Source organism: Ptychodera flava, chromosome 22 (assembly GCF_041260155.1).
Source record: "Ptychodera flava strain L36383 chromosome 22, AS_Pfla_20210202, whole genome shotgun sequence".
In the NCBI taxonomy this organism is placed as follows: domain Eukaryota; kingdom Metazoa; phylum Hemichordata; class Enteropneusta; family Ptychoderidae; genus Ptychodera; species Ptychodera flava.
The window spans coordinates 16,811,063-16,949,774 of NC_091949.1; the positions used below are offsets into that span (position 1 = coordinate 16,811,063).

The 138,712-nt window shown below is 37.9% G+C and overlaps 3 protein-coding genes and 2 long non-coding RNA genes across 8 annotated transcripts; 2 read left to right on the forward strand and 3 right to left on the reverse strand.

The window, feature by feature from the left end:
* The first annotated feature begins 10,323 nt into the window (after positions 1 to 10,323).
* Positions 10,324 to 14,121, forward strand: LOC139122364 (uncharacterized). Its single transcript, XR_011549434.1, has 6 exons — positions 10,324 to 10,480; positions 11,074 to 11,238; positions 11,492 to 11,559; positions 12,473 to 12,712; positions 13,124 to 13,357; positions 14,056 to 14,121. It is a non-coding gene; the product is annotated as an uncharacterized lncRNA (long non-coding RNA).
* An 885-nt stretch (positions 14,122 to 15,006) lies between these two features.
* Positions 15,007 to 39,046, forward strand: LOC139122819 (uncharacterized). Its single transcript, XM_070688583.1, has 32 exons — positions 15,007 to 15,255; positions 15,793 to 16,020; positions 16,903 to 17,222; positions 17,596 to 17,709; positions 18,106 to 18,298; positions 18,632 to 18,903; positions 19,807 to 19,977; positions 20,142 to 20,255; positions 22,476 to 22,605; positions 22,789 to 23,025; positions 23,221 to 23,274; positions 23,494 to 23,594; positions 23,848 to 24,012; positions 24,348 to 24,506; positions 25,172 to 25,336; positions 25,602 to 25,669; positions 26,032 to 26,206; positions 26,825 to 26,991; positions 27,599 to 27,713; positions 28,225 to 28,361; positions 28,791 to 28,961; positions 29,414 to 29,519; positions 30,551 to 30,862; positions 31,539 to 31,703; positions 32,156 to 32,417; positions 32,555 to 32,689; positions 33,130 to 33,210; positions 33,620 to 33,804; positions 34,160 to 34,269; positions 34,811 to 34,970; positions 35,796 to 35,932; positions 36,495 to 39,046. The coding sequence occupies exons 1-32, from the start codon at positions 15,027 to 15,029 to the stop codon at positions 38,842 to 38,844; spliced, it is 7,488 nt and encodes a 2,495-aa protein (XP_070544684.1). The 5' UTR covers positions 15,007 to 15,026; the 3' UTR covers positions 38,845 to 39,046.
* A 3,173-nt stretch (positions 39,047 to 42,219) lies between these two features.
* Positions 42,220 to 73,721, reverse strand: LOC139122820 (beta-2 adrenergic receptor-like). 2 transcript variants are annotated; one of them, XM_070688585.1, is made up of 6 exons: positions 73,530 to 73,721; positions 72,203 to 72,590; positions 48,143 to 48,364; positions 46,723 to 46,886; positions 45,414 to 45,613; positions 42,220 to 44,773 (listed from the first exon to the last, which is right to left on the reverse strand). In XM_070688585.1, the coding sequence occupies exons 2-6, from the start codon at positions 72,474 to 72,476 to the stop codon at positions 44,587 to 44,589; spliced, it is 1,047 nt and encodes a 348-aa protein (XP_070544686.1). In that variant the 5' UTR covers positions 72,477 to 72,590; positions 73,530 to 73,721; the 3' UTR covers positions 42,220 to 44,586. The 2 variants fall into 2 exon arrangements, with proteins under 2 accessions (XP_070544686.1, XP_070544685.1); XM_070688584.1 differs by having other exon boundaries at positions 42,230 to 44,773; positions 72,203 to 72,553.
* A 33,934-nt stretch (positions 73,722 to 107,655) lies between these two features.
* Positions 107,656 to 110,162, reverse strand: LOC139122822 (uncharacterized). The gene is made up of 2 exons (XR_011549538.1): positions 110,051 to 110,162; positions 107,656 to 107,833 (listed from the first exon to the last, which is right to left on the reverse strand). It is a non-coding gene; the product is annotated as an uncharacterized lncRNA (long non-coding RNA).
* Positions 110,163 to 110,551: 389 nt separating this feature from the next.
* On the reverse strand, positions 110,552 to 130,882 carry LOC139122821 (cadherin-related family member 1-like). Of its 3 annotated transcripts, XM_070688586.1 has the most exons (15): positions 130,776 to 130,882; positions 129,985 to 130,373; positions 126,424 to 126,568; positions 123,065 to 123,166; positions 121,120 to 121,274; positions 119,856 to 119,909; positions 118,257 to 118,346; positions 117,151 to 117,246; positions 116,083 to 116,199; positions 115,697 to 115,828; positions 115,306 to 115,384; positions 114,492 to 114,607; positions 113,961 to 114,041; positions 113,272 to 113,414; positions 110,552 to 112,261 (listed from the first exon to the last, which is right to left on the reverse strand). In XM_070688586.1, exons 2-15 carry the CDS (start codon positions 130,075 to 130,077, stop codon positions 112,120 to 112,122), a joined length of 1,545 nt encoding a protein of 514 aa, XP_070544687.1. In that variant the 5' UTR covers positions 130,078 to 130,373; positions 130,776 to 130,882; the 3' UTR covers positions 110,552 to 112,119. The 3 variants fall into 3 exon arrangements, with proteins under 3 accessions (XP_070544687.1, XP_070544688.1, XP_070544689.1); XM_070688587.1 differs by lacking the exon at positions 130,776 to 130,882 and having other exon boundaries at positions 130,129 to 130,289; XM_070688588.1 differs by lacking the exon at positions 130,776 to 130,882 and having other exon boundaries at positions 123,065 to 124,397; positions 124,889 to 126,568; positions 129,985 to 130,288.
* Between the last annotated feature and the right edge of the window lie 7,830 nt (positions 130,883 to 138,712).

Sequence of the window (138,712 nt, forward strand, 5' to 3'; positions counted from 1 at the left end):
TTTACAAGCACGATGAATCCACAAGACGGTATTCAAGAAAACCTATTACCTGATTATCCACCATAGACATATGTGTAGTAAAAGCGTCATTTTATCACTGTCCTTGTGAATGTCAGACAACGTTCACACAATCGAAAATGAGCTTATTTGTTTGGTTTTTAGCTACTATGACTATAGTCTATAGATATATAGAGCTATTGGGATGGGTATCGTCCGGCGTCCGTCGTCAGTCTGTATGTATGTATGTATGTATGTATGTATGTATGTATGTATGTATGTATGTATGTATGTCGTTTGTGAGGCGTCCGTCCACTCAAATATCTTGAGAACCGCAGTACTTACTGATTTGATATTTGTTGTGTAGATGAAAAATACGATTTGAGAAACTATTTTTTTTGATTTTTTGATATTGTTGAAAATAGGCAAATTAATGCCAAAAAAGGTGTTTTTGGTAAAAAATCTTCTTCTTCATAACCGCTGGTCAGACAGCTTTGTTATTTGGTATACAGGTCCCTAGGGGTAACCCAACTTAGACTTGTTCAAATTGTGATGAAATATGCAAATCTGTATTTTTAAGGAATTTTTGTCATTTTTGGTCAAAATTTGACTTACATTGTATGTAATTCTTGTACTGTATAAACCCTATCAATTCACCCAGAAAAAATAATTAATATGATTTTAAATAATTGAATTAATTAGGAAATCATCAAAGCCAAAATAATTTTAGTGTAGAATTATCAGAAAGTTCAACTTTTTTTGACAGTTCATAGTGAAATGCTTACCATCTTGGAGGATTAAAACATGTAAAGGCAACTTTCCTGAATCCCAACTTTGACATATTCTGAACCGTCATTTATTGTGCCCTGTATGTTATCTAAAAGAAATTGCTCAAAAAAGTCAATAGAGATAGAGATAGAGATAGAGATAGAGAAAGTTCTAATTTCCATTTATGGTTGACTTGGTAAGGATAAAATAAAATTACTTTTTGAGGAAAAAAATAGAGTGGTCAATTAAAAGAGTGGTCAAAGTGATAGGGTTTTATGGTAAAGCTGGGCTGTATAAAGATTCCTCATGTGCTATTTATAGCAATTATGCAATCTGTGTAACAGTGCAATGAAAGTGTAACATGATTCCTTATAATGCTTTTGATGACCTTGAACTTCTTAAGTTTCAAACCTTTGTCTCTTCAGTGTGCTTTCTCTGAGTATGTACAGTCTCAACTTATTAAACAGAACTCACAATGTTAATCAAAGATATCCACCTTCTTCATCAATACATGTGTCACAAAAGGTTATTCTCTACATAACTCAACAGAGCTCTGTCAACTGTTGAGTTGCTTGTTCTTTCAAAACCGCTGGTCAGACAGCTTTAATATTTAGTTTACTTGTCCGTAGGATGACCTTAGTGAGATAATTTCATACAGTAAGGAAATACTTAATTTTGTATCCATGTCTATAGTAGCTTCAGGGACTTTGGCCTTATGTTTATCTAATCTATTTGTTCGCCGTATAGGTTTGAAGTAAATGCTGGATATGGATGGATAAAATGCTTGGATACTAATATTGTGACTTATCATTTCCAGACGCTACAAAAACTTATCTAAAATGGAATACACACATACACACTCATTATTTTATCTATCTATCTATCTATCTATCTATCTATCTATCTATCTATCTATCTATCTATCTATCTATCTATCTATCTATCTATCTAATTATCTATCTATCTATCTCTTCATTTAATTTTTCTATTTTAAAATTACAAATGTCTCAATGAATACATTCGACGAGCACGGAAATAAATAGACAATGACATACATCGTATCACATAATTGGTAATAATCTGGGCAATCATTGCTGTGAGAGATACGAAATACTAAATATATATATATATATATATATATATATATATATATATATATATATATATACATAATATGCGATTATAAATATAATAATATACAAGTTGCAAGTGATAGATGTTGTATAGGATGTGATATAATATTTCAATCGTCGTTTATTTACATCAACATAGTATAGATGAGATAAACAAAGGAATTAACAGGGTTTTGAAACAGAGAGCCATTGATTACCTCGCCATGAAATAATCATCTTTTAAAACCTGACCATTTAGGATGGTGGGGGACTATCGGTATCTGAGACAGTTTATGTTATAGTTGATGATGCACCCGATACGCCACCAAAATTTCTGAACCTGCCATATGTTGCCACCGTATTTGAAAATAGTTTCCCGGTGAGTAATTTGAAATGATATTTATATCAACATAAATTACAGCCACTATTAAAATATATCAATAGGCAAATTAGTGGGATTATAAATAAAAACACGTAATACCTTTTGACTAGAACTGAAGATAGCGTATATTTTTGTGCACTGATAGCGAACTGACATTAGTCGATATCTATGTTCGTGTTTCGTGTTGTTGAGAAAACTATTTTCTTTTTCCAAAACAAAAGTCGTTCTGTGTTCTCTCTGACCTCAAACACCGTAGTTTCGATGTACAATTTTCAATTCTGAAAGAGAAAACACTCTCAGTGAAGAAAAACAACACTATTTCCAGGTTAGCTTTTAGAATGTGTTTGACCTAGCAACGCTTCTATTCAAGGAAAATGCAATATTATTATGTTCGTAACAGTGCTATTTGTTTTCTCTATTTAGGGTGACTTTGTTCTTGAGGTATCTGCTGTCGACGGTGATAGAGGTATAAATGACAATGTTACGTTCTCCATTCAAGGTAAATCTCTGTTGCAATTACCATGCCTACCATAACACATGTAATGGTATGTTACTTGTATCATTTCTCGCTTGACAGAGTTGTTAGACCCAAGTTTTAACTATGAATTCTCCACAAGGTTCAGTGTATCTCTCTCTCTCTCTCTCTCTCTCTCTCTCTCTCTCTCTCTCTCTCTCTCTCTCTCTCTCTCTCTCTCTCTCATCAGAAAGTTGGCGAGCGACATCATGATAACTGCAACATTTTTTTAGTGAATTTTGGATCCTTCAAATCCGAATTACATTTCGTTACGATCAAAACCAAAGCAATCGGTTATCTGTCATTTTAAAGTATTTCAATAAACGTAAAATATTGTGATTTTCTTTGCAGATTCAAATTATTCTTCGTTTAGGGTAGACAACATCGGTTCTGGACGAGGCCTAATCTATACTAATGAAGAGAAATTGATAGAGAATCATTAATGAACGATATCCTTAACATTACGATCGTGGTAAGTTGACTCAAATTCACACACACACACAAACACACACACACACACACACACACACATGTAAATCAGTACATACACATTCACGACTATATAAATGCATAGACAAAACTATATTTATAAATCATTTATGCATTAAATCCATGAGTTCTTCTCAGGAAAGAAATCCTTCATAGAAAGATGCCTAGATGAATAATGGAAACATAGTTGTGGACTGTATATGTACAGCTTAAGGGGTATATCTCACCAAGAAAACATTTTTTTAAATATTTTTGTCAATAAATAATAATACTATTTCTAAGCTAGATGGTAGGTTATTTCCCCTTTTCCCATTGGTAAATACTGAATTATGAGAAATGTTCGAGGCTGGACAAAAAAAACTCCACGAAGATCGCCTCCATTTCTGTGACATCATAAGTGGCGATCGTGAGCATAGAAAGGAGAAGTTATACACAATTGCAGAATGGCAAATATCTTATGTTCTGTCTATAATTGGAAAGTGACAGTCATTTCTCACAAGAATTTGTTTGGAATGAGGGTAGCCAGTAACGAAGAGTCTACCGGTAGTGTTACGGTTGAAAATGATACCATCGGAAATATTGTGAGCGTAGATTTTGTGCCTCAGTTCACTCAGTGTGATGCCCCCCTTAGACCAGCCGGCCTCTCTAGTCGAGTAGGTCAACGCAAACAGTCCACAGCTTCATAAGACATCTAGATCTACCTGCCCAGTTCTCTACGAAAGTTATTAGACAAGCATATTACTTTTATCAGGCCTTACTGCCTGTGGAATTAATATTGATCATGTGCTTTCCTGCAGTACGCAATAAAAACACCTGAGATGCCAGGCAGACCCCACTTCGGTCGCTTGTCGGCGAGCCGCACCAGTTAAGCTTGGCCAAGCCCCCTCCCCCTCCCGATCCACCAGGAGCCAACCAGAGTAAATTGCTTCAGTGTCACCTCACTATAACGTGACAGTCGATTGATTTTATTCAAATTCCTTCAATTTATTCTGTTTTGATATTTATATGTCCACAAACTTGAGGCAAGTCTAGTCAGGCACCAACGCCAATATGGCCGCCAACCCACGTTTTGATTTATCGCCGATAAATTGGCTACATGTAATTCCTTCGGTGACATTTCTAATGTAAGAGGACATACTGAGGGACGTTCAGTTTTTACGGCCTGGGGGGGGGCGGCAAAAAATCTTGTCGCCGGTGTTCAAAAAAATATAGACCCCCCCTGCATTTTTCGTGAAAAATAGATGACCCCCCTTTGTCAGACGAAAACAAATTTGATGACCCCCCCCCCCCCCCGCCGAAATATAACCAAAACCCATATGTCAAATTTACCGGCACGGTTTGGATTTGAACCCCGGTACGCGGCACACTTTATTCGTGTAGTAGAGATGCCAGTGCACAAACTTCTCAGCCACATTCATGCAAACGTCCATTCATTAGGACGACTGTAAGGCAATTTTAACTTCATTTCCATAGACAACTTATGTCCATAGACATTGTATAAAGTAAACTTTATTTGAGTGGTTCGCCAAAGGCAGCCCTCCGGTTAAGAGGGCCATGGGCAATTACGTAAGGTCAACTTTATTCTAGTGGGCCACCAAAGGTGGCCCGCTGGTAAAGAGGGTCGATCATGGCCATTGCATAAAGTAAAGTTTACTGGACAAGGCCGCTGAAGGCGTCGGGCTGTTAAGATGGTCATGGGGTATTACAATACAGTCAATTTATTATAGTGCGGCGGCCCGCCGGTAAAAAGGGTTGATCATGGCCATGCCATGTGAAGTAAACCTAATTGGAGTGGGCCGCCAAAGGCGTCTGCCCGTTAAGAGTGTCATGGGTAATACATAAAGTAAAATTATTGTAGTGGTTCGCCGACGGCGGCCCGCCTGTAAAGAGGGTCGATCATGGCCATGGCATAAAGTGAACTTTATTGTAGGTATTATGTTTTTGAAAATGTGGTGACGCGCCCCTTTCCTACCAAGTGAAAGAGCGATGACCCCCCTCCCCTTCGCGGATTCCAAAATTACGATGACCCCCCCCCTGGATTTTGCCGCTCCCCCCCCTCGCCGTAAAAACTGAACGGTCCCTTAGAGCATGATTTGAGCCAAGACGCCTTCCTGTTTACCCAAGCATACGGAGCTGGAGAGGGTCCCAACTATAAACTGACAGGATGCAGTCTATCGGAAGGTTGATTGAAAATTGCCAGTGTCTAGTGGGGCCCCTAGGGACCCTGCTGCGAGCTGCACTCTGGACCTTGCAAAACGATGAACTCGCCTTGTTTGGTTCGGTATATTTAACTTACTACAGTTTTGTAATCAATGATGCGAATAGCAGACCTAAACAACTGTATATAGAGCCTAGAAAAAAGTGAAACTTCAATTAATTAACCGAGGTGGCGAGCCTGATTCGACCCTTTCAATACGCATCACTCCTAATGTTCTTGCTATAGACTCTCACGTCCGGTGTCCGGGCGGTGGAGGAACAGATTAACAGCTTCAGTATTTTAGGCGTTATAACATAGTCAAGTTTATCAAGTAGTACATTTCAGGAAGCTACTAATTATGAAAGGCTTGAGTCTCATTCATTGAATATCTTGGGTGGGTTGGCTCCATGTCCGAGCATCATGCTATTCCTGTACAGTACACTGCGGTTGAGCTAGCTCGGTGCAGAGTCGGCTGCTGGTATTATCACACTGACACTCAGCACACAACTCTGCCATGCTATCATTGTAAAAATTGTAGGTGTTTAGGGACTGGCCACAAATTACAGGGGGGGTGGGCCGGTGATTTTTGGGGGTGGGTCGCCATTTTTCGCGCAAGCATTTTTGAAGGGTCATAAAATTTTGTGCAAGCCTATGGGGGAGGGTCACCTTTTTCATGCATCAAAGCTGAAATTGCATGTGCACGTTATGGAATACTGAAAAAAAGAAAAAATACCTCCTGGCACTTTCATTTTCTGCCATTACCATTTTCGGCGCGCCCTTCGGGCGCAAATTTCAGGTATAATAAACAATGTATTGATGATCCAAGCAGCCACATTGATTTAAGTTGTCATGATTTCTACTTATTCAACACTATTGTGCATAACTGTCCCCTATAATAACTCTTTCAATAACAATTTGGGAGATTACTTATTTGACATCATTCTCCCATTGACAATACATTGGGTATAGGTCGGTGTCAAACGTTCATGTCGCTGTATGTACATTTTTTAATTTTTTGAGGACATTGACAGAATACAAAACTGTTCAGAATAGTGCATAGTGTCATCAATAACAACTGGAAGCTTCAGGTCGAACAACTTTTGAATAACAATTTAGGATCAGATAACCTATGAGTTATTTGTAGTTTCCTCATAGCCTACAATGTATAGTGAATCAACATTTTGGTGAAATTCCAAAATCAAATTTCTTGCACAACCATTGACTTGAAACCACTCTAGTCTAATCATGAATATTAATACTAATAATTAAGTGTACATAAATGCACAGGTTTACCAAGTTTGTATTGGAAAAAAAATTATTCATAGTTTCATCATAGACTGCCATGTATAGTGAATGGACATTTCAGTGAAATTCCAAAATCAAATTCTTGCACACCCATTGACTTGAAACTACTCTAGTCTAATCATGAACATTAATACCAATAATCAATGCACAGATTTTCCTATTTTTTTATTGGAAAAAAATTATTCATAGTTTCATCATAGACTGCCATGTATAGTGAATCGACATTTAAGTGATATGCCAAAATCAAATTTCTTGCACAACCATTGACTTGAAACCACTCTAGTCTATCATGAACATTAGTACCAATAATTCAGTGTACATAAATGCACAGATTTACCTATTTTTGTATTGGAAAAAAATTATTCATAGGGTTTCACCATAGACTGCCATGTATAGTGAATCAACATTTCGGTGAAATTCCAAAATCAAATTTCTTACACAACATGGACTTGTAACCACTCTAGTCTAATCAAGAACATAAATATCAATAATCAAGCATACATAAATACACAGATTTGCCAAGTTTTGTATTTAAAAAAAAATTATTCATAGTTTCTTCATAGACTAAAATGTATAATGGATCCACATTTCATGCGAAATTCCAAAAACAAAGTTATTGTACACAGATGCACGTGTTACCACCCTCTTCTAATCAAGCACAATTATGTCAATTATTCAGGGTCATATATACACAAATAGTGCATATTTTTAATTCTGAAATTTTTTTTTACAGTTTGTCATAGACTCCCATGTATAGTGGATCAACATTTTATGCGAAATTCCAAAAACAAAGTTATTGTACACAGATGCACATTTTACCACCCTCTTCTAATCAAGCATAATTATGTCAATTATTGAGGGTCCATATATGCACAAATAGTGCAAATTTTTAATTCTGAAAATTTTTTGACAGTGTTGTCATAGACTCCCATGTATAGTTTTGTCATAGACTCCCATGTATAGTGGATCAACATTTTGACAGAAATTCCAAAATCAAATATCTTGTTCACATGTGCACTTGTAAACAACCCATGCTAATCAAGTATATCTATATCAGTTATTAAACATCTGTATATGAACAGATATAGCTAGTTTTATACTGGAAAATACACGTTCGTAGTTTTCTTATAGTCGACTACATGTATAGTGAATCAACATTATCGATAAAATCTAAAAATTACATTTTTTGTACAGGCATGCACTTTTTACCTGCCACTTCAAGCAAAGTACATTTACATGAATTATCACACACATATGATTTGATATTTCTTGGACAACGCGTTATATCGGCCACATTTTGCCTTCCTTTCGGGAGGGCGACTTAAAAAGTATAGCAAGTCAGAAGGGGGTCTTTAACACATTGCGGGTTTTTTGGGGGGTATTGAGTAACAGGGGAGGGTCACTTATTTTCATGCACGGATAAGGGGAGGGTCACTAATTTTTGTGCATGAACTTTTGAAGGGTCACTATTTTTTACGCAGCGGTTTTTCGAAAAACACCGGCCCACCCCCCCCTGTAATTTATGTCCAGTCCCTTAACAGCACAAATTTAGACCAAAATCATCTAGCTTTGTATTGTTGCAGCCCCAAACCGCGCATCTTTTCATCATAGCGAACTACCTGAGATCTTCTCCAATTTGGTTACAAATGCGTTGACTATTGCTCTCAGGAGATTGCTCTCAAGGTTAGCCACTTCTGACATCATGCCACGTGACAATACTCGGCGAATCAGAACTCTGACGTTTCCTGACAGGGTGAATGATTGACAACTTTAATAGTGAAATACACTACTATAGAAATTGATGCCATTAAACGTTATGGATTTTTCGAAATAATGAATATTGTTTTATGCAATTCGATTAAGTTCAGACATACAAAAATAGGTGAATGCCAGTATGCATTTCCGATGTGTGTGTAATTTCAGGCAAAGGAAGTGACATCAACCAATTACAGCTGTCACCCTTACTACTTCGAAGGCTTGGACGAAGTTACTTCTACAGACAATCCGACGACGTCACCGCTGTCTACAGGAAGTACGGAAGAACATACAACAGTGAGTACTACGACGCCGCCGTTTATAGAAAGTACAGAAGTACATACCACGGTGAGTACGGAACGCCGCCGTTTATAGAAAGTACGGCAGCACATCCCACGGTGAGTACGACAACGCCGCCGTTTATAGAAAGTACGGAAGCACATACCACGATGAGTACGACAACGCCGCCGTTTATAGAAGTACAGAAGCACATAACACGGTGAGTACGGCAACACCGCCGTATACAGTGAGTACGAAAGCAGATACCACGATGAGTACGATAACGCCGCCTTTTTTACAAAGTACGGAAGTAGATACCACGGTGAATGCGACGACGTCAAGCGGAAGTAATGATTCATCTACCTGGTGGTGGTGGTGGTCTACAATGCCAGAAAGCTTAATCGAAGGTATGGAATCATATACTTCGGTGTATGTAAAAGTTTTGGATGTCAATGACGAGAAACCAGAGTTTTCAAGCGACCGGTATGTTGGTTATATCCGTGAAAACGCACCAATCAACGCTGTCGTCGATGTGACGAACATTACAGTGACCGATTTGGATAAGGTGAGTCATGAACTGGTATCTGACAATGTAGCAAATCGAATAAATTGCATAATTAAAGTGAACAGAGTGCTCTTCACCACAAGATTGATTTCTTTCAAAGCTGAACTACTTGGCATGAACTTAACTCCTGTGCTTAGTAAATGGTGAGCTCACTTCTTGTTACAAAAGTTAACATGAAAACCCCCTCACAATATGTATTTTCAAGAAGCAGAGAATTTGAGATTTAGTATGTAGAAATAGTTTACTGGAAGGATGAAAAAGGTACATATTTGGGGTAGAAAACCAAGTTTCGTATGAATGATATACATTAATTTAAGTAATACCGATACTTATGTTAAATTTAATATAGCATTTGAAACATGAGTACGTGAAGGAAAAAACTATGATTTTGTTCGCAGTATCTATTCTTACTCTTAAATGTTGAGGCTAAAAGAACATTTTCAAAATTCGAGGGTGATTGAACCATGATAAGCAAAGTTCAAATTACTCATATACCAAATGTAAGATCTTCATTGGCGAACAAGATTATTGCCATATAGTATTTAAAGAATATAGTGTGAAAATTTCTGATACTTTGATCCAACCGGAGAGAAGTTGAATTTGTTGAAATTTGAAAACGGGAGAAGAAAGCAAAGACATCAGGTGATTTGCATAAATTTGCGTAAACTTACACTTCTTTGTCACCCAACTTAAATGACCTTGTTATACTTCACGATGACCCGACCAATATTATAATCTTAGGTTAACAAATTTATGAAAATGAAATGAATTTTTGCAAAGTTGATTTTAGCGAAATACGCTGTGTTATGTACAACTCCACCTTAAACAGCCACTCGAAAACGCTAGCTAGGCATGAAGATAACTACCCTGTTCATTTTTAGTGTGTGTAACGCCAATATTGATGTCACAGACTAGAGCAACACAAGACTTTTTGAACATACTGTCTTATTCTACAGGAAGAAAATGCTGTATTTGAACTGAGCATAATTGGCGATGAGGAAGCTGCATTTGCTTTTGATGTGATTCCACACTTTGCACAGAACGAGGCATCCGTCATCATTAAAGTTACAGATCCACCCTTCTTGATTACGAGCGAAGACAAACTTTCCACATCCAGGTTGGTTTATAAAAATCTTAGACTTGCATAAGTAACTGTGGTTTGAGTAGTACGATTCAGTTATCAGTAACCACCATCACATACACCGCTACATTTCCACAATGAATCGTTCAATTTTTTCTCCGAATGATGCAGTTCAGATGAGCAATTGTGAATTTATCAAACTGTTATTTTTCTGCTTTTTGGGAGAAAGTAAAGTCAATCAAATATCAAAATCGACAAACAAACTATTCATTTTGTTTATTTTCCATTGCTGTATTCATTCCGATAGATAAACATGAAGTAATGCTCTTCTGCAACATGTCCTTACAAATCAAAAAGGGAAGCTCACACAAGAAGAAATATGAAAGATAGGTTTCGTTACCACTTTTTTTCCAAATGCGATCAGAACTAGACATCCAAGTGTCATAAATGTTCATACTTTAATAAATCGAATCCGATCAGGATCCTTCAAATGTGATCAAACCTGAGAATACTGCAATTGGGTGTGAGCTAATTGAAGAAAAACTATAATATTATGACTGAAGACCCCGGTATCATTTTGGCGAAATGTAGTCAAGTAATCAGTATCAAAGATTTCATCTTTTTGTCAGATTCTAGCGAGGGAGATGTTTACCTTCGAAGAGTTTAACAACACCGCTGATGTGATTGTACACTTGATCGACAAGAATGATAATTCGCCGACATTCGATGCACATCGTTATGAAGCTAGAGTGGAGGAGCATTCACCGTACGGAACACATATTATAAGACTAAATGTATGTCATGGAGTTTTTATTATATACGTACTATATTCGAAAGTATATCAATGCATGCATGCATGCATACTATATATTAAATTGACGTTATCTTCTATATGTCATATTTGTATATTTGTGCCCAACGGATCTTTCAACTCTTTCATCTCTGTATAAATCTCAGAATATTATGCATTCTATTTCACTCTGATCTAATTCGGACTTTTGAAGATCATAAATAACCTTTAAGGTAAACTGAACATCTCGTTTTCAGGCAACTGACCTGGATTCGGGGGTCTACGGTGAAGTAACGTATTCCCTTGTTGGCGATACTTACTACTTGTAAGTTTATCTAAGTATCTAAACGTATCAATCTTCCCAATACTGAATGATCAGTGAATATAGAAGCTAGCAATCCAAGTAGATGTTAGTCTACGAATATCGATGAAGTCAGAGCCCAGCTAAGACTGTACCTTTCGGGAAACAAATGTATTGCCAGAGTATAGGACAGAAGTGGCGACAAGAAAGTTCATATAACATCAACCCTCAGCAAAATTGTCTTATTATATGATGCAATGCATGGCAAATATGTATGATTATGGTGCAAACAATCCATGGTTCATTAACTGCCCTGGGGAAGCATGATATTGAGTAAACGTAATCCTAGAAACCGTTGCGGTCGCCAGTTACACCAACACATATGGTAAATAGTTTTAACTTTGAGAATGTGTCACTGTGATAGGGGCAACCGTTTGATTTGGGAGAGGCAATGGGGATCTTGTTCTGAAGGCGATGGTTACCTTGATTTAATATCATCAGTGTCTTCACAGTCAAACGACGTTGAACGAGCTTTTCTAAACATGAGGAACTTAGTCGATTTGAAGACTGTCTGTGTCTGTCTAAGACAAGATAGGTGTATATCGACCCTAAACATCTTTCTTCAAAGTAAATATGAGAATGGAATCAAATTAACAGTAAATCTGCATTTAGTTAAACACCAATAGCTGTTACATTGAACACAATTGAATTGCACTATATTGTCGTAATCACAACTCTTAAGTAGAGTATAAAATGAACAAAGCCAAAAATAAACGTCAATTCTACTCAATTCAAGTACTAAATTATTTCACTCTCTAATGAGTAGAACACTCCGTTTTGATAAATAGGGTATGAATATGTTAATAAATGCAATATATATAAATATAAAGTTTTCACATAAAACACTGTGTTTTATTGCTTTCTCATCGGAATTAAGATTCGACATTGATCCGTTGACTGGAAATGTTACTGTGTATGACAGTTACAACTTGGATCGTGAAACAACGGATTTGCATACAGTGATGGTAGTAGCTACTGATGGCGGCGGAAGAAAAGCAATGCCGAGTTAGACATATACTTGGATGATATAAATGACAATAGTCCTATATTCATTGCTTTGGACTGTGAAGTCTTCGTTAAAGAAAACGAAGTTAATGTCTCGGTGGTCAGGGTCCAGGTAAGTTTTTGTAAGCACTGTTATCACTGTGAATTCATCGCTTTTCTAAGTTTCAGTCTGTTGCCTCTGTAACTGACACTGGCATTGACGCCCTATAAGCGAACAATAAACATAAAAGCTTTTGACTATGCTATCTCAAAACCAACCAATGATACCAAGTGGTATTGTTCGTTTAATTTAATGTTATGTGATTAGAGATGCAATAGTCATCATTCATTGTATTTAGCAATTATGCAAATGAGTATCAAGCAATTAAAGTTCAGATGAAAATCGCATGCTTGCTTTTGGCGTTAACACACAAGTTCACTCATAAAGCGAAGAAGTTTCATGCACCAATTTTTACAAAATTCCGAGTTGATATTTTCTCTTTAAGTCTCTAACAGTCCGAAATGCGTGTTTTGATCTTTTCAGGCCACGGATGATGATATTGGCGACAATGGAAAAATATATTACTTTATGATCGGATTATATCCAGTCGTAGATGCGTTCGAAGTAGACATAACGGGAGTGATCAGTATTGTTAGTCCGTTAGATTACGACAACCTTGATCCGATTTATGGAGGGAAATACGTGCTGACCGTAAGGGCACAAAACATTGCAGATCCTCCTTTGGATAACACAACAACAGTATATGTCAATGTAGAGGTAAAATTTTAAATTATTCCTCGAGCAATGATACGTTCAAATTTTCCTCCCTATTCAATCACATGTCAAAATAATATCCCGGAAAACAACTCTTTGATCTATCATTATAAACTGATATGGTGTGGAGCATTTTATCAGGATGAAGGTACTGTATTAATTTCTAGACATTACAAGCATGCAAAAACGTGTCTACTAGGTTGTTGAAAAAGTCATACTTTTCCATATCCTTTGTTGCTGTGGGTGTTAAAATGGAGTGCCTTAGACATTTGCCCTAATAATGTTGTAGTACGAATCATCAAAGAAAACATGCAATGAAGATGTCGATGGAGTTAGGCTTCATTTTACCTTCAATTGGTCGTTAAACGTTAATGGTACAGTGTTTCGTTTATGGAGTCTTTACTTCAGGAATGGAAGACAAAACACGTTTATACCCCCACCACTTCAGAGAATCGAAAATCAAATCATTGGTGTGACTTTAACTGCCATGTATAAGTCTCAAGATACAAGTTTAATACTGTTGAACAGAGCTGTACTTTTCCTCACAAAACATGTGTTCTCTTAATTTGTTAAATGATAATCACATGTATAAAGTATGGTGTCTCTTGAAAATCAATAATTAAAGGAAGTTTTTATAAAAAATTCAATGCTTAATTTCCCAGTTAAGAATAACTTTAAAAGCTTTTAACGTTTCATTTTAGGGTGTAAATGACAATGCCCCTTACTTCCTGCAATCTGAGTACTATGAACATATCACCGATATGTTCTCAGGTGGTGGTAAGTAATCGTTTTTCAGCAAATTTCTCGGCTATTTGTGATTTGGTACCGTATGTTGTGAGTTCGAACCGGATTGAAACCAACAAATATATTGCATAACATTTTTAAAACCCATTTTCATGTTTGCTATATTTTATGAGGTACTTGTCATTGTATCTTCGTTTTTTTAGACTATGTAATCACTGTAGAAGCCTTGATGATGATTCACCATACGTTCCATACCAATATGATAGCTATGTAGACTACAGTATTGTCAGTGGAGGGAATGACAAGTTCAGTTTGTCCCCGACAACCGGCATACACAACAACAGCTACAGTGATCTTGTTATAGCATTGGACGTCGACAACATGGATGTGGAGCTCTACGGAGATTTCTACAACATAACACTCCGTGTCTCGGATCGAGGCAATCCAAGACTGGAAAGCTACTGTACAGTAATCGTACAAGTAGAGAGCACGATGGTTAAAACACCGGAGTTCCGAACGAAGGATGTTTTTGAAACACTCAGCGAAGGTAGATCGGAATCTAAATTTAAACCAAATGTTGACTGCCGTCTAATCGATTTCATTTTCTTGCATATAAACAACTTAGATATTGTCTGTGCCCTGCATAGCGTCAAGTACTCCGTGTGCATAGTCATGGCATGGATGCATAATGAGAGTACACCTGAATCTAATAAAAAAATACTTATCACCGCCTCTTCAATTTCACTGTAAACATGTTTGTTCTGATACATCATTGTCTGTTCATCGTGGAACTCTCGTTCCTTTATTATGATAAAGTCTGCAAGAATATTAAAACAGTTATTTTAAGAAACACCAAGGTTTGTAAATTTTCGAACATCTTCTTCATCGTTTACATCCAGATGTGCCACCAAACCATTTCATAAAACAGATGGACACAATGGTCCCCGGAGATTTCTTATACGAAATTGTTAATGTGCAAGCCTTCAACGAACGTGATGAAAACGTCACAGGCACCAGAGATTTCACATTTCAGTTCATAATCGATCAGTTCGGGGTGGTGCGATTGAACGAGTCCCTTGACAGAGAAGAGGTGGAGTTCTTTCTTGTGGAAATTTCCGTCTCATCTAGGTCAAATAATGACTCCGGCTACGACCAAGGTAATGTACCCTTACATAAATATTTCGTCATTCCAAAATGTAACCTGCAGCGAAATGAATTGGTCTTATCAAATTGTTGTCACCCGATGCAATGTCCAAAGTACAAGATGTGCTAAGTTTTCCTTATCGTTTAATTGCTATTAGTGCAATATTCATGATTATATCATACCAGTGTATTGATGGCGTAAATACTGCGATCTGATTGGTCGAGATGTGAAATTAACTGTGCTATATTTGTAATATAGCAATGCTGGAAAAGGCACGGACCCCCCCCCCCCTCCGTTAGAGTAAAAAATCCCTGTTTGACGTTTGAAAAGCTCGAGTTTCGATTCAATATTACGATGTAAGTGCATTAAAACCAACTCATCAGAGGTTTCCCCCTTGATTTTAATAAGTTCACTCCATATTTGCAGTCGCTATCGAGTGCACATATATCATAGACTACTCCGTAGCTGGGCGTGATTTATTTAATATTATTCACTAAAAATGAGTTATTTACTTTTACGTCGCACTTTCTTTTTTGTTCAATTATTCCAGCCATGCTGCGAGCTAAAATTCAGGATGTCAACGACAATGCACCAGTCTTCTCAGACACGACGCTTTGTGGGTTTGAAGAGTGCTACCATGCTGTGGTACTTGAGGAATACACCGTATTTCAAACTTACTCCGGCGTCAAGGCGTCTGATCCTGACAAGGGTACAAATGGAGACGTGGAATACAATATTTTAAATGACACATCGAACGTACAAATAGACAGATACACAGGTAATACAGCTTGACTTTGATTGAGAATATTATTTTTGGCAAACTTTAAGGAGTGAATAAATAAATAACTTACTACCTGACTTCTGAGTAGCAGAGTGAAATCATTACATAGTTGAATCATGATCTACAGCAAATGGGTTGACACGACAGATTGCATCAGAGAATGTATGCATGGCTTTAGACAAGGATTTAGCATTATTGATAACACTTTTATTCTATATGAATAATTTAGAAATACCTTTGCATTTTTGTTACGTATTTGTTGACTTTAGGACTTCCGACTCTCTCTCTCTCTCTCTCTCTCTCTCTCTCTCTATATATATATATATATATATATATATATATATATATATATATATATATATATATATATATATATGTGTGTATATAAATATATATATATATATATATATATATATATATATATATATATATATATATATATATATATATATATATCAAAGAATACAAATGTCCCTGTGGGGACAGTGCTTGATGCTAAAGCAGCGCGATATAAACAAATTACTTCAAGTACAAAGTAATGATATATGTTACTAAGTTTCATGCATCCTGCAATCTTCAGAAGTCATATAAATGCAAAAGTGTGAGTCATTTGTTCTCGTACAAAGGCAGCTGTCACACAAGAGTCGGTTTATCGCTCTTGGTACTAACTGCATTTTGGCTCTTTTGCTGGCATAGTTATGACATTTTGGCTGTCCTACAATTTGCGTTAAAACAACCTTTTGCATAGAAGCAAGCAAATACTCCTCGCACATGTGTATGTACGACAACTTAAAATATTTACGTAAACGTAACATAGTGAATTTTTCTCCTTATAAACATATCGCAATTTTCAGCCGACATTTTATTATTTCATGTCAGGGGACATCACATTCACGTCTAACTTTGACAGAGAGGAATATGATCAGATAAACATCACTGTTCGAGCGATGGACAAAGGCCTCCCTTCTCTCTATGAAGATATACTGGTCATCTTCAAAGTGCACGATATAAATGATAATGAACCCGAGTTTTTGAACTTGCCATATACTATTTATATCTATGAGAATGCAACTATTGGTGAAGAGTTGTACAACGTTTCTGCTCAAGATTTGGACATAGGGAACAATTCGGTGATTGAGTACAGTATAATCGCTGGAGATAACACCTATGGATTCCGACGATTTACAATAGACCAAATGGTAAGAGTAATACGAGACTTCCCATAGAACGGAACCTCGGTTTCAGAAAAGCATACTTTACAATCAGTTGTAACATACGCTTTATCCAAAACTGGATGTACACGTAGCAGGGCTCTCTTCATAATAATGATCATCGCAAAACGTTTAGAGGATAAAATTGTAAATGAGTACCAAATATTGAATATATATCTACCGCTAAATTTTTTCGCACTCATATGTATTAGCCTAATACGAAAAGTATCGATATAGATTTCTCAATACTTAATACTATAATAACATAAATAGTATGCTAGTATAGCGATTATTATTGCCGTAATATTTTAATGGCCACTATTTGTCTCACTATCTATCACTCTCTAAAAATCCATGTTAGGGTACAGTTCGTCTGAATGCAGCATTAAATCGTGAACTCACGGACTGTTATGATTTAACGATTCAAGCAATAGATAGTCCGGTAAATTCTCCTCGACTGAGGAACTTCGAGTTGGTGAGTATTCATATTATCAGCAATTATATCGTCTGCTGATCTTTTTTCAATGTTCAGCGAAAAACCTGAAATACACGAAAACAAATCTAAGAATTACTCCCATGAGTCAATTTTTCTTCCACTAAATGTTACGTAACATCCTACTTGCCTTCAATTAAAATTTTCATAGAACTCTCGCAAAATCCTTATCATCATACTTAAGTGTTGTCATTTCGAAATATAAATAAGAGGAAAGTGACAAATAGAAAATATATCCCCAAAATCATATCTCTGTCTGCAAATTAAGACTATTTGCTTTACAAGGAAATGACGATTTTATTTAACATTGTAGGCACAAGAGGATATGTCTCATCGAGTTCGAAATTCCATGATTGTTTGCCTCTTTTGTTTCAATAGCTACGCATATGGGTGCTTGATATAAACGACAACCATCCCATGTTTACTGACTACGAATACACCGCTGAAGTGAGGGAGGATGAGTCAACGGGCAAGGTCATCGCCATACTTACTGCTGAGGACGCAGACATTGGTGAAAATGGTTATGTGGAATACAGCATTGGCAATAGGAATGATACCGAAAGCGGTGGGGGTAAGGGGTGTACCATTAGATCGTAGAGTAGATATATTGTTTCTCAGATGGCTCGGGAAGTAAACAATTTTCTCGAATAGTGAGCTTGATTTTTTCTGTTCTAGCCCTGTAAATTCGCGCGAAACTGCTTTTGCAAAAGTAACAACATGACTTCGAACTCTAAATTACGATAGCACTCACAGAGACATGCAATTTTTTATGGCGGATAAAATCATACCATTCTAAATCTCTTATCCAAGCGCATCAGAATGTCTTTTTAGTCAGAAGTAGAAAGATGGAATGTGAACTGATTTTTAAATGTTATAAATTATCTTTGTTCCCTATCTTGTCCAGAATTATTTTCGATAAGGACAGAACGTGGAGAGCTAGAGAATTCCGGGGAAGTGTACGTTAGTAGTGCAACACTGCTAGATCGGCAGGGGATCTATTTCTTGGAGATCATAGCCACCGATCGTGGAATACCACCGCTATCGTCTATAGAGATATTGATTGTTACAGTACACGATACGAACGTAAATGCTCCAGAGTTTCAATATATTATCAATGCTGACGATGTTGAGCAGCCTCTATCATCGAATTTCAGTCAATATTTAAACGTTACAGAGGTAAGAAAGTACGGTATTGACATGAAGTATTTTGGCCCATAACTCTGTTTGCAAAGCCTTTCTTGAATGCATTCTGAGATGTAAACAGCTCAGCTTGTCAACAACGTTAAGAAATTGACATTTCACTTCAAATAGTGGAAGAAAGGCACTAACCTTTCATCATAGATATAGCAAAGCGGGTTCCATTTTCCACAGTTGAGCAGAACAGGGAACACATTTTCATAGAGGGCGGGAAGCGTATCTTCTTCTACAAATTTGGATCGAGGCGGCTTTCTTTCCACAAACAACACTTGGAGGCTTTTAGAATTATTCTTTACGCCTTACATTGTTTTCCTTTTCAAACTGGCCTCAAGGCAACTGGCATACATAGCATAAACGTTTTTAGAACACCCCCAGTCCAAAACGAAACCTTGTACGAACTCTTAAGTTGCCCATTAATCAATATGGCTGTTGCTAGCCATTGAGTCTGATCAGAAAACTCGCATGGTCTTGAATAAACAACTACAGATATTACATACACTTGCCAAGGTTTTGATATTAAAAGTCGACACTTCAAAAAACTCTATCAAAATTTCACAACAATTGTTGCTACCTCATTCCAAACTAAGTAGCACAAAGGGAAAACACTTTAGCACAAAAGAATTGATCATGTTGCAGATACATTTTCTGCCCCGTCGTTTTATGTATGGTGAAGTTGAGAACATACCAGTTATTTTCAGAATACAATGAACTATTGTCGAAGTGACTCATATCCGTAAAGACGGAAATGAAATATAATATCATCAGACAAACATAGTCCATACTTACAAGAACTTGTAAACAGACAAACTGACACTTCCCAAAATCTCCGAGAAATAGTAGACGCGCAATCACTTTTCTCGCGTCATCTTGATTCCTTTACAGGATTACACAGGCTTCATTTGTCGAGTTTATGCAATAGATGGCGACCAAGGTGAAAATGCCAGGGTCACATACCTGCTAAGTGAGAGTAGAGACTATTTTGATATAGATCCTAATTCAGGCATAGTTGTCATCAGTCACATGACCGACAGAGAAGTTATTCCTTCATACATGGTAAGTTTTAACATTTTTTACGTTTACTGCACCATATGAAATCAGTTTTGAGTTGAAACCGTGATTGTCAAGTAGTGAAGCGCTCTATCATCGAAGTCATGCCAGTAACATACATCTGCAAGTAACACATAGCATCTTTATCAATTTCTTTACTTTCTCCTTAGTTTTCTGTGATTGCCCATGACAACGGAACACCGATGCAGATGTCTACGGAGTTGTTGATCACTGTCCACGTCGATGACATCAACGACAACCCACCCGTTTTCCCTCGAAACGAGGTATAAGAAGACATTACGTGCATATATTTTACATCGATGAATCCATGAATCTATTTTTCCTCAGGGATGACATCATATGAAACATCTGTGCGAATCAATTTTCATTCGTCTCATTAGGGAGGTGCTTAAACAAATTTTTAAAGAAAAGTATTTTCTGATAAAAATTTCTCTTTGTTATTCAATCAAAATGTCATGAGTCTTTTCATAATCAATTGGATATCGATTTGATAACCACACATAAACTGGGTGATACTATGACAGAACTCCATGACCTTGCCTTGACGTTTGTGTGGTACGGAAGTTATTTTCACGAGTGATGCGGTGTATCCTGCGGCCGTATTTTCACGAGCGAAGCGAGTGAAAATACAGCAAGGATACACCGCATCACGAGTGAAAATAACTTCCGTACCACACAAACGTCAGGGCAAGGTCATGGAGTTCTGTTATTATTACATATGTTCCCAAATTACACACGTTGCGGTTGTAACTTCGTCGAGCAAGTAAATTCTTGGGTCGGCGGATGGATATTACTTAACCTATAGAGTTATTCGCCCCTCAGCTGGTACACTCAAACAACGTCACTCACACACACACATGACACTGCAAAATATTTTCAAGTGAAACCGTTCGTATTTATATCATTATAATCGAAATTCATGTACACTGGAACAAGAACAATGAGTAAAACTTCAAAACGAGAAAGTCTAATTATGTTATCGGTTGAATCATTCAATCTGAGTCGGAATCGGAGTAGATCACTGAAGGTCGGCGACGTTTGGAGGCGATGCAACGACGTCGCGTGATATACAGGCGAAGACTGTTGAGATAGGGAATTATTTCCGGTGATGTTGAAGGTAAAGTTGAACGATCCACCACTGATTTGTGCATTTGAGAACATCCCTGGTAGTTGCGGAAACTGATGGAGGGCATTTTGATGCATTGACGACAAGGGACCTCGAATAGCATACGAAGGACCGGCCACCGGTCGCGGTGTATGTTCGGCCGGCATCAGGCTTGTACTTCCGGTCGCGGTCGATTGTGGATCAAATGCAGGTTGTATACCGGCGAGTATGTTGCTCATCTGACGCTGCTGGTCTGCACTGGCTGCCATAGAATAGCGGTTGAGTAATGTTGGATTTTTGTGCCCGCTTAGCTTAGTTGTGAAGCCACAGTTGGTGGAACGCCGGCATCGAGCAGTCGTTGTACGCATGCAGGCTTTACCGTACGAGCGCTGTCAGTGAGTCCCGTCGCTCAGAAAAAAACGGGCTAGCAATTGATCTAACTCAGGTGGTGGAATGTTCAGATCTTCGCAAGTTTCTTCTGTCATGGTGTGAAGCCATTTCTTGAAAAGTGCCACTTCGCGTCTTGTTTTCATTTCCGTGTTTGGTTTTCTGCGGTGCAACTTTCGACATGTCAGCTGTGTTGACACGGGCACATCTCCCTGTGCAGTCCCAGACGGCACTGTCAACGACGCTAACCGTCGCGTTATCCTTAGAAATTATACTTGTTTCTCAAGTGTCACAAGGTGTTTCCATTGTGTCTCCGTAATAAAATTCACTTTCGAAATGATCAACATATTCGCAATTTTGCCAGTCGTAATGCCGGTTTTCCATCGAGCGGGTTTCAATATCAGTAGTCGACAATTTTTACCAATTTGAAAGTATAAAGTAATCCGCCAAATTTGATACTCATTTGCATAATTTAGCGTGAAAATACCGAAAAATTATTGAATGGGCATGTGACTAATTTGCATAGTTATTTGATGGCTTGTGACATTCTCCTTCAATCTGTAAGTACGTTTTTAGCTGTTTGACAAGGAGTTTATTGTTAAAATTTTGTATTGTTGTGATAAAATTAATAAAGTGTAGGAAGCAACTGTGTGGTCAATATGATATGCAACTTATCCTGCCAAAACCGAATTTTGGAATGGAACTATTTTTCTCATATGCATATTACTGAGATTCCAATACCAACTTTATGAGGTGGGGCACAATAGAATAATCTGCAGTACATATGTAATACTGTCAATGCTTTAATATTTAAGCACACATTAATAATAAACTGTGCCATGAAGTCACATAAAATTACTATAGAACTGTAAAACTTTAACTTTAACAATGAAAAGCCTACTTGTAATGTCTAATCGCTTAAGGGCACGACCCTGGTGACATGCCTCTTTTTACAAAAATATGTTTCGAGTTCATATGACTTTCTTTATAGGACGGCTCACCGCGGAGTGATACTTTTCATGTTAGCGAAGCAGCAGCATCTGGAACAGTAGTTGGAATAGTAACCGAAGCATCTGACGCTGACATTGGATCGAACGCTGAAAATTATTATTTCCTTATTGGTAAGATATAGCCTATTGTTGTGACTTATTCACATGGCATAAATTTCTCTCAGGTCATTTGACTTGTTTGAATTTTTCATTCACCGAGGAATGATTGAGAATTTTTATGACTATGCGACTATTCCTAATGTTCACTTTTCCTGCTACTGGCATAAGTATGATCACCATTATTTTTCTGTGTAGGAGGGGACGGCCATGAACAGTTTACCTTGAACAAGTACACAAGACAGTTAACTGTAAAGGAGCAGCTTGACCGAGAAGAAAAGCATCTCTATGAATTGGTTGTGAAAGCTGACGATGATGAAAATTGGTCTGGTCCAACATCCACGCCCTCTGGTAGTTACAATGATACAACCTTGAACTTGGTGAAGGTTTATATCGACGACGTAAACGACAACCCACCTCGTTTCTGCCAGAATGGTAAATCAGTAGCTTGCTCACTTTTATTGGGTGTTTTTTTTCCGAAAACAAGGCATAACAAAAAGTGTTTTGCAGGGTCTCCGTAAAATTGCTACGTGTACCATTACATGTCCAGAAACATAAAACTCAATCTATTCTTGTTTGAAAGGTGACTACTTGTTCGTATATATTTAAAAAAACTGTTCACTTTAACAGGTACATCACCGACTATGGAGTCCAGACGAAGGAGAGCGGTCGACGAAAACCAAGGTAAACAACAGTCAGTCAATTTATCTATGTCTGGCGGTTATGCAAACCCTTCAAAAGGGTGTGCATCTCTCACACTGTACGAACCGGATGGAAGTTTTACATGCTTTTCCTGACTTTCAAGTTCTGGAATTTCAAACGATAGTATCGACCAATGCTCTGGCATTAAGCGAATGTAATTTTAAACAGACAATAAGTGAGACATCTTATTGATTCTCTCAGATATGTATAAAAGCGTTGGACTTCAAAACTGGAAGGACGTGTACTTTTTGTCAAGAGTCGATGAAGATGGAAAAGAGAACGATCCCGTGCTGCTCATCATGGTACGTTTTAGACAAATTCTGTACACACAGTATAGCTTACGGATTAGTACTTAGATGGTTACTGTAATTCTGTATTCTATCATAAATAATATAATGCTATGCGTATTCCTGCTCTACAGCGATCAGCGGCTTGTACATCACAAACGCTTTGTGACACGTGATCATGTAGCACTACCATACAAGCTCGAAAATTACAAACTTGAAACGTCTTTTACATAGCTCTTATTACCGTATTCTCACCAACTATTTCCAGGACAGTAACTATGACAGCGTTGCCGCTAAGCACAAGATACGCATAAGATCAGTATCCCAAGAAGTAACAGAAGTCGATCCGACACCAAATGTAACCATACCGGAAAATTCAGCCAAGGGAACCAAATATCCAATCAAAAATCACGTTGTCGAGGACCCGGATGATGTAAGTTTCAAACTTACATGGCCCCTTAATGTTTACCACAATCTCAGGTGGCAATTATCAGCCCCTAGGAGTGTAAGTTACATCATTAAGGAATAGTATACTACTTGTGTCAATAGTTGGTGTAAAGTAATTGACACTAAGAGAATTTTCATTGTTAGCCCTTGTGAAACTCAAAATATATAATGTGTATTACTAGAACATGACATTGGGGAATAACTTGTCTAATCACTTGACTATTGTAACTTTTTACCTTGCAATGATTCATGAAGTTAATTTTTCAAAACTAAAAAACTCACCTTACGTTTAATTTTTTCACTTTAACCGATGAAACGTAGCTGAAAAATGGTATCTTTTCACTGTCGGTCATGGACGAAGGTGGACAGGTTCTTGACGTTCTACCAGAGGAGGTCAAAAATATTGCAACCTTGATCACTCTCGTTGTAAAAAATTCAACATATCTAGACTACGAAGAGAGGCATCATTTTGATATTGAGGTAAGATGTACTCGCAGGGGAAGACATACAACTTTCGTGTCACGTGTAATGAATAGTTATTTACTGCAGTTAATATGCAGTCGATATTAAAGCTATTCCCATCCTTTCCCTTTCTGTCTTGGCATATGACTTGTTCTCTTTCAAAGCTACATACGAACGTTTTCTGAAGACATAGCTCTCATTGGGCGAGTGCGATAAAAAGGTATAGCAATGCAGGGTACCGATGTGCGTATTGTTTATGAAACACCTGACACCAACACGAGAAACACTGCCGGTAGCTTTTCATAAGTCTATAATGGAGGTAAAAATCTACATTACCATGCCATATTTTGTACTGTAGGCGTTAACCCATGAGGCAAGACAGCTATGTCGAGAAAACCCTGGTCGAGGTGTTAATAGGGTCGCATAACCTTTCACTAGATATTTTTGCTTCAGGCCGGTCAAAACGTGCTGGCAACGGTTGGCATGACTGCTCAGTCATGCAAGTCCATAAATGTACATCTTTCTCTCATGGTTTTAACTACGTCTTTTGTCTTGTGTACAGCTACTTTCTGTGTTATGTATGCTACTTGATTTCGTAAGCATTTTATTTGGACAGTGCGAGTAAAGATTTCATATGAGTACATTCATATAATATTAACAATCCTGTATACCCATATTTCCAGCTTCTGGCGGAAGAAATTCACACGGATGAGATGTTTTCAGATGTCTACAGACTTACCATACTTTTGGAAGATGAAAATGACAATTGGCCAATATTCAACCAAACTTTATACGAAGGCAAAGTCGTCGAGCATGCAAACTCTGGAGATTTTGTACTCCAAGTTACGGTGAGTTAAGATATGCAGACTGTCGTGAAGAAGGTCTGATTAGATAAATATTTGGGAAGGGAAAAGATTTTTAAGAAGTTGATGTTATATTGAGAGGGCCCTGAAGTCGAGTGATAGTGTTATTTTACACTTTAATATACTGAAACTCACAATAATTTTATAGCAGTTTTGTTTTAACGCGCGTCAACATAAAACATCTAGTATTATGTTTGATTGTGTAAATAGTCCGTATTCATGTAAAATTATTTGTCTATGTAATCTTCAGGCTTCAGATTTAGACTCGGGAGAATATGCGGTCATAACGTATGGACTAACTGGAAAAGGAGCAGACAAGTAGGTGTTTTTAGAATTATATACGCTGATTGTGTATGAACACGTGTTTTCCTCAGTCTGCTGGGCATTTACGTGTAAAAATGATATTTTGACAGATATTTCAATGTGGTTATAACTATCCATCCGCGAATCCGAATGCCGGTCGTAATATCACGTTCTGCGTTATGAGAACATGTAGCATTTTTATGCAATTTAATCCGAACACAGTAGGACGCAATCAACAGCATTAATATATTAGGGGAGCTATCATTGTATGTAAATTTGAAGGACAGGGTTACAAGCACTACATACCCCAAGATTTAAGCTCAATCTGTATTTTTAAAGACAATGCTTCGATATTTTCCCCATTCGTTAATATTCAGGTTCGACATGGATCCACAAAATGGTACTATGACGGTTGCTGAAGGTGCGCACTTTGAATGGGAAACCAAGGAAGTCTACAATCTTGTGGCGAATGCCACCGACGGCGGCGGTCTGACAGGATATACCAACGTAACTGTATACGTCATAGACACCATAATCAAAGTCGATATGCAAGTAAGTATAGCGTTTTAATATAACCAAAGTATTACTATACTAATATGTATGAATTGCGTATATTATCGATGGTCTAGAGCCAGATCGGTTAGTCCTATAAAACTGGTTTCGGTCATATTTCTGGAATGTGTATTTAGAATATACAAAGTATTCGGCATTACTTTCGGAAATTACGCATCCAAGTGTGCCAATCAAATGACGGATATCCTAGAGAAATCCCAGGCTATGTGATCTTAACACAAGATGAAGAGTTAGATAAATACACCAACAGACAAATTTCTCAGAGACGAATTTCGGTTGTAGCAACAAATCTTGGGCACAATGATGATAGCTTTATTACTCACATACAACCGCAAACATCGTTATTGTTGATACAACACATGTAGTGTTACAGGTAACTTTGAATTTACATGTACTATTGCAATCGGAAAGGGTTAAATGAGACGATCATAACAGATACGGAAACCCGTAAAAGAATTGGCAAAGGGCGAAACAAAGAACGCCTTTTATGAAGAAACGAATTATGTTCACATATACGAGACTGTTACAAGTAAGGTATGTTCGTTTAACATCTTGCATATGCATGCCAGCAAAGTAATATTTTCTCTTCTACGGTAGATCATGCCTAGTTCGTCACCCATCGAGGGAAACACAACAGTACAGGTTACATTCGATACGTGCGTCAAAGACTGCAAAGATTTCAAAAACATCACAGTTTTAAACATAACACTGGCTGAAGTTCCTTGCAGCGAATGGATCGATAGGTCGACGAATGACACGGTCTGGTAAGACAAGATAGAAGAAACATCCAATAATATTTTGGGCAAGACAAATAAAAGCAGCAAGCGAATTTTATGTTACACAGTCACAATTCAATTCATCGATTAAATTTATGACCTTCAATATGTCATAACTGCAATAACATGCAAATGGATAAAAACAAGTAAAGAACAAAATTTTCACATGACCTGCATTGATATAACTAGTTTAGCACTGGGAAAATACAATGCAGGTATTTTAATGGCTGATCAGATTTTAATATTTCTTTCGTAAACCTGTTTAGCATTATTGTAACTGCTATTTTAGTGGACAATTTGAACCAGTATAACTGGCCAAAATTTATTTTTGTTTCTATCAAACTAGTAAGGGGAGCATAATTAGACAATATAATGGTTTTATAAATACACGATTTATAGGTACATCAGTACCATAAAACACTGTGAAAGTGACCACATAAGGAATAAGAGCAATAAATTAAAACATTGGGGGTAGGACATTCGTAATTGTTTTGAAAAAATACCCACGATCTATTCTATTACCTTTGGTGTTTTCTTGCGAAGTTGTCATGATAATATGTCAAGCCAATATATGGATCACCTTCATTTTGAACAGGATAGAGTGCATAACACAAAGGGTAGAATCTACAAGTGTCGGTGTCGTACGGGTCGAAACAGACACTGAAGTTGGTTATCGTTTCCTTCTCTCATCGACCCAATTCTACTACAAGGTTAGTGGCCAATCATTAGGATTTGTGGTGGAGTTTCAGTTATCCTGTGTCTTCTTTCTCTTTTTATGTTAAAGTGATGAAGCAGGAAAAAATCTTGATTAAAATTAAATCAAATGCTTATAAAGGACTGGATTACATTTTCAAAATAGGTTTCTGCACAAGCAATGTTCTGTTGTTTCAGTGCAATTTATCCTTTTTCTGAACGTGGCGCGCTGACCGTTAAGGTTCGTTGCCACTAAAAATAATTTATGCGTGTTCAGTTTAGCAAAATAATTCTACTTACATCAAGCAGTGCCCCTAGGAATTTGATGACCAATGAAGTATGTCATCGTTATATGCTTTATGACAACTTGCATAATATTTAGCATACAAAGTGGTATTTACGTCCCACACAAATGTTGTTAAGGATGGTGACAACATATGCATTAATATTCATAATTCTCCCCAAAGACAAGAGTTCAAAAGACGAATTCAGTAACCTTAGTAACCTTTAACATATATATTCTCGTAGAATCCTAAGATCACTGGTTTCAATCCGAAGATTGGTCCGCAATCGGGTGGAACTACAGTTACCCTTCAGGGAAGTCACCTAGACGCCGGAAACATGATTGACGTGCAAATAGGTCATCTGCCATGTGAAGTTGACAGGTGAATACGAAGTTGTACTTGTGTCAGTTTTAGTACGTCCAGCATCATACATGCTAGTTCTTAAAATAACATATGTCAGTGATTGAGGTAAGATTTATTTCAGCCGTGATATCTCGCAGCTATAAGACCGAGAGTATTTTGTCGTGTTTAATGATAGACAACGCTATTCTACCTGAGTGGTGTTTGAGTAAAATGAAGTCACGTTAGAACTCTCGATACGACGTGTGTATATTCATGAAATCTAACGAGATGTGACAGTCAGTTTCGTCTAAAACTCGTTATTTGTTCAGTAAATCCATTCCTTGCAAATGAACAGAAGTCAGTAACAAACATAATGAATAGATGTAGGCTTATATTATTTAATAGTGCAAGATAGTGTGAAGCCATATGAATTAATATATCATGTTTTCTTATATTATGTCTTTGAAGGGACAAGATATCGGACCAATCAATCGTATGCAATAACTCCCGTTCCGAACGATTATTTTCCTCGATCCTGAGAGTTACTTTTGACCAAGCGATTCGAAACAGTACAGACAAATTCGAGTACATGGAAGACCCCGTCGTTGAGAGTGTTGTGCCGTTGAGGGCAACTGTTGCGTAAGACACTATGCTAGCCTTAAACTAGTAAACTAAGTTACACTTTGCACCAGGTTTTATCTAGGGCTTGACAGTTGTTAAATATTTTTAACAGTAAACCAATCTTTGAACATGATGAATTTTGTTGAATTTCTCATGTATCGATACCTTTAGCTTACTTATTGCAGACATTTGTAGAAACATCAAATATGATTAAATATAGCGGGAATCAAAGAAATGTCTATCAATAGCAAGGTGATTAGAGCCATCAATCCTCGGTCGCCACAAGCACTCATGATAAAGAAAGTTATGTACTTCGAATCACTGAGTCACTTAATAATGGTACTACCAAAACTACCACATTCACACCGTCATGATAATCATCATCGTTGTCGTCATCATCATCGTCATCATCACCGACGATACCAACAATAACAAGAAATGCCAACACAAATATTGTGTTTCCTGTATAGAGGCGGCAGTACACAAGTGGTAACTGGAACAAATTTACATACGATAGCACAACCAAAAATGTCTACAACTACTGTTAGCAAAACTGTATACAATGTGTTGTATTCGGTAAGTTTGAATATTTCTCCGATTTGATTTAATATATATTTTTCAGAGTTGTATAACACAGGTGATGGCCAAGTTACACCCTGATAATTATAAGTCTTTCATTAGCACACTTTCGCATAATTTGCACCATGCCTTCCTGAGTATTCATTAAGTTCATGATGGGAACCGAACTCACAACGTACGGCATAAAGTCACCTAGCGAAGACATCACAGTAAAAACCACTAGGCGAAATCCCAACCTTAAGTTGTCTGATTCTTGACATATTTATGGTATCGTAAGTTATGGTATCGAGATTTGGGTAATACCTACCCAACGCACTTGCAATGTATTTTAACAGCTCAGAAGATGATGTTCGAACAATACTTCTTAAAAACAGACGGACCACTCAGCACCATTATTTATCCAGATCAACATCCTAGACATTTTCAAGCTTCACAAATTGTCCCTTGCACTTTTATTCATAGTCTTATTCATCAAAAAACTCACCACACTCTATAGCAGACTATTTCAGTGATTATAAGCATGAACATAATACTAGAATGAGCCTTCAGACGCACCTTCGACCATATCATGCTAAGTCAAATTCAGGTCACTTTGCCATTTCTTTTTCAGGTGCAAATGTATGGAATAATATTCCAGTTCATATTAGACAAATTGTCTCACTGTACAAATTTAGGCAATATTTCAAACGCCATCTTTTGTATGGACTTTGATTGGTTCTGTGACAGCTTTGTAGCTTTTGTTTGATAGGCACCTTACATTTTTTCCATAAGTTTTTGTTTTGGTTTGTTGTTTGTAAATTATTTTTTATTTCTTAAATGTATTCACTTTGTGAGCCCTCGTTAAGTATATTTACACCTCAATTTTCACATGTCGGGGTTCAGGCTCGACTAGCTACCAGCTATATCCTGTTTCCCCTTTACCCAGATCATTTTGACTTATTCAAACTTGTGCTGTCTTTCATATTGTATGTAACTTTTCTGGGTAATAATAATTCATTCATTCATTCATTCATATTTACGTTACGTAGGATTGCACCGTTGAAAATGCTACACACATGACCTGCCCGTCTCCAAAGATCCCAGAGGATGCTGTAACCCTGCAACGGCGGACTAGGAACATAGATCAAAATTGCGAAGACGCCATCATCGTTGTTGATCAAAACGGAAATGAGATCAGATTCTACATCGGATTTGTAATGGATGGTGTGACAAAGTGGACTAATCTGAGTTCAACATTGCCTGAGTATAGCCAAATGAACATTACAAAAGATCCAGTATATGACGTAGACACTGGGATACGGACACATAATCCAGACGAAACAGAGTACTTAATAATAAAGGTCAGGATATGGGAGTATAGACACTTTCCCCTATACCTGGTTAAACTCCGTGATTTGTGAATGTTTGGAGGGGAAACGCGATAATTTGTGTTCTACTTTCATGTTAAATGTTTGAGTGGAGTGAATGCGACGAGTAAGTTGTACACGGTGTACGACAGACAGTATTGCGCAGGCTAAAACGTAAATGCTCTCGATCGCTATGAAAACTGGACCTGGGCTGCCAAATTTCAAATTGTGTTGTATGAAATAGGAAAGACAAAAGAAAAAGCAATGCAAATTATTTTATTTTTTGAGCTTTACCGTATGTCATATACACAAATATATATAAATATATATATATATATATATATATAGAGAGAGAGAGAGAGAGAGAGAGAGAGAGAGAGAACACAAAATTACTTCAAGTACAAAGTAATGGTAGTTGTTACTTAAGTTTCATGCATCCCGCAATCCATCAGACAGATGAAGTAATTTTAGTGTTATTATTTATAACGCTCTGCTTTAGCATCGAACACCGTAATTTCCCACGAGGACATCTGTATACTTCAATATATATATATAATATATATATATATATATATATATATATATATATATATATATATATATATATATATATATATATATATATATATGCATCCATTTTATGCACACTTTGTCTTGCATTCTCTTTAAGGGACAAGGACTTAATTGCGGAAATACTCTCAATGATATCCAAGTGTTAATCGGACGAGACAACTGCGACACAGTTTCTTTGTCATACGAGGATCTTGTCTGCAAACCGCCACGAACTCAGCCACCTATGCTAAATACGACAAACACATATCCAGAGATTATAGTTGTACGTAAAGTCTTAATTTATGTTACAACATTTTGCATGTTAAAGATCACTGAACAACACCTATTAAAATCACAAACATTCTGATGGAAATGCATTGTATTTGTCACCTACATAAACGACTTGACATTGAAAAAAAATATATACATTAAATATTACATCTACTCTACATATAGCTGGTTCACAGTTATGGTAAATATCCAAACACAATGAATCTTTCGTACCAGAATGTTGAATTTAAATTAGCTTAACCCCGATGAATTTTTCTGCTTTCATTTTTGAAAACCCGTACCATAGTCACTGAAATTAAAAAGACCCCTCATCTTGTTTTAACAAGAACATTATACACAGTGAATTTAACCACCTCGTGCCATTGATGTTTTTCCTATTGCAAAGGTGAAACAATATCGACAGCTACCGTTAGTTAGTTTATTCTATTTTATATCAATATGCAGAGAGTCAGTCGCAGGAGTCTATTCATTGGCTTTCTGAAATATGTTTTCACAAGTTCTAAAACTGATTGGTGGATCTATGGTACCATCATTGCGTCAGTGAGTATTCTTCTCATATCCATAATGGTAATGGTCGGTGTTTATCGCCGTAGAAGACGGTTGGATAAAGAGAGAGCGAGCAAAAATCGACCAGTCGAGACGTTCTTGGTTTTTGAAAGAGAGGAAGACAGCGAAGCTATCAGAAGTAATTACTTGTACCCATCAGGTAAAGTGTCCATCTAGTTTCTCTTTGGCTTCTGACTGCATTTCCATTCCTTTTTCAAAAGTATTACAAAGCGATCAGTGTACCAGTGAAATATTGTCTGTATGTTTAAAATCTTCACTTCGATTTCATGCATTTAGTTGAGAGTGGCGACAATGCACGAAGATTGCTGCTGGAGTCTTTGGGTGAAGAGATGAGAGGGGAGGTAGAAAGTGTACTGATTGATCCCGAAACTAGCGGCATGAAGATGAAACTTGGAAAAGAGTTGGGTTCTGGTATGGATGATAACAATTCTTGTTAAGTTGTTTAGGAGATGTGAAAAATTTACACGACAGTCAATCAAGGCCGTAAGTCGCTTAATTTAAAATGTTGGTGTTGACTCAAAAAGAGCACGCACACCACAAGACTTTTAAGATAAAATAGGCTACCGGAAAGAATTTGTATCCAATCAGCATAAACGCTATCTGCCTGCCTATTGTACATACGAACATGGCAGATAGGTATATTCATACGTTTCAATGGCAAGTGATTACATCAGTCACAGACACCCTGAATAAGTAACACTGCACTCATAAAACATCACAATAAGATATTGACAATGTTTTAATATGTTTTTTTACTACGATTGGTGAGATTGTGTTACAATGTACGAGTTTAGTCTTTAGCGTACTTCCAAAAAAAAGGGGGCTACTAATTATACCCTTTCCACCTTCAGGACATTTCGGGAAAGTATACCTCAGTGAATTGACGGACAAAAGTAACTGTACGACTCAAGTGGCCGTTAAAGTATTACAAAGTAAGTGTTGTACTTTGTTTCCTGCATAGTACTACACGTATGTTAAAATGAAATGAATAAGAATACTCAGATATCCTACAGTGTGCCCTCGTAAATATTGTATGAGCATAATAATACTGCCATGAATGTAAAATAACCATATTCACATCAAACTAGCATCCAATTCATATTTCAAAAATACAATTTACATACAAGGAATACAATTAGCTAAAAACATAAAACAAAAATCAATCATACGCACAACATGCACAAAAGCTCAAATTCATTGCAGGTATATGGACCACTTGAAACCGACAACAAAAGATTGATAAAACAGATCCAAATACCTAGCTTGCATGGCAGAAATAATTAGAACATAAAAATAGTATGTAAAAAGGAGTGTCATAGAGTATCTTTTTGTACACAATAGAGTACTCGCCATCTCAGAGTGACATCAATGACTTCTTGTTGGAGGGCACCATTATGAAGGATTTCCAACATCAAAATGTTCTGAATTTGATTGGCGTGTATATTGACGTGTACGGCAGCCCCTATATTATTATACCCTACATGGCTAATGGCGATTTAAGGACGCATATCTCACGAACAGATCACGTGAGTATTGACCCTGCAACGGCTCAACTTGAGAGTTGTTGTGTTGCCTTCCTGCTTCTTCAAATTTTATGACATCAACATCGCTCTTGGGCAATACGGACTCCAAAATCGTCTGTTAACTGTGCAATAAAAGAAGATCATTGGAATTCGTTGAGGTGACGTTTGTAACATATAAGATTATAATTCTCTCAAATAGTTCAGCAGAAAAGAAATGGCAGGCCTCCATGCGAAAGCATTTGAAAACATTTTCGTTTTTATGATTAGTTCACCACTTTCTAAATTTATGAGGGAGCATAGGATCACAGTAAAAATTAAAATTTGTCACTCATCGATCACTGCATTCACTTTCTTTCAGCATTTCAAACAAGCTGTACTCATTGACTTTGGACTCCAAGTAGCTCGAGGAATGGATTATCTATGTGGGAAGAAATTCGTCCATAGGGATCTTGCTGCAAGAAACTGCATGTAAGTTTAGCGTTCCATCAGTTGAACATGACGTAGTGATAACATATACCTTTTGTCCATTTGACATCTTCCAACGTTGATAATAGATTATATTGAAGGAAAGGTCCTTTGTCACTGATGAGTAAAATTAATGATTAGAAAAAATGGCAACGTTTTCCTTTCATGTTAGTTTTTTGGCAACCTCAGCAGTTTGAATTATCGGATAGGTATTACGTTATTACTTGCCGAACATTGCAATAACCAAAGCAATAGACCTAGCCTTAGCGAAAATATGCACAGGTGGTAAATTTCAACATGATATCTGTCCTCATTCCATACGACGGACTATGTTTTCTTAACGGCGCTCTGGGCGAGTTACAACACACCATTTACTAAACGGATACAAAACCTAACCCTACCATAACCTTGCTTCAACAAAGTTCGGACGATAAACCTCCAGAGCCCGGGCTGAGGTTAAGTGCTCTTGTACCTGGTGGTATTGATATCATGGCATCAATTAAATTCACCAACCTATGCTTTCCATGTGCCTCCATCTTTTTAGGGTCGATGGTCAAATGGTAGTCAAGGTGGCAGACTTTGGTCTTTCTCGAGACATTTACGAGAAAGAGTATTATGTGAGTGAAAATAAAAGGGCTCTTCCTGTCAAGTGGATGGCACCAGAGTGTCTGAGCAGCCAACACTTTGATACCAAGAGTGACGTGGTAAGTGTTCACCTGAAAAAATATTTCGATAACCACCTGTCGTTTAAGAAGAACAATAACCTATATGGAGCTAAACCATTAGGCTTTCTAGGTTGTCTGATGAATGTAGAGGAGTTAAAATTTTAGCATAAATGTTAACATTTTGTGTTGTTTCATGTTAGCTTGGAATAAAATCATGAGACTCACGTATGATTGAGTGCGCTCATTTAGGAATCTGGCGACCCAAAACACTAGTACAGAAATTTGCGAGAAATTCGCAAGGAATGGACACTTTCTCGCTGTATTGCGAGAAGTAAGCGAAAATACATACTTTCTCGCGATCAATTCATCAAAATGAAATTGAATTCTTGCAATCAATCAGCGAGAACTATGTTTTCTCGCTCGGCATCTGCGAGAAATTGTCAATTTTTTGTGAAATACACACACAGAAGAACACAATTGCTCGAAGATGCAGAGCGAGAAAACAAATTTCTCACTGATTGATTGCGAGAATTCAGTTTCTTGCAGATGCTGAGCGAGAAAACACAGTTCTCGCCAGCTGATTGCGAGAAAATTAAATTCTCACGAAGTTATTGCGAGAAAGCATGTATTCTCGCTTACTTCTCGCAAAAAGCGAGAAAGTGTCAATTTCTCGCAAATTTCTATACTAGAGATAGCCGTCTCTTTCAAAGACATGCTATAATACTTTTCTGACAATCAACATTTGAAGTTGTTAACTTGTTCAAATTGAAACAAGAATGGACAATCAGAAACAAGCTTCCAATATCGGTTATAGTCAGGGCAATTGAATGAATGTTTGAATCGCCATACCTTTGTTGTTCTTAGTGGTCTTTTGGAGTTTTGCTCTGGGAGGTGATGACCAGAGGTGCAACGCCATATGCTGGCATTGATAATCTAGACCTCACGAGGCATCTTAAGAAAGGAAACAGGCTTCCCATGCCGAAGTATCTATCGACGAAATTGTAAGTCAAAACTCTCTACGTATTGTGCATGGAACAAACCATTGCCGACTTTTATCATATCAGATGTCAATGTCCAATATCAAGTGATAAAGATATCCATTGTAATATTCAACTAAGTCAAAACCGATTTAATGACATATGACACAGTGACTCATATCGAAAGATATCCATACAGGTTTTTACAAATCAGTAAAGTCACAAGTGCATTTTAAATGGAAAAGAACAGAAAAATGTTGCTCTATTTATCTGTAACAATGACCTTGAATCATTCATACTACGGTTTGAAAGCTCCGAAATGAATGGACACGGTTACACATAATCAAAAGTATTTGTGAAACTTCGATCTAGTAGTCAGCAGAGGAAAGTCAATACGAACAACTTGTGTCAGCGTGCTTGTTTATTGAATGATCGTCTCTTATGAATCGCCAATCACGTCAGACAATCATATTTTCTTAATCATGAACCAAAGTAATAAAACGCAATCGCAAAACCTTCATAATGTCAAGTTTATGTTCAATTGTCACTAATATGTCATACTTTGCAATTTTTACATTTGTATAAGATATAATGTTATGCGACGTTGCTGGTGTACAAGTCCAGAACATCGTCCAACATTTTCAGAGTTAGTTGAGGACCTGGAAGAAGTCTTGCTAAATGATGAACACTTGGATGACCCTGCAAGTGATGACATAGTTACAAAGTCCTACGTTCAACTGATTCCACATCGACAAAGAGATGAGGATGATGATTTTTCATCTGATGAGGAGGAATTTTCATCTGGCGATGAGTGGATTAAGATGAAAGAGATGCCTTTGGAGCAACACGCTGCATACCTGAAAGTCAGACAATCTATTCCAACAAATAAGTTTGATGCAGCTATGGAGTGTGAAACATTGCTGCTACATGATGATAATGGTCAAGAGAAAGCTAAACTTTCACAGGCCGAGATAGGTGGCGTCTACACAAAGTTGACAACCAATGATCCTAGCGGATTCAGTGACATTGGATCAGAAGAGGACATGCATTTAAATACAAGAAACGATGGATTAATGGTACCTAGGCGTGGAGACAAATTAACGTCAAGTGTGGGTGAAGATGGATATATGACAAAATTTAATATGAATGCAGTAGATCCTGCATCAGCATCGGGAGGTGATAGGTATATTCTGATAGAAAGGCGCAATGCTAACATGAGTATGGATCCTAGAGATAGCCATATGCTGGAAAGAGCTGAGGATCCCCATGCGACAGATGGAGGTATGGTGAAGTATCAAAAGAATGGGACAGTGAGAAAGGTTATAGATGACGGATACACAAAGCTGGCTGCAGGGAACACACAAGTGACGAAAATGGGAGGATACATACCACCAGGAGCGACTGGTAGATACATGGAAACATTCCCAACGGATTGGAATGTAAAACCAGCAGGCAGTAGAAAAGACATGGACCTAAGAGGCCGCCATCAGATACAAGTTGGATCAGATCGACACGCAACTCAAGAATCAACAGATGGTTATATGGATATCTTACCCAGAGGTGACCACTTGACACTATCAGACAGTCCAAACTACATAGGCCTGGGAAGGGAGCAAATGGAGAAAATGGAACCACATGGACATGTTATACAAGGAGGGACTGTTGGTTATATGGAAACATTCCGAGCAGGTACTAACTCGACAGAATCTACCAGGCATGACTACATGCCTCTTGGAGGGGACGAAGTGACAAAAATGAAACCCTATGGACCAAATAGACCAATGCCTCGAGAGACATCTGATGGCTATATGGAAACATCCCAAGTACAAGGCGACTGGACGACATCTGCAAGTCATAAAAAGACGGTTGATGGCTACATGGAAACATTTTCGACGGGTTACCATATGACATCGTTGGACGGCCACAATTACACTGCCCTTCAAAGAGAGCAAGTGGCAAGAAAGGAATCAGATAAACCCACGGGACAAATGTTAGGTGTTACTGATGGCTACATGGAAACATTTCCAACTCGAGCCCATGGCCACTCAACAGAGCCGGACAGTCAGACCTACATGGCTCTTGGAAGAGAGCACAGGGGGAAACTGGAACCCAATGAGAAACACATGGTACAAATACACAATGATGGATATATGGTCACATTGCCACCAAGACGCTCTTCAACATCATCCGACAGTCATAACTATATGGCTCTCGGAAGACAGCAAATGACAAAAATGGAGCCAAATAGACATGTGTCACGAGAGGTAACAGATGGTTACATGGAAATGCTCCCATCAGATAGCAATTCAAGAAAATCTGTGAAACGTGACTACATGGCACTAAGAAGAAACGATGAACGTACCTCCAGAATGGAATCAGGTGGCTTCATGTTACCTGGAGAGGTCAGTACTTTTGAAGGATCAATTGCAGCAGAGAGCAATGACATGGCAAGGAGTAGCCATGGTTACATGCCAGTAGGAAAAGAAAGTGGACGATACATGGAGATATCTTCAGTAGGGCAGGATGATGGCTCCTCAGTTCCGTCAAGAGGCAATGACTATGTGACTCTTGGAGAAGATGAAGGAATGAAAATCCTAGTAAAAGATGAAGACATGGCAAGTGGGGTCACCAACAGGTACACTGGATCCCATGGCACAGGTGGACGCCAGGCAGTGATTGAAGATGAGAGCTACGTCGAAAGCATAGGAAGAGGAAGAGATATGAAAACTGGTATAGAAGCAGACGATTATGAATTACTGAAAAGCAGAGAACATGAGACAACGGAAACAGAAGCAGATGATTATGAGTTACTCAAACGGACCAGTAAGAAAGCATCTTATGGAGGTCGGGGGAACAACACATATGTTTGTGAACGTTCAGGACCAGAAGCCGATGAGTTCATGGCTTCAGGGAGAGAAAATATATCTATTGTGTAACTGGGGGCAGATTCGCATCAGTGATGGAGGTCGTTGTAATTGTAATGAGAAAGTCGTAGAGAAATGCCGCAGTTGTGGAACTGACAGTAGGAAATAAAGACTGCAACAAGTAAAATGGACGGTAACAAAACAGAACAGATGAAACGAGACGTTTATAGCACTAGGAGAGAATTAATTTGTAGGAAGTTAAATGTAGCAAAACATAACCAGTATATATATATATTTCGACTTTTCGGTACTGACTGAAAATACTTATTCAGAAAGGAACAAAGTAACGATAATTTATAGAGCTATGTAGAATATCATCAAATTAGACTTAAATGATCGAAGGCTTTGAGAATTATTGCATTAATAGGTACCGAATCACCTAACTCTTCTGTTTGAGACATTTATACTACTAAAGAATGTTATATCGAGGAAAATGTCCTCTAGACGGATATGTATTATTCTTATATATAACATTAACGCCACAATTCCTTTCAAATATAATCAGTTTACACTCAGAAAAGCAAAGTGTTTGAAACGGGCCTGAAAGGACCTCCAACAGAATGAGAGTTCAAATTTGTTGAAGAACGTTTAACAGAAGAATTACAACAATGAATAAGAATATAAAAATGTAACAAACATTTGCTGGTCCAATTATGTGTAATAATATACATGAATATGTAAGTGAATTAACATTTCATGAGGAGAGTAATACATGGCCTCCTCTCTACTGATATCGCCTTAAATTCTGTCCTTAAATCTATCCTCTTCATGAATCTAGAATCATTTGATTTGACGCGACTCTTATATATATAAAATAGTCACGTCCATACCCATGCAGCTTAAAAAGTTTACTTCAACTATCAGATTTACATAGCCAGGATGACTGCTATAAACAGGACAACACAAACAGGCCTATGGGAAAATGACGAGCAAGAGATGGTGAAGGAGGTCCAGGCATGGATGAGCGCACCCTACACTAAATCCTAAAGTTACCAGGACAGACCCAACGTATTTAGGGAAGTATTTTTGTGAGGGGATTGAACCCCATCCACTACCCTCCTTTCAACACTCGCTATGTCAATTATCAAATACAAAATAAGTAATAGACAGGTTTGATCATTTAATATACTCATATACTTCCAAGTTAATACAATTTAACTGCCAATTGTTATCATTATGCTCTAGTTTTCCGTTTACAACTGCAATACTGTGGTTTGTAATAAACAGCCTGCCACTTTCATATCGAACAATGTCTGTACTTGTGTGTTTTATCGATTCATGGCATAAACGCTTACGTTTGTGGTTTTCGGGGCAAACTAAGAAGTAGGGCAATTGGTCAGATGGATTTACTAACTCGCCACATTAGACGGAGATGGATAGACAGACAGAAAATCTGTCCGTCAGACGTGAACAAACTCAATAGTTACATCCACCCATAATTTTGAAATCGTGTTCACAATGATGTATATTAACGCTTTCGATAAAGGAAATACACGAAGAACCGAGGAACAGAATGACAAGACAGGGTTAAATCTAAAAGTGGGATATATGGACTTCCTAGTATTAAAGAAACAGTGATACCATGTTTTGAGCTATCTCCAATGTAAATTGTTGAATATCATGCAATTACCCAAACATTCCACTAACCATGTTTTCATACTAAATTAGGTATTTGTTGGTGATTGAGGATAAAACACAATGAAGATCATTTGTTTCATATATGACTGTAATAATTTATCTAAAAATATAAGCAGAAATTGCCTAAATTAACGTATTTATTGGATTTAAAATTCTTTGGGCAGTGAAAAATATTGGAATTTTATGTTATGATTGTATTCATTGCTTCGATAAAGTTAGTGTGTGCGACGTGTGATAGTGAGCGTACGAGCGTGAGTGATTCATGAACTGTACAATGTGTGGAGCGGTCGCAGTCAGAAAAATATAACAAATTAGCCCGGGTATGGAACCACTCTTTTTCGAGAGGGGGGATTTGGCCGATTGGTTCTGTCTGTTGCCTCTCCGCTAGGCAACTGGATGCCGTATGTTGTGAGTTCGATTCCGATTGAAAACTAGCCGTATATTTTACGTACTATTGTTCATACCAATTTAAGTAAAATAATAGTCTACATTCACTATTTAAAGCAATCAGGGAAGCGCTGCGACCGTGAGGTGAATTTACAAACGGGTGTAAATGATGAATTTCTTTTTCATATCTCATCTTAGAAGGTTGCATTCGTTTCCTTTGTGGTTTCCAGTCGTAAATGCCATCTTGTAACTTTTGCCAGCCATATTTCCTCAATCAAACAACACACCAATAGATGATAATGTTGCAGTCGACATTCTCAGTTGATTTGTCAAAGCATACTAACATCAAACATGACTGACCGTATAGAACCCTTGCCAAACTAACTAAATGTAGATGCGTTGTGAAATTGTACCTATAAAGTACGTAATCTGGCGATTTACTGTTTTCTAGACCAACTTTAAATCTTCAACTACAGGTCGTGACCGATTCAAAAGGAATACATGGTGTAATATTCACCGGGGTAAAAAATCTCATATTGAAGCCTGACATCACAAAAGCTCTGCTTTGACTGCACGTCGTCGCATTAGTGAAATCAAATGAACACCATCCTTTGAGAACGCGACTATAAAGAATAGATAAATAAGATTTGTTATTTTCATACGTAAAGGCATAGCATCCTCACTTGAAAGGTTTCGTGTTGTTCGGTATAATTTAACGGGATGATCGGCAAACATACGATTTCGACGGATGAAGCTTACGGAATACAAATTACAAAAATTGCGTTTAGCCATTTGGGAAATCTATTAGAGTCTGAACGCTGATGTCTAGAATAAATATATATTCTGCTGAAAGAGTTTGAAGATTAACTATTAATGCCAAGGAAGAACACGACAATAAAGGGGATAAAATATTACACATTTATGTAATGCCGTATCGGGCTGAACAAAATCATATTTTCTTAATCTGCTAGACGTCATTGGAGAGATAATCACAAGGCCTAACGGGTACAAATGATACTTTCAACTGAAAACTCTTATTAAATTCCCTTTCAGATCCCTATTATATGCTTTGAAAGCTTATTGCCAAATTTTTTTTCAAAAAGACAATGTCCAGTGATTGTAATTTTAGAAACCTGCCTATTCACTTTGAAACACGTTCCCAATCCAGATAGAGACGGACAAATTGATTTCATTTGCGAAATGCCAGGAGCAGCATAAAAGTTTCCGCTTCAGGAGTGGTTTACAACTAGAAAGGATACGTTTATTACGGGAAGCACTCAGCAAAGTCTGCCCTCGTCTTCCAATATCTCTTTAATTGTACTTATACAATGCAGTACTGCATTTAAGTAATCCATCTAACAGCCATTGAAATCCAGCTAATGGGAAGATTTGTACATTTATTGACGAGTTCAGGTACAGTAAATGTAAAACTTGACATTACATACATTTTGAAAAGAATATTTAAAATCAATATGAAAATAATTGCTGACCGTCTGCAACCTGGGAGTGAAGTCTCAAAAACCCTGTAACCCCTATTTCTTTGTATAGAGGTTCATCCAATCTATTCAAACCGCTCTGGATGTACCAACATCTAACTGTGTCGTAGTTTAATAGCGTCCATCTTCGTACACATGAAACAGAGTCATAGAAATAAAAACCTCAACTGAGTTTAAATTTAAATGAGAAGAACTTTTGAACTCCGTCGAACTCATATTCGTTCTTGAACATTTTTATATCTGCAAGTGAGTGAATCTATACAGATCTGCTCTGTAAAACGTTATGAAGTCATTTTCATTCTCGAACACTTTCACATCTGAAAATCGTGCAAAAAACAGTTGCTTTGTAAAATGTCATTCCTGTTGTTTCCCTCTCAGAGTTGTTCCAATAACCTATTTGTATCTGGCAACGTCCTTTCTGTTGACTATTTGAAGCGTTCATTGATTAAAGTTACTATCATATATAAAGCGCTTAGTTGAAGTAAATGTTGGATTGAATAATGATGGTTCGGATGAAGCAGTATTTATAAACGCTAATGCACCGAAATATCCTAAACCCACTCAGGTACCTTTGATCAGAATTCCACAGTTCACAATTTATTGTTTTCTATGTATTCTATAAATGCTTGTAGCATATCGTTAAAGAATGATGGTGCCTCTGAAAATACATTTTACCGTGATGCTAAAAAGAAATTCTGATGACTTTAACTGTACAGGATTACAATAGACACGTATATAAGAATTAGTAACACATGGTACAAAAAGAAACACAGATGTAGTGTACAATTATAATTCGAGCCAGTTTACTTGATAAAACATTAAAAGGCATATGTTCCATTATTTAAAAAATTGAAATTTATATACAAATACCATATCAACGTGGGATTCGCTTTTCGAGCATAATGTTTTTTCCAAACTCTCAGAATACAACCATATGACTATGATATTTTTATACTATTATTTGCTTTATACGCAATGCAATAAACTTCTTTGCCAAGTCCAAGACATGTAACAACAGCTGCAGTCCCATGATAATTGGAAGGCCTGTCATCATTTGACGGTAATAAAGGATTCGCTCTATCCGTGCAGTTCCGATAAGAACAGCTTAGTTACTTAAAGCTCAGTTACTTGAACCTTTTGCTATGTTTTGCAATATTAATGTTTTCTTTGTAAAGGACTGTACATATGTTGGCCTACTGCTAAAATCATGTTGATGAGCCATGTGTCCACATTATCAACATAGGCTATATATGTGAAACCTCTAATGTTTTTGTTGACAACTGAGTTTTATTCCGGACTTGAATTTATTTCTCAACAATAACACAGAGTGTTTATGTTGGCAAGTCTATACTTGGTGATTCAACGTACTTCAGTAGTAAGAAACGTAACTCTTTCTAGGCCAGATGATTAATATATCATCAAAACTCGGCTTTTGACCCTTTGACTTGCCTCCTTTACTTCGGCCGATAGCAAAAAGTGTAGGTTATCGCTACCATGAAGCACATAACATAATTCAAAGTGCTATGTATTTCCCTCAATAGTAAGCTAGGTTCCACTATGCCATCATTGAAGTGAAGGGTTTACCCCATTGTTTCGTCATTGCTTCAGTATGCGTGTAGAGATTAAATTTTTCAGATATATTATCTTTCTGCATGACCGACGGCTATCGCTATGAAGACAACAACATGTTGATGTCCATAGATACCACACCTCTTTTCGAACTTCATAAACCTCGCAAGGTAGTTTCATCGATGTAGTGAGCCCCTACATCACATATGATTCACCTTCGTTGTTAAGCAAATAATTCACTGCTCTTTAAAGTTTAAGATATTGAACGCTCGATAACTGATTTTGTTCTAAATAAACGAGTCTGATGCGAGTTAAAAAATTTAAAAATCCTTGAGAGATTTATCCAGTTATCATATCAGTAGCGAATCAAGAATCGTACGAAAAAGGAAAGTACACTATTTTAGCGTGTCTTCTGTACCCCTCGGAACTCTTATGGTATCGAGAATTGTAAAACTTTACAGAATGCAATGTAGATTAATCTGACTGGAGGGAGACTTCAGGATAGCCAGGACGCTAAACATTTCACGTGGCAGAAATCAAGTCGTATCCCTAGAGAATGAATGTCGCTCGAATCATAGTATGTAGGCCTGAAAAGTAGGAGTTCTGTATGGAAGGACCAACATTTTAAAGAAGAAATGAATTCAATTTTCCCCTTCGAGTTGAATTAGCTGGCAGAACCACTGCATGACGTCAATGGAACATTATTCCCTCCAAAAGTCGGTGGGCGTGTACAACAGCACACTATCCGGCACAATGTCTGCTTGAATGCCCGTTTGAATTCTGGGCTGCTTCCGGCATAGATGAAAACATTCACCGCAGAGTTGCTGTGCAGAAGCAGGCGAACTGTTGCTCTGAAAAGAAATAGATTCAGTCGTAATCGCACAAAATGTTCAGGCAGGTAATGTTGGTTTAGGTTTCATTGTGATTCAACATTCTCACAAAGAGTTTTAAAGCAATACATTCTGAATGTAAAGAAACTAATGTTTAAGTAAATATTAACTGTGCGCGAGTAATTGTCACATAACATGATAATGTGTGCCAAGTACTATGCTTTGACCCGTTTGTGATTTTTTGAAAAGGTAAACTCATGTAACTCTAACCGCTCAAAACTTTGTTATGAGTTCGTTCTCTCTATAATAGCAACCATAGTTAAGTCAGATAATCTAATTCGGACTGTTAAATTTCGCAATACTCCATATTTCTGCTCTACCGCTTATTTTAACATAGTGGAGTAAATGAATTTTGCGCCGCCTCATTGGCGTTAAAATCGAGAATTTTCCCTATTGAGTTACCACAGGGATAGCGGCAATTTTGACATTCAGCAGTCGGTAGTGTAAGGTGGCATGTCTATACATGTGGAGTACCAACATTTGCAATTTAACCCATGAATTTTATTTGGGACATTTGAAAATGGCTTGACATTTCCTTCAGTAAACTTCATGTCTTTCGGTTTTGAGGGGCTTACTCCCCTAAAACAATTGGAAAGTATACCTTATGTATCTATCGATAAAACATGTCTTGCAGGACAGTCCTATAAACAAGAATATCATGAGAGGTGCCCATGCTAGGATGTAGTAACCGAGAACTAGAGCCACCATTTTAGTCGCTTTCATTTCTTTCTTGTACAGATGAGCGTTTTTCTCTCTGTCTTCTTGGCCGTTACCGGCTGTCCCGGAAGGAGCGACTTGATTCTGTCAAAAGATTTTACATGGTCACTTTTTGAGGATCAAATTTCTTCAAATATCGAATATGTATTAGCTGTGACAGGTTTATTTGGTGATGTGTTTTGTCTCCCTATGCGTATGTGTATATATATATATATATATATATATATATATATATATATATATATATATATATATATATATATATATATATATATATATATAACGTTGTACTGTTGTACTAGAAGTAATTTGTGTTTTTGATTGACTCTCTGCTTGTGCCATCGAACACTGTAATTTACCCCGAGAACATCTGTATACTTTAGTGTATATATACACAATGAAATGAGAACACATGTAGTATGTTTGGTACTTATTACTCGAGTGTCACGCATTCATGGAACCGTAAAACAGGCAGATTTTATTGTCTGAAATTTGCTTCAGGTGCTTACACCGAAATATCCAGTTGGGTCATTTATGGTGATGGGTTGAAATCTGACAAGTATAAGTTGTTTTCGTGTCTGCACTTGGAGACCAACTCAGAACGCTTGATTTGTTTACCCTCTATTATTGCACCACCAAGCAAAGCCCATACGTCCGCCTTTCTATCTTTAAATTATTCAACAATTCATCATGCAAAGCATTCATTATTATCATCCTGATGTCATATTCTAATTCCACCCGTTATTCAACAACTGTTGTACCTCCTTCATCAATTTACCGAGTCCCAAACTGAGAAGCAATCAACATGACACCGTTTTCCAAGCTACGTACGATGTCCATTCGTTTATTATCATGTGCTTTCAACTTTTGTGTTTTTGAAATGGGGTTATAATTCCGCTTTCTCTCTTCCCTCAAAGGGACCATGCCTTCCCTAGCAATCCTGTTTGCGTACGTTTTTCTTGCCTTGTGAGTAACCAAGGTAACGATTGAAACTACACATCACTTTCAGCAGTTCACTTTGATTAAAAATACATTGTCTATTAAAAATACATTGTCTATTTTATATATATTCAAGTGCTGTTCGACGAGATATCGGTTTTAACTTTCAAAACTAATCACTCATGTAAATGTGTCTTTCTGCACATATTTTTCCTTTCTCAAATTGTAGAGGATGCGGGCGTTAGCCCACTTACCTGTCTCTTTGCATTTTTCCAGATTCTCTCCCTTGCAATCATCCAGATGCGCACGTACAATGCCACCATAATAACCCATGGAACAAGAACCATGAACGTCAACATGACCATCAAATGCCATACCGGTGATATCAGCTCGTATCGACAACTGCCTTTGAATGTTGCTGCCAATCAAATAAAGCCATCATTCATAAAAGGCAAACATAAGATTCTTTTGAGTAATTATCAGTGGTGAAGAACATTTTTAAAAATTGATCTGAAAAGCAATTGTTTGAATAATTTCTTAGCGTTTTGGCTGTGCGTGAAATCATATTTGCATATCTAAGTTCTACAAAATTATTACAGATACAACTGCTTTATCTTTGTCTTGTTTTCGTATGCACATAATATCTCAGCATGAACAAAACGCACTAAAATTTAGTATAATAGACGTGAGCTATATATTAAAGTTACAAACTAGATGAATGTAACTTATCCATCGAATAGAAATAACATTTTAGATGTATTCAAAAGATAAATTGCAAACTTCTATTCTTTGACTTTGGCAAATACAACGTACATCCGTTTCCTTTTCACCAATGTCCAGCATAATTGTTCATTTCAATACAAATTTATTACGTACTAACTAAAATGTAAACTTGAACAAGGGCTATTCTTCTTTGGTTTAATACATGTACAAAGGTCGATTCTCATCATGCCGTGAGGGATTTTCGAAAGGTCTCTCAACAAACAAAAGACCCATTCAACTACATGTACTTGCTTTGAAAAAAGTGAAGTATATGTCCACCCATGAGGCTGTGTGCATCAAATACGAAACATGCCATTATGATTGGTTTGCCGAAGGCATTGATTTAATCTCACAATTGAAATAATCGAACGTAAAAGTAGTTCTTCCTATCACGAACATCCTACACTTCGTTATAATAATGTGAATATTATATCGCAAACATTACATGACATCATTACCTAATTATCATGCAGATAAAAACTATAAAACCAAGACATAAGAAACCATGCATGATTGCACATTGATATTCTAAGATAGTTAAAATGTATGTAATGTTATGGATACGCCAAAATACTTTTCTAAGAAGCAAAAATGCATAAAAAATATCATATTCAAGCCCATTCAAACTTTTGAAAGTTTTCTGATGCTATGAAAATGACCAAATGTGTACCTTGTTCACGGATGGTCTAGTCTTGTCAGAATATATGTCTACAAAGTCTAAAGAATTTCATGAAATACCGTGGAGACCGTTAAACCTCTACACGAACAGAAAGCATACTTGTGAGGGCAACGAAGGCCACAGTAATAACGAAAGTTCATATTGAAAAATATTATCAGGTACTTAATGTTCTTCCGGAATAAATTTTCTCTATAGCCATTTTCTCTGCTCTGTAAATGATTGCAAAGTTTTACCTGGTTGGGGCCTTATGAAGAGAATGCCAGAAAAGAGCATTGAGCCGATCCATATAGCGATGATAGCGTATACAGTTTTACGCTTGGTTAGTTTAGTGGCATATCCAACGGGGTCTGTCACAGCGATGTATCGAACGATCGTGATGGCCACAAGGTTAAACGACGAGCAGTAGAAAAGACCTTCAAAGAAGGCAATCATAAAATCACAGAAGATCCAGTTAGCTGAAAAAACAAAGTGACACCATTAAGTAAAAAACTCTAGTGAGATAAAGGATATAGGACATGTACCGGGTTTCATTGATTGCAACATAATAAGGGTAATTTTAAACCCATTGTTTCGTAAAGGTATCGAAAAAAAATGAAGTTATGGTTTAAAGTTAAACAGGGCCCAACACAGAAGTTTCATTAATGTCCATGGTCCCTATGGCAGCGCCTTTTAAAGGTACGTCTGTTTAGTTTTATGGTAAAACATTTTGCATCAGTGTTCTTTTGAGAACTGTGAAGTTTTTTACAAAACGGTTCGAACAGTCGAAAACGAAACATTCAGTATGACGCGAGTGGGACGTGCTGCTTTCTCTCTACGTGAAATCTGTCGAATAGACAGAAAATTATCGATCTTACACGGCGTGAAAGTGTTTTCATCGCTACATTCAGACTTACTTCTCTCACAGTTTCGGGTAATTTGATCAGTCGGTTAGTTATAGCTGTTTGGAAGCCCGGCAGCTTGGAAAAAATGCAGACTTATTTTCTCTAATTCACTCTCCGCTCCATTGCTTTTAAGTTTGATATTATGAAACGGTGCCTTGGTGATGTCACGAACCTCACTTTCCTAGCGTATTTTGTATAGTTTGACATTTGCAGCAGAAGACGTTCCTCAAGGAATACATCACTTTACAGCCAATCATTTCTGGCAGGTGTGTTCCACAAACATAAAGTTGGGAAAATAGTTTCTTTGGAAGCTTTTAGTTTAATCGTTACCATGACGATGAAAAAGTATTATTCACTGAAATTCTACGGACAAATTATTTTGGCTATGGTATCTCGCATTTGTGACATTTACGTTTTAAAGGATCGCATGTTGCAATTTCGATCGATGAAATCACTGATCGTACTGAGCTCAAATGTAGATATATTCACAGTCCCTCTGGATAGAGGGACTGTGATATATTGAAAGGATTTTCCATGTCGTTACCACAAGGTTGGCATGCATTTTATATACAAGATGCAGTAATGGCTTGTTTAACCCCATGAGTCGATCGTAGGTAGCCGGTGACCACAATTTAAATACCGTATCAGGCACCTCTTTAACGACTTTGCAGGCTGAGTCACGCCTGACTTCAACATCTAAGAAATTTAAATATCGTAATCAAATTACCTGAATGTCCCCTCTAGTGACTCGTCTTAATTTGATTATCTATACGCTTAGCTTGTCAGTCACCAATAACTGTCAAGAATGTAGAACAAGTCTACTAATGGATCAAATAAAGTCGGCACATACGCCCTTTGTTCATTGTCTTTCTGGTATATGATATAAAGGGCAAAGCCTTTTGTAGCAGAAGCTTTCTATACTATTGGTGTGTAATGCAATTATTTCAATCAAAAGCGGAAGAAAGGTCATTTTGAACAGGCCTAGAGGCTCCTCCATGCCACACAAGCTGTGCTACAACCGAAATAAACTATTTAGGGTAGCATTGCACATAACACACGGTATTCTCCTCAAAATCACTTTTTGTACAAACACTCTTTCAATTTTCATTAATGTGTTAACCAAAGATAAAAATATCAGCTGAGTTCACCTTTTCGCATGACAAGCAGTCGTAAGATACTGAGTGGGTCAAATTCGGTGAAATTTTCACATAATGTTATTTAGGTACTTTATATAAAAAAATCTCATTTTGTTTAGAAAAAGTTCTTACTTTTTGAATATGAGTCATTTCAGTTATTTTTATCATGGCTTTTTTCTGTCAGTGTTCTAAACCCTGCCATTTGAGAAAAGATAATGCATAAAAAAATTGTTGCTTTTTTCTCAATATACTCTAGATTCATTGAGATGTTAACTTTCATGCTTTTGACTTACAATATTTTTTATCATTAATAACAAAACCAAGGTTTCCTACCCAAAATACGTATCCCTTCATATTTCGAGTAAGCTATCGCTATCATACTAAACTTCGATTTGTGCTTATTAAATATGTATAGTATGAGGGGGTTTCATGTCATTTTTGATAATTACTTTTGCTTTAAAAAAAAGAGTGTTGGGTATGTTGAACGCCACCTGAAAAGATGTAAGTGGTTGCATGCTCATGCGTCTAACTTTTTCGTTTACAAACAAATACTTTACCACCAGGCCATCGCTGCGCTTGACTCGAAGTTGGTAAAATGGCAGATATTGACTGCTTGTTTGTGAAAATGAGTGACAATTGCAACCGAAGGCGGTTTCGTATCTGAAACGAGAGACAAGATGCATCTCAATGGTTACCATTCTTTCACTTCTATCTTCGTCAGTTTTTCTCACCCAAAGTGAAGCAATTCGCTGTAGCTTTCCGGGTTAATCTGTGACGTCACACATTTGTATTTCGAATATGAGAAACAGCCCTTCGAAAAACTTTAACCGGTATCGACATTTTGTAAATAAAATGTTGCAGGTGTAAACGCTGCAGTGTGACAATAGTTGCGTGGGATGTTACGCCCTCGTATGTTTGTTGCAATCTGTCAAAATTATCTTATTAGACCTAAACTCGCACGCAGGTTTTCATAGGTCTGTCTATATGATTTATACATACTGGGCTTGTAACATATAAATATCAAGGAGAACGCGCTGCTGAATATGCACGGAAAAGTCATAGAAAAATGTCCCAATTATTACTTGGAGATACTCGTGTTTGCAAAACACGAAATCTGCAGTGTTAGTTAAAATTGACAGAAGGGAAATTACTATTTCTATGCATAGAATGTTGCTCTTTGCAGTCTCTGCCATATGCGATTTCGGAGAAAATGAGATAATTGTATTTCTGGTGGTTTAATTTAAATGAGTGACGCAAACTGGGTAAGTTGGTTCTAATGAGCGTCTGCATATGTGATTTAATAAATGATTGCTCTGTAACAATCTACATGAGCGATATCAGCTTGTTGTTATAAATAAGGTCACCTTGAGGACGATACGTTCAGTTCGACTCTCTTAACAAGTCACGTCAAAGCACCATGGAAATTCCCCAGAAAGAGTCCTTTGTGTGAAAGAGTAAATATACCTTGTGCATCTATCGGAGCTCTACATTATGACATATTCACTCGTCAATTTCCCCCCGCATTTTCCTTCTTTCTGCTAGCGATAGTAAGCAGATTTCTCGTGGTTTTAATGACTAACTAAAGATTGCAAGTAAGTCTCGATCGTTTCAAAACACGATCAGGGTGAAACAGCTTGAATGCCTTTCACTCATCGCATCGCTAGCTCGTCGTCTTTGAATAGCTGCATCGAAAGAAACTCACGTTTATTGTCATCGCCCCTAAACAAGCGACTAGCTTCGATGTGAAACTGTTCACAACAGAAAAAGGATCAAGAGAGCTACAATGGCGCAACAGGAGAGATCCCCGATTCATGGATTGGTGTGTGACGACACACTTCGATACACTGGGGTAGATGTTATCCATCAAGATGTATTTCAAGCCTTTGTAAATATCACCAAAGTTAGGCAAATATCCTTAAGTCAATTTGGCGCCACTTTTAATTGAATGTGGTCTGAGTATGTACAAGTAGTTGTGCACCAATGTGTTCAATATCTGATCACGAGGGGAAATATTTCACTCGGGAATAAAGAAAAACATGACTTCGGACGTATTATACAATTACAGGTTATAATGTGGTGGTTAAAACAAATGATGGCCACACAAGTATAAAGTAGGAAATAGAATGTCGAGTAATGTAGAAGTAAAAAAGAAAATCATTGAACTTTGTCCAAACGCCTGAAATAACGTGATCTACTGGTAAGGGCACTGTTCAAATCTTCTCATTTACATTTTATTCACGCTCTGAAAGCCTTGCATCGTGACCTATAAAGATGTTTTATTTAAAGCAGTCACAAACGTTTACAAGTAAGCTATCCATGGTTGAAAACACATAGCAGATTCTGGTAAACCGATAAACCAATTTTCGATATTTTTCATAAAAGAAAGTGGACTTTCGAGCTAATGTGTAATTTCGAAATAGTTTCATCATTAGGATAATTGCTGTTTTCGCATATATAATGGAAAATCTCTCGTTTGTGGTGAAATTAAGCTAATATGATTCATTGACGCGGTGGGGATGGCACTTTGCCGGCATAAAATTTAAATCGGGCAAACTTAATAAGTAGCATTAATTTTTCCCCTTTTCCAATTTTCAATTACAGCAAAATCAAATTGTCCTATTTAAATGCAAGCGAGGCCAGGGACATTTATGTATTAGTACAGAGGAAATAATTTAATCAAAATTTACCAGGAAAATAAATATTGTTTCTACGTGGGAAATGGTGCTACTGGGCCAGTGATTGGTAATTGCGCGATATACAAGTTCGTGTTTGTTACATCATTATGAGAAATTGTACACTCCACTGATCGACATGGGGTTAAATATGTCTTTTGCGATTATAACTCAATCAATTACATGCCTTTTATCGGCTGTACTCAGCTTACTAGGTATGCTTAGGTCTATTCAAATGAGTGTAAGTTAAAACTAGTCCTAGCAATTGTTTGACATTTCACAGAAGTATGCCTTGCAGTATTTTCAAACACTTGCATCATTTTGCTGACGTCAATTCACTGCAGAGAAAGTAACGAAAAGCAAAATGGGGATTTTTATAGAATACTTGGATATGATCCGGCTATACTAAAAGTGCACTTGATGTAGAATGAGCATCAAGGACAGATATCCGGACTGTCAAACATTTACAATACTTTGTTGGTCTAACACTTGTGTGGGCTCATTTTACAGCCCATATGGAGTAACTAAATTTATTCATCAGCTTATTTTTGTGAAGGCCGAACATTTGTATTTCCTCATAGAGTTAAAACAGGAAGGTGGCCATTTTGCATTCAAATATCGGTAAATTTAAGGTACTTTATTTCCATAGTAAAAACATTTGCGTGACCCCACAATTTTTAATCTTGATTTGGTATAACAATGGTTGAAAGTTTTGTTAAGGAAGGTTTGGCAAACGTTTGTCTTTCGATTTCGAGGCACACAATACCTTAATCTCGACGGACTTTAAAAATCCTGTTTGAATGGTCCTGTTGAGATTGTATGTTGGTCAAAGTAAGTAAATTCTCTTTGTTGTGTCCACGTGCGCGTGGCTGATGGGAGTTATTTGGTTTAAAAAAGCATTCTTTCTTGCAAAATTTTATATCATCGGCGATAATCTGTAACATGACATTGCCATGACTTTACTGTACCTTAGAGTCTCGACCAACAGTACCGATTGCATTTGGAGTCATTTGGAGTGATTTACTTATATATGTTGGAATTAAGCATCCACACAATTGTTTATTTATTTATTTATTTATTTATTATTTATTTATTTATTCATTTATTTATTTATTCATTTTATTTATTCATTCATTTGTTCATTCATTTATTTATTTATTTATTTATTTATTTATTTATTTACCTATACACAATAGCGGTCATGCCTATACTTTTGGGTACGTGTTCCCAATTGTAACCTTACACTACGGCGCGCCAAATGTTTCAAAAATATTTATCGTCATAGAGTAAAAATAAACTGTCAAATATTCTTTCTAAAAAAAGTCTTAAACGTGTATGAATAATAAAGAAAAAAGTTCTTTCGTCCATACCATTGCATTTTATTAATGTACCTTTTCATAAAAATAGCATTCATTTGAAAATACGTGTCATTAAATATTTGAATGTGCCTGTACAGATAAAGATGACGTGCAACCGTCTTTCTCGATTGAAATAAAATTCGATGGAATTACGGAAGAAAATAAAGGGCAGAATGTTATGTAATGCTTAATTGTAAAATATTCTTTAAACCGTAATGAGAAGATAAACTTTTCAAAAATTTGGAAATACCACACTCCCATACTTATTGACGTACACATACACGTGTATTAGATATAAAGGTGCAATGAATGCTGATTATAAGGGAAAAAAGAAAAAAAATCAAACACACACAAAAAAATTGAAATGATTAAAAACAAAACCACAAATAATACTTGCACTACTACCAAAAACAAAACGAACCACCATCAGGTCTGACTAAAAAAAGAAAGAGAAACACAATGAAAAGTCGACCGAGATCGCGCCGGCGTTGAGGCTGTAAAAAAACCAAAACGAGGTCAGCTTGGAAAAAAAACCAAAGCGAGGTTACAAAAAAAAAAAGTTACCAAAAAAAAAAAAAAAAAAAACCCTCAGTAGAAAAAAAAAGAGGCCCGTTCGAGAAAAGAAAACAGAGTGGGACACCCCGCAGAAAAAGCCCAACATGAAAATTGAATAATTGTCAACGTCATGATTGTTACAGTTTTTAATGCTAGATCGCCCTGCGTACGATGCTGTGTGTTCCGCTTACAGCTAATCGCCCCGTGGTGAGCTGGGCGATTAGCTGTTGCGGAACACACAGCATCGTACGCAGGGCTAAATGCCAGAGGATTTGGATCATCACGCTCGGATGTTGGACATGATATTTGGGGTATTTCAGCGATAACTCTCAGCTTCTAGTCTTCAATATCATCTCATGGACGTCCATGTTACCGACAAGTCCCATTCTATATTAAACAGTTACCAGTTTTGGTTAAAAGTGGACAAAACACTCGTGGTGGTTCGTCGGCTGCCAGCGGTCCCCTCGCTCCAATGTACACTCGAGGTGGTAAGCCAGCAGCCGGCGGTCCCGTCGCTAGTACAGTAGGCCTACACGCCGGCAACCAGCCATCCCCTCGCTATAAAGTGTAGGGCCGCCTCTCCCAAATCATAGACAGTCTGTGCCAAAACCCCAACAAAACGATGGCTTTCCGCTAGCCCACGGTTACGTGTGGTTCGATACACAGCGGCCGCCATGCAGGCCATGTGGGTATGCATAGTAAAATTGCATACCACGCAGCACGCTGCGGCCTAGTTCTGCATGGCAGGGCTGTGTGTTACCGGTGTGACACGGCCTCCCGTATAACGCCGGTAACACGTACACAGCCCTGCCATGCAAAGCTAGCAGCAGCCGCTATGTATCGAACCACACACGTATCCCGTGGGTTTATCCTCTAAACGGAGTGTGGCAAAGGCAAAATACTCGGGTTGAAACACTCCGTTTAAGGGAGCGTTCAGTTTTTACAGCCGGGGGTGGGCCGGCAAAATCCAGGGGGGGGTCACCTCAAATTTGAAAACTGCAAAGGGGGGGTCATGTATTTTTCAAACAGCTCAGAGGGGGGTCACTTAATTTTCATAAGCATCTGTCCCGTCAAAAAGCAGTTTCAGTGTTCAGAAATATTCTGGGAGATAGAATGATTTGCTGCATGATTTCATTCTCTGAAGTCATTTAATTGTAAATCTGAACAAAAATATAATTATCTATCACATGAACATCTTGACTTGGCAACTCTGAGGCATGTCTTATTGTCAATGGAGCTCACTGAGGGCAATGAACAATTCCTATTACTAACATATTAGAGATATGGCAAGTTTTAAACAGTTACCTGTAGACTGAGAGTACCATGAAAAGTTAAATAATTCTTTTAGGTGAAATTCTAAAATCCAATTTCCTGCACACATATGCATTTGTAACCACCCTAGTCTAATCAAGTACATTAATATTAATAATCAAGAGTACATAAATACACAGATTTACCTAATTTTGTATTGGAAAAAAATTATTCATAGTTTCCTCATAGACTCCCATGTACAGTGAATCTACATTTTGGTGAAATTCCAAAATCCAATTTTTGGCAAACACATCAATTTGTTACCACCCTAGTCTAATCAAGTTCATTGATGTTAATAATCAGGAGTACATAAATACACAGATTTACCTATTTTTGTATAGGAAAAAAATTATTTATAGTCTCCTCATAGACTCCCATGTATAGTGGATGAACACTTTCAGTGAAATTTCAAAATCAGATTTCTTGTACACATAATATGCACCTTTAACCATCATATTCTAATCAAGTACAATTATGTTAATTATTCAACGTCTGTATATGTTCATGTATAGCAAGTTTTTCATTTGAAAAAAAATTGTTCACAATTTTATCATAGACTCCTATGTATAGTGGATGAACATTTTTGGTGAAATTCTGAAGTCAAATTTTTTGTTCACATACCAATTGTAAGTACATTTATGTCAAATATCAGACATCTATAAATGCATAGATATAGTTTTGTATTAAAAAAGTATTAAATAGTTTTCTCATACACTATCATGTATAGTGAATCAACATTATCAACAGCTGATCATCAATTTAATCCAAATATCAAAATATTTTACACACACGCTTCCGCAAAAATATTGCGATCTACGTGTAATTTCTGTCCAATCCCTTTAAGGGGTAATTTCAAAATTATAGCAAGTCAGAAGGGGAAATTTGAACATTAACACTTTGTGAGTTTGTAAGGAGGGTCATTTGAAAATATCTGAGAATCTTTTTTTTTGAGTCTATTCCTCCAAGGTGTTGTGTGTGCAGCTTTACTCAAGCAATGTGGGGGGGGGGGTCATGAAATTTTTGTCATCTTAAAAGGGGGGGGTCATCAATTTTTTGGTGCAATGGGTAGGGGGGTTCACTTATTTTGCTTGATGCGCAGGAAGAATTTGCCGGCCCACCCCCGGCCATAATAACTGAACGCTCCCTAAATTCGAGGCAACGTTTTCACTAGTACCTGTAGAACGCGAACGCGCCCGCTGCCCGACTTGACAAACACTGATCAAGCAGCCGCTATTTTCTGTACAGTGTAGCTCAACACAACCAGCAAAGGGAGTGGTAGGGCTACGGAACCGCGCAGCAAGGCCGGGCTGTGAGTTGCCGGATACGGCCAGGCCGTATAACACCGGCGTTATACGGCCAGGCGGTATAACGCCGGTAACTCACAGCCCTGCCCTGCCACCCATAGCCCTGCGTACGATGCTGTGTGTTCCGCTACAGCTAATAGCCCCGCTCGCTGTAGCGGAACACACAGCATCGTACGCAGGGCTATGCCACCCAGAGCTATGTATAGGCTACTGCACAAATATCGTAGCTCCATATATTGGACTGTGTGGATATAAAGATTTCTGCAATGGGGATTGACATGTCGTGTATGTGCCGGTCTAGCCCTGCGAGTATAGTGAGAGTGTCTGGCGTTGCGAAGGCCGGACACTCTCGCCATACTCGTAGTCGTAAGGCTTGTACAGTTGCGTCGCTCGTCTTGTCGAACACGGAAAACGATGGACGTTCTCTCAACACGCGGCAGATTTCTTCAAAACTATTCATTTTATCAAGATTTGGGTGATCTCTGAGGATAGACGAGGAATTAGCAAACAACGAGGTGGTTTATTATCATGGTATTTGAACCCGATGTATCGAACCATACGTATAAAACTGTGTAGAAATCATGTAGGCCAAAAGGCGATGACAGTGCGGCTCGGTGTAAGGCCTGCAGTGGGCTCCCTGCCATAGTGACCGCGCCTAAGGCATCGATATGTTCGCAGTGTTGCTATGAAGGGTCATGGGTTGTACGTCTCGCTCGTGATCTGACCTATGGACTGCCTGAAATCTTGACTCTCTGGAACTATTCACTGTTAACTTGGACGTTCTTTAGGTGATATTGCCCACTTCATTTCATCAAGTATGGTTTCCAGTAGAGCGGGGCCCAGCCAAACAGAGCTAGGTTTCAAGATGTCACGTTATCATTGAAATGCTCAATTAATATTTTGTCAAACATTGGGGTATGTGGTGATCGGATTCCCCGCTGTTGGGGATTCATTGATCGAAGGAAACGTGAACCATGAGTTTTTTCGAATTAAATAATTGTAATTTCGGGCTTGTTGTTTTTTTCTGTGGTGAGTGCTCGTTTTTCTTTTCTTCTTTTTTCTTTTTTTTTTTTTTTTTTTTTGCTATGGCGAGTCCTCATTTATTTTTTCTTTCCACAGGCCCACGCGTTTTTTTTTGTATCTATGTTCATGGAATTTTTTATTTTTTTCGTTTTTATTTTATTTTATTTGATGTTTTTGTAGATGAGATCCACTTTTGTCTAGAGCCATCACTGCCGAATGTTTTCTCCGATTTTCTCTCTTTACTGTCAAAGCGGCTGGTGATTCATATTATATTTTTGATTATCTACAATACGTTTATTATGAGACGTAGTGCTTTTTAATTTTCTTAAGTACATAAATAATTTTATGTATGCATGGCTTTTTTTGTCTGATTCTTTTACAATTATTTTCTGTATGTGGTTCACGTTTTTATTTTTGTACTATTTTTTCCGAGTGGTAGTAGTGATTTTTAGTGATTTTCTTGTGAATTTTGTGGACGTATCACTGTATAACATATTTTTCTTTTTTCTTTTTGTAAAATCAGCACTCATTGCACCTTTTTCGCGAACTATTATACGTGTATGTATGTCGATAAATATGGATGTATGACTTTTCAAATCGTTGAAAATTATTTATTTCCTAATTACGCTTAAAAGATTTTTTCTCAAGTTAAAATGAAGTATTAAATGACATTTCTGTCTTTTGTTTTTTAATTATACTTTTCTTACTTATTTCCTTCCTAATGAGACCGAATTTTTATTTCAATTGAGAAAGACAGTTTATTTTTGCACTGAATCGATAAATATTTTTGAAACATTTGGCGCGCCGTACTTACACCCATTAGGAACAAATGTCCCTACACATAAAATCCGCTAGCAGAATGTAATGGTTGTTATAGGGATCTACGCGCAACTTTCAAGAAACTTACGAACCTTTAAACTCCAAGCACCTTAACAGACTTATTTTAAAGAAAACCACCAAGTGATCATGACAAAAAATCACGAAGGTTATCTATGGCTGCTAAAATTAAAGCATTTTCAATTTGGCACCACCTTTTCTTCAAAGTGTAGTAAAACCTGTTGAATATCTTATAAAATTGCGTAACTTTTCACATTGTATTATATTTGTTCAAGAAAATAAATACATTTTCATGTACTTCTCCCTCATGTATGTTAAAATACAAACTTTTGCCTGCAAAGACAAATTATTAAGGAAATTCTGTGGTCGAAAAATGAATTCTTGTCCGAACAAAAATACAGTAACTGTTGTACACACTTACATTGGAAATTACATGAAAATACTGTCTGCGTTGATAAGTTGAACAATAGGCATTCCGACGTGTTTGATGATACAAAAAATATATAATTTCTAGCAAATATTATGGAAAATGGCCACCAATGAAGTTTCAATACACACTTCACGCGATACTTTTGGATAAGGTAGAACAACAGCAAATTTGAATTCGCTGCATCCATGTTTTTATTAGACCTCTGATTTTCATATTTCCATACGGTGGTAAAACTTCTTTTCGTAATAGTGGCATGCAATCGACAAACGTAACAGACTTACAACACAAGAACATACTGAAAAGAAACCAAGTATGTATGTGTACTAATTATTGTATTTCTTGAATTCTGAAGAGTATCTTCATTTCAATTCCGCTATTGCCTTTGAGCAAGCAAATCATATGATAATTACGACGCACAAATAATATGAAAGGCATTAATGTGTACTAATGTTCTGTATATGATCAAGGCTAAGTATATCGGTGATTTTGAAGTTTGGAGTGCAATTCTTGGAAGCGATGAAGTCCATGGCTAAATGCAATCTAAAGAAACATAAACATTTCTCGAACTTGAAGCTTGCAAAATTTAACTCCACTTGATGGCATATATGCGATTCTCTACCCTGGTAATGACATACAATTGGCTAGTTTTTAATCGTATTCGATGACTGTCGATTATTGAACATTAGCTCACTAACAATCTATTTCCGAAGAAACACATTTCAAGTGATTGGTGAAACCGACAAGTAGATGTAAGCATATCAAGAATGAAGAGTATAATATTAATCCCTATCAGTCTAGCGTGAAGCCCTTTTATTTACACCTCTATTTCATATCGTCGAAGATTTTAACTCAAAATTGTACGTCATGTACAGGACATTTAAAGCTCCATTAGCAGCAAAATACACATTTTCCAGTTTTAAACCTAATTAATGTCGCAATACCAGCTATTCATATATTGATTACATAATGGTACTCCCAAAAAATTCATTCTTAGTAATAACATTGGATTTTGCACATACTTACAGGTTGTTCATAAAATGACTCGGCATCAGGTGTTGCGAATGATTTAACTGGTATATTTAGGATTAAAATCACGTAGTGATAGATATCATGGACATTGCGCACATACGTGCTTTGTTACTGTTGACTACATCATTTTCGTCATTTTCTCGAAAATAGCATGCCATATTTTACACAATACGTAGTGTTGGGAATGCGAAGACTTTGTATTCCAGAATATTCATGGAAGACCATATAATGAAGTAAGTCTTGTTTTTGAACAAATAATGAAATATATACTGTATGTCTTAATAAAATCCAGGGTTGGTTTGATGTGATGCAGATCTAACAACATCATAGTTCGAAGAATGGATTCGAATCTCACTTTAAAGGCGTGATGAATAAAATACTGAAATTACATTTTCGGGTGATAATTAGGAAGAGCTGAGATGTTCGATGCATGAAAACAGCGAGATCATTGCATTGAAACGTGTGTTTGTCGCATCTCGGAAGAGGTACTTTAAATTGGAAAAGCCTGAAGCGAGCAATTTTTGTTAACATTATATGTATCGGTTGATATATTACATGAATAAATGAAACCAAGGAACTGCAACAGTCAAAAGAGAACTAGAAAAAAATGATGTAAGGGATATTTACTCTAAGGTATACGATAATTCCTAAGTGCGTTTATTATTGCTCTTGAAATTTGGAAGTTTGGAATAAAGTGATAATTTCATCAGTAGCGTTAGCATGAACAACAGCTGAATCACCCCTGGGCTGTTCTGACTGATAAAGACTGGTGATTTGGTACGGCTTCAACACGAATTAATTCCACATGTAACCAAGGCAACCGCACATCAACTAGATCAGTCATTCCGAAGCCTTGTGCTACACGTGTTATTAAAAATCATGGTTCTCTTCAAACCTTAATTTCCACATTTCTCCAATCGTCTCATTTCATATCATTAACGTTTCAATCTCACACTAATATCGCCAAATGCACAATATTACAAATAGGTGATTAACTGGCGACATCTCAAATGTATATATTTAGTCTTATAGAGATGATGAATATATCATTCTGAAAAAGACAACCTGACATGCGCATTGCTTAGTCTATGCTGCTTCAACAGAAATGAAAGTATGCTTCGAAGTGTAGGAGATCAAAAAGTTTTATAACTTCAAGAGTAGCTTGTGACTTTGAAAATTGCTGTACGACCTCAATTAGTTCAATTCAATCATTGTATTTCATTTCGTTGCTTACTGATTGACCCCAATTTCTTTTTCAAAATCAATCTCCAAATTATATCATTAAGCCATTGCAGATCCCTGCCATGACCTTTACACGGATACACGATATCTTCACAATCTGTTTAAGATAGCAGGTTATTTAGCGATAGCATAGAGAAAGATAGATAGAGTGGCAACGGGTATTGTTCAAGGCGTGAAGCGGTTACGTAACCCATCCATGTTCGCCTCGCCTCAGGTTGCTCTCGCCTCTCTTTTCCGAAGAGTGCCGACCATGAATCCTTCGGTAATTTTCGGATTTTCGCCAATTGTTAAGCGAAAGTATGTTCGGCAAAGTTTGTGTTGTTGTTGTCGTGTGGTGCTGAGCAGATTGACGTGCTGGCGAAAACGGGAGTGTTTTGAGCTTCAGGAAAATGAGTTTTACCGTTTTAAAAATTCCTCTCATATTTTTATGAATATGTAATGAGTGTATTTGAACCAAATTTGAAAGTCTTTTATCGATACTGTCTGGTTTTACTCAATGGTTTACGGTCAGTCATACCGTCTTTTACACGTGCGTCAAGGAAGGACATGTTTATGAAACTGCTGGCGTGTTATGTTTTGATTGGCGTGAAGCAGTGTTTCTGGCCTGAGAGCTCACAAAGTGACTATGGTTGCTACGCGACTGGCAGTACGATGCCATCTCGTCGTATTTTTCGCATAATCTCGTGTAATTATCAACCACAAACAAAGCCTCCAAAAAGTTTAACACCTTTGAAGCTCATTTTAATATGAAAAGCCAATAGTCTACCGAGACGACCATGGAACAAAAGGCATGCAAGTGTTGCCACTCTGTCTATATGTTTCTCTGTGGCGATAGGCACTATAGGGAAAAAGTGCGTGACTAGAGCGAGAAACTGACGCTTTCTCACAATCGGTGAGAATCTGTTCTTATTCTCACCGCTGTCGGTGAGAAATTTTAATCTCCACTGGAGATTGATGAGAAATGCATTCCTTGGCAAGAATCAAGTGTGAGAACAAATTCTCACCGGTGAGAATGGAAATTCTCACTAAGTACTTTATGATTCTCACCAATGAACGGCGAGTCTTGATGATTCTCGCCAGTGAATTTCAATTCTCGCTGTACTTAGTGAGAATTTCCATTCTCACCGGTGAGAATTTGTTCTCACACTTGATTCTCGCCAAGGAGTGCATTTCTCACCAATCTCCAGTGGAGATTAAATTTTCTCACCGACAGTGGTGAGAATAAGAACAGATTCTCACCGATTGCGAGAAAGCGTCAGTTTCTCGCTCTAGTCACGCACTTTTTCCCTATAGTGAGGTTGCAAACACGTTTGCTTAGAGGGATGACGTGAATGACAGGGAACAGTTTGGTCAATCGATATGGACGGTGAAATATACCTTTACAATGTAATTTTGCACTTGCTACTGTAGTATACTATAGTTTATGTGGTTAGGAACCGTGATTTTTCTGCACATGCATTTTGATGAGGTTCTTTCAGAAATCACACAGATCGAATATTGATCACATATGTAAGAGAGCAGAAGATATTTGCCGACTCATGAATGCTGCTACAGGCGTCGCTAGCTGAACAAACAACGTAACGTGACCGTGATTTGGAAACAATCTGATTTAGCATGGCAGACAAGTCAATAAGAAATCCCCGGTTGCATTTCCGACAGAAAGCGTAACCAAGCTGACAGGGATCCGGAAACGTAGGTTAAAGACTAACGAAAGAAATTGAGTTGGAAATTTCAGATTTAACGCTACACACACTGAACTGACAAGCCTATCATGTGTTCAGGTATTTTTATCTATTCCTTATCAGGATTGTCAAAACGATTATTGCCACGACGACTTGTTTGGATGTACAAGATGATTTCTAGCGTTTGTTGACAAGTATTTAAACTCAGCAGAGCTTAATCAAATAAGAAAACAACCAGTAACGTTTTAGATCCGTTAGTCGTTTTGCTGGGAGAATTATGGGTACTTGGGAACATCTTTTTTTGCGAAATTGCAAATGCCTCATCGGTTAATTTTTTGGAAAAATCGCCTTGACGAAACGTTTAAATGACGACACCCTGGAATAAAATAAGTGTTACCACTTTGAACCTGGGCTGAACATATAACAGAAGAAAAATCTCCAAACAGAGATAAATAACATTGCGTGACAGAGTGTGATAATATGATTTGAAATAACTTCAACAATTATTCTACTATACGCTTGATAAATCGTATTATGTGACTTTAAGCTCGAATTTGGCGGGGAGATCTGTTCCTACATATATATAGCCAAATTGACGATATTAACGTACCGGCAACGGCCAGCGTACCGACATCTTTTGTCCATATAAGACTTTATTCAAACTTATCACCCTTACGATGTGCATCTGAATATAGTTATACAAGCTGTGTGAAGATAAATGTATTGAATATCCAGACGTGTATAACCATAGACCGTTAAAACCAGAGGTCTACGGTAAAACTCGAAGATGATAAGCTTTATCGTCTCATCGTCTTCAGTTGAACCTAGGAGGGACTTGAATTTATTTAATTTTAATTTCTTTTTAGACTAGATATAAATTAAGGACACACATTAGGCATCGAACAGAAGACTAAGGGTCAAAATCGAAGACCAATCTTTGCAAGAATAAAGTTTCCTTTTTATTTGAAATTTCACCGAGGCCATTGAGTGGATCATGGCTTTTGCTTACGAAAGTTCTGGTTTGGCTAGTGTATTTTGATGTATCCTAGCCAAATTGCTAGAATATTTCCCAACTCAGAGGAAACACTGCATCGCCATGTGCCACATAGTAGCATACAGTACCAGGCGATATTGCCAAGTGACTGACAAATATGGTATACGGCGCAATATATCAGATCTTAACAAGGCACGTGCACAAGGAGACAGTTTCATATGTCATTATCATTAAAGCTCAAAAATCTGTAGCTGGCTATTTGCAGTGTTGCCTCGGGCGATTCATCAACTGCTTAGTCCAATATTTTTAAATTTCTTTTTAATTTACTTAGTGCCGTTACGTGTTTACAACTTTTGCCACAATGCAAAGCGGAAGTCCTCTACTGCCCTAGATAAGTATATGGTACAATCACGTGATAATACCTATAAATCACGCAGGCAATATAAGTTTTATTAGATGTAAACTCAAAGCAGTCTAGCTACACATCGTACTTTTTTTAAATTGTTGATTTAAATTGATTGTGTTTGAATATCGTATGAAGACAATGTCGCTGTATTTAAACGATGACGACCTGTAGCGACAGGAGTTGAACATGAAATACCAGGCAAAGAAATGGCATTGTCTGCATCAAATACGTGAATCTCAGATGAATCAATGGTACATTTAGTGATGTTTATATTGTCTGTGTCGATAAGATGACATGAATTGCATTCAATTCACGAGGGGTTCACGGAGTTTGCCAAGACAAACACGCCGTGGATGATAATCGATACATCACGTGCGTGTCTTTTGACTTTGTCGCTACGGCGAGGAAATGCAAGGAAAAAAGGTTGACTTAAAAATCAAAGTTCCACAGAAGACTTTGTTCTGCTCCCAAATGGACGTCAACGAGCAGGTAAAATGTATTGCCTTTAGTGATCAATGATGGAGAATCGTTGATAGAATCAAGCAGTCTACCAGGTATATTATGTGTCCAATAACTTCATATCAAAGGGTATGACAGTATGCTAATTTTGAAATCTTTCTTTTGTTCCTGGCGACAAACTGACTGAGCAAGATGACAATTTAAACAAACAAAGCTGACGGCAGGACTTGCAAAAATCTCTGTTTGCAAATCAGAAGAGCGAAACAGAAGCGACAGATCACACAAGGCAATCTGACAGGATAACAAGAAAAGAGTAGCGACTAAGAGACAGGGGAACTTTAAAATGTTATATTCGATAGAACTATAAACAGAGATTAATATTCGGTTTTGAAGACATTCGTATGAGCAAGCCATTTTCTCATTTACAATCCTTACACACACAAATGGGTAAAAAGTACGTCGATCTCCATCTGTATAGAGGCAAAGAGCAGATTCGTCATTTCATTGCTTACACTGTCGGGTTAATTACCTCCGGGATGAAACGCTGTGCCGATATCGCGGAGTCGTACAGGTCAAAGGTCAGAGCCAGCGATTGGAGATCCCGCCGAACTACTTCTCGACTGTTCAGGTGTGATTAACTAGCATACTGTCGGATATCAAGAATGATTACCCTTTCTCCGATGAAGTGGCCCTTCCATTTTATAGAGTTCGTTTTGCTTTCTGTGTGGATTGGAAGAATATTTAGTTTGTGGGGACATAGAGTGATAGTTAGCCGTTTCCTCATCAAAACCACGGAAATGGAATTAAAGATTGGCTTTTTTATTTGACAAATCAATATTTCAATTTTCCTTGGCAAAGGTTGTATTATTGTATCCTCTGTTGATGGATCCTTTCAGAAGGATTTTCTTCACCAATGCTGGAAATGAAATTTGGTATTTCATCGCTAACCGTCGGATAAAAAGGTTTTGATTGAATTATCAACCTTCTATAAAATCTAAGCTATTGTGTACGTTTCTGAACTGAATTATATTTTCAGTTGGTGGGACTACTTTTCTCAAGGGACGCGTGCAAATCAAGAATTCCCCCTTTACAACATTGTTTTGCTGCTCATGTGATCATATTCATTAGGTTTCTGTTATATCTCGAGGGGTACCCTGGCATTCTACACATAGTAGATTTTATACGTCTTTAAATATGTAGGCGAAAAGCACGACTGTGCCAATCTGAAATATTGTGAAATGAGAATAAAGGACCAGATGTGAAGTAAACACATTTCACCATAATAAACGTGTTTGAATATTATCAGGTACTTATTCAAGTTCGAATCCCTTGCCCTGAATAAATGACTCACTTCAGCTGACAAGATCGGACTTCGCATCTATTACACAACTTCCTTGAAATCGTTTCGTGGGCGACAAAAGAACCAAATATTTACTTTTGTTACACGACAGGTGCTTGAGACATAAAATACTTTTCTTTTCACAATTCTTTCATTTTTATCACTTCAACATAAACTATGGAGGAATATTTTAAAGATGTACTTACCAAAATTTTAGACCAAAAGAAAAATTGCATTAACCATTCCATACTTTGATTGGACTTTACAGATGTTAATGAGTTTTCTCTTAGGACCCTCTTATCTCGGGCATCGAGATTTAACCGTAAAATTTACATCTGAATAAAGTACGCCTAAGATGCAATAAATGGCTTCCTGGGGGGTCTTTTGCAATGTGAAAATTTTAATTCTTCGTTTCTGAGTTGTCATCTAATGGCAAAGAAAGGCTTTCATTGAATGCGTATGTTTAACCCTTTAGGTGCTGTAATTTTTTCCGCCAAAATTTTACTGCAACATTTTACCAATTGTTATGAATTTTTTAGCAATTTTTGGATAATTTTGAACCAAATGGACATCACATTTCATTTGCTACATTTTTACCAAAATTTTGGCAAAAATCTAAAAAATTGACAGGGGTATATTTTATAAAGGCGCCAAAAATTGACTGTGGCGCTCAAAGGGTCAATAGGTGTCTGAGAAAATATTCGTGCACCGACCATAAATGTATATCTTAAACCTTACTTACACACCCCTCTGCAAGACAAACAGACCGTGAGAGACGTACATGTAGAAGCCGAAACAGAAAAAGAGAGATATGGACACAGACCAATAGACGGTGACATATTGACTGTGTCAGATCTACACACACAGATACCGTATTCGAGAATTCTAAGGTAAGTTGGTGAGAAGCGATGTCAGGTGTTTTAGTGTCCGTCCTTTTTTAGTACGTAGAGTATCAGTAACATATCAGTCCGGGAATCGCAATCTGAAGCAGTCACGTTCTTGGGACAAATAGCATCATTGCCCATGAAAGTATTTGTTTAAACGAAATTAGTATTTGTTCGCCAGCTTATAACAGCTGCCAAGGACACGTTTTAATGTAGAGACAAGCCGTTCTACGTCAAGACTTTGCTGTGAAGGACGCTAGGACTCTTCGTTGTGATTCAAGATCAGGAATGATTTAAATTTGTGCATGAACAAACGTCATAGTCAAGTATTTGTCAACAATCAGTGTACAGATAATACTATCAACTGTTTTTTGATGACGACTGTCAGCATCATCATCATTATAACCATCAACATGATCGTCTCGTCATCATTATCGTCATAGTAGTGGTTGTTTTATTGGTGGTGGTGATGATGATGATGATGATGATGATGATGATGATGGTGGTGGTGGTGGTGGTGGCGGTGGTTGTAACAACGGTGACGACGGTGATGAAGATCAAGGTTGAAACTAGTATGAAGACTACGATGAAGATTGCAATGATCATAGCAAGGTTGTCGACAATGATAATCGTCACGCATGATGTCATCATCGTAATCAGTATTATTGTGACCAAAAGTCAATTCTCTTTCAATTTTACCTATATCTTAAGCGGAAAAACATGCACAGACGAAAATTCTGAGATTGAATAGATGAGAAGACAGAATGGTCCGCAAATCTCAAATTTAGTTAGTTTAATCACGGTCTCTCCGTGATTTAATCTCATCTTTTTACATACTTACTGTTACTTCGCTGCGTGGTTCGCAGTAATTGGACAAGCGACACATTCACTTCGCGGATCCCGGATTACTGAATCTGCCACACTCTATTTTCAAACAGATTTGGTTTTCAAATTGCAGTACTTTTGTTATAGTTAGCTCGGACTCAAATCTCCTATGTGTAAAATTGTCACGTAACAGCAAACGCTCAAATTGAAACGTGCGGACGCCCATCGCGTTGTCTGGTAAATAGAATTGACAGGCTGCTCAAGCACTAAAACAGCAGAACACGAGACATATAACAAGACTCACTAATAAAAGCAGTATTCAGTTTTGATTATGCAGGAAAAGAGAGAAACTATGTTAGAATAAATCATATTTTATTTTATCTATAGGAGCGAAGAATTTCAAACATTAAAGAGTTCTTATCTTACATAGATTCTCACGACTACATTTTACTAGAGGAAAATTTAGCACAAATAACTTGCTTTCTTCAATTTTCAAATTGTCATTTTTTTGGAATCGAACACCGATCTTTCAAACTAATGAACATCTCACAGCGAGCTTTACGAGACGTGAACTTCATACCGACGAGTCTTTCATTTTAAGGAGTGTCTGGAATATTTCAGGGTAGCGTGGCGGTCAAATTTTTAACAGACCTGACAAACCGTTGTTCCATCGCGCTGAGACAGGGCACAAGATCAAAGTAAGCTATAGCTGTTTTTGGAAAGAATAGCGTCAACGATAAGAGTGATGGGACGTGGTTGTATATCGGACAAGCTAAACACTTAGATCGCACGTAAATATTTCCCTGTGTTACAGATTGGCGCCGTATCAAGTGTGCAGTGTCAGTTTAATTCAAAGATTGTCATGGCTGATTGAAGATCGTGTCTACCCCTCTCATTTTACCATATTAAAGTATAACATAAAGTTTTCAGATTATTATTTCGTTGTCATAATTTTGCGTGATCCAGTGACTTATTAGCTCTCGAGTACCACTTGATTAAATGTTAATAGACGCAGGTTTAGTTTGGTCCTCTTTGTTTCTTATGGTAAATAAGATGGCCTTGTTCATCGGCAAGCATTTTAAAACTAGATTTCCCTCGGGGGTAATTGAAAGTTTACACCCGCCTTTTCATAATACATGAAGCTCAGAAGTACGCATATTATTGATATGCGCCATAAAAGGATTATGATTTTCCTTTTGGTGTTGTACGTTCATTTGCGACATAGTTTAATACTTTCTCTCTTTTTAAGCAAAATTTTGAAACTTTTTGGAACATGTCCAGTTTCGATTTTTTCAAGACATCGTTTCTGTTGATTTATTTTGCTTTACCATTATGCAGGCATTCGTGTGCAGACGGACAGCGAAATGTACAACTCATGTTGTAGATTTCACCTGCGACACGTATTTTGGTGAGGTTCGCTTGTTTGTAAACCCATTCCTTCGAGCAAATGAAAGTGAAACTTCAGTAAGAGTCCATTTCCGTAAGATTATCGACAGGGGGTGACACTCATGTATCAAAAGTGTTGCATTGTGATACTCAAAAAATTGTATACAATGTTTCAATCTGTCAATGCTCACATGCTGGTATTGCCGGTGGAGATTACTTTGTTCTTAAATGCACTTCGGATAAACTCTGAATCTGTGAAGATTATCTTCAGTTTACATGTAATATCATGATGCAAGATTATGGACACCCGTTTTCCTCTTACATTTAAAGAAACAAGTTGTAATGCAACAAGTGGAGCGAGGGGTTTCCCTAAGTTCTTCAGTTTTACCGACTTCTCGAGAATAAATTTTTAAATTCTCAATTTCCAGGACATTTTATTTTTAGTGTTGCGAGTCATGACTGCACCGAAGCATGACAACATGCCTGACAACATACAATGAAAGAGCGAGTTTCTGCGTCAATTCGAATATTTACAAAGCGATGCATTCTTGTAAGCTAGTTTTATTAACAATAGTATTTGTTTGACCCAAAATCAACATAAAATATGGTGTTTTCGGAGAAGTGTGTTACTGGATGGCTCTTTGAATTTTTGAGATCCACGGACTGAAAATTCTTCACTTTTCATCAGTTGTTCGTCAGTATCTTGGAAACTAAGCTAGGGAGTTCAGACACGTATGAAAACTAGTGAGTTACGATAGGGTTCCAGTGCCTTGTCGCTCGCCTTACTTCTTGTACACTCCCTAACATTGTATGAATCAGAGCGATAACAACCTTGGGAGCGCTTCCACTCAAAATCGCAACAATTGCGCACTAGAAACCACAGCGTTTTCCCACGATTTTGCTGTTTCGCTCGTAATGACCGCGTGAAATATTGACCGCTGAAATAAAAACAAAATGTAACAGTTGCAAACAATGTACGAATATGACAAGGCCACTTAAAATGGAAAAGTAATATTAGACATTATTTTCATAATTTTTTTCTGTAAAAAAACTTTGTTTTTATTAATTTGTCTCATTAATTCAGTTTGGAAACACAATGCCGTTGCCTTGTCAACATGACGAATTGAACACAATATTATCGTTGGAAAATGGATCCAGTTCCGGATTAGAATGTGTTTATCAACAGTGGGTGGAGGGACTGTAGTTTATCAAGCATAACATTGAGCACCAGAGACTGCGTAGATTATTTGAACACAAAGCATTTCGTTGCCATTTCTGGAGTGGGTCAAGAAATAAACGGAGCCAACATAGTGCAGAATACACTAAACGTAACAGCCATTGAGCTTCAAGACTCAGTTTGATCGGCGAACCGTTGGTAATGATAACAATTCAGTCTCATCTGCGTAATTTTTGTCGCAGGGCACGTTTGAGTGAATTATGCTGATGCATAAAAGATAGAGTATTAGTTTTCAAAACAGGCGTCATTGTGAGAGATCGAGTTTCTGAGGTGTTCTCAATTTATGATCCAACTAAAATTACCACAAATATATACAGCACAAGTTACACCGTGGTCGGTATTCAGGCGGTTTCTGATCATCTGACCCCTCGAGATGATCGCGCAGAATATTTTCACACAAATTTCTTATTTTTCACAATGCGCACGTGAGCAACAAAGAAAGAGGTTTCTGCCGAGCAGCTTCGTAGAACGTGAGTGTTTCTATCGAAGTAATGGTTGAATTTGAATCAACAATGAGATAGAGAGCTAATGTGGCTATTAGGCCACAGAACGCGTGACTGATCAAAAATTCAGCTGAGCAGTGGAGTGTATACATTTAACAATCCTCTCCCGGCGGCGATGAACCTAAAGTTAACCGGTTTTAAATCTACGTGAGGGGAGGCAAACGAGAACGAACAATAATGTTTGAAATATTAGTTGAAGTCTCTAAATCTAGTTTGAGCAAAAACACGCTATCTACCATAAAATTCATCAATTTGAAATAACAAAAAACTGTTTTCCATTTTTTTATCAGAACGTGTTTTCGACGGGATAACTATGCGTAACTGACGATGATTTCAGTATAAACGAGACAAAATACTGACGGTTTTGCGCAAAAGAGGGGTTGCGACATTCAGGCTCAATATAGAATGAACTTTCTCATATAACATGTAAGCAAAGTTTCAATAATCTTTGACAGTCGAAATTTACATTGGCCTTCAAAGAAACGAATTTGAAAAAAGCAGCCCAGTCTGAGAAAATTTATAGAATATTCTTCTACGTATAATGCTTCTCCTTTAATCATGAGCCTGTGATTCTTTTCCGGACCTCGTAGGGGGTTTTAACCAAATTGACAGCAATTAAGGTATTTCGCAATTCGCTGATGATATAATGATATCTTATACTTCCGCTTAACGTGACTGATGGATCGTCGCCGCAAATTTTTTCACGAAGTTTGATTGGCAATTTCCTTTAAATACGAGGATGATAACAATCGACTGACATGATGATCTTCATCAGAGGGAAAAAAATCAAGCGTACTTACATCCAATTACTTGCATGGCGGGAACTTCCATGTGGCTGAGATTGTAGAGGGTGTAAAATATTCCCAGCAAGATGTCGGAACAGGAGAGGCTGGTGATGAAATAATTACTGACATTGCGGAGCGTACGAAACGTTGCCACGGAGACGATGACGAGAGAATTACCGCATATGTTGATCAAAGTCAGGGTGATGAGAGTTGTGTAGTAATACACGAAGTAGGCAGAGTCTCCGGCACTGCTCGGGTCGGCGACCCCATCGGAAATATTTGCGGCCATGTTTGTCGTCTTGCGTTGACCGAGAGTCCAGTAGATTCAAGGAGACAGGTGCAAGAACGAACATCAACAGCAGTGATCTTCGGAAAAACAAAACGACACGCTGTAAAACTTAAACTGTAATTAAACAAGAAAAGCATTCTTCATTTCGCCTTTTATTTACGTCAATGATAAATTTGCACTAGACGTAGATAACATTTCAACAATAAAATTTATAAAGAAATGCCGCCTCTTGGAACCTTAAAACACAAAATGAGAGTTAAAATATGTGCGGTGTCTGTTGACTACAGACAAATTATTGCAGTTTATCCGCCCCTCTTAAATCAAATACCAATCGACTCAAAAGCTGAGCGCTTAAAAGTACATAACTGGGTGCCAGTGGACACATGAAAGTTTAAAATCAAGAAACTGTTTTTTACTTCCATTGGGTCAAAAATCAGACGGCTTAGTGTTTTCGGAAACATGCCTGGGCGGATCGGAAATCCGCCTTGAAGTTCAATTTAGATTATATGAAATTGCCCCAGGTGTCATAGCCGCCGCTGATTTTTCAACAGGAGATAGAATGATCGGTCCTTTCTGAGTGCCTTCGTCCGTGAAATTCATATTTACCCAATCGGTTTCAAGGTTTTGGCTTGATTAAATAAACTTGACGTCCGCATTCTCTATTTTCAAGGATTGTATCATTGTCATTTTAATATGGCCAAGTTAATTAAGTCACAGAAATCAGCCTGACTCGGCAAACAAGCTTTTAATGCAATCACCTGTGTGCTTTTCTGAACATTTTCCACTACTTCCACTGGTACCAGTACTAGGTTTTATAGATTAGCATTGATACAGTACGGCCTCATTTTCAGCCTGTTTCTGCCTTTCGAATAGCGACCGAAGCAAAGCAAAATAGAATTTCAAAACAGAGCTAATCGCAATAATGTATCATCATAACCGTTAAAAGTGACATTGACAATAGCAATAAACCTGCCAGGTGTTATCATAGTACAGGGTCACCGTAACACAATGCCACACACTGCAGAACACAGCATTGACGGGGTTTGTACTCACCTCACCGTTGAATCGAGTCACGGATCAGATCACGAAGAAAAGACTCAGGCTTAGCGTACGCCGAGAGCAGTCCTTAAACAAACTTAAACCGCCGAGTGTCTCCTCAGCCCAATCAATTCCATACCATCGTTTTGCAGTGAGCATGCTCAACTAGTCGTCTGTCTCACCCATTAAAGGTATAGAATACACTGTGATGCTGCACTGTGTATGATGGATATTTAAATAATATTAGCATACGGTATCGTGATTGGTTGCGTCATGTTATTAGAGTGCCATGATGTATACTGTGGATTGGGTGAGAGCGTTCAAACATTTTCTGCCCGACAAGGCCACAGAAACGGGGAATATTTGTCGTTTTGTGTGTTTTACCAGTCTTATATTTCTATATCTGATATGTACTTGCATGTTAACTGTCTTCATAACAATTATAATTTAGAAGCCCCTTCCAAGTTCGTTAAGTTAGGAATAACACTGTGTGCATTGGCTCTCATTAAAAATTAAGATCCGAAGGTTTGTGCTTCACCCGCGTCCTGTCGCTTTTATTAACAGCGAGTATGTTGACGGCATGGTACCAGATACCTATTCAACGTTGCATATGCCCTAAAATGGTTTGGTCGTAAATCAGTGTAAAGAGCTACCGATGATGGCAATAAAATTAGCTTTCACCTAAAACGAAATTTGCTCCATTAAACCGTTCTGTTGACATGAAATGCATTGTAGAAATGATCCGCTGATACCACGTTGATAACCTACGGTCTGTGAATTTTGTGGTGCGGTGACGGTCGTGGCGTTCTGCGTGCTACTAACAAACAGTGTCGTACAAAATAAACACGTTATCAACAGTCTTGGAAAAATGATCTAAAGAATAAGGTTTCAGGCGGAAGCATAGTGGAAAGAAAGCCGCACGACCGATAGTTTGAATTTTCATAATGTTATCAGTGTCGATAAACCAAGCTTTCGGCAAATATGGCCCAAGGGTATTATCATTTTGGTGAAGAAAGAGAACTACTCGGCATAATTTCAATCAAAGCACGATCTTGTCATCGTGATAAAATTTGCCTCTTTTGATATGCCTTGACGCTATATTTGCTTCCCAATGCACTCGCACTTTTATATCTATATTTTTCCTTGTCTTTGTATTCTTTTTAGGTTTGGGTATTGTTTTTATTGCGAAATGTATCTTGGATACATTTCGCAATAAAATGTGGTACAAATGATCAACGCATTGTTTTATTTGAATTTAGTAACATTGATAATTCCTACAGTTATATTGCACTACATTTCAAAATGGTGTTTAAATTAATATCGAACTAGTGTTATTACCATTGTGTCGTTTCGTTGCACTACTTTTCTGTGCAATTATATCTTAACTAACACACGAACCGCTATATTGTACATGATCATGCTGAGATTACCCGCGAACGAACACCCATTGTCGTTTTACGAGTTAATGTTCAAGCGATAGGAATGACAGTGCTTAAAACCCATTTATCCGAAGTGAACGACACACTTCATTGTCGACGCGTTTGTTGAACTTTAAAATACCCCATCGGGGATAACAGAGAGGTCTTTGACCGTGAACTGCGAAACAAAATCCGCCGGCCTTGTACTTGTATTATTGGAACGCGTCACAAACACAGCGTTTTCGCTATTCTATTATTTGAAAGGATGTCGTGATAACAAATATTGGATATAATAACAAATGCCTTCTCCGGGTCCCCATGTTTAATTTGCAAACTTTTGACAAAACACAGCTGATATTGAATCTCTAGCAAATGAAGAGACCATCGTTGTAAAATGTTAATTACTAAATGCATGCATGTTACGTTTAAAAGATGTTTGATAGTTGATAAAAACGTATGTATATCAACATTTCAGGACGACTTAAGCATCACACAGAGTGCGCAACAAACTTCGAAAAGCGAAAGACACGAAATAGTATTTTATAATTGCACCACAGGAGTCTGGAAAGCGTCTTCCCAAGGGACAGAGTGATCGATGCAGAGGAGCAGAGCTGTATTAACACATAGGCACTTCAATACTTCAAGTAATTTCACCGTCAGTAATATAACTTACCATTAATTAAACGTATGCGCTCAGACGTGTATCGAGCTCCTCAGTGTGGCTAATTAAAAGTATTTGTATGTAAATATATATGTATGTATATATGTACGTATGTAAATATGGACTTGCATATATATATATATATATATATATATATATATATATATATATAATATAATATATATATATATATATATATATATATATATAATATTTATATAATTATATATGATATGTGTGTGGAGAGGGAGAGAGAGAGAGAGAGGAGAGAGAGAGAGAGAGAGAGAGAGAGAGAGAGAGAGAGAGAGAGAGGGGGGGGGAGAGAGAGAGAGAGAGGGAGAACGTTAAAAACTTAAACGCTGTGATTTCCTTGTACTTGCCCTAGATCGTGTGGGAAAACTTCGAACTTCGCCGGGACTTCATGTAGTCTCTTTGTTTATTCCTTTTATTCCTGATGTTTGTGCCAAGCTCAGCATCGGTGAGAATATTTTGCAGGTGGCATTAAACACCCATTACACGGACGAACATATAAATGCCCAGATGCACTTAAGCCCCCGCGGGATGTCATGTGCCTTAGCATAGATGGATTGTCGGTGCACGCTTGTTATTAACAATATCACAAGATGCATTGCTTAGGGTTATGTAAAATAATTATTTTGTGATAAAAATTGTCCTTCAAAGCTCTCGATGCAATTCAGTTATTGCCAATTCTGATATTTTTTTCCATTTTGCAAAGCTAAGTCTATCCAATATACAAAACACGTACCTTGATCCCCAGCCCTACGGGAGGCAATGAATAAGCACTACTTTTTTCTATGTGTCAATAGCGCCACATCCTTAAATATTTAACGCATTGCCCCGGATTTCACCAGCAAATCTTGCAAACCTTTTCTGATCGCCGATCAAATGTATTATATTACACTCTAAATGCTAAGGGCTGGCGTTTCCAACATTCGAACTGCGGTCATAACTGGCGACATTCAGCTGTTTCTCAAAGCCAACACGTGGTTAATGTGGGTAAATTTAGTCTGCAATAACTAACACTTGTAAAAGAGTACATTGACTTTTCTTCTTGCGTCAAACGTAATCACTGAGATTGGAATATAGCCGTGCTTTATTGTTTTTTGTTGCAACGCGTCGTGTGATGCGGCTTTGAAGTTTGTGATAGCTATAATACAGGGACATGCATACAACGGTTAATAATGGTGTTTTACAGGCGGCATTTTGATTTATGTTTCACACTCCAAGTGTAAAAATAGGCGCGATTTGAATTGGATGAAAAAGTTCTGTATGCATCAAACAATGATAATGTCATCCTGTTATCCTGCGCCTTGCAGCATAAGGCGCATGCATAAAGCTACGGGCCATATCGTAATCTTTGTATAATGAACTAGAGCGGATCAAAATAAAGAACCCCTAGAAAAACACACACTGCGTGGAACCCGTCGCCGGTCATGAACGTTCATTGAACGAAGCGGTCATGAAATAAAAATGAGGGAAAGGGAATTTGTCACAGCGCCGCTAAAAGCTTCCTCCAGCAAGGTCGGGGATCAATGTTAGATCTGGCCTTGGTTTGGTGAACATGCTGTTCCAGCCAATACAGATGCGAAGCCAACTTAAATCAAATCCCATCAAAATGAAATGAGTTTATGTCCCATCCACGTGAGTTCGACATGCAGAAAGATTTGATAAATTGTACCTGTTTTTATTATATGCCTATTTGGAACACTCACGTGACCGGTAATCTTGGATCTATAACGTTAAGACTATGCACGCGTTGTGCTTTTTGTATAAAGACCTTTTGAGAAGTCGCTTTTTACTGTGATTACCTAAAAGGTACTTGGGAATATGTCATATTATGATAAAGAATATTTGCTAATTACAACACTGGGAAGCGTATGTATTTAGACATGGTGCCTTATGAAACTTGCATGGATTTATTTGCATGTTATATACAAGATACGCAGGTGTATCAACTGTCCACGTGGTACAATCAGTCACTAATAAGGTTGCTTCAGATGAATATTACCATGGAAAACTGTCATTTTATGTCCATGTATTCCATATTATAACGTTCATGGCGGTTTATCTTTCCCTTAGTTCATCTGACATTCTTTACTGATTGTTTTCCCTGGAGATAAATTTAATCTGTTTTACTAGCCCCGGTCCCATTTTTATAATTGCATTGATAACAGTGACCGTATACTCCGTGACCACGGTAAAATTATCTCTTTCAGTCTCTACTTCGGTTTCACAGAGAGGCAATGATGGTATGTAAATAAACAGGACCAACAGTATTTCTCTCTCGTATCTGTTTCAATGCTTAGAAACATGTCTCTCTTGCAAAGGAAATTAAATTTATCGAGGCTGAAGTACTTTACACAAAAACTACACAATAGAGAACTCGCAAATACACATTATTTGTAGCGCATTTCTTGGAATAAGCTGGCGCAGAATATCAAGATTCGCGCCAGTATATAGAGGAATCACAGCTTTCCAGAAGGAAGAGTTGGCTGGGCTACGGAGAAACAACATCTCCCGCGGATAGACTCAGCAATGGAAAAGTTTCACAGAAAGTTTCATGAAATTGATTGTCTATACCTGCTGCAAATATATTGAAGTTAGTACGCGCCTGGAAAGTTAAAGACTTAAACTTTTGCTCAAACTTTCCTCAAATGAAACTTTGAACTATTCTCTTACCAAAGCAAGAATGAGAATCAGAGGTCACCGAGCAAACTAGAGACAAATTCCTAACATTAACCGATATTTGAAAATAAAAATGGGGGAAAATAAGATTTTCAAGAAATTAAGACGATGAAAGTCTTTCTTTCTCCAAGAGCTTTAAAATGAACCGTCACAAGTGGTAGATCAGAAAAGAATTGTAAAAGTTTGAGAGTCCGAATATCTGTCCCCGAGGTGCATTCTACCTGAAGATATAGTAGAAACGAACACCAAATACTGATGCCAGTTGTGACATGAAGCAACAGAGGAACATGGCCTCTCAAGAATCATAAGAAAAATGGCGGAGTAGTTGTGGCTTATTTTAAGCTACAAAATATGCGCAAAGAAAGAAATCGAAGTCGACAAAAGGAGAAGCGACCACGACCATTATGAGGCAAAATTTCTTTAGAATTACATTTAGCCTAATATGATTATTGAAAGATGAGGGCATTTGATAGAGTGCTATCTCCTTGATAGCAGATAAGTAATCAAATAATAATGGCGGCATCTTTATTATTTAATAAAATTTTCCTCAGAGTCGTTGAGAGATAATTAGGCCATGCAGATAAATGCTTATGTTTCTTATTCTCGCGTTCGTCGATCTAGACCAGCCGCGTCACCGCATGTAGGATACACGTAGGATGAGAAACAGATGTCTACATTTTTGTAGCCTTAGATTGTCTTTTAATACTTATCGATGACACGATTGTGTTTGTAAGAGTGTCACAAGAAATCAGATACTGATTTCAGGTGACAAAATTTCGAAATTTAATGGTATTTCATATAATTTTGTTGTCTTTCCTTATTACGTTGCCATGCCTACTAATATATATGATTAATGAACCATGAAGACCACTAGGCCTTCACCTTGCATTAAGATAGAATGCGTTTATCGGGGACAGATTTTAGTGCATTCAAATATTTTACCATACTCGTCTTGTATGCCATTTTGTCTGAACTCCCTTTTATGCCTGTGGAGTTACGAGTATATAAACTTCTCAATGTCTTGTTCAAAGGTGAAGATTGTTCTGTTAGAGTTAACGCAGGTATAACTGCCAATTTGGATTCAAATATCGGTAATTTTTTCTTATTCGGTTCTCTAAATGCAAAATGTGTACTATTCTTGATTATGGAAAAGAACGATGTATGTACAAAATTTCTTCGAGGACAATTTGAGCAAATGCATTGAGGCGTGAATTACAGAACAAGCCACTCTTACGGATTTCCAGACTCATAACAATTCACTTCGATTTTTACTACCTCTAAACTAGCATCAAAACTACAAATACGTGAGTTTCTTTGCTTTGAAAAAGCTTCCTCTCCTACACGTGTCTTCATCGCCTGAATTGACTGCACAACGTGTTGTATGGGAATGCGAGAAAAGCATTCCTTCATGCAATACGATTGTGCGTAAAATACCTCAGGGATTGCGCAACAAACAATCTCAAATAATAGCTTTTGGTGGTGTAGCCAAGGTTACGGTGCGCTTGAATGAGCGCATTTCCCCAATCAGGGGATACGCTCTGATTTGTAATGTGGAAGACGCTTCCCAAGTGACTATGATATGTTCAGTGTAGGAGTAAATTATGGCAACTCCTCGTAGATAAGAACACAAATTGTGAAATTGCTAGGTGTTACGTGCAGAGAAAACGAACAAAAGGGTGAACTCAGCAGTTAACGTTTAAACAAAATTTATTACGAAAATAAAACTAATTGCTAAGTCAGGGATAGAGTACAAGCTTTAAAAGTGTACAGACTACTTATCTCAGCTGGGACGGCAAAGCTCCAGTCTCAGAGTTGTAACAGTCAGTCGGATGAATGAACAGTCCTTCGGCTTGCAGGCTTGTAGTTGCACAAAGTCCACAGTATAAATCCAGCGTTGGCAGTGAAGGTCTTGAAAAGTCTTGAGAATGACTACTGCTGGAGTTTAGTAACACACAAGAGACACGATCCCAAAAGTCTGACTGAAGCTGTGCACGTCCCTTTTTATAAAGGCATATAAGAACAATCTAGAACTTTTATTGACATGCTAATTACTGTTCTAAAATTATCTCCCTTACACAACTAATCAACTTTCCAGAACATTCCAAACATGACTAATTGAATTCAAGGTTGTGAGGTCATTGAGGGCAGTGACCTTGAGAATGTTCTAGACTAATTGAACTCAGGTCATGATGAGTGTGGGGGAAATGACCTACATAACACACCCCCTCTTCAAAAAAAGAAAATTTTTCAAAGAAAAATCTTTCTTTTACAAATGTAATCTTGAAAAGGATTTAAGTACTCAAATTTGTTTTACTCTAAAGTAAAATTTCTTGAAAGTGAACAACAATAAACTCTAAATACGAGAGAGACAGTCTGCAATTAAATTGTCTCTGCCTTTGATATGTCTAATGTCAAGATTAAACTCCTGTAACATTAAACTCCATCTTAGCAATCTCTGATTTTTGCCTTTAAATTTCTGCAGAAAAACAAGAGGGTTGTGATCAATATAAACCACTATTGGCTGATTTGAGAAGTAACATAAACTTCAAAATGCTGTAAAGCTAATATCAAAGATAAACACTCTTTTTCAATGTAGAGTAGTTTCTCTGGGATTTGTTAAATTTGCGTGAAAAATAGCAAACAGGATGATCTACACCATGACTATCCTCTTGCAATAAAACAGCACCAGCAGCCGTATCACTAGCATCCACAGCTAATTTGAATGGCAAAGTGAAATCTGGTGCAGACAACACTGGAGCACTTTGCAGTATGGCTTTAAGTGTATCAAATGCCTGTTGGCATTGCTCTGACCAAACAAACTTTACTTCTTTTTAAGTAAGTTAGTCAAAGGCTCAGTAATTGTGGAGAAATTTGGACAGAATTTTCTGTAGTAACCAGCCATACCGAGAAAGCGCATCAGTTGTCGTTTGCAGTTTGGTATGGGAAAACTTGAAATGGCACTGATTTTGGCATCAACAGGTTTTACCTCACCCTGTCCTACAGTATGTCCGAGGTAAGTCACCCTCGCCCAACCAAACTCAGATTTGGCAAGGTTGACAGTCAACATTGCTTTACTCAGTCTCTCAAAGAACTTCCGCATGAGCTTGATGTGTTCCTCCCAGGTGTCACTATACAGGACGACGTCGTCAACGTAAGCTGCACACCCGTCTAGCCCGGATATGACGTCGTTGATCATCCGTTGGAACGTTGCCGGAGAGTTTTCATTCCGAATGGCATCACCTTGTACTGGAACAATCCGTCTGGTGTAACAAAGGCGGATATTTCACGAGCACGATCCGTCAGAAGGGACTTGCCAAAATCCCTTCAGTAGGTCAAATTTCGTCACATACTTGGCTTTTCCCACTCGGTCGATGCAGTCATCAATCCTCGGGATTGGGAAAGTGTCTGTCTTTGTTAAAGTGTTGACCTTCCTAAAGTCCGTGCACATACGATAACTGTGATCTGATTTGGGAACAAGTATGCACGGCGAACTCCAGTTACTTTTACTGGGTTCAATAAATCAGTCATTGTCCAGCAGGTATTTGACTTCTTCCTGGAGATATTTCGCTTTTGTTGGATTCAGTCTGTATGGATGTTGTTTTACAGGCTTACTGTCCCCAACATCAACGTCGTGATAGATGACGTTTGTCCTCGTTGGAACATCTTGAAACAGGTGTTTATATTCGTGGAGCAGTTCTTTCACCTGTTGTTGTTGTTCTGGCTGGAGGTGTGCCAACTTTGTAGACTCCAGCTTCTCCAGGATTTCTGAGTTCTGAAGCTTGACCGAGCCCAGCTTTGAGTTTAGAGTATTTTCACTCAAGTCAGTTTCAGTATCACTATCTTCATAATGGTTTGAACTGACTGCACTGACAGGCTGAGTTATAGTAGGATTATCCCTATCCAAATATGGCTTAAGCATATTTATGTGACATAGCTGTTTTTGTTTTCGCCTGTCAGGTGTTATTATGATGTAATTTAAATCACTCAATTTCTTATCAATTAGGTATGGCCCAAAGTAACGAGCATGGAGTGGTTTGCCAGGAATCGGAAGTAGAACAAGAACTTTTTGACCTGGTTCAAACTTCCGTTTTGAGGTGCTTTTATCATATTGGTTTTCATTGACTGCTGAGATGACTCAAGATTTTCTCTGGCTAATTCACATGCTTTAGAGAGTTTTGTACGAAAATCTGACACATATTGCAAAATATTCAGACAATCATCATCGTCTGATAGGAATTTCTCTTTAACGAGCTTAAGTGGGCCACGGACTGTATGTCCAAATACAAGCTCAAATGGGCTAAAACCAAGAGACTCTTGAATTGACTCTCTAACAGCAAAGAGCAGAAAATGAATTCCTTCATCCCACTGCTTCTCTGTGTCAAAACAGTAGGTCCTAATCATGTTTTTCAAAGTTTGATGAAATCGCTCAAGAGCACCCTGACTTTCTGGATGATAGGCGGATGACCTATACTGTTTAATGCCTAGCTGATCCATTACTTGTTGAAAAATTCCAGACATAAAGTTGGAGCCTTGATCGGACTGGACACATTTAGGGAGGCCAAATAAGTGAAAAATTTGACTAAAGCTTTCACTATAGTCTTTGTCTTTATATTTCTCAGTGGTATGGCTTCTGGGAACCGAGTTGATGTACACATTATTGTCAGCATGTACTCATTTCCTGATCTTGTTTTTGGTAGGGGCCCAACACAGTCTATTAGTATCCTACTAAATGGTTCTTGAAATGCAGGAATTGGCTGTAAAGGGCCTTGGAATGGTCTGATTCGGCTTTCCTACCATTTGACATGTGTGACAAGTTTTACAGAAATGTGCTACATCCTGCCTGAGATTAGGCCAATAAAAGTGACTGAGAATTTTATGATAAGTTTTCCTTACTCCCAAATGACCAGCCCAGGGGTTTCATGGGCCAGGCGCAATATTTCAGCACGATAGGACTTTGGAACCACAATTTGATGTTTTATAGCCCAATCGTCATCAACCAAGACGTCTGGAGGTCTCCATTTACGCATGAGAATACCAGATTTGTATAATAGGAAACAGAGCTATCTGAAGTTTTACCTTCATCATCTACCCTGTCAAACAAAGACAAAATATCTGGTCTTTGTGTTGTTCTGCAATGAGATTTGATCTAGAAAATGTCTGACTTTGGTCAGCAGAAGTTTTACTGGAAGTTTCAAATCCACGAGGGATAACGGAATGATCCGTGTCAAACACCTGACTGAGAAAGGTGTCATTTAAGTCAACATCTGTGACATTATTTTTGAGAGTATTTTGATTCTCGGAAGTTTTCTTTGACATGGCTCGAGTAATGGCACATGAAGGAAATAAATCGGGTATCTCTTGTTCAATTGGCTCTGGATCCTGATCTAAACTAGGATTATCAGTCACAAGTGGATTAGTAATGACCTTGTCCCCAGCAAGGTCGTTTCCAAGAAGAAGGTGAATCCCTTCAAAAGGCAAAAAAGGCCTAATACCTAAAGTCACAGGTCCAGAAACAAAGTCCGAAGACAAATAGACATTATGGAGAGGAACAGGAATGTAGTCATTACAATCTACCCCCTTAATAAGAACTTTAGAACCTGAAAATGACTTTTCAGAAAACGGCAGGGTATCTGCCAACAAAAGAGACTGGGAAGCCCCGGTATCTCTTAAAATTTTGACAGGGGTAGCGGAAGAGAAATCACTAGAAAGTGATATAAAACCATTATGAATAAATGGTTCGAAAATACCCATAATGCTATCTTGAGAAGAATTGACCTTGACCTCATTATTGGGGATAAGAGGGGTTTACCTCAGAAAATGTGTTGCACACATTATTAGACTCTAATTGAGTTGATGAAGAAATAAAGCCGGTGGGCTTAGATCCACTTTGACCACTTTGACCTTCACGTTTTCTTTTCAATTTGAAACAATCTGACATTAAATGGCCGTCTTTCTTGCAATAATTACAAGAAAGTGTACCAAACTGTTTGTCAGAAGGAGATTGAGACTTGGGATCTGATGATGTGGGAGTGTTACTTGAACTCTGTGAACTGTTGTCATTTGATTTTCTACTGTCCTTTGAAAAATTCTTGGATGAAAAGGAGGAGTTAAATTTGCCTGCATTGTTTCTGTAGGAAAAGGACTGGGATGGTTTGCTGAGAAATGAAGATTTGTGAGTCAATGAGTAATCATCGGCCAAACGTGCAGCAACCTCCAATGTATCTGCCTTTTGTTCATTGATAAACGTCTTGATATCACTCGGATGCACCTTTTAAATTCCTCAATCAAAACGAGCTGTCGTAATTTGTCATAATTCTGACTGACCTTTTCAGAAGAACACCAACGATCAAACAGTTGTTCTTTTGTTCGAGCAAATTCAACATAAGTTTGATCTTTCACCTTCTCACAATCCCTAAATTTCTGACGGTAAGCTTCAGGCACCAACTCATAGCCCTTGAGAATTAATTCCTTCACAGAATCATAATTTGAAGCCTGTTCTACTGACAACTGAATGTAAATTTCTCTGGCTTTACCCACCAAAGCACTCTGCAAAAGCATAGACCAGGACTCCTTAGGCCAATCCAGACTCTGAGCAATTTTCTCAAAATGAAGGAAATATTTATCAACATCCTTTTCTTGGAAAGGGGAACTAACCTGAAATGCTTAGTGATGTCAAATTGTCTGAAGGGAAGAATTTTCCTGACTTTCTAAGCTCTAAACGTCTCATTTCTAACTGCAGTCGGTGTTCTGCTAATTCTCTTTCCTTTTCTTTTTCCTCTCTTTCTTTCTCCCTTTGTCTTTCTTCCATTTGCAATTCTTTTTCTTTCATTTCCAATTCCCTCTTTTTCTGTCTTTCTTCCATTTCTAATCTTTCCTGCCTATCTTTCTCTCTCTGTCTTTCTTCCATTTGTAATTCTTTCTCTCTCATTTGTAATTCTAGTTTCTTGATCTCCAAATTTGTCTGCATTTCTAATTCTAATTTTCTGAGTTCAGAGGTAGACTCGGGCTCATAATCTTTTAAGGCAGACTCCTCAAATGGCCTGATTTAACTAAATGTTTTGCAATCTTGAACTGTATTTCTCGCTTGCGCATAGATCGTTTAACTTCTACCTTAAGGAAATTGGCCAGTGTTATGAGGTCGTCTTTTCTGAGGGAATCAAATGTGTCCTGATCAAGGTCATCCATTTCCTCTGGTTTAAATTCCGCCATGATTAAATTTCGCTGAGTTCACAGTATACAGTAGTTTTAAAAAGGCTGTCAAAATGTTGTCAAACGGCTCAAAATATTCGTATCCCGGACAAGCCCCCAATTTGTTACGTGCAGAGAAAAACGAACAAAAGGGTGAACTCAGCAGTTAACGTTTAAACAAAATTTATTACGAAAATAAAACTAATTGCTAAGTCAGGGATAGAGTACAAGCTTTAAAAGTGTACAGACTACTTATCTCAGCTGGGACGGCAAAGCTCCAGTCTCAGAGTTGTAACAGTCAGTCGGATGAATGAACAGTCCTTCGGCTTGCAGGCTTGATAGTTGCACAAAGTCCACAGTATAAATCCAGCGTTGGCAGTGAAGGTCTTGAAAAGTCTTGAGAATGACTACTGCTGGAGTTTAGTAACACACAAGAGACACGATCCCAAAAGTCTGACTGGAAGCTGTGCACGTCCCTTTTATAAAGGCATATAAGAACAATCTAGAACTTTTATTGACATGCTAATTACTGTTCTAAAATTATCTCCCTTACACAACTAATCAACTTTCCAGAACATTCCAAACATGACTAATTGAATTCAAGGTTGTGAGGTCATTGAGGGTAGTGACCTTGAGAATGTTCTAGACTAATTGAACTCAGTCATGATGAGTGTGGGGGGAAATGACCTACATAACATAGGAAACGCTGCACCCTATCGTAGGGTAGAGGCCCTGCAGTGGAATCATTAATTGGTGGGCCCTGCGAGAAATGCATCAACTGAGTCTCCAGGCTGACTTCACAATTGGATTACAACTTTATTCCAGCATCTTCAGTCAATGCTCATACTGATCGATCATTTTTCAGTGATATGAAGCTGTTCACCTATGCAAGAAAACAGAAGCAAGTAGAGATTTTGATTGTGACCGTATCATTGCCCTCTGCACAACCACGCACTGCTGTTTCTAACGTGTTGTCACAAGGTGTCCATAGCTCCATTAGCTGTAATTTTAATTTAATTTGTCAGTATCTCCGTTCTGCCTGTAAAATACTGCTTCTTGTTCTACCCTGAAAACAATGTCGACGCGGTCGTTGTTCACCTTGTCCACACGGCCTGCACGTCTTTACTGCCCAATATTATTGCTGACAACGGAAATTTAGCGCTGACTGAGTTTCGTATAGAATTCATTTGTGAGCAATAATGTTGCATATTATACACCGTGTACTGTGATAGCGAGGCTAATACCTTGTATTTCGACGTGTTTTTGGAAGGAGAATAAAAAGAGTATATATATATATAAATATATATATATATATATATATATATATATATATATATATATATATATATATATATGTTTGTGTGTGTGTGTGGTGTGTGGGGGGGTGTCTGTGTCTGTCTGTGTCTGTCTGTGTATATATATATATATATAATATATATATATATATATATATATATATATATATAAATATCAGCCCTATTAAATGCTAACAGGTGGTCTAACAAACGACTATAGGAATCCTGTGTTGGCCAATGGTATTGTGATTGATGTGAACTTCCGAACTGGGTGTACAATACGTTAATATATTTTTCGGTGAATGCAAAATATCGTAAATATCGGTTAGAAAGTAAAGGAAACGTGTGAAAAAAAACTGATCACGTATATTTTCTTTTGATTGGGAAATACATTCTGATGTTTTATTTATTGGGTCTTTCAGCTGCTTGACGGCAGGAAAAATACGAGTGTTTTTAAACTTAGGAGAGAACGGGAGGGGTCGATGGACAGAGAGACAGGCTGGCAGACAGACAGGGACAGGCAGACGAATAAACAATACGGACATTGATAGATGGACAGAGACAATTGGAGAGAGAGAGAGAGCGAAAGGCCGTTACAAAACAATACAGACATTACTAGATGGACAGAGAGACAAATACATGTAGATAGTGAGAGAGAGACAGAGGCCGTTACAAAGAGCAAATAGAAAATATAGAATTAGAGGCATTTAAAGGGCCACGGTCGTAGCGTCTCAGCGTCTGCGCGCGTGACTTTTGTGATTATAAAAATGTTTATAGCTTTTTCAATATCATTCATTAGGACCAAGTCAAAACAGATACAAAGTTTGAATGTTAAAATGTTCGGTACTGAAACCAGTTTGTTGTAATTTTCGATCTCTCTAATGATGATTTGTGTCGCTTTTCTTGCTGCGACCAAGTATGACCTGTAAGTGAACTGCCGACCACAGTGGTCCTTAACATACGAAAGTCGATTGACAAACACAGTACGCACATGCCTAAAAGCGAAGCACGCCAATATGCTCTAGGCACAGCGAATAATTGACGATTATTTCTGTCGGAAATTCTGACCGAATCCATTGATTGTATCGCCGACCGGAGGACAGCACTGGGCTGTTTTCAAACAACGTGAAATTCAACCATGACTTTGACCCTGACGTTGATGTCTGTCGATCAGTACAACTGATTGAATTGGACATTGTAATGATAAGGTTTCGCTCTCAAGGTGACAGAGATAGATCAAATCAGGCGGTAGCTTTAATTGGCACATCATGATGAATACAAAACATATTTTGCCTAAGGATGCTGGATACTCCATTGGATTCTACGAATAAAGGACAGTGCCAATTAATAGAGTACTAGAATTAATTTTTGTCATCAGAGAAGATTAGAACTGTAACCCTACAAACTCCTTTAATTGCACAGAATTATGAAATTCAACAGCTCTGTACAGTATCAACAGCTTTGCATAATATTATTCATCTCATCTGTGAGTAACATCTACATTCAGCAACTATACAATGACAAAGTTTCACTTTTGGATCGCTTTCATTTGGGTTGGAGCGCAATTAGTATGTTTTCAGTACAAGCTTTCTGTATACGTTCAACATCTGGAAGTTTGCCTGTGTTTTTATTCAACGCAGGTTAGAAACTTACAACCACTTTTATACATTATCACACTAACGAAATTAAACGTGAGGACATTTGTGCAGTGTAGTGGAGAGTTAATAAAAGTAAAATCAACTACACTGTGTGTTACTCTAATTGAATGACTTAAATAAGCCATCCTCTTGATAGCGGAGATACCCTGGGACTTGCTTAGATAGCAATTAATTAAACCTATCTCATATTAATTCAATGCGATCGAGGAAACCCCTCTAACAGTCAACAACACAGACACAAAACGCCTACTACGGTTTAAATACCTTTAGAGACACACTAGCTCGTCGGCACAATTAACCCCGATATTAAACTATAACTGTTTGCAGGGGGAAACAGATTGTAACCTTGACAACCAGTGTAATCGCCCGGGAATTTTCATCTTTTGATAGTTTCTCGACAGGGAGGCTACGGAAGGTCTGATCACTATCAGAGAGCTCGCCCTTTCGCCTGAGGAGAATTGAAAACACGTCCATGACATCGACATGAGAGGACCAAATATACACGATTTTTAGGGGCGTCGAAGTAAGATAATAATATTATTTCTTTAAAGCGCACTACACATACGTCTCAGTGCGCTTTACACATTTAAAATTGATAAAATACCAGCAAAACATGACAAACTTAAAATGTAAAAACAATCAAATTATGCTAAAAAAATTATGCTAAAAACGTACATGGTTAAAAATAATGAAAATTTCTGCAGAGTAAAAAACAGTCAAAATACAAAACAATTATTAAAATTCTACAGAGTAAGTAGCAGAAAACGTTAAAATAAAATAAGTAAATAATAAAACAAGCATCAGCGGTTACGGTAAAATGGTGACCCTTCCAAAACATTAGTAATAGTGCTTTACAAAAAGATGACTCAGTCAACGGAGCTAGCATTACGGATTTCTGGAGGCAATGAGGTCCATAGAGAAGGTGCGCAGACAGAGAAAGCTCTCTGCCCATATGCCTTGTTGAACATTCCACGCGATGGCACTAAGCGTACCGAATCACTCGATCTGAGATCTCTGGCAGGGATGTATATCTCGATCAGATCCAAGAGATAAAGTGGAGCAACACGATGAACTATTTTAAAGGTTGTCAACAAGATTTTGAATTTAATTCTAGCTTCAACCGGCAGCCAGTGTAGATCAATGAATACAGGTGTAATATTATCAAATTTTCGAGTACGCGAAACAGGGCGAGCTGCAGCATTCTGAAGTGATTGAAGGCGTCCGAGCTGAAATTTCCCAACACCATACAAAAGACTGTTGCAGTAATCCAGCTGAGAAGTGACAAATGTACGAACCATCTTTTCTGTGGTGGGTTTGTGCAACAATTGACGGATCTTGCCAATTCTACGCAATGCATAAAATCCATTCTTACAGATGTGGCTGATATGATCTGACATCGAGCCGTCATGGGTGAGTTTCACACCGAGATTGCGAACTGTAGCAGAAGGGGCAATATTTGAGCCGCCAATCCTTAGGGATGGACCATTAGACCTTGGGAGGGGGGGTGGTCACAATGAAATTGTGAAAATTTTTTTTTTACTATTGTAAATTTCTGAATTTTTTTTTCCAATTGAGATTAGCTGTGCAAATTTTTTTTTCATAGTAAATTTTCAGATTTATAATTTTTTTTCGTTCGTCGCTGTCTGAAGATAAAGAGGGCAAACATGTGGTGCCAAGCACCACAAGCGGCCACGCAAGCGGTCACTGGGAAGAGGTCAGGAGAGGGGTGTCCCCCTGCTGCCGTTGGAGCTTTTGAAAAATAGAGATTAAAATGGTGTTATTTGGTGGCACTTGGGGAGTATTTTTGCGGGGGGAGGTCAGGAGGGGGGTGTCCCCCCTCCTGCTGTTGGAGCTTTTGAAAAATAGAGATAAAAATGGTGTTATTTGGTGGCACTTTGGGAGCATTTTTTTCGGATTACACATCTTCCTCTGAAACATGGTCTTCTTGCTCCTCAGTAGCTTCGTATAGTTTTGAAAATTGACTATTTTGGTTTCCTGGCTTCCCTTTCTACTGCGTGGTGAAATGCCTACATTCACCCACCAAACATCATGCATATCTCATGATTTACAATTGATTTTGACAAGCTGAGAAGCTAAAATAAGCTAAATAATATAGTGAAATTTGCATATTTGTGTTTTTAGAGCAATTGTTGCCCTTTTTTGATCAAAACATCTATTTCTCTGTAGCAGCATGTCCAAATTGGTTGGATGTGTATAGATGTGTTGAAATTTCAATATTTGTCTTTTTGGGCAATTTATGCCATTCATGGTTAAAAAAATCTGTATTCTCTGAAAGGGCTTGTCCAATTTCTTTGAAATTTGCTACACAAAAACGATTAACCATGCAGATTTATTCAGTATTTGCTATCGAGAAACTTTCAAAGTTCAACCCTTTTATATGTTTTTGTGTTGGGATTTGTTGGATAGATGGCATTCTACGTAGTGTATTGTTGAATGTTTAAACATGTGTTCCTGTTGTTATTTGAGGCTGTTTTTTGAGAAAAAAGAATTGAAAATGCCTTTTTAAAAAGCAAAATAATACATAATGACTTGATATGTTGTTTTATCATTATTGACGTGTTTCTACTTGTTCACCCATTCTTGCACTCATCATTGTAATAAAATGCTGTGAAAAAAATGAAACTGATGTGGCCTGCATCTGTTTACCTTGATCTTAAAGGCAAATACAACTTTCTGTCTTGACAACCATACCATAGTTTCAATGTTTTACCTAGTGTACCTGCTTGGTTTGTACGCAGGAAACAAGTAGAAAACAGGCTCTATAATTCATAATTTTCAAGTGATCAGAATACAAAAGTCCTGAAAAGATAAGATAATCACAACTTCCAGTATAAGGGATACAGTCACTCTAAATGTATAAATTAAAATTAAAAATGTGCCGGGGGATGTATTAAAAATACAGAAAGTTGCTTACTGTCGGTAAAATCTAAAAAAAAATTCAAAATTTTAAAGACTTTTGCAGATTTTTTTTTACGCCTTTGTCTTCTTATTTATTTTTTTTTATTTTGCAAACTAGTTTGAAGATTTTTTTTTTCCTAACTTTCTGCTCTGAAAATTTTTTTTTTCTGTTTTTGACCCCCCCCCCCTCCCAAGATCTAATGGTCCGTCCCTTAGACTTGAGAGTTTCACTGCATCGGATCTGAGACGAGACGAAAACTGAACAACCTCTGTCTTCTCATCATTAAGTATAAGCGTATTGGATTTCATCAATGAAATCAACTAACACTCGGGATTGGAAATAGAAATGTCGACCTAAATAATTTCTCACAAATAAAAATACTGCGTATTTTATTATAGAATAAAGTCTAACACCCCTTCATGGAATCTAAAATAAAATACTGAAAGCTCAAATACTCGTAATAAGTGTCTTTAATGATACGAAAATGAATTTTAGGAACAATCTTCAGTTTTAATTAGGCCATTAGTTCGATAGTTGTCGTTTGTCGCAATCAAGTACAGAGTGTTTTTAACGTGAGAAACTAATGGTGTAGAATTTTTAGAGCAGACACTAAATGCTGGCCTATAGAAATGTAAAACATGTAGACATCACAGTACATCTATTCACATCGTTTATCAATTTGCATACGTATTTTGGTGTTGTGAATTTAAGATTATTTTCGCTCTCTGAGGCGTAGGGAGGTTTCCGGAAACTTCGAAGCCAGTATGAGAGGCAATGAGGTGAAATGAAATGTTGAAGTGCGGCTTTCAGACGTTCTCGGCTTGTTGATAAACAGACCTCAAACCCCTGCTGCTTTCAGTGTTGATCTGAGTGAATTTGCTGAGGTGCTAATGTATTTACATGTATTCCTGATATTCCATTGATACGAGGAGCCACGCCATGGGCGTATTCAGGAAGAAAATTATACAAATTTGAGTCGCCGCAGGACATAGGGTGATATGCAATGGTTGTCGGCTTTTTTAAAGTGACGACGCGCTGGTATTTTGATTAAATTTTGGAACTGTCGCCAATGACAACTTAAAACCGGAGGTGCATTTCAAATGAAAAAAATATGAATTTCCGACGAAGAATTCTGTAACAAAACGACTTTTATTAATATCATAGTTCGCTACGATTTACCTTTCTTGGCTCCAAAACAAATATTTGCAAATCAAATCACAGGTGTAGCGATATGTGGTCCAGTCTCTTAACTACCGAAAAATCAAAGTAAGAACTTACATGATTAATATGTGTAGGAGCTAATAATGCGTATCTGGGGATCAAATATTGCAGTATTTACATGAAATGGAATATCTTAAATGTAGTTTTAGGTAATCAATATGCGATATATGCAGGGTGCATCACGCTTGGTAACATTCAATGCACTAGATTTACTACTAAACTTCATCAATTTTGAAACAAACCTCCCAAACGCAATCTCATCAAGGAATCTTCACCTCGAACATAACCTATACCAAATTACCTTAAATTTGGTAAATATTTTTACAATTTAGGCCAATATAATTACATCAAGTTATGGAAACACACAGAGACGCACACATGCAAGGAATGCGCATGGCAATACTTCCCTATGGCAAAATAAAAACATCTGTGTGTTTACGGTAATTAAACCGAGCTTCGAAAACCCGCCGACTTTTGACATTTTTTTTCGCATTTTCAAAATATTTTGAGTAAATTCTCTAAATTTTACGGTATTTTATGGGCCTCAGCCAACAAAAGGAAAACAAATTCTCCGACCCACCTACCCTACTTTTCGAAGGCATGTTTTACCGGAATATTTTTTATCTGGTCTAAGTGTACTACACTAGCAGGTTCACCTGCGTAGATGACGTCATCAGCGAACCCATATTCGACTTTGCATGACCGTGACGTCACGCTACGGCAACCTTCAAAGTGTCGAGAATGCTTGTCACAGGATAATGATTGACAAAACTGCCTTGCAGTTGCCAGAGAATCGGAACTACAAAATGCGGATGGGAAGTTCCAGAACCGTGTATGGAAACGGAACATGACTCATGCATGATCAGAGTATGTTGAGTCCGAGGTTCGAGGATGGCCAGGTCACCAGACTCGTTGTCAGATTCCCTAAATGCTGAGTTCGATATCCAGGCATGGTTCATAGTGTGGTAGCCTCGCATGAATCACTTTGCGTCTCGTAGCTTCTCCCTCTCCCAAAAGTGGGTGTATCGCCTTCTCATTGAAGTTCCGTATGTTTGACGATGGATGAAATGAATTGGTAAATTTATCGACGGGCGTGCACGAGACATTTGTCGAAAATACTTTAAATATGGACTAAATTTTACTCTAACGGTGACTTTCAGCTAGGCGTTAGTTAGGGTTTAAATCTAATAGGAGTGGAGGAGCGTTCGTTATTCCACTTAGAACAACCGTTTCTTTAAACCAGCTGTCGGATCGGGCAAAATGCTGAAATGGATTTATTCTCTCAATATAGAGTGTACTGTAAAAGAACACAAAAGAGTGGGTTCCGGTTATTTGATTAGTGATGATACAAACCTGCTTGGCCAAATTCTTTGAGAATCAGCGACATCTCGCAATAAACAAACCCTGCATTTTGCTCCCTTCAGTGGAAGCTAGGATCGAAACTGACCAGATTGGGAAACCGGAATACCAAACCTAACCCGAAGTGAAACTATTGAAATACCACTTCTCTCAGACAAAGGAGACCTACTTTTGGGGTTGTACTGCTCTGGAAATGCCAAGGTGTTTAAATAAGCCACATCATAATCAGCACAGGCGTCACACCGGCACTTGCACGGGCACGACGGTGCATGCTCATCCGAGGGCTGCTGTAATGTGAGAGACCGGTGTGCTCAGTGATGTTGGGCTGGCATGTTATCTGTGGATTACTGGGTGAATAAACTTAATTTTGAAAAATATCCTTGGCTTTTCCTTAAAAATTAGAGATGCATATATTATTGTGTTCACTTTACATTGTTCTAGGTATATACTCATCTAAATCACCGTAGCAAGTCTTTATTTTCATTGACACAACTTGTCTCCGCACGCGTTCATAGACATTTCTCCGTGAGCGGAAATTATCAATCAAGTGATTGAGGGCGCCCTTTAACATTATGATTTGCCCTTTACATGTCCATTAATTTTTCAAAATCACATCAATCAGACCCAATCAGTAATGTCGTTAACTTTGCTGGATATTGCAAGCTTCTGAACTTACAAAAAGTTGTTAAAAAGGTCAAGTTCTCCATCAAATGGTTGGTTCATGACATTTGATACACTGAGAGGTATATAATTCAGCAATAAAGCACACCCAGCGACGGTATACCACGAGATTTTGACCAGTTCACGACATATATCCACGAGCGATAGCGAGTGCATATATGAAGTGAAATTGTCAAAATCGAGTGGTATACCGTCGCTGGGTGTGATTTATTGCTATTATATCATAGCAGTATATTGAAATTCTGGTGTGGAACGTCAAAAACAGATTTTTGCTCAAGCTGAGAGCTCGCGCGTATGCCAGCCGTGGTATGTCGCCAATACACCACGGTTCTTTTCGCGTCTCGACCAATCAGATCGCTCAATATACTGGTATGATATAATTTGCAATATCCTCCGAGCAAGAATTGGTTTTGCAATTCTAACGTGTTCTCAACGACTATAGTTTCATGGAGTTTCGTGTTTTACGTGACCCCTTGAACTCACGTAGTTTGATGAATGTCGATGCAATGAACGTTCTTTTCTAAGCTGAGTTGACGTGCAGGTGATGACATGTTTAAGATTGTTGAGTCATTATATAGTGTCATTAATTCAATTGAAAACAAATTCCTCATTTAACAAATACGATGTCCCGGTGCAATAGGGACGTATCTCCTATGCGTGAAGACCTCAAAGTGGTCCCCGACTTCAAAGTGGTCCCCATCCTCAATGACCGGTAAGATAGGGGGTCAAACTCAAGTCTGACGACACCTACCGCATATGGACGCATTTGTTGTCACATGGACGTTTCTGATGAAATATCAGCTGCTATTTTAGTATTTAATACCTAAAGTTGGGAAAAAATAAACAAAATAAGGGCGGAGCATAGAATTAACAATAGGGAGGGCTAGTGTCTATATCAATCATGACTTATCTATAAATTGACTCATTTGAAATCATATCGACATTTGGAAGTCATTCTAATCGCTGCTCTTAAATACATAAACGGGTATGAAATACAATTTGCAGCAGTGCTGTGGCGTATCAATCGCACTTGCGGGTCAAAAATTCATCGCCACAAGCCAGCCCATAGACATTTTTGGTAGTTTACTTCGACCGGTACTATAACACTGGTCGGTTCATGACCCATTGTCTACTTCTGTTAGCTACCTCGATAATATAAACATGTATTTTCAACCATTTTCCCGTGAGCCAACGTCCACGAACTCTACAACGTTACCCCTCTCGCGTAAAACGTATTGAATTCTTTTGATCTGTCAAAAGTTCAGAACCGAGCAGAAACAGTCGACGGCTCTTAAAAACGGCTGAAATTAGATGTTGCCACATTCGACATAATGAACGGAAGTAGAGATGAGTCATAGGTAGTCAGAGATAAAGTAGGTCATGTTCATTTATTCAAAGACTAAGCTGTTTCATTATTTTGCTAAGTAAATTAAAAAACTGACTGGTGTCGTAGTAAACTAAGTAAAAGGTCCATGGACAGATTAACAGCGGTTCTGAAGCGATATCCCTTGACACGAATGCGATCTATACACCTCAGCATTGTGCTACGAATGCACAGATATGAAATACATATGGATAGGACTCGAGGCAAATTTTTTTAAGAGTGGGTATTTTTCTTTATATTTTTAAAAAAAAATATCCATTATGTACCATAGAAAGTCACGCGATTGAAGTAATACATTACCTAAAAAGTTGAATACAGCAGACGGAGCGTAAAATTATCCAAATTTTCAAGGAGATACCTTTGAAGTCAAGAGGACAATTTTGAAGTCATACTGATTGTCTTTATTCAATACTAAAAGTTGGACAAAAAAAGGAAGTGTACTCTTGTCTTATTAATACCTGATACTTCACAGGTCGCATGTTACATTTTTCAAGTCATCACATTCTTTCAATAACATAAACGATGATGAATACAGCAGAGAGAGTTTAAATTATCCGAGACTTTGGGGACCACTTTGAAGTCAAAAGGACACTTTTGGAGTCAAATGATTTTCTTTATTCAATACTAAATGTTGGACAAAAAAGGAAGTGCACTTTAGTCCTATTAATAACTGATAATTCACGGGTCGCTTGTTACATTTTATACATTCTTTCAATAACATAAACGATGATGAATACAGCAGAGAAAGCGTAAAATCATCCCAAGTCTTCGGGGACCACTTTGAAGTCAAAAGGACACTTTTGGAGTCAAACTGATTTTCTTTATTCAATACTAAAAGTAGACGAAAATCAAAAGAGGTGTACTATAGTCCTATTACATACTATAGTCCTATACCCGATTCTTCACAGGTCACATGTTACATTTTTAAGTCAACACATTCTTTTAATAACAAAAACAATGATTAATACAGCAGAGAAAGCGTAAAAGTATTCCGAGATTTTGGGGACCACTTTGAAGTCAAAAGGACACTTTTGGAGTCAAACTGATTTTCTTTATTCAATACTAAAAGTAGACGAAAATCGAAGGAAGTGTACTATAGTCCTATTAATACCTGATACTTCACAGGTCACATGTTACATTTTTCAAGTCATCACATTCTTTCAAGAACATAAACGATGATGAATACAGCAGAGAGAGCGTAAAATTATCCCAAGTCTTCGGGGACCACTTTGAAGTCAAAAGGACACTTTTGGAGTCAAAGTCATTGTGAAGATCAAATACTAAAAGTTGACAAAATTCAAAGGAAGTGTACCAAAGTCCTATTAATACCTGATACTTCACAGGTCGCATGTTACATTTTTCAAGTCATCACATTCTTTCAATAACATAAACGATGATGAATACAGCAGAGGGAGCGTAAAATTATCCCGAGACTTTGGGGACCACTTTGAAGTCAAAAGGACGCTTTTGGAGTCAAATCGATTTTCTTTATTCAATACTAAATGTTGGACAAAAAAGGAAGTGCACTTTAGTCCTATTAATAACTGATAATTCACGGGTCGCATGTTACATTTTCAAGTCATTACATTCTTTCAATAACATAAACGATGATGAATACAGCAGAGAAAGCGTAAAATCATCCTAAGTCTTCGGGGACCACTTTGAAGTCAAAAGGACACTTTTGGAGTCAAACTGATTGTCTTTATTCAATACTAAAAGTAGACAAAAATCGAAGGAAGTGTACTAAAGTCCTATTAATTTTTTAAAGTCATCACATTCTTTCAATAACATAAACGATGATGAATACAGCAGAGAGAGGGTAAAATTATCCCGAGATTTTGGGGACCACTTTGAAGTCAAAAGGACACTTTTGGAGTCAAACTGATTTTCTTTTCAATACTAAAAGTTGACAAATATCCAAGGAAGTGTGCTATAGTCCTACTAATACCTGATACCTCACAGGTCGCATGTTACATTTTTCAAGTTAGAACATTGCTTCAATTACACAAAAGAAGTTGAATAAAGCAGACAGAGTGTACAATCATTCGAAATTCCCGGGGACCACTTTGAAGTCAAAAGGACACTTTTGGAGTCAAACTGATTTTCTTTATTCAATACCAAAAGTTGGACAAAATCAAAGAAGTGTACTATAGTTTTATTAATACCTGATACTTCACAGGTCGCATGTTACATTTTTCAAGTCAACACATTCTTTCTTTAACATAAACGATGTTGAATACAGCAGAGAGACCGTAAAATCATCCCACGTTTTCGAGGACCACTTTGAAGTCAAAAGGACACTTTTGGAGTCAAACTGATTTTCTTTTCAATACTAAAAGTTGACAAATATCCAAGGAAGTGTGCTATAGTCCTACTAATACCTGATACCTCACAGGTCGCATGTTCCATTTTTCAAGTTAGAACATTGCTTCAATTACACAAAAGAAGTTGAATAAAACAGACAGAGTGTACATAAATCATTCGAAATTCCCGGGGACCACTTTGAAGTCAAAAGGACACTTTTGGAGTCAAACTGATTTTCTTTATGCAATACCAAAAGTGGACAAAAAGGAAGTGTACTATAGTTTTATTAACACCTGATACCTCACAGGTCGCATGTTACATTTTTCAAGTCAACACATTCTCTCTTTAACTTAAACGATGTGGAATACAGCAGAGAGACCGTAAAATCATCCCAAGTTTTCGGGACCACTTTGAAGTCAAATGGACACTTTTGGAGTCAAACTGATTTTCTTTTCAATACTAAAAGTTGACAAATATCCAAGGAAGTGTGCTATAGTCCCACTAATACCTGATACCTCACAGGTCGCATGTTCCATTTTTCAAGTTAGAACATTGCTTCAATTACACAAAAGAAGTTGAATAAAACAGACAGAGTGTACAATCATTCGAAATTCCCGGGGACCACTTTGAAGTCAAAAGGACACTTTGGAGCCTAACTGATTTTCTTTATGCAATATTAAAAGTTGGACAAAAAAGGAAGTGTACTATAGTTTTATTAACACCTGATACCTCACAGGTCGCATGTTACATTTTTCAAGTCAACACATTCTCTCTTTAACTTAAACGATGTGGAATACAGCAGAGAGACCGTAAAATCATCCCAAGTTTTCGGGGACCACTTTGAAGTCAAAAGGACACTTTTGGAGTCAAATTGATTTCTTATTCAGTACTAAAAGTTGACAAAAATCCAAGGAAGTGTACTATAGGCCTATTATACCTGATACTTCACAGCTGGCATGTTACATTTTTCAAGTCAACAATTCTTTTTAATTTTCCTTAAAGCCCCCACTCAATTATCAGATTTATCTAATATAAATATTATTTCCTTGATAAAATATTCAATGGAAAACAAAAGAATGACAAACTGTTAATGGGCTGTTGACACATTCGCTAATGTGAGAACCAGGGATTGAGAAGGGCGCCTTTAAAAGAAGCTGAACATAGCTGATGGAACATGTAATCAAGTGGAATTTCCGTGGACACCTTTACAGACATTTTGGTGTCATATGTATTTTTTCAATACAATACCAAATGCGTAATAAATCAGTAGAAATGTAGAATAATCCTACAAGTAACTCTGTTCTATAAACTCAATCTCATACACACATACAAATGGACGTTGAGCATTATTTAGCCAAAAAAAATCTTTATTTAACTGTACATAAATTTTAACAGTAGAGTAAAGCACAAGAGCAGTTTTTCTCTATAAAGTAAAATAACTACTTTCAATAACCGGAAAAATGAGATAAAGGGCATCAATTTCACAAAAATAAAAGCACATTACCTAAAGGCCAATACAGTCCTGTTGTGCTATGTAGAGAATAGCTTTTTGTGACACATATGTTTATGAAGATAGATACCTTTGATAGCACATTTCAAAAAATGTCAAAAAAGCTGCATTACCACTAATATAAAATTGAAAATATTATTATAATTTGAACATCACAGTAAGATTATCCCTGAGAACAAGTCAGCCAGTGGTATGAGATGAGTAGTGTTTAGAGAAAGAGATTTTTTGATCAATAATGGAAAACATAGCATCAATGACACTTGGCTCTCATTTGATTTGATGAGGCAGGCCACAGTGTGTATACTTAACTATGTTTACCCTTGGCAACATGCATACAAAGTTTCATAGCCATTGGAAGAGGGATTTCAGAAAAAATGATTTTTGACCAAATATGGGAAAAGTTGCGCAAAAATGCCTATATGAAAATATTCACCAAAAATTTGAAGACACTCAACTGAGGTTGCCTCTAGATACATTAAAAACAAATTTCAAACCAATCAAAACATTTACTTCAAAGAAAATTATTTTTTGACCAAAATATTGCCCCAAAATGCAAACAAGCGACCTAGCGGCCGATATAGCTCCGCTGTGTTTATATGTAGAGAATAACTATTTTAGACACATGTTGATGAAGAAGGTGGAAATCTTTGATAGCTCAATGCAGTGGCACGAAAAAAGTGGCTAAAATAGCTGTAAAAATACACAATTGAAGATTTCATCATACTTTGAATATATCACATCGGATCATCCCTATGACCATGTCAACCAAAGCTATCTGATGAGTAGTTTTTTGAGAATAAAATTTCCTGACCAAAAATGGCAACAATTGCCCCTAAAAACAAAAACTGCAGATTTCATTATAATTTCAAAAGATCAAATTTAGTTCATCAATAGAAACCTGTATACCAAATTTCAAAGCTGTTAGACCAGTACTTTTTGAGAAACACATTTTTTGACCAAAAATGGAAAAAATTGCCCCAAAAATTACAAAATTGCAGATTTCATCATAATTTCAATAAATATCACTTAGTTCATCAATAGAAACCTGTATACCAAATTTCAAAGCTGTTAGACAGTACTTTTTGAGAAACACATTTTTTGACCAAAAATTGGAAAAATTGCCCCAAAATACAAAATTGCAGATTTCATCATATATTCAAGATATCATATTTAGTTCATCTGTAGGAACCTGTATACTAATACCAAATATCAAAGCTGTCAGATGGGCGGTTTTGATGAAATAAAGTTTTGACCAAAAATGACCAAAAAATTCCTTAAAAGTACAGATTTGCATATTTCATTACAATTTGAACAAATCTAAGTTGGGTTATCCCAAGGGACCTATATACAAAATAACAAAGCTGTCTGACCAGTGGTTATGAAGAAGACTTTTTACCAAAACGCCTTTTTTGCGCTAATTTGCATATTTTCAACAATATCAAAAAATACCGTCAAGGACAGTGTGCTCACATTCAGTTTGAATTGGTAAATTCAAGAAATATTTAAACCAGAAAAACAAGAATGACAAAAGCAAATAAGGTCTGCAACTTAGGTACTGGAGGTCGTCTTTGGGAACATGCATATCATCTTCTATAGCAACGGGACAAGCAGATCCTACATACAGAAAGCAACGTCAACAAAAAAATTAGCCAGAGAAGCTTGACAAAAAGAAAAGGTGGGAGAGTGGGGAAAAAATAAAGAGTGGGGGAAAAATAAAGAGTGGGAAAAAATGTACAAGGGATCTGGTAAAAAGTAATGCTACCTCATCAATCTTCTAGCCCCTACCCCCTCCTGAATATCAAATGTTCCACCCCTTACATAAAACCAGCTGACAGGAAATGTATTTACAACCTTGGGGATGTTTTAATTAATGCTATGAGTGCTATCATTCAAATGTAAACAACACTTAAATCAGTTACAGATAGTGAAATGCCTTCCACTGTGTGGATTACAACATCTGGAATTATCCTGGATCCTAATTTCTCATCAGTTCTTATGTGTCTTAACATGCAAAAGTTGCAAAAATTGGTTCGCAATGAAAATATTTACTTCAACTTTGTTTTCTGGATCAAATTTTACTACAAATTGATATTAAATTTGACAAATTATGTTCACAGCCTTCGAAACTCTCTCACAACATATCCTGGGTTGGTGTAGGTCATTTAAGGTCACAAACTGAGAAAATTACCTAAAATATAAAAATTTGGGGTTTCCCAACACTTTGAGCAGAAAATTTATCAAATAACATGCCTCGGGACTTTCGCACCAAATTACAAAGCTATCAGACAAGTAATTTTGAGAACAAGTTGTCTGTCCAAGAGCTTTAAAAAGAAAATATTTTTTAAGATTTTTTGACCAAAAATGACAAAAATTGCTCCAAAACAGTAATATTTCAAATTTTGTCGTAACTTCAACAATTAGAAGGGTAACACCCTTGTAAACATCCAATCCAAATTTGAGAGCAATTGGGCTAGCGGTTTCTGAAAAGATGAAATTTTACTTCAATGAGAAAAATAACCAAAAAATTCAGCAAAAATACAAAATTCGAGATATCTTCACAATATTCATAAAACTGATTTTCATCAACCTGATGAACCTGTATACTAAATATCAAAGCTATCAGATTTGTTGTTTTTGAATAAAAAAATTTTGACCAAAATTCGGAAAATTGCCCTAAAATTACAAATATGAAAATTTCAATTCAATTTGTATAAACTTGACTGAGGTCATCCTGAGGAACATGTATACCAACTTTCAAAATAATCAGATGAGTGGTTTCAGAAAAAATACCGCAATTATATGGTGTCGCTCAAATTTGATCAGAATTGGTATATACCAGTATGGGTTACCAATGATCAACAATAAATGTTGTTTCTATCTGTTTCAGTGGAGGAAAATTCTACGTTGATGTTATGGCAATGATTTCTGCACAGTACAACCAGAAAAAAAATATGAGCTAACAACAAGAAATATTTAAACCAGAAAAACAAGAATGACAAAAGTAATTAAGGTCTAACTTTTGGTACTGGAGGTCAACTTTAGCAACATGCATAGCAGAAACAAGCCCCTCTTAGTTTAGTATAAACGGTCTTCCCCCATCTACTGTCTATGGTTGCAGCTGGTCTGTTAATATGTAACAGTTCATAAACTACAGGAAATGACTCAAGATCAGTGGAGTTTGCCTGTTTCTCACTGGCATGCCTCCTGCACATTTGCTGGATTTCACTTTTTCTTACCTCATTTGCACATTTTTGACACTGATATGTTCATTTGAACAAATTCACATCTCAACCCCTGCATCTACCTGTACACCAAATACTGAGATGGTAGCTTTGGCGGTATGGGAGCCTTTGTGTGTGACGGACATACAGCTGCACATACCCACAAATATACAGACATACAGACATGCAAATCAGATGCAAATGAACTGATTCAGCTTATACGATAACCTCACATTGGTACACCAAATGTGAGCTAAAAACATTTTTTTACTAAAAACTGAAAAAATTACCCCAAAAATGGAAACATGCAAATTTCATCCCAAATTTGAAAGACCTACTTTAGAATACCTAAAGGAACCTGCACACCAAGTTTCAACCCAATCTAACCAACGGTTACAGAGGTTTAGGAATTTGCAGTGTTTTTTCTTTTTTTTCCCCTCATTTGCATATTTTTGACACTGACAAGTTCATTTGAACCAATTCACATCTCCATCCCTAGGTGCACCTGTACACTAAATACTAAGACAGTAGGTGCTGTGGTTTAGGTGTTTTTGATGTGGACGGACATACATACATACGTACATACATACATACATACATACATACATACAGACATGCAAATCGGATGCAAATGAACTGATTCAGCTTATATGATAACCTCACATTGGTATACCAAATGTGAGCTAAAAATTAAAAAAAATATATTCTCAAATCATATTTTTCATCTACGCAACAAATAGCAAATCAGTAAGAACTGCGGTTATCAAGATATTTGAGTGACTGGACGCCTCACAAACGGACATACATACATATTGATAAAGGATGCCGGACAGATACCCATCCCAATAGCTTCAAAAGACTATCGTATAGTAGCTAAAAATGAAAATTTCACCACAATACTAACGAAAATCACCATAAACATCCCGCATACAGAGTTTCAACAAAATCTAGACTGCCGTTACAGAGTTTAAGCGTTTGCTTGATTTCTCTGTTTTCTACCACATTTCTTTTTTTTACCTCATCATCCTATTTTGAAGACTGGCACTTTCATTTGAACAAATTCACATCTCCACCCCCAGGTGCACCAGTACACCAAATACTACAATGGTAGTGCTGCGGTTTTTGAGTTTTCGATGTGCACGAAGATAGCATGCACACATACTAACATACATAAATATAGACACCGCTGACCTACCATAAAAACTCTTTTTGGTATAATATACATACATGTATACACCAAATGTGAGCTAAAAATTGTCCTGAAAATAGAAAATTGTGGATTTATCAAAATTTGAATATTTCACAATTTGATCATCCCTATGAACCTGTATAACAAATATCAGTGCTGTCAGACAAGGGGTTTTGGTGTAAAAAATTCTATTTTGTTTCAGCCAAACCTTAAAGCCCAATACAGCAGCAAATGTGTTGTAAACCAATCTCAAATTATCCTCAGTTTTCCAAGGGTTTTCTTCAAGTAAGACACATTAAAGACCAAAAAAGTGTACAACACTGTCGATAGCCTAAGAAGTAGCATTTAAATTCAAACTTTTAACATGATTTTAGATTTTCCGAGAATTTCAAAAAACAAGTCATTGACAATGACATAGTCCCCACTTGTAATAGGAGTATTAGTCTTGATGGGGCAGGGAAATGTGGTAATTAAGAAGTATCACTGGAGTGTATATGTTCAGATCTATGGGCACATAGGTCTATGTCATTGTTCCCAATTTGAAACAAGAGGCATGTCTAAGTTCTGGTTCTAAATCGGGAAAAAAGATCAGACCTCTAGCTGTATTGGCCAGCCAAGAAACACATATGCGCATAATAAACGAGGTACAAGATGTGACATCTTAAGGTCTATTATCCTATCAAAATTGAAGCGTAAAGAACTTGTGGTTACTGAGTTGTGCATATATATGTATAATCAAGGTCAAAGGTCATCAAGGTCATGTCACATTGCTAAGTTATCCCTATATACCAAAAATCAGACCTCTAGCTCTATTGGTTCGCTTAAAATTAGATATGCACATAATTAATGAGGTACAATATGTGGTGTCATAAGGTGTCCCATCATATCAAATATGAAGGGTGTAGCACTTGTGGTTACTGAGTTATGAACAAATATGTATATTTGAGGTCAAAGGTCACGTGACATTTTGTCAAAAAAATTGTATTGCTAAGTTATCCCTATATACCAACAAGTCATCGTTGATGACACAGTCCCCACTTGTTAATGGGTACTTTCATTACAGGTCCTCAGGGAGGATAGAGTCGTCTTCATTAGGTCTGTGATAAAAATACTTTGATACAGATGGTACTCAATGGCCAAAAATGAGTTCCATGGTGATGAAAACATAAAACCAATGTAGGCCACTATCCTAAAGGTCATTAAATGAGTCAACTGGGAATTAGTTGACAGGATGTTGCAAAACATTTTTTCATACTATCCTAACATGTCATGTCTGAGTTATGGCTCAGTACATGAGAAAATCGTAGCAAAATCGCTGCCATGCAGCGATATTTGATCTTACTGTTTAAAATATCAACAAGTATATGTATGACATAAGTCAATGTCCAGGTACAAACTTTGAATAAAATCAGTTGAGACTTGCCAGAGTTATGGCTCTTGACATGAAAAAAACCATAACAAAATTGCCACCATGTGGCCATATTGGACCATATCGAGAAGCAAATCGACGTACATATGTATACTATAAGTCAATGTCTTTGTACCAACTTTGAATAAAGTTGCTTGATACATGTCTGAGTTATGGTTTAGGACATGGAAAATCGTAAAAAAATGGCCACACAGCGGCCATATTGGATCGTATCACAAACAAATCAATATGCATATGTATGACATAGGTCAATGTCCTTGTACCAACTTTGAATAAAATCAGTTGAGATATGCCTGAATTATGGCTCTGTACACGAAAAAATCGTAACAAAATGGCCGCACAGCAGCCATATTGGATCATATCACAAAACAAATTGACGTGAATATGTATAACATTGGTCAATGTCCTTGTACCAACTTTGAATAAAATCGGTTCAAATATGTCTGAGTTATGGCGCTGTACATGAAAAAATTGTAATAAAATGGCCATCTGGCGGCCATATTGGATCGTATCACAAAACAAATCGACATGCATATATATGACATAGATCAATGTCCTTGTACCAAGTCTGAATAAAATCTGTTGAGATATGCCTGAGTTATGGCTCTGTACATGAAAAAATCGTAACAAAATGGCCACCTGGCGGCCATATTGGATCGTATCACAAAACAAATTGACGTGCATATCTATGACATTAGTCAATGTCCTTGTACCAACTTTGAATACAATCATTTGAAACATGCCTGAGTTATGGCTCTGTACATGGAAAAAATCGAAATAAAATGGCCGCCTGGCGGCCATATTGAATTGTGTCACAAAACAGATCAACGTGAATATGCATGACATAAGTCAATGTCCTTATACAAAGTTTGAATAAAATCGGTTGAGATATGCCTGAGTTATGGCTCTGTACATGAAAAAATCGTAACAAAATGGCCGCCTGGCGGCCATATTGAATCGTTCACAAAACAAATTGACATGCATACCTATGACATTGGTCAAAGTCCTTGCACCTTTTTGAATAAAATCGGTTGAAACATGTCTGAGTTATGGCTCTGTACATGAAAAAATCGCAATAAAATGGCCGCCTGGCGGCCATATTGGATCGTATCAGAAAACAAATTGACGTGCATCTGTATGACATATGAAGTAATCCTTGTACCAAGTTTGAATGAAATGGCTCCAAGCATCTCTGAGATATCTGCGTGAACGGACGCACGCACGCACGCACGCACGGACATGACCAAACCTATAAGTCCCCCGGACGGTGTCCGTGAGGACTAATTAGACCTCTAGCTCTTTTGGCTCGCTCAAAATTAGATATGCACATAATTAATGAGGTACAATATGTGGCGTCATAAGGTGTCCTATCATACCATATATGAAAGGTTTAGCACTTGTGGTTACGGAGTTATGGACAAATATGTATATTTGACGTCAAAGGTCCTTAAGGTCACGTGACATTTTGTCAAAGTGTCTGAGATATCTGCGTGAACGGATGGGTGAACGGATGGACTCACGGACGGATATGTCCCAATCTATAAGCCCCTGGACTTTATCTGTGGGGACTAAAAACTGTGTCACTGCATCCTTTTTGCAATATGAATACGATGAGAAACTAAATTTTTATTTTTCTTGGCCTTATACATTGGCTTATACATGGGAGTCTATGGAGAGCTGCCTTATACATGGGAGTCTATGGAGGTGTAAACTAAAAAGTCCTCTAACACGGCCAAATTTGATCACATTGTGAAACAAATTGACGTGCATCTGTATGAGGTAGGGTACTATCCTTGTACCAAGTTTGAACAAAATCGCTCCAGGCGTCTCTGAGATATCTGTGTGAATGGACGCACGGACATGACCAAACCTATAAGTCCCCCCGGACGGTGTCCTTGGGGACTAATAATCATATGACAGGAAAATAAAGATTACAACAAATAGTTGGCATTCGTGTGTTGTGCATTAAGTAAATGGCATCACGCTTGTTTCTGGTATGATCATGGTGTGTATGTGCGGGGAAATACTGTTTTTTTTTTTACTTTTCTGTTGGTCGCCAATTTTTGAGTACGTCACCAGTTTATTATTCAGCCTGTTAAAACGTGTAGGCATGGTCCAAATCAGCAAGCAGTGATAACTCTGATCTTTCCACATCATTTCCAAGAACTCTGTTATCTGGAGAGATTAAAATTGAAAAATTTATTACCAGTAAGCAAATCAATCCAGTCATCATTATCAGAAGATAAAATGTATGCAAATTAAGAAAGAAACACAAATATAATATCTTTTTGGTTAATTATATACGCACCAAATATGAGCTAAAAACCGACTCAAAGCAGGTCTGTTCATTATAAGCACATATGTAAAATTATGACTACGGTAGTATTGAAATGGAGACATGACAAAATACATAAATGAGTACACTATAGGTGTAACCGTAAAGACTCAAATTGTGTGCTGAACACACACGAGGCTGAGATTGGGGATTTGGCTCAGCTGTTTTGTCTATGGCTTCTGCGCTAGGTGACTGGTGCTATATGTTGTGAGTTCAAATCCGACTGAAACCACAATATATTACAAAAGTGTATGGACACAAATTCCATGAGCACAATCATGCTGTATTCAGTTTAGATTGTCAGCTTGAATTTACAGCTATAGACATCAGTTAAGATTGATGACACAGTCCTTGACGTAAAAGAACTTTGTCATTCAAAGTCACTGAAATGTACGTTGTACCAATGATGTGAAATGACCTAAGTTACAATGAAAACAATGTCAAGGCATGTAGAGTACGAACTCAACACATGGAAACTAGACAATATGGCTGCCTCCAAGTGCTAAATTTGCTTTCCTGTGCGTGCATGATACAGCCTTGGGGCTTAGTGGGCCAGGGTCGGGTGTTGGAGTATATTTCTATTCTTTCAAGTATCATCACAAATCCCTGACAAACTGTGTTTAAAACCCTTCCTCCAAAATACCACGGACAGGTAAAAAAAAATCTAAGTTGTCAAAGAGCAGTCGGGGGGGGGGGGGGGGGGGGGGGGGGGGGGGGGGGGGGGGTTCACTTCCATTACTTCCAATATGTATATGCGCCGCCCAATGGGGTGGGTATTTCAGCAACATGGTCCAAAATGGGGGGGGGGGGGGGGGGGGGGGTCAATTCCACTGTAAACCATGGTCTAAAATGGGGTTGAAGTTTGAGTGCCACACAAGAACAAATTTTAAGTCTGTTCCCATCTCGCTAGCAGGGTTCTGAGCTGCACTCAATAAGCATGGATATCTTTTCTGTGGCAGGGGAACCATTACAGAGACCCCCTGGCTTAAAGTAAATATGGACTTTGTTTTAAAACATTGTCACTGATTTGTCAGAACTCTACATATGGCAGATTTTGCCCAATAGAAAATACCAAAACAAAGTGGCTCTACTGCTCCTAGTATTATTCAGGTCGACCATGGCCATATGAAGTAGTATTGCTTTACAGACAAACAGCGAGGTTTGTTGTGAATTGTAATTTAAAAAAAAAAATACCACTCAGACTGTAACTGCAGATAACTGATAATTTGCAGAAGCTGGACCAAAATTTGGTGAGAGTGAAAGGCATTTTCTTTCACAAAATTTGTTAGTATTTCCTCATGATTTTTCGGAATCATGGCTTGGCCAGCAACAAAATAGCTCTAAACGCAGTATAAGCTTACAGTGGTAGGCTTTGCCGGGGCAAATACTTGCTTTTTCCGTTTTAAAAATGTTGACGCTATGACTGTTGACCTGGGTCAAAGGTCATAAAGGTCTAAAATGGGGTCCTAAAACAACGAGATTTTAGGTCTAAAATGGGCCCTGGGTTTTATACCTGCGGCCGCACACATCTACCACTTCTCTGAACAAGTACCTCCCCCCCCCCCCCCCCCCCGAGAGAGGTACAGCAGTTCTAGCTCTGCGTTATATAATGCCCGGAAACACACAGCATCGTACGCAGGGCCATCATTCAATGTGCGATGTTTCTGTGTAAGTTCACAGTGTAATTTGATTTTGGACGAAGACAATCAGCACTCGCACACAGGCGTTCAGTTTACTATAAGTGTAGTTTATGCTACGTTCCGATGTTCTGTTCCGTAAAAGTCTACGGAACAGAACGTCGGAACCATGGTCGGAACGTAGCATAAAACAAACTGCCCAGTAAATAGCTCTGCATGGCCATGGCAGGGCTGTGTGTTAGCGGCGCGGCGTTTAGTTTATACGACCTCCCAACACATGTGGTGGGAGGCCGTATAACGCCGGTAACACACAGCCCTGCCATGCAGAGCTACCCAGTAAACAGAACGCCTGTATGCGAGTATGAAATATAACGTCGAGCAACAAGATTGAAATTAATGACTGTTTGAGCTGGTACTCACTCAGTAAACTTCTAGGCCATATGGACATCCGCATATCTGTACAGTGATCGGTGGGTCGCTGGTCTCGACCGTGCTGTGTGCAGCGCAATCTCCCATGATGCTAATATGAGACACCCTAACCAGGTGAAAAAATTGGACGCGCAGTTTGGGCTGGTAAAATGCGTCGGGATTTTGAAAAAGTAATAAAAGTGAGCGCATATATCAAAAAGGACCAAAATAACAGATTAGTATTGGCAATGTTACAAAGTTGAACAACTTTATGCAAATATAGGAATGGAAAAATCCCTGGACTGCGTAAAATTTCAGTTCAGTTACAACTACGGGGACCACTTTGAAGTCAGGGACCACTTAGAGGTCTTCACAGACGTATCTCCTATGCTTTAACACAGGAGATACGTCCCTCTTGTTCTGGGCCATCGAAAAAATCTCAGCATTTACTCAGTCACGTGACTAAAGGTATAGCGCCGTGTGTGCAGTAATATGAATCTATGACTTCATGCATTTTCTTTAAATTTCAAAATTTTAATACATCAAATTTTTCGAACACACTGTCATGTGTGTTTGGAAGCTGTGCAAATTTCAACATAAAAATAAGCTTAACGTTTAAATTAACTGTTAAGTATGTCTTTGAATTGTTTATCCAAGTGACCAAAATTCACATAAAGAACTGGAAACAATACTGTTAGATGTTGCAATGATATGTTTGAATATTGAACTATCGCTATGGAGTGGAAATACAATGTCATAAAGATTCATGAAATAAGAAAAACAATAATATATAATATAAAACGCGTTTCGTAAACAGGTAGATGGACGCTTGGACGGAGCTATGTACGTATATAGACGCTTGATCGTCCAGAAAGAAAAATATATTTAAAATTAGGTATTTTAGACGGTACTTGAACAGCAATTCTGGCACAGTCACAATTTAAAAAATTGTTGATTGAAGGATAGCGTTCTACTATTGTCGTTGCGGAACAAATACTGATGATTTTTTCGAAACATTAACTCTTTTCCCTACATACTGAAAATGACGTGACGCGCGGTGTACACTATGGACGGCAAAGTTGAAAACATGAACAATGAATTAATCTCCATCTCTAAGCAATTATTGTATGGTTCAGAGCCCATCTTCGAGCACATCAACAAGATTAATTTCAGGAAAATAAAAAATATGAGCTTCAATAGAAATGGTCGTAGATACCAGAGTTGGTGTAAAGCCAGTCTAAAAATTACAGCGCCCTCACACGCTTACTTTAATGCCGACTGAGCTCAAGAATACTGCTAGCATATTCTGGTACTCTACATTTTAAGCAACTCTCAGGTTTTTGTCAGATAATAATTTTTTGAGAAATTCTATATGTGACCACCCATTTTTCAATGAATTTTGAGTGGTAACAATAGTGTTTTGTAGGGCTTTCGAGTACAAAAATTAGAAAGACGTGTTTGTTGAAAGACTCAAACTTTTGCTATTACTTTCCCCAATGAAACTTTCAATCATTCCCTTTCGAAATAAACAATAAAGATCAGGGGTCACAGTGCAAAATTTGGTACCTAAATATTTGCCGATACAGGAAATTTAAAATCGCCGCCATACCTATGTTAACTTTATGGGGAAAAATAAAATTTCAGATTTTCACAAAAATAAGCTGGTCAAAACTTTAGTTATTCTATGAACTTCAAAATGAGCCCCTAACAAGTGGTAGATATGTTATAAAAGTTTGAGAGTCCGCATATCTATCCCCGAGGCGCATTCTACTGCAATTTTCAATGTCTCTGCATCAAATCACGCTAATTTCCTTGCACAATGATGCTTTCAATGTCTGTGCAACAATTCTAATATCAGGTAGATGCAGGAAACTAGAAAGGAAACAGTGTTCCTTATATCAAAATGTACGTTTTCGAAATACAAAATGCGTTTGGAACACAATTTTCCTTTGTCCTTTGGAAAACTATCATCATGACGGGGTCATTTGCAGCTTGTATCCTCCGGAGTGGAACTTCTTCAAAGTTTAATTTTTTTGACTGAAGAAGCTCGTCAGATACATTTCGATACCGTCAGAGTGACTTTACATATAGTGTTCGTTGGTCGGATCTATTGATGTGAAGCCTTGTCCGTTGGTTTGACATACTGATGTGTCTGTTTTATCTGGAATCTCTGCTTGCTCTTTTTTGGTAGGCTCATCGGTTTCATCTGCTGGATATACCTTTCTGGAATTTGAAAAAAAAATCAAAAACATAAATAAAAACGCAAGAGCAAAACAGGGGTGATAAATCAAAGCAAGGGTGCACAGACATGCGGGTAATGTTAAATTAATACAGTATGTTATGAATCAAAGACAGAGTTTCTGAATTTATTTCATCATGAAATTGAAAATTGTTGATTGAATATAAGCCTTAATCGCCTATTTCCAGAAAAGTTGAAGTTAAAAGTATTTTACCTTTTTGTACTAAAACGATAAAAACAACAATATTCGAGGCCAAAGGAACTCTCTTGTACGTTCATAACTCACATTAAAATTGACCCGCAACTTTCTATACTGGAAGTACGCTTGTCAGTTGTGGTTTGTTTTGATAAATAAACTGGAGAAAAAGGACAAGGCTGATAGACAAAAAACTGGACGTTTGACGCCCATTCCACTTAATGAAACTATGAAAAATTATCACTAATTCCATTAACATTGAGTACCAATATCCATGAAATATAAGAAGATCTATAAAGGGAACACCTGTCAACCTTAATAGTTGACGGGAAACAAACAGAGAAAGACACACACACACACACACACACACACACACACACACACACACACACACACACACACACAGAGTCTGACATGGAGACCTTTACGATATAGAATATGGTGTTCCATAAGTGCCTAGACATCATTAAAACAGGTACGTCGTTTCCGTTGATCACTTTCGGTTGAAAAGTTGTAAATTAAAGGGACACCGCCAACTGCTTTTGAAAATACTTTTATTGTAATTGTCTCTGTCTAAAATTCAGTAGCCAACGAAAGCATACAGGCTGTGTAGATATAGTGAGCACGGACATTTTGACATGATATTGGAAGTACAGAAGGAAACCGTGTTTCACGTAGCAACAAACGTACAGGAAAAAACATCAAAAAGGTACTTACAGGTAAATGAGCTTTAAAAAATACTTTAACGATATAGGCGTGTGAGACAACAAACGGTACTTTTTTATAAAGAATCATTACCTTTTTCTGAAAACTAGCTTTGGGTCATCGTCATTATGTACACAGAGCGCCAGAATGAAGAAAGCTACAATGGCGAATATGATGAGAGTTGTAAACGTTGCGATGTAAGTCTCCGTGAAATCGATTATTTGTGGCGTCGGGGTCTGAAATGAAATATAGAAATGCTGATTTATGGGAAACAAATCACACCAAAATCGGCCGAAAAGGTGAAAATATAGTGTGTGTATGCTAGGCCAAGATGATTACAATAATTTGACAGATTTTGGAACGCGAAAAAATCGTATGTCGGTATCCTTACCACTCCCTGGCTCCCAAGATAAATACCTGAATACCCAATTTATCAGAAGTGTGTACGATCACCACTTGGCAGCATGTATTATGAAAAGGGGAAAAACGTAAAAGTTTTGACAATATCAAAAACGTCCGCTTCCAAAAGCAAAACTTCCATTGCTGTATCCGAAGATAACGGTTCTAGGAAAGGCACAGAGTTGCGTGTGAGTATACTCCCATGAGATGGCTTCGTATGTGTAACGTGTGTGCGATTCTTTCCAAACCGATTGTTCGCCTATGTGGACCTAGAAATTGCTAGGTACTGGTACATTACAAAGGCTTGTGAGAGTTTTAAAGTTTGATCGAACACTGTAAATCGAAAAACAATACATGTGCCCTATCCCGCCGCCCTGTCTTACCGGTCCAGCAGTGATCGTAATCTCCACATCTGTCGCCGATGATTTCATCTCCCAGGTCTGGTCGGGATCCACTTCGACCGCCTAAGTGAAAATGGTATGTCGAGTCGTATGTCGTTAGAATTAGTTGAACACCATGCAATGATTGGGACGATGTGGGTCATAGCTTTTGACCATTCGTCTGACAAAATACGACGATTATCGAAGTGCACAACAACTGCATGCCTACAATACTTCCAAAAATCAAAAATTACGAGTAATTAAAAATAAACGAAAGTCATAGGAGATTTTCCTAAGTTTCGTTTCCTTGTAACTGTGTAATATCTATTAGGGGGAAATCAGTTTTCAGTCCGTTTTAAAGCGTCGAAGGTTTAATAATGTCAGGTCAAATTTTGAACTCGCTTTAACTTGTTCACCCCTATGCCATGTAAACTGGTCCACAATCACTATCGATAACAATGAATTTGGGCCAAACCAGGTTCGGGAAGGGTACTAATACAACTAATACTTTTTGAATGGTATGTTTATCCTTACCAGAATGGTCAAATTCCACACACCGTACAACAATGGGTGCAATTCCTCTTTGATATAAACGGCTCCACTGTATAAGTGAACGTCAAAGTAACCATCAATTGTACTGTTACCTGTGTCTGAAAGGCAAATAGAACAAAATGCCAACGATTTAAATGGATCTCTGTGAGGAATTCGCATCAGGTTCACATTTTTTTTCGGATGCTTCATTAAATTCTGGTGGACTTGAAACTATCACCATGCGCAACGTAGCAACGCGTTACTACGCCTCTGCCATATTCAAGAATAAACATCAAGGGTAAGTATTCAAGTTTTTGGAGCCTCGAAAGAATCTGTTACCTGTATGGTAACAAATAAATTTTCGACATCGCAAATAGCCCGAAAGTCTTTCTCTGAGGCGAGCGCAAACGAGTGCGGCACCCGTTTAATATTTAAATCCGTTCAGCCACGAACACAGGTTAATGATATGGTATGCATATCCAAAGTAATTATATCTATATGGACTAATTGTAGTTTGAAAGTAAAGTCATGAAAATAATGTCAAAAGTCGCGGCTTTAGGGCTTTAAGCAATGTTTATTCTGACAGGTTCGATGTTACCATTCAGTTCACCACTTCACAGAATGAAACCGTCACAACAAGAAAGAAATCTTCCTATAACAACACAAAGTGTTTCCGCATTAGAAAGAAGCCACCACCGCGCACAAGATCTCGGTTTTAAAATTCAAATTGACCTTAAATAATTCATTCCTGGTACTGCATGCTAAAGAAGTTTCAAGTTCGAAATGATTGATGTACCACTCTACATTCGGGACTTACCATTTGAAAGCAGATACACTACTTCATTGGGCGCTGCTCTGTCCCCGTCTCTAGCAGTCACCGTTATTATTGTCGTATTCTGAGAAACAAACAACCATGCACTATTCAATCAAATGGAAACATCATTGGTTTCTTCAGATCGTCGTCATAGTTCTTTCAAAAGTTGAAATTCGTTTGAAATAATGTGGGTTTGTCATCTGGACGGTATGTTGTTTGTTGTTTGTTTGCCTGTCTGTTGGTCAAATACTAACTCCCCTAGGGTTACTGCTATAATCTGAGAAAAAGGCCTTCTTACTTTTCCAGTCTAAGAAGAATCGAGAACCTAAAAAACAACACATACAAAAGTAAAATGTCTGTTCATGCAAGCATACGAGCCCGGATTGTCACTTACCACTGCCATTGTGTCATAAGCCGTACAGATGTAAGGTTCTCCGATCCACACAGGAGGCATATCTTGGTTATCAAGGACCAGGACGGTTACGCTCATGGTACTCGTTAATGGTCCAGGATTCGTTCCTCTATCCTATTTTTTGAAAAAACCGTCAGGCTTAGGATTGAAATTGTCATATTCTCGCATTTTACATGATAATTTTGGTCTATCGTTCTTGTAAAACTCATCAACAAAAGTCCACATTGACTGCAGGTATAATAAATTTGTCAGATGCAAAAATCAAAGTTTTAAACTGTGACTATCAGGATTGTTTAAAACCGCAGTCATTCCGTGCATTTCGCGCAGTCGCCATCGGTAGTGACTTGATAATGAACTGTAATATTTACCGTTGCTATGAGGAGAAGGCCATACTGCGTTTTCATTTCATAGTTTAAGCCGCTGATGAGAAAAACATCTCCCGTCCAATCGCCATAGTCCGTGAGGTGAAATGTACCATTCCATCCCTAGAAATCGATATGACAAACAGAATGCTAAACATAACGTTGTTCTGTATAATGGATTAATTCAGAGCACTATTGACTATTGTTGTGTTGTATGGGGAAATACCACAGCAAAAAATCTTGACAAAATTTTCATATTACAAAAGAGAGCGTTACGTATTCTGTTTGAATTGCCTAATGATTACCCTTCAGTCAGTTTGTTTTATTCGTTAAATGTCATGTCTGTTAGACAAAGAATTGTATACTTTATGGCAATGTTAACTTTCAGGTGTATGACTGGCAGTGCTCCACATTATCTGGCGAATTTATTTGTATTTCAGAGTAATGTCCATTATTATCAAACGCGCTCGGTTTCTCGACAGGATTGTTATATTCCGAAATCTGCTTTGAATATTGGACAACGGAGTTTTCATTATTGTGCAACTAAATTATGGAATTCACTGCCAAATGATATTAGATTAGCTTCGACTATTGGAAATTTCAAGGTGCTTCTGAAAGAATATATAACAAAGAACATTCCGCTGTAATCTTATTTATTTATTTTTGCCAGTTTTGTGACTTGTTATCGAGCCCCGGTGAAAATTACTCATTTGAGTAACTAGGACGCTCATTAAAAGTGTAAATAAATAAATAAATAAATAAATAAATGGTATATTTTCGATTGTCGCTATGTTCTTTTTGGCTGTGCAGGTATTCACTTTCGTCGAAAAGGTGACGATAGGACATGCACAAAATTACCTATCAGTATTGTGAAAACAGTTCATTGTGTCAAATTTTGATCAGATTGTAAACTCTCTCTCCACGATAGTCGGAGAATGTAATTTCACCGTGTATGTCACGTCTTGTTGGCATATGTATCTGCTTTCACACCATCGCTGGCTAAAGAACAACTTTACTCTGGAGTTAAAGGCGCACGTCCAAATTTGAAGCTTTGGACACCGCCGTCATACGTACCTGCTCCTCCACCAAATCCAACGTACCCATTCCATTCGAACCTGAATCCGCATCAGTGGCAGTCACTTTCAAAATGATAGTACCAACGTCCTCGTGCTGTGAGAATTTGATGGTTCGTGTTAAAGTACAATCCACCTCGGAGACAGCTAATCGAATTCTCATTATCAGTGTTTCATGAACTAAATGCAATGAATCTAGTTATTGATCGATAAATTTGTCAAAACATTCAGCTAGAAATGATCCTTTAAAGGGAAGTGGCTGTAAGAACTGCGCTTGGGGGTCGTGTTGGACTCATAAAACCAATGTACACACTGAATCCAAGGTACGATGGCAACTGATGAAACATGTTTGTACATCGTAAAATGTAAATGTTGCAGCTATGTCGACGATATGCATCGAGATATCGTACATGGAATACATTGTTTGAAAACAAGAAAGTCGCACAGGTGCATTGCACGACCCCTTCCCTTTAAGCTTTGGCTGAACAATGGATATAATGGCTGAACAGTGTACCGGAAAGGACACAAGTACACATGTGAGAACAACGCCCCGTAGCTGTAAATCTATTTCGTAATGCTATTGAATTTTTACGCCTGGTTCCTACTACTAATTTTATACTCCATGCACTGCGGATATTTCCAAGTGGATGTCGCTCTTATTTCGACCGAATTCTTACCTATTAGATGAGATAAACTAAAAAAATAAGTTCGCACATTATCTTAAGAGGAAATTCTCAACTTATAGATAGGCCACGCCCATGAACATATATCCCCGTTGTAAATTCCGTCTAATTCTGGTCGAGGCAGTTCAACTAAACTATTTTTAAGATTGCTTTTTGACAAAGCTCTCTAAACGGGACTGTGGGTCATATTCCACAATCCTTTATTGCACAAAACTGTTGCAAGTTTCGTTTTCCCAAGCAATATCAATTCGACGGATATCCATGGTGAGCTGTGCCAAACACTGCGCAACTTGAGTTCACTGAATTGGCAAATTCTAGTTTCTCAGACTTCTTATGAATGAAGTGAGCCCTCTGAGGCCAAGCTGCAAAAACTTTTTTCATGTAATGTACCTTTTCGATATGGAAATACATCATATACACCTACCTCATCGACTTCAACCTCTGATGGGGTGTCGATGAACTCGGGGGCGTTGTCGTTCACATCGATGACGTACACTGTGACGGTGGTTGGTACCTACAATCAGGAGATGGAGAGAAAATTAAATTTTAACTCCTTTTATTAAACAGTTCTTGGTTCTAGATGCATTCCGTATCTCTGAAAACAGAATAATCGTGAACCGATTAAGTCCAGCTGATTAGTTCATATCTGTATTTTGTTGAAGCAACTCGATCAACATACGATGTTCAGTTGTTTCATTCGTCTTATCATTTGATTAGTGTTGACCAACGGGAGGCACAAGTTTACTGTTACAGTACGAAAGACCCTTATATGCATGCATAATGACCCGACATTGATACCGAATCAACCATCTAGAACACATGAAATATTTATTGACATGCCACTATTGCAAGTTGGATGAAACTTGAGGCGCCCTTTGTTTTAGTTTCTGCTTAATTGAAAGCAGGGGCATGCAACGTAAATAAATTACCTGAAAGCGTCTGCCACTAGAGGGCTTAGTTCCGTTCCACTTTTAGTTTGTTCCATATCAGTTTTAATCCTGTTTGTGGCTGTATAACCACAGGGGTCACGTGCTTGTTGTTTATTTGTGTCTGTTTGTTTGTTTGTGTGTATGTTTGTGTTTGTTTATTTGTAATTTTTAATAAAATAACAGCGAAAACCTGTTTTGTTAATATTTGTCAATAAAGAGCAGTTTATTTATTTATTTATTTGTTTGTTTATTAATTTTATTTGTTTGTTTGTTTGCTTGTTTGTTGCTACGTATTTCCGATGGTTAGGGTTAGGGTTAGGCTTTAGTTAGGGTTAGGGTTAGGGTTAGGGTTAGGCTTAAGTTAGGGTTAGGGTTAGGGTTAGGGAAGGTTTTGGGTTAGGGTTAGACTTATTCACTCCCTTATATATTGAGTCTCAATATATAGGAGGAGTGAATAAGCCTAACCCTAACCCTAACCCTAACTTAGGCCTAACCCTAACCCTAACCCTAACCCTAACCCTAACTTAAGCCTAACCCTAACCATCGGAAATACGTATCAACAAACAAACAAACAAATAAACAAACAAACAAATAAATAAACTGCTCTATATTGACAAATATTAACAAAACAGCTTTTCGCTGTTATTTTATTAAAAATAACAAATAAACAAACACAAACATACACACACACAAACAAACGGACACAAATAAACAACAAGCACGTGTCCCCTGTGGTATAACTTCAAGCTAGAGTAATTCTTTAAGTACAGGCTCACTTTCAGATTTACACTTACGTATAGACCTGGTTTGAAACTTTAGAAAGTACCCGTAAGGACAAGCTACTTCTGTCCTCATGTTGGGGAAGCGTTTTATCGATTCGGATGTCAGAGGTAAACATCCTAAAGAAAAAGCCGATTGCGATTCAGTGATTTCAAAGTGCCATTTGGAGAACGATTAATCTTGAAGTGACTGGATTTGCATAGGGGTAATCAGTCCAAGTACTAGCTGTGTGATGGAAATGTTGCAAAACCCTCCATCCACAAAAATTGATTATTTCCTGCTCTTCAAAAGTGCTGACTCGGTTGTGCACTTACCTCAACGTTGACGCCATCACTCAACTCCCACGTTATTGTATGCCTTGTATTTTCCTGTAATATTGAAAATCAGGTTCTTGTAATGACGTAATAACTGACACTTTTCAATTGCTTGGCTTTAATATGATTCCAAATTCATCTTATCTAACCTTCCATTTTTAGGCTATTTGTTATTCATAAGATGCATGGAAGTCTAAACTGGCCGGTTGATACGTACACAAGATTTGTTACAGGTCCGGAATTGACATGAACGGATATTGCAGGTGACCTCTGCAACACCAAAGTTAAACAAGAAAGAGTGGGCACGACTATATAATTTAGCGCGAAATAAGAGTGTCCGTCAATATCATAGGTGAGGGCGTCTAAAACATCCTGATGATAAACACAGATTATGGATTCATATTACTGAATAAAATCTTCGTATAAGAAAACAAAACTCTTAGTATAACGAGTTTCGTTGACGTACAGCTATTGTCGAAGATAGGGTAGAATGCGCCTCGGGAACAGATGTTTGGACTCTCAAACTTTTACAATTCTTTTCTAATATACCACTTGTGGGTGCTAATTTTAAAGCTCTTGGCGTTGTAAAAATTTTCACCGTCTTAGTTTTTCGAAAATCGAAGAATGTATTTTTCCCCATAGAGTTAACACAGGAGTGGCGGCCATTTTGAATTTCTAATATCGGTTGATATTGGGTAATTTGTTTCTCTTGTACAAAAATTTTAACTATGACCCCCGACTTTATTCTTGATCTTAAAAGAGAATGATTGAAAGATTCCCTGAGAAAAGTTTGAGCAAAAGTTGAAGTCTTTCACTTTCGAGGCGCATACTGTCTTAAGGTAATATGCGCCTCGAAAGTGAAAGACTTAAACTTTTGCTCAAACTTTCCTCAAAGAAAATGTCGACCATTCTCTTACCAAAGCAAGAATAAAAATCAGGGGTCACCGTGCATACTTTGGTACTAGAGAGACAAATTAAGTCAGATTCCCCGATATTTGAAATTCAAAATGGTCGCCATCCCTGTGTTAACACTATGGGGAAAATAAAATTATCGATTTTCTAAAAACTAAGATAGTGAAAAGATTGTTTTCACCAAGAGCTTTGAATTGAGCCCCCACAAGTGGTAGGTCAGAAGAGAAATGATAAAATTTAAAATCCCAAATTTCTGTCCCCGCACAAGGTAAATCATCATTATTTCTGATATGAAACAAATTCAAACATTTTAAATTAAAACAGTGAAAACAGCGATGTGAAATCTACCCACCTCATAGTCCAAGCTTTGTCTCAACTGAACGTCGACATGTGTACAGTTGCCTTCATCAGCAAGTTTGAAGAAATCGTCGCCCTCGCCATCTTTGATCGCAAACCTGACACAATCATCGTCGGGGTCAGTTGCGATTAATGTGTAAATGGCAATATCTTGGTGAGAAATTAGGAAAAGGGGATAAAGGTCACAATGACGACAATCGATAGATCGTTGTGTTTTGGTTTATGTACCAAGTTGCTAAACTGACTATCATTTAAATTTATGACATGAATTCGTCATAAACACCAATCATGTTTCATCGACATCATACCACACGACTCCTTAATAACTGCCGACTGAAAATTAGTGGCTTTGAGTCGTGGAACTAAAAGTTATTCTTTTCACCTATATATCTACATAGTATGTATGTATGTAGTATGTATGTATGTATGTATGTATGTATGTATGTATGTATGTATGCATGCATGTATAAAACATTTACAGTCCTAGCATTGCAGTTCATGTAATATATGTCATCGATCTGTTTGTTCAGGGTTAAGAGTTCACAGGTACACTGTAGTATTCAGCATGGGTTTGATGGATCGTCGAAGAATTTCACTAGGAACTAAATCCTCAGTAAGTAAGTTATTCCGTTGCCTATTGCCCCGAAAGACATTAGTGCCGTGTTAGATTTGCCCTCAAACAGAAGACTTCTCATTTATTGTCGGTCGGCTGCAGAAGATTACCGGCATTTAAATCACCAGTGAAATCTCCTATCATCCCCTGGAATTTAATAATGCCACCTGTGTTTTAATAAGATCATTCACAAACAAGGCCAAGGACATTTTCTATACGTGGAACTGGATCCGGATTAACCAGACATGACTTTCGGTAATTTGGATATTTGATTTCTGAAGTTCAAAGCTAGTATTATGGTAACCCAGCTTCTTATCTGCCTTCCCTTATTAAACAGGTGGGAGTACGTCTGCTTTTCGTATACTCTGTGAAAACCTCCCGTCAGCTCCTTTACAACGACAGAAAATTCCACTTGATTCTTTTTGTTCCCTTCCTTTTATGCCTTAAATTTCCAATCATTCCATAATTGAACCGCCGATATTAACGAGAGAAAAAGTTCTCGAGAATGCAGCCTCGCCTATACCAATTGCGGTCCACAAATTTGATATATTTCGGTGGACATACAGACTATCATAATTACGCTTGGAAACTTATTTATCGTTTGTTGCAAAAGATGTAGGCAAAGATCTGTGCAGACAACCAATCATCAGTCGTGAAACAAGATGTTTGCAGACAACCAATCATCAGTCGTGAAACAAGATGTTTGCAGGTGATTCTTCGGCTGACTTTGTCAACATGACTTGTGCAGTACGTGTGGTGGTCAAGTTTTCGATGGCATCGAATTTATTGATAAACTCCTAACTGTAACTATTGACGTATTTCATGGTATTTTCTTCGTCTTTTGTAAAATTTTGTTTTTAGTTTCTTTTCCTACTTCAACTGCATCCAAAATCATGTTAAACTGTCATTCATACAACTCCCTCACTAGATTTACGTGTAACGTTTCATTCCTTCGATTTGTGTTTGTCACAGGTTAAACTGGCCTCTTCAAAAAGTCTCTGTCTGTCGGTATTTAGAAGTCAGTAATATTGTATGTCGTCTTGAAGGAAGCTCAAAGTGTGGTCGTCAAAACATATATTTAATATTCCGTTCAAGGTCAGAACTGATAACGAAAACGACAAGTGACAGTTTCTGGCATTTACCAGAAATTGAATGGCGAGTTCTAAAATACAGTAATATTACGCATCGATAATACTACAGCTAATGGTGTGTTCTGTGGTCACTTCTCATTTCTCCTCGACATAAAAACACTAGATCGAGATATTGCCCCTCTTTAATACAATGCAGTTTGTGCGCTACCCTAAATACATTACTCAAGTTCACTTACTTGTCTGTGTGTCCTCAGGGAACTGTTCCTTGTCCATGTCATAATACTTCCTGGGATTTGTGTTCGGTATCGGCACGAACTCCGGAGGAAAATTTGCGTAAACTGAAAGGTATGAAAAATGGAGAACAATGAATAAAGTGTAACATTTCTATGTCTAATTGTTATCGACCCACACAGTTATGCATGTAAATTTCAGTACCAACCCACTCTGCAGGATCCCTTCCTACACCACCTCGTCGTTATATATCTAACTACCTATCTCCTAGCTATCTATCTGCGTATTTATGGGTCTAATTCCACTTTCTCGTGTAAAAACGTGTGTTGATTTCCACATGATGGTATTCCTCTTGTCTACGCAATTTATATGCACTTTACTTTTGACCCATTTTACGAGACTTCGGGAATAGCCAATCAGATGTTTACAAATTGAAATGACGAGGAAACTCTGTCCAGTTTGTAATGGCTTCAACCCGAAGAACTAGAATAGAGCTTTAAAACTGGTTTGCCAATGTTCTAAAAATAATCAAAAAATGAGTGAAGTGAAGTTGTTGTCCCTTCGAGTTGAGTTATATAATCCCATGAAGTAAATAAGGTCGTTTGTACTACAAGTCGGCATGCAAGTTGCCATAAATCAAGTTGGTTGAAAGTATATTTGCTCAACGGGTAATAAAATGTTCGGTGGAGTCTCGAGACAGCTTGTTGAAGGCGTTGGGACCGTTGCTTTGTGAATACACGTCCACAGGAGCCCGGCGGTACAGTGTCACAACAACCTCAATCTTTGTTCGGAGGCCGTGAAACTCTTGGAACAAACACGCATGCTCGCTGATCTATTTTGTCAGTCATCCTGTTCGGTGAGCCAGTTGTCATTACCTGACCTGCTTCAAGTCGCCCACACAAAGAGGATAGTGTTAATCATTTTCACGCATTCAAAACCTTGTATTTTTATATGTTCAAAACGGTTTATGAATCGTACATGCTGCTCGCATTATCGAGAGTGTGGAACGAGTGATGTACAAATTAGTATGCCTATTTTTGCAACAGGTTGGATATTACTTATAATACTTGGCTTGGATAAGTTTTTTCATCTTTCTGTGTGAATTCCTTTACTAAGATATGGTTGTAAAGAGAGAGAGCAAATTTTAAATGAATCGTGTATGTTAAGCAAAGTATGTACATGTGTCATAACTTTAATACTGTTTGACATTCTAACATGGTTTGAATAAACATTCTAATCGCTTTGTACTTCTTTAAGGCTGGGGAAGTGTTTCTTGTGACATGGGTTGTGATAACAGCCGATTGACCAGTTGCTGAACAAGTCAGTTCGCACTTCCAACTTAATATATTATCAGGTGCAGCCAACGGAGCTATTCATCGAAAAAGCTATTCCAGGAGCAATTTTTGAGGGCAGGGGAAATTTTAATTTTGCTAGGGCAGGCGACATGTTTTTTGGGTGGTAGGGGAGCAAATTTTAGGGCAGGGCGGATATCGGTTGATTGTCCTGGGGACAGGGCTTGGCGAAAAACTTTTTGAGGGGAATTGTTTCCAGGGCAGGGGAAATTGGCAAGTTTTTTTTCGACACAGGGCGAGGGAGCTTCAAAAATTCACAGTGGGGAGGGGAAACAGGCAAAAATAAGTGGGGAGTGGGTAAAAATGAAGTTTGAGTGTGCGAGGGTAAGTCGAATAATTTTCTGTTGGGGGGCAAATTATGAACAGCTAATTAATTACCCTCTTGACTTAAAATTAGTCAGTTCACATTATTTGTCATGCACAATATATCTTATCATAGTAAGGACTTTTTAAAAGTGCATTGTTCGTTGGCTGCACCTGATATTATGATACGGTTGACTTCCGAGCCGTGGTTGAAAAAATATCGATTAATAATCGAGAATTAATCTGATTATTGGGACAATGTTAATACGTTTCCCACACATCGAGTGTCGGCTGAATACCGTAGTAGCCATATTACAGTCGAGAAACCTGATGCGCTCAGTGCCCACCAGAACAAACAAACCTATAACAGTGTCATCGAGTTTGACCCTTGATAACCTTGGGAAAAATCGTCCAAACAGAAAAATAACAAAATTCATGCATAGCCAATATGGTGTGTACGATTACTTTTATCAAAAATCTGACCTCTATCTTGCCAATTTGCGACAAAAGAGCTGATAAATGACGTTCGGTCTTTCGCGGATTGTTTTGTGGTTGAACACCGTGTCAACCCCACTATGTGAATAACGCTGGATAACAACAGCAAAGAGGAGAAGGGGATTAGCAAGACACAGCCTAATGCTATGCCATGGTCGGTTTCAGGTCAAAGTCTCATTCTTGTAAATCAGAATACAATCCTACCTCTTAAAACGTCACCTTTGGTAAACTTAATTTGGCAGTGACGTGAACACAATCACATACCTTTCTAGGCACAAAAACGCCTTTTGTCATGAATGTTCAAGAGATGAGCAAGCACTTGATAAAATACCGATCACGTGATGTTAACATGAACTTTACTTTTGTACATAGGATGTTTTATGATTTGTTGTCAATTCTCAAATTTGCTCATAAACCACATGATAATTCCTGCAAAGGCCTAAACAATAAATGAAATTTTGAACATGTCAATCACATTTCTTACAAATATCTCAGCCGACAGTACATTGGAAAACCGTATAAAGGGCACAATGCAGTATAGTTGACTTGATTGCCGTGTAACTTGAATACCCGTGCACTTATAACAAAGAGGTACAGGTCAGAATGTAATGTGGGGTGCACGTGACCAATTCAACAGCTTTACGAGGAGAAAGAGACTGCCCAAAGACACAAACAAAAATCATAGTAGCGAAAGAGAAAGGTGTCCATTTTTATCTTAGACTCCCTTATCCGTCATATACAGACACGTTCGGTTCTCTTCAACGGAAGTCGGAGTCTATGTACTTCCGCTCAGATTGACTTTGCCTATGGGTCGTCCCTTTCGTTTTGTACACTGCAATGTGTATATGGACTCCAATCGCTATGACACACTTGCTATTAAACTGTCAGTAAATGTTGTCTACGCAGTACAAAAGAGTTCTTTGATGAAGTCTCATTTTAACAAAGTTCATAATATCGGGACAATATTAGGCTTAACAAAATAAAATAGTTGTGCAACCACCTTGTTCTTATTTAGGTTTCAACCGTTTTACGCAACCCTATTTAAATTTTAAATAAAGACTCCTGACAACAGAGATATCCGTAAAGGACTAGATGTGAAAAGCCAGAAAACCAACAAGTCCTCAAAGCAACAATACTAAAGATTTTCATTTTAGCTCGAAACTCATGATACAATAGATAATTTTTGCGGTGTTCAAAGTCAGTGTTCATGTTACCTGTGCAGATCTCGATGTAAAACAACAAGAGTAGGAGGGAAGCTCGTAATCGAAGTCCGTTCCTCACTGTCACATCCATCTCGGGCTCGCATTTACACATTCGCCATCGACAGACTTGGTTATCCGATTCAACAGCAGAATAAGACTGAAAGCAAAAGAATGGAATGTCAGGAACATCAACAGATGGTGGTAGTCAGTACATTATCCTAGCGAAGGCTCAGCCTAGGCGCGGAAGGTATTCGGCGTTCTATTAATGAGGGCAACTACATGTCACGGTGTTAGCAGACGACACCTCGACTCATCTCGCGCCTTCAAGTTGGCACGAAGCCAAATTTGCTGCCTCTAGAACAAAGCATTATAGTAGTGCAAATCCCGCCCACTGTACCTTAACCGAAAACAGAAAGATATTAATTATAAGAAATGATATTTGAGAACTGTTTGAATTCTAAATCGCATCTTGAATTGTTCGTTCGGGCGACTGGGATGAAACTTTCGTGACGTCTTACTGCTAATTTGATATTCATAAAAACCAACATAACTGGAGACGACGCAAATATTTGAATTACTATGGAGCTAAACTGATAACGATTTCAAGTAGGGGCTTGGCCTTCGGGTATTGCGCATCCTTTGTTGGATGGCTTGTTTCCTCTGGTCAACCAGCCAATTTGACCCACAAGGACGTTAGTTAAACACCTGTTACGAAAATCTTGCTGACAGGAGCTGTCGGTGTGAAGTGTTGATATTTACTGCAATCTTCATTCTGTTTTGCAAATTTTAGCTTATATTGGATCCCTCGATGCCCAACTCACTATCAAACCATAGACAGGGTCAAACGGACGGTGCAAATATAAGACGTGCAGAGCTTTGGTTGTGTTCATGCAAATTTTGTATCACATATCTTCTGTGTGAAACAAATTGAAATTTTGGCCCTAAACCGTAGGGGAAAATGCATCATGATATTAAAAATGGTTTCTATGTAACTCTGTAGAATGGTGTGAACTAATGGTTCATTGCGTGATAAATTTAGTTCTAAATTGATTCACTTCACAATATTTTATTTCCCTATGTAAACATCTGCATCCACCTCACCTGAGTCTCAACTTCAACGACGCCATTTTTATTCAACGTCTCGTGTGTGTCCATTGTTTTTACTTTTTACATTATTAAATAAAGGACAATATACGCTTACTTTTCTCTCCTGTCGTCAATGGAAATTAATTTGAACAAAGGAGAATTCAACTATGACCACAATGCTAAACTTGTAGAAGTTAGAATTGAAGTGGACTACTATTATAATAATATAATTACTTCGTTACAGGTGCATGGTCCCCGAATTATCCACAGGAAAATATGCCAAAGTGATAATTTAGAAATATGTATAATGTGTGTGACAAAATTTATAGAGTTATCATAAATATGAAAGATAAACAGAGCTATAATTAATTTCTTCAATAATTAATGGCAAGAGGGGGAAAGCGTCAGAATTATCTAGTATGTTTTCCAATAGCATTGAGTTGTTTTATGAAACTGGACGCGAGTTATATCTCATTCCAACGTTTGTGCTATTCCACAAGACATAAGTGTTCAAAGAGACACGAAATGTATTGCATAGTTAATCCCTTGTAATCTGTATCAGCGCTCGGAAAATATCTCCGGACCGTCGCCTTGACAACGGACTGTAGTTATTGAAACCACTGTGTTTTGATTGCGTTACCAAATTTGTGTGCAGATACCTCGTAACTGTCATGGTGACAGGGATGCGTCCCTACAAGCTGATTGTATGTAACCTGGTTGAAAGGTCATTTTGAAGTTTCGGTGTGACGCGAAGGGCTTGATGTCTTTTTATTTGTTTGTTTGTTTGTTTGTTTCTCACCTCAATAGCACTGCTTCTGTGTACAGTCCGGGTCAGCTCCAAAATTGGAGACTCATTATGATAATGTATTCCGGCATTCAGCCAATCATCGACCAGATTACATCATTAATAACGTACAGGTCACGCTGGGTCACAAATTACCCACCAAGTGTGATCGGCAGTTTTGGGCCGCTTATTAAGCCCCTGTCTTGTGAATTTCGACGAATTTCGACAGTCAACATAATCCACGTGTTCTGCAGAAGGTCATGTCCAACAAGGAGTCCGATTAGTGAACAAATATTCGAAATATTGACGATTCATTTCTACCCCCAGTTTATCGATTTCGCTCAAGTACCGAGAATCATTTTGTGGATGTTCGTCATCTCTATTAGAAATACTGTTATAAAGGTTATTTGTGTAGGTACGCGTATAACATTTTGCAAGAAAGAAGAGCAATGTTAGAGCTTTAAAACGATACCTGTTTTGTAGTTGTCAAACGCAGACTAAAAATGGTACGCGATTTTGAAAATGTGTTGACAGAGTGGCAACACAACTGTTCCCCATACGGTAGAATTTGTATCGCTGCCATCTCCGATACAAATGGGGTATTCTGAACGATCTGTGTAGGTACACGATTTATATTTCGCAGGACTTCAAGCCAGAGTCTAGGAATCACAGCGATGTATGGGGTTTGGTTGTCTTAGCCAGAATAAAACTGGTACGCGATTTTGAAATTGTGTTTTGACAGAGTGGCCACACAACTGTTCGACATTATGACAGAATACGGCGCGGGAGTTCGACACAGTATGGCGTACGTAACGAAGGACGCATGTGGAGGTTGCCAGGAAATACAATTTTTACTGATGGCGCGCTGGCCGCTGATTGGCTAATGAGAGGGGGGAAATATTATGGTATAGCATGTATAGCGTCTCCAATTTTGGAGCTGACCCGGACTGGTGTACGCCACATTTAACATGGCAACGAAAGAGTAGAGTTTCAGGGGCAATACCCGCAGAAACTATGACGTCATTGTCGCAATAAAGGCAACAAGCCTAGTATCCGTATCTACAGTTGCTATGGAAATTTACAATATATATTTCATCTTGAACCGCTGAAGCAATTATAGTGATGATGGTAATAAATGCCGGGCACATACAGTTTATGCTGTCTAGTTGCCTGTATTTACACTAGAAACCTGTAACCTTCGACCCGGGGTTGCATGTATGACGAACTTGTAGATTTTGTGAACAAACAAGAAACACAAAGATACCATGATTAATAATTAAATTTGACGGTATCAGTCTGGTATCACCAAACCCGGCCTGCAAAGCTGAGAAGATGGACCACTTTAACTCTTTGATGAAATGTCATTTTTCAGGTCATAGAATTGGGGGATAATTGTACTCAAGGTTGGTGAAACCATAGAAAAGGGCGGTCTTCGGTGTTAGCTATGGAACATGAGATTTTGTTTACCGAGATGTTAAAATGGTAAAAACGATCTCAGTGTTAAGACTTTTACATGCTGCGCGATTTGGGCGCTTTGCACTGTGCCGGAGTCTACTTACACGTTTAGTCGATCTGTACAATGGAAACTAGGCAAACTGCGTTGAATTTCATCAAGATTATTGGCACGCAAACTGCAACTCTTTCCTTCTTAGCTTAAACTTCATCGATTGAAATTGATAGTAATGCCAAGCACGAAAACTCACCTTCTTCACGTCTGACAGGGGAGCAGGTGACGCATGTGAGCCAAATGATGTTCCACGGGGACTCGGCGCATAAGTCAATGTATCAACTCGCATTAATCCAAGTAATCGTATCAAGTACCTCCAACATCGGTATTTCCAAATTACCTAGGATTCAGTCACCGCAGAAATGCTTCCTCCATCAACGCCAGCATGGAATTCGAAAGAAATCTTGTCCATTCTTGGCAGCCGAACGGCTGCGAGAATTAAGTCCTCCGGCCGGCTGTGAAACGTTTACACTGAACAGTTCGAAGCTCCTCCGGGTGTGTACACAACGCAGCCTTGGAGACCACATGGGCTTGATTTATGGGTATTGTTTTGTGATCAACAACTTACTTCGCTTTTAAGGTTACCTGTACACGGCCAATGTTAACAGAAATAATAAAAAATTCTTGAAATTACTTCGAAATGGGCCATCGGATATTTTGGCAGAATGGAAGGTTCATTTTAATAATGCGCATAATTTGGAATATTCAAATGTAACGTTCAGTGAAATCGATCTACGCTTCGTTGTTTCTGATAGCCTAGGTAATAAATGAGTCACAGGTAATATATTTTTTTAATTAGCTCATTCCATGCGACCCGGTCTGTTTTCACTTATCGGCGAGGCAGTTCTCTGTTCACGTACACCTTGGTCACGAGAGTCCTGTGCCTCGGAACAACAATCGCTAAACAGTCTGGTTAGCCCCACTTTATACTTTTCCAGTCACAGAGTATGGATGGGCATAATCAAAGTGTGATTTGAATTCGCCTACCGATCATTTGGAAGAACGGGTCTTTGGTATAGAGTTCTGACTCCTTCTCACTTTTCCACTTCTCGACTTTACATTTAAAGGCTTTTAAAGGGCCATTCTCGTCACGGCTTCATAGTTAACATTCAAATTGATGAAAATCGGATGTCGCGAAAAGAAAGAAAAAGAGATGTTAGTATATCATTCTTAGTTTAGCGATATGTTTCATGAGCTTTAAGTGTCAATATCCCAATGTTACCATGCGAGTTGTTTGTTTGTTTATTTACTTTATTTGCATCGTCGGTGACTATCCTTGAAAGTGGAATATTTTCTGACAAATAACGTCGCTATCATACTGTTGGTACTTCCGCACAGGTGAATGTCATTTTACCGTATTCTGTGAATTGACAAGTGAAGTATTTTGATGATAATCTTTCAAGGTTTTGTTGACCTTATAGATAGTGACGTCATGCGTAAGAACACTATTCTGTGCCTGGATTGAAATCATTCTAAGCCCTTTCACCTTCACCTGTTTGTTGTAAACTTTCCCACCAGCGTGCTCTATTTTACACCATATATATTTCTTTTGTTCTCTCCTTATTTCGTTTGCTCGTAAATTTTAGGTTAAATGGGACTGAATTGTCTAGCAACACTTGTATTTGATCATGTTGATGCCTGCATCATTGTACAATGTTTTGATGGAGAAACCATTCAAATCCCCCTAAAAATAAATGGTTTCACCCGGAGGTAGTTTGGAGAAAGCGACGTTTGATATAAGTAATTGGCCAACACCGGCGTCTTCAAAAGGTGGAATTCAACACCCAGTAAGTAAATTTGGATTCCGACCTGTAACCCCTGTTCGCCGTGTTTATACTGAAATGCATTTGGAGTCGAGTGGATCGTCTGGCGTCTGGAAATGATGCAGAGGCGCATGTCTGACCGCTACGTACTAAATAAACCTGAATATTGCTGGCGTAGCTCTTTTATCCGTTTGGGAAGTTCTTGTTGACACGTCAAAACATTTCAGATCCGTCCGAGATCTTACTTTTCAAGAGAAGGGCGCGACCTTACTCATACCCGTGTATCAAGCTTCGATAAGTGTGTGTTTTACAGTGCAGAATAATTCCATTTAACCATAGGGTTATACATTATGCGAGATTCCAGACAAGACTTTGACATATATATTTCATTTGAGGTATTGTTACGGCTACTTCAAGGTTGACGAAGTTTTATATTTAGCATCTGTGGGAGTTTTAGGGGGACGACTCGTACAGTTTTATGATCGTAGGGTTTCTTAAATCGATAAACAACATACATGTATAGCTTTGTTGGGGCGGAGCGTGTAATGGACCTGAACACCGACCAATAAGTGCCTGCATGTTAACGTTTCGCAGGAGCGGTGGGTTTGACGGTATAATACTCTGTGTAAAGAGGGGGCTTAAAAACCGTACAGGTTTCTCGAGTGATTTCGCTTACCTGGTATCTAAGCATCGAAAGCACCCCTCTTAAGCACTTTCACTCCAGATCTTTAAAGAAATGACAACGAATCATGTAAACACAAAGAAAGTGTTAATGTCAACGCTTCCAAAGTCGAGGGTTGCCATTTCAACTCCAGAGCAGTAACTCACACTAATGCTGAAAGTATTGTAGCCCGTATAGCACTGTTTTGCTGTCGTCGTTTTATAAGAGCGCACTGATAATATGGTTTTCATGACTTTCATCACGCTGCCATTTAGGTAATGTTTGCCAAAATTAAATCTCTCTCTCTCTCTCTCTCTCTCTCTCTCTCTCTCTCTCTCTCTCTCTCTCTCCCCACCTTTTAAACACACAATCTTAGAGAAGGCACATAGTATTATGCCGTGAAGCTCATTATGTCCTTGTTCATTTTCGGTCGTGCAAGTAATGAACCATGGAAGCTGCGGAGTTGCTAATTGTGGAATATCTTAATTTATCCCTTGTATTACGATTGTTACGGTCAACCTAACGGCTGAAAACTTCATAATACAAGAGCAGTGGCATATAAGTGTATTGGAAAATTAATTTTTTGATGCAAAGGATGAAAACAAAGTTTGTTTTGCTATGGAGACGTACCGCTGCATTTCTTTGCTGTTGTGAGCTACCATAATCACGTGACATATCAGTCGATGCCAACTGATCCTAGCAATTGCTAATCCAACACAGCGTGATAATGGCTCTTCAGATTATTAAATTTATGACAGTTTTTTTTTTTGCGTGGACTGTGTCTGAAAGCGTCATTGTTTGCCAACAACCAGCGGAGAGAGTGTGTTCGCTAAATTTCAAATGTCGTAATAGTTGAAGTGTTTGCCCAGGCATCCCGGTTCCGGGTGACGAAGGAGAGATTTCACAACGCCCACGGAACATTAGTTGCCATGGATGAAGTAAGGTTCTCAACACAAAATGTTCGGTTTTCAACACCCAGTGTTTGGAAGGGAAATTCGTTTGTTTTATCTCCATCGGCGATGACCCGAATTCGATAAACCAACTGAAAACAGTCCCACTGCTGACTGGTGAGAATCGTCCATAATCCGAACCACCGACTTGCTGGTGAGAATTTTCAGTCTCAATACACGCGGCATGGTGAGGACTTCTCGTCTCACCGTTGAGAATCAAGTGGTCTAAATTGATCCTCATCAAGAGCTGCAGTTCTCTTCGGTCTGAGACAATTTTTTTTCTCAACAGGTTAAATGAGAATGAGAGTAGTAGTTTACAATTCGTAAGAGGGCGGCGTTTTCTATCGAAGTTTCACAGTTTTTTCCCGTATAAAGGTATAGAATCATTCTGCAAATAAATAGTTCTGGCTATCGTAAGCAACTGAGAGGGCGCCCACCCCGTGACTTTTAATATATCATGAAGCTAGTTATCGTTTGTATAATTCCAATCGAGTTTCAATTATTCTACATTGTTTAATTTCGTAGAGTTTGCTTCATGATGATAATTTATCGAGCATCCACGGGTAATCTTTAAAACACTTTTGCGAGAACGTTAACACTGCGAATATACCCCGTAGAGGAAATGTGTTACTCAGGTTTGTAATGGTGTTCTGCTCTAATATGTGTATCACAAGGGAATGGCAGGAATTAATATGTAATGAAACTCAATTCCAGTTTTTGTTTGCAATGTTTTCTGAAGAAAGAAGTTTTTCATCATGTTTATACTATGTGTTTATCGACCAAACAGCACTGACAACAATGTGACAGTTGGTGAATCTCTCTCTCTCTCTCTCTCTCTCTCTCTCTCTCTCTCTCTCTCTCTCTCTCTCTCTCTCTCTCTCTCTCTCTCTCTGAGATCATCAAACTGTTCACACTATAATAATCAATTTCCCCTTATGTAGACCGGCTAGCTTTGGACAACGGAGACTAAAAAGGCTTACATGTAATAGTGCTGGGTGTTCTCATGAATATTATTTCATTCGGGGGACGTCATAGTATTCCGTCGTTCAACCAGGCTCACCTGGGTATAAAACCAATACAATACATATGTATACCATGTCGCACTTACGATTTTTCAGAAGACTTACAAAGGAATTCGAATCATAGACATCGCCCTCATCGACTCTGACTGGTCTTGCCAATCGTAGAACATGTTCATAAGCATTGTGATCAACTGACCCGACCAAACATGGCAAGGGTATGTCACAGCGGAGTGTCGCAGCGGTCTTCTTGCTGGTGATAAAAAGGATTAATCCAAGTGTAGTAAGACCACATCTTTTATCCGAATAACGCGCATAGTATCGGATCGGGTCGGAGGAATTTCATCGGAAACTCTGAAATTTCAGAGTTTTCTATGAAATTCCTCCCTGCCAACCACGATGAATAGAGTACCCCCCTCTCTAACAGAAATTTTGACTGACCTTCCACCCCTGCCCTACTTAGAAAAAGTTAAATATCAATACACAAAAATAGAGCAATGGTAAAGACCTTTCTATTCCTGCTGTACCCTGCTAGATTGTCATCGGTTATCTCATGACAGTTGAAAAAGGTGAGACAAACAAAATGAAATTCAGAGTCACAGCAAAATATAGATATAAAAGCTCACGATATGACCAGTATACAACCATACAGTATTGTTTAATTTGCATGGGTATCGTGACAGTATGTTCAGTTGGATATCTGACAGGGCAGAATTGTAAAGTACAGGAGGAGTACATGCCGGAGGCTGAGAGGGGAGTGTCAGAAGAGGTTGTCCCCTCTCTCTTTCACGGAAAAATTTAATTAAGAATTAATATGTGCAATGCTTCAGTCTCGTGCAATCTGAGAGGTGTTTTCAATTTGTACTTTTACTAAGTAAATCTGTTAGAACACCACAAGGGGAGGGAGTACGAGAGGGGGTATCCCCCTATCGCACCGAAAATTTTGAGAAATTGATGTGTGAAATGGTGCAATCTGAGAGGTGTTTCAATACAATTTGTTCCAAAAATTGAGTACCCCTTCTTCCTAGCCACATTTTGAGCAACCCTCTTCTAGCTTTTAATTTTTTTAGGTGAACCCCACCCAACCCCCAATTCCCCGCAGGCCGTAAATAATGTCGGCTCCCTCTGTGAGAACACAGGCGACCCAATAAGTACTACTGAGTTTTTCAGTGTTTTCTCTATCATTTTCTCTTCTTTCTTCATGCTCTGAATGATCGGAATAAATAAAATAAATGGTTTATATAACATAACCTAGCCTCTGTAACTCTTTATTTATTTTACACTCCATTACAAGGACGTATATCTCTCATACACACATGCTGTAATTAATTAGTCAACACAACTAATTATGCTAATCCGTGGACTTATCAGGGATTTTACGGGTTGGTCAACATCGCGAAAGATAGGAATGGTTACTAAAACGGGAAGGTAAGAAGCTCTCCTGAAATTATCCAGATTACCAAATTGCGGCCAGTCATGACCATTTATCCAAAATCTACTGCAGCCAATGTATTTCGATGGCCGAGGGGAGCCAGCTACTCTTATTTCAAACGTTTAAATGGTCGCGAACAGTGCAAACCCTGCCAGTGCCTTGCCTGCAGTTCATGGCATGAGGACGTCCGTAAAGCAGGAAGTCGGAAGTTGAAACCTTTGACCTTTACGTTGTTTATATGTGGGCAAACTTGTAAACATATTTCCCAGGGACAAGCCTGATTTTGACTAGGGTCAAAGTTCGTGTGGTTAAGCGTGGTTCTCTCAATCGGGTGGTGTTGCTAAGGTTTTGTCTGCCCACCGTCCGTGGGTGGAGGGACGGTGGTCTGCCTAATGTCTGCTGTGCGTTCTCGATAATTTTGCTGTATTTTTTCTCACAAACATTGGAAATTCGTTTAAGTTTTAAGAAACATTTCGTTCATGTAAGGAAATCATATAGCAAGTACTTCTTGCGCTGGTGCAAACTCTACGAAATATTATGATATCAACGATGTTTTCCATGATAGTTTACAAGGTTTCTTGTCTAAATTCGCGGAAATCATCAAGAATATCTAAAAAATACTACACGTAATTATGACTACATTTTGTATGTGTAGAGGTGTTGTTTGCCGTTCCGAACGTATGTTCTACACGTACGCGACGTATGGTTATCACTGATCAGCTGACGATGGAACGTAATTACGTGTAACTAAACTTCTCCATAACGATATGTTACCGGCAGACATGGAGATAATAGCGAGTGAATAGAAATGACGGTGACTGGTTTAAAAAATTCACAGTGCTGGTAAAAATTCTCACAGGCTTCTTAACGTAGTGGCCGACATCATCGGTGATGTCAGTTTGTGTTTCGATGTTGCGAGGTCACCGCTCAGGTGACTTTAGAGACAGGCTACACTGAGCCTCGTCAATCGCTTACAAGTACGCCAGAAAAAGAACGGTCTGCGAGTAGCCATGTCGGAAAAAGCTGGAAAAACGGCGATAGCTTGGTGATTTTCGAGCGGATTTCTGGTAGTGGTAGGCTCCTAATAACCATGTTGTCGATGAGTGTTGGCAATTTGGGTGGAAAATATGGACCCAAAGCTAGCCTAACAGTATAAACGAATATTTATAGCCCGTGCGCCGCTTCTTTCGGGAGTTTTGTGCACTAACACTGCATAAGGCACGATTGAAAATCGATGAATTCCTTAGACTAGTAGCGACCATGGAGCTAGAAACTAGCTCTATGTAGCGACCAACTCTCTTTTACTATGCGAAAAAAGTAACCGGCGACATTAACTCTTTGACGCCGTACAGTCATTCTAGTCATGAGCTTGGTTGCTACCGTACACCAGAAAATAACCGACTTTGACGTCAAAGGCCTGTTGCTGGTACGTACTTTGAGACAGAAAATAATGATATGTTACCGGTAGACATGGAGTTAATAGCGAGTGCAGAGAAATGAAGGTGACTGGTTTAAAAAATTCACAGTGCTGGCCAAAATTCTCCAGTGTGTGCTCCTGTTAATGTGTCACCATTGTGCCTTGAATCACGACACGGTTTGTAAATTATACTTGGTATATACACTCCCAGAAAACGACGACGTGAAACATACATCTATATAATTTTGTTGAAAAACTCATGAAACGGCAACTCCGGCGATCTTTTTCTGCTTGGTCGGTCGATACTTTCTGGGTGGCATTTGTTACATGGAGCAGGACCATGTCTGCTTAGTTATGTTAGAATTTGGCGCTTGGCAACGAAAAGCATGCGCGTTTCCAGTGTTCCTTTCGATCTAACTTCCCGTTTATTTTTGAATAATGAGCAGTGTTTGTTTGCGCATATCATGAATATATAAGCGTCCACTAGGTTTACGGACGTCCTCGGGACACGTTTCCCAAGATCTTCATACCTTCTCCTATTTCATTAACATCACTATCTTTCCGATGTTGACCAACCTCTGATAAGTCCACGGATTAGCATAATTAGTTGTGTTGACTAATCAATTACAGCATGTGTGTATGAGAGATATACGTCCTTGTAATGGAGTGTAAAATGAATAAAGAGTCAAGAGGCTATAGGTTAGGCTATATAGTCATTTATTTTATTTACTACAATCAGTCAGAGCATGAAGAAAAGGAGAGGGGCTGACAGTGACAGAGAAAACTGAGAAAAACTCAATAATAAGCTTATCAATATGTATGGGCCGCCTATGGTGAGAATTGATGACATCTTCAATGCTTTTGTGCACATTTTACAAATTTAGGGACCGATAGTTTGTGAAGAACGCCCTCAGTGGCAGGGTTTTAAAAATATTCAGAGCCCCCATTGCACAAGAAAAAGAAAAACCTCGATAAGAAATGGGAACATGAACTTTAGTTATTTTCAATAATCTAAAACGTTAATGCAAGTGTAGATAGATATTACCCGACATGTTTGTAACTTTTTGCGTCACGAGAGCAGTTAGTAACTATTTATCCCCATAAAATGGTTAATCAAACCGAAAACATGGTGCCATAAATAATGATTTAACTTCATTAAGTCTTCATAAGTGCGTAAATATTGGCCGTACTAAGTCTATGGTCATCTCCTTAGTTGATAGCAGTGTTTTCTCTGCAATTTCTGCCTCGTTCATCAAAATAAGAGGGCAGACTTGACATTTTAGGGGCAGTCACTTTTGATGATGATTTGCCTTCCTAGCAAGCGCTTCCCCGATATCATTCCGATCTTCACCCAGTTCAGTTGCGTCTTTTGTGTCGCATCGGTACTAACATCGACATCATGATGTTTGTCAGCTTGTGATGTGCTCGGCTGCTCTCCATCTTCTGTCGATTTGTCACCCACAAGTTTCCCCGAATTTGGGAGTTTAAATCCATGAAAGCATGCACCGATCCCTGTCTTGCGATCAAACTGTTGCATTGCAATACGCGTGCTTACACAATGCTAAAGCTGGAAGTTTTCCAAATTCCATCATTGATTCACACAGTTCGCTACACCATGCGCTTGGGTCACCCTAATATATTAGTATATGTGGACGTCTTTGCTTTCTGCGTTTTGTGCGCGA

Coding starts and splice junctions, on each gene's coding strand:
- LOC139122819 (XM_070688583.1), top strand. CDS start 15,027: ATGGACACAATGGTCCCCGGAGATTTCTTATACGAAATTGTTAATGTG. Junction 28,962..29,413: donor CCGTTGAGGGCAACTGTTGC/GTAAGACACTAT, acceptor TTTCCTGTATAG/AGGCGGCAGTACACAAGTGG. Junction 33,805..34,159: donor ATATCTCACGAACAGATCAC/GTGAGTATTGAC, acceptor ACTTTCTTTCAG/CATTTCAAACAAGCTGTACT.
- LOC139122820 (XM_070688585.1), bottom strand. CDS start 72,476: ATGGCCGCAAATATTTCCGATGGGGTCGCCGACCCGAGCAGTGCCGGA. Junction 48,365..72,202: donor CGCCATGCAAGTAATTGGAT/GTAAGTACGCTT, acceptor TTGTTTTTTCAG/CTAACTGGATCTTCTGTGAT. Junction 46,887..48,142: donor CTTCATAAGGCCCCAACCAG/GTAAAACTTTGC, acceptor TTTGATTGGCAG/CAACATTCAAAGGCAGTTGT.
- LOC139122821 (XM_070688586.1), bottom strand. CDS start 130,077: ATGCGAGTTGATACATTGACTTATGCGCCGAGTCCCCGTGGAACATCA. Junction 126,569..129,984: donor CCCTGTCAGACGTGAAGAAG/GTGAGTTTTCGT, acceptor TTTTGCTTTCAG/TCTTATTCTGCTGTTGAATC. Junction 115,385..115,696: donor CTTATGACACAATGGCAGTG/GTAAGTGACAAT, acceptor TTTGTTTCTCAG/AATACGACAATAATAACGGT.